The following is a 144,179-nucleotide window of genomic DNA, read 5'->3' as shown; positions in this document are numbered from 1 at the left end:
TATGTACTTGACATTAAGTTACATAAGTTAGGATAAGCAAATTAAATTACTTTGGTTAGGTAAGGGAAAGAAACATGGTGACAACTTTAATAAAAATTTAATCAAATTAAATTAAAATTACTCAAAATTCACTTTGTCTCCTGGGAAAAAGTCCTGTGTAGTTTGACCCTTCCACCTCCCCAACCTGCTTCCTTACATGCATTTGCAGTCTTTACATTATATTCACTTTTGGGTATTTCATTTGAAAGCATGACTTGAAACATTAAGTTGGAGCGCCAATGATCCTGACAATTTTAGGTGAGGAAACAAGCAAGGGTATGTGGAGGCCAGTTGCTGCAGAAGTGGAATCTGTTGTCAGATCCCATCAAGTTGAAGCTGTTGAAGCCTCTGGTTGCGACCTTCTGGGGCGATACTTTTGGATGGGGACATAAACTTGACTCTTGGTTCTGGTAGGACCATGCATGAAATACTATTTTAGATTTCCAAAATGCCAAAATGCGCAGGTCTACATGGCTTGTATCTGTATTCTCTTAACCTCTAGGGAGCACCCTGTAGTTTTGATGCAAGTTAGCAGCAAATCACAAATCAGAAACAGGCAATAAAACCATCAACCCCCTGCTCATAAAATGTATTTTATTTCATCTGTAATATCTTTATGGTCATGGTCTTCTTCACTTTTAAGACTGTAACACACTTAATTGTTCTTGCCATGACAAATCTGCATGTAATTATAGTATTACAGTGTAAAGTTACCACATGGCAATGAAGAGCCACATATCCAGCCTGCAAAAGTGTTTTATGGAAACAAGCAATTCGTATTATGGTAATAATTCATTGTAGACTGGACATTTCTATTCACTGATACATGTTCAATAGTTTCTGGCATGTTGGAGAGCAGGGAGAGGAGCAAAGGGAGCAAACATAAAAGAAGACAAAGCTATGTTACATCACTTCTGAGGTGTTTGGGCCACAGCTCCAGAGGTGTCTGAATTCTGAAGGAATGGGATTTGCTTCAAGCACAGCACTGCCTATAAGTTAGAGGATTATTCTGGTCCAAGCTGTGGATGCTCAGTGAGGTGTGGGCAAGTGTATGGTTGCATGTGAGAGAGTGAATGTCTGAATGTGGGTGAGAGACGGGGAGAAAGCTGAGCCTGTACACAGTGTCGGTGTCTGTAAACAACCTTGTGTGCAGCACATCGCCTCGGGGTGTGAAAGTCTGAGGGAGAGGCGGCTTACTCGGAGCAGCTTCAGTTATGCTCTCATGTAGCTTCCTGAATTCAACATGCCCTCAAGGCTTTATAGGCTTCATGTCAGGATCAGTCACAGATTTGTTAACGTGATTCTAAGAAAGGTTTTTAAATATAGATATACAGTAATGTGAACTGGAAATGATGTAGAAATGTTCGGTCCAAAACAGATCATGTCCATGGTACTGTTTACATGTGGTGGCCAGAATGCATTTTATAAAGGCAGTAGTATGGTGTTATGCTGCACTGCTTCATTACTTCACCACTGATTGCATATAACTATTTGTAATGTGCATGTTAATTTGCTGCACAATGATGCTCATTGTCTTCTTCTGTTCATAGACTACACAATCTGTGTATTTAGAGAAGAAAAATATAGCACCATCTGGTGGTGGTCAGTGGTAATCCACTCATCAGAGTAATTAAATGTAATGGGATGCTTCCCTGCAGCCACTCATTATACAGCGTAACCGGCATATCTGACACTATAATGAAAGCTATGCTGGGATAGTTTATCTTCTTAATTTCATTATATGGTCAGGTCAGCTCTGCACAATTGACAGTTTGTTGAGTACTTATGCAGTGCTCTGGGACATGCAATTAAACACTTGACCTTTACTGTCTATAACCATATTAGGGTCATAGATAAACTCAGAAAATGTTAAGACTCACATTTCCTCTTATTTGGATATTCTTACTTTTTAAAAAAGACTTAATTTTCCTAGTGTTTCTCATTTGCACTGTATTTTCTGTCTTCATGTCTGTAAAGCACATTTAAAATGTGAAACTAAACTACATAATTGCACAGGAAGTTGAAAGGTACAAGATGTTTATTTGAGGCAGTCAACTGATAAAATAATCAACGCAATGACTGTGGAATTTTCCTAATTAATAAAATGAATATAGTTTATTGATAACAAAATCATATTGATGTGATTTTTTAAGTTGGAAATGAACCCCCAGTCAATATAAATCCAGATTACGGAAAAACAAAATTTTCTGTCTTTAGTTATTTTGAACAACTTAAGGTTCCTTTGATGCTGCGTAAAGAGACACCATCAAAAATTCCTTTCCTTCTTCTTCTTTATTTGAAGCTAGTTTGAAGGTTATGAAACAATAACATGCTTTTGCTGCCATTCACCTTCCAACGATCCATCTATTCACACCACCTCAGCTCATCTCTCTCAGTATGCTGGATTTGGGCTGACATATTGGCAGGAAAGGAATATGATATTCACAACTATGTTTTTATTAGTGTATAATCACCTGAAACTAACAGCTGTTGTGTTTTCATTTCCTTAGAATGAGCTGTTTATATCTACATACGGAGCGGGTCCTCCTCCACAGAGCCCGCCATGTTGTTTATATGGTAGCCGTGAATGGACAAACCAAATGCTGGCTGTAGAAAGAGCCATTTGCATTTTATGTTTTTGCGCTGGCCTCTGTAGTTCTCTTACACACTTGGCACACAGGAGATGTTTCAGCTGGTTGTAATCTGCAACTTCACCGCTAGATGGCACTAAATCCCACACATAGGACTTTAAAAATGGAAGGCTGTAACATACATACTGTATGTTGTCACCCTTTACAGTGACAAGAAGTCATTCAAATGATGCTGACACTATCTAAAAAGTATGCAGAACATCCAGAGACAATGCTTGATGCATGATCATATAACGCTATAACTGTGTCCTAGTTCCATACAACATATTGACTGATAATGTCTTTTAATATGTAATGGGTTGACATAGAAATGACAAAATTAAGGGCACTGAAAGATGTCAGAATTTGTAGGCTACAACCCAGTCGCCAGAATAAATGTTTTTTTATGTCTCTGCACACAACAGATATATATTTTTATATTCTATTGTCCAAATACTGTTTGATTACTTGCTACTGTGACAAAAGAATTTCCCAGTATAGGATCAATAAAGTAGTATCTATCTATCTATCTATCTATCTATCGATCTATGTTACATTTGTGCGTTTCATATGTAGCACATATGTTGATTCTAATATTTCAATTTTCAATTTTATGATGTGACAATGGAGTGGTAAGATTTAAGCCCAAAAAATCATGTTTTGGCTAAAAATACCCTGTTTTGTGACTAAAAACACAGCAGGAAATGTTCCAAACGGTCATTACAAATTACTTAGTTTTGTCACTACAAACACAGCGAGACAATGTCACTGGCCTTGAACAGTAGTCTGCTGCTTGGCAGCCTGCTCAGCAGCCGTCTGGTCTAGGTGTCACGTCATCCACCACCTCCTCCTCTTCCTGATGAGAAACTGATGAGCTCATGCACATGTAATCTGAATTACGTCAGTTTGGAAATGTTGGTATGATTCATATGAAACATAAAAATGTAACATACCTGTGGTTTACAGAAAATTACAGTGCTGATTTTTTACTCCAGCGAATGAGCTGATTCATAATACATTTGCTTGAATTTTGAGTGTGCTCTTAACCACACAGTACAATAGGAAATGAAAGAGCTGCTCACACCTGAAAAAGAAAGGATGAGAAGACAGCTTCAGAAACAATAAGGTATTACATCTTTTGGCTAACATTTCACTGAATTTTCCAATTCTAAGTTGCTACTGGTCTAGTGATCTCAGTCAACATTTTTCATTAGGAGGTAGTGTGAGAAACTAACCAACACTGTCAACAATTACACTCCTGTGTTACTGACTCTGTTGCCTATAGAGGCAGCAACACACTATGATGTATATGGGTAAAGAAGGAAGCAAATTCTTGGCAACAACAACACAGTGACACAGCCAACATATTTCCCCTTTTTGTCTTCAGGAAAAATATCTTTTACATTAAATTTGCAGAGACAGAAGGTTTATAGAAGAAATATCCTTAGAGCGCACAGCTCCATACAATACTGGCATCTGTTTCTTTATTCACATATAAAAACACAGACTGTGTGACGGCATCAAGAGAAAAGGAAAATTCTTTTCTCTTAGCATCTCACACCTTAATTTTTATAGAACAGAGCTGCGAAGGCTGGTTCTGCCCTGAGGTCATTGTAGCATGCTTTATGCACAGATAACAAACACATTTCAGCAGGCACAATTTTGCAGAAAAGAACAGATTTGTCCCGAGACGTAAACAACCTGAACTGGCAAGCAAGCAAGCACACACGCATAGCAGCACATACACACATAGACTCACACGTCACATAATGTATCCTGTGCAAGGCCAAATGGTTCCATGGTCATATTTGGAGATGACGGCAGCCCATAAACATGTATTGTGTGCCTTGGCTCCAGCGCTGAAAGCAAGATTGAATTTGTGTATAAGAAGGAAGACTTGAGACCTGAGGAAAAGCCAGAGATGGAAGAAAACACCATTATTTTCATCATTTTGCCCAACAATAAAGGTTATATATGACTCATAACACCATTGTCGTATGATGTTTTGGATTCTTTGAGCCCATTGTGTTTCAGGTCAGTCATAAGGTTAGCTCTGTTGAATCAGATAAATGTAATAAGACATAAAGATAAAGTTATTTTTAGCATTATTATGATTTGAATGACACACAATTTCACATGAAAGCACAGATGCTACGTTCTATTTTTAGCAACTAATCTGTGAAAAAAATCTGAAATTGTGACAAAAACAGATTTTAAAAATGTTGCTCAGTGGTGGAATGTCACGAAATATATTTACTCCATCACATACTGAAGTGCTGAAGGATTTTCATTTTATATTACTTTATACATCTATTCCACTGCACCTCAGGGTGAAATCTATGCTTTTTACATGACAGCAGCAGTTAGTTACTACGCAGATGATGCTGTTGTATAAAATTAGACCCATGTCAACCAGCACCAAAGTAAAATGCTGCTTACACATAAACACGTGACTAATAGTAATGCAGTAACATGTACATAATAACACAACACTGACAGGTACACAATCACTTCTCCATTTATAGAATTTCTTACTTTACTTGTGTATGTCCTTCAGTGGCGTTTTGAATGCAGAACTTTTATTCGTCAGTGAGTATTTTTTTAGATTGTGGTTTTGGTACTTTTACTTATATAAAGAATCTAAATACTTCTTTCACCACTGATGAGACAAGTTGATGCTATGTTCCAAATGCTACAAATTACAACTTCCACTTTAGGTGAGGTCATGATTCCTATGCAGGTTTAGAGGTCTGGGGCCAGTTGCACAAAGCACCTTAGGTTAAGATTGTCTTGAAGTCTGAATTAAGGTTTCCTTGAGATAAAATTAGTTGTGCAAAATATCCTTGGGGGTTCTTCTTAAGGTTTCCTTAAAATGTTGACCTAACGATAAACTTTTTCTCACTATGTTGGAATTGCTTTAAGTTTGTTAAACCATTGGACCTTAGTAACCAAAGTTAGAACAAAAACATAAAGTACCTCTGACTCCATCTTAACTGCAGCATGACTGAGCTTATGGAGATAAATGAGGAATAAAAAGGCATCCCAGGAAGGGTGTTCGGCAACCAGGAGAACCCAATGGAAACACTTAATGACGCAAATGATTTTGTGCTTAAAATTTGACCGCAAGTCAATTTATGGCTGTGACCATCTGGAGTTCTCTTCCAGCACCTTTACAATTAATGATTGCTCTGCGGTTTTCTGCAACGGAATCTTTCCTATCAGTTATTGGCGAGGTATTTCTCGTAAGCATTAGTGTGATACTTACGAAACAAACTGTAGGTGTTTTGTGTCACCAGACCCTGGTGTGTAGGATATAGTGGCATCTAGTGGCGAGGTTGCAGAACTGAAACTTGCAAACCTGCAAAGCTGTAGTGAGTAGCTGAGTGTTTGTCCATTTTGGGCTACTGTAGAACAACATGGTGGACTACATGGAAGAGGACCCACTTTGAAAGTAGATAAAAATGGCTCATTCTAAGGTAATATATTATGTACCATTTCTGGAGCTTTAAGGACATGCTTTGTTTTCAAGGTCTTAAAATCTCATCTTTTGAGTCAGAAACACTTGCAGTCCAGGTTTTGATCTTGTCTCCTGTAGTGTGGGCTACACACTGTGGCACAAAATCTGGATTTTATGTGTTGAAACTCTAAGATCCCCTGTTACTAGTCATTATGCCACACCAGACATGTACTTGAAAGAAACTTTTTCTCTCTGTTGCTAATTTTCGGACGTCTCTTCGCAAAGCCTGTGCTAATGTGAACGTGTCATCAAATCACTGACAGAAAAGTCAACAGAAGCAGCTCACACTTACTGCAGAAAATGCGACAATTTGACAAGCGAAAATGTCACAGCAAATGCAGCAGACAAGACCAGACAAATAACTGGGCATTTTCACCACCTACATACAGCATGTTCAACAACATTTCAATTAAACCCCAAGGCTGATGATGCTTCAATTAAAATTATTCTTCATTGTTCCTTTTGAAACTGTTATTAATGTGGTTTAGAGTGTGTAGCACTTCTGGCTCTTTATTCTGTGCGAGTGCTCTGCCATGTGTGCTGTATTATTACGCTATGATATTACTGGGAGATCCTGGGAGTTTGTGTTTTCCAACACTACATTCTACATTGCACTACATGCTCTGTGCAATGTAAGAAAGACACCAGAAGACACAAAGGATGGTTGTCATATTCACTTTATTAAGATAATTTTGGACAAAAACATACTGTATATTTCTTCAGAGACAACATAGTAGTGACATCAGTTGAGTACTGTCTCAAGAAATGGACCCATTTTAAATGATACAAAAGTAACACTGCATTTTATACTCGCTAAAATCAAAGCAGACATTCTGATGTGTTGTTACGGCTTCAGATTCTCTTGGTGAGAATTCAGAATTCGGACATTGTTAAGAGACTGGAGGAAGGATCCGCTCACATAAATGAAGGCACGGATTCTATTGTACACCTACACACAGACGCACGCACACACATACAGTACATTTACTGCCTTACACAGACACACAGACATTTCGTTAACTGTGTAGAGTGTCTGAGGAGGAGGAGGCTGTTGTCAGAGGTAACGAAGGGATCTGCAGGGTTAACAAGGGAATTAAGTGGCAGCCTGTCTGATTTTACTGTCAGTGCTCAGACAGAACCTGTCCATCACCGGGGCTGCTTTAGCACAGGTACAGAATACCTGACATTTTAAAAAAAAGAAATCCTAAAATTAAATGAAAAAGTTCTCACTAACCACCGCATTTTCGCTGTTTTAAGTTTGGAATGTTCCCTGCAAAAGACAAGTTCATGAGTGCTGAATATTTCGCTCGGATGCTTCTCCGCGGTGAGACATTCCGTCTTTGAATGTACTTCCCCATCACACCCACTGAAGATAGTACAATGAGCGCAATACAATGTCAGGATGTCAGGATCAGCAGAGATATGCCATGTTTTTGGACAGAAGGGGAATCTTAGGGTTAGCGCAAAAGTCAGAGGTAAAAACCAACAAGCCAAATGTACTGTCTTTGACATGTGAGGTGACACGCACTGTCTGTGAATACAATGTAATCGGAACACAAATCTATAAGAGAATAAAAAAAGACAAAGATTACAATACAAAACAAATCTTATGCATTTGATAAGTGCCTTGATTAGGAATTGTCCCAGTTCTCCAAATACGTAGAGGATCAAAATATGTTAAGAAAATGGTTCAAAGTAAGAATATCATACAACACTTACAAAAAAAAAATAACATGGTAGAAAAAAAATACATATGGACATTTCATACAAGTTTATCTCATCATATTGCACAAATACTCAAGTGGCAATTTGTACTGGCCCTCTTTGTTCTCTGTCTCGACACAAATACACAAAGAAAATGAGGCATGCACAGAGAAACGTACATGCACATACACGCTGAGTTAGAGAGGGGGGGTAATAAGCTACACAGCTCACATACAATTCGGAGACATTTGGAAAATATTTTTGAGATTAGGTTTGATGGTAAATAGATTATTTTTGAACCAAATCAGAAGGTGAGTAAATATATATGCATGTTAAATCATAATCAGTGTGTCAAATGTATATAAAGAAACATTTTAACGTCACAATTTTGGTGCTTGTGTTAAAGCAAGTGAATACAGATTGCTCACTTTACACCACAGGACTTGACGTGCGATGGGAATATTTTTAAAGAGGTAAAGAGTGGCGATAAAAAATATAAAATACATTTACATTTGTACATTGAAACAAATATTGGGTTCATGGATCAACCGTCACTCTGCAGCTGTAGCCCTCATTATGCATCTGTGGAGCTTCTGTCTAGCATTAGCACTGCAGTGGCTGATGCAGCCTATCAAATGTAAAGAGCAGACGTTGACTAATTTGAACAAGAAACTTTGGTAACACTTTACTTGAAGGTATCTACCAAAGGGTGACATGACACTGTCATAACTATACACTATACTTGTTATGAACATTATGTACATGTCTTAACGTTTATGACTGCTGTCATTCGGTCAAGTGTCATTTGGTTTTTATAATGACAAGTTGACATTGTTTGGGTTGTCTTGATTATGACAACTTGACATTAACCAGGATGACATTACCAGAGGATGTCTTTGTCATGACAATAATAATCATTATGTCAACTTGTCATAAACACAAAAAGAGGTGCATTTCTTAATGTCAAGTTGTTATGACAAAGACATCTGGTAATGTCATCCTGGTTAATGTCAAGTTGTCATAATAAGGACATCCCAAACAATTTAATGTCAACTTGTCATGACAAAAACTGAATGACACTTAATGACAGCAGTCATAAATGTTTATGACATGTACATAATGTTCATGACAGGTTCATAACCATGTCATGTCATAGTTATGACAATGTCATGTCACTCTTATGTAGATACCTTCAAGTAAAGTGTTACTGAAACTTTTTACTGTCAAGTGACAGTTTCCATTTTATTGCCATGTGACAGCTGGAAATAAAGCTAGAGCTGGATTTTGAAAGCAGTCTTCATGGAATTAAAGCACAACTGAATGTTCTGTTGCTACTATTGATTATACTATATAAACCAAATAGGCTGTATTCAGAGCTGGTGACTTATGTGCAAAGTTTAAGGGAAAGGCTGGGGAGCTTGCTGGTGTTAACTCAGTTTTGGAAATATAGATATATCTCAATACAACATATGCACAGTCAACGTGACTGAGGTTGCCAGTTTTCAACTGGAAATGGGGTTTTGTAGCCCAAACATTTGTTTTAAATCTTACAGATTTAATTTCTTTTTGCAAAAGAAAAAACTAATTAAATGTGAATTTCATTATGGAATATTTAAGCCTATTGTTTGTACCTAAAGTGGGACTGTCAAAATATCAGTTTTTCACTTCACAATTATTAAGACTATAGGAGTTCACGATACGGGTATTATCGCGATTATATATGGAAATTTAAATATTAATATTGCTATCTGTCAAATTCAACTTTAACTTTGTTTACGGCGCATTTTGTCTCTTTTATTTTGGCAAATGAATTACACTCAAAATTCAAGTGCAGTGAGATGAGGAGAGAGTCTGTAACCGTAACTGCAACAAAGCATACAAAAAGAGCAATTAAAATTAATGGCTAGTGAAAAGGCAACCAGATGGCGTTGTGGGAGGGAGACAAAGCGAGAATGGAAAGAAACAGGAATGATTTAACAGGCGCTGGATTATTCCCCCGATTTTATCACATCTGTATTACTAACATAATATCAATATTTAATTTTTAAACATCACACTTATCATCAATCAGGATCAGAATGGTCCAGATTTTAAAATCCCATGAGCCCATGTTCTGCTAACAAGGATCACCCAATCAGTCCATCTTACTTTTGTGCCAGTCTCTGGATTGGATCATCGTGACCCACATACAAACTTTTTAAGATTACCAAACACAGATAACCAGTGCTGAATGGGACTATATATCACAATGTAGGCTACTAACTATGTAGAGAACAGGAAGAACAGGCAGCGTGGGGTCACTTTAACTGTTAAGTGTAATAGAAGAGACAGAAAGCAGCATGGGGAATGCGGTTGTTAGAAACTAGGTCTGACTGTGTCATTGTAATTAATATAATGTGATAAACAAAAGTTAAATTAAATGCTCTGGGTTTGATACAGACAGCTATTTGGGGGGGATTGTTCTAGGGGGACTTTTTTTTACTTTACTGTGCTTGATAAGTTTAAAAGTTTTATTACATTTTGTTCCTCAAAGCCACACCGAATCCACTCTCCTGCTGGGATCAGAATAATTCAGACTTTTTTAGATCCCAGTCCTACCAAAAAGTTCTGAACAACACATACTGGAGGTTTGATTCTATCAAAACCAAAACTGTGACAGGGTTATGTGATCTAACACAATTTCAGAGTTGTTTTCTTTTTTTTCTTTTGAATAACCCATTAAGGCTTTGATCCAATCTGATCCGATCACATTACTTCTGAACAACTGGGCTCTGGAGTTTGGTCACATCGATCCATATCATCCATTAGAGGTCTAAAAATGATTTCCCTGTTGTTTCGCATCAAAAGATAGAGCAGTAGCTGGCTACATTTTGAATGACAAGACACTGAATATGAGCAAGCAGGTTGGACACTTTATACTTGCTTAATGTCTTGATCTTGAAATACACCAAAAGTGATGGTTTATTCACTGTGAACATTTGCATGGAGGTACACAGGGTGATAATGAAGAGTCTTGTTGTATGTATGTGTTTGTGCATATTACCACAGACATGCCATTTCAAGTGAAAAATTGTGATTACAACAAATTATCAGGCAGTGGTAACAGACTGAGAATGGACATTGTGCAAAGGAAAAGTACTGGAGTTTCACCTTCAGACAGACTATTTTGGGGAAACTCCACCCTATGGGTGTAGCTGTATGAGTGGTGCTCAAGTCCATACCTAAGTCTGGGGTCTGATGACTGATGTGCAGAGTTTTAGTACTGACTCCTCATTATGGGCACATTACTCAGCTCTGAATACAGCCATGTATCTCTGCATGCTGTGCTGTACATTACAGGAGTGATTACTTCTCAGCTCACATAAATAAAAGTACTTTTTTCCCTTGATGGTTCATGATTTATTGGAAACCTTCGGGCCATAAATCTAATTTTGGGATTGGTTTTGTTGAGTAATTAGGAAATCAAGTATATTTGTAACTTTCAATAAACACTGGAAGAAAAAAACCTTGATATGAAGGCCCTGATACAGCTATTGGATAGCATAAAAATGGCACCATGGCTATGTTTATGAGCTACAAATGACCCAGAGGGTCAACTCCAAGATTCACCTAAAGTGACACAGAATAAAAACATAAATTGAAAAAGGCAGAAAATAAGATCAATTCACCAGAGAAGTCTAGTTTTAAGTTCACACTTGGCTCCAGACTTCTAAAAAATAGGAGGTAGCTGTTAACTATTGACCTCGAACTCCAATTAAGACAAATACCCCTTGAAGTGAGCATTTCATTGACTGGTTTGAGATCCTGACATGTTGAGCTTTTCCGTCCCCGAGACGTTGTTGATAACTTTTGGGACCGACCTAGTCGAAAGCCCTTCATATTTTTATAGCTTAGATGTGAATGCAAAACAGCTTTTCATCTGTTTTTCAAAGTCGGTCTTTTGACTGGTCTGTCTCCTGTCTAACTATTATTGTGCTGCCATCACACAAGCACAATTCATCGAATGGAATGCAGTGAATTTCCTGTTAGCTCTTGGGGGATATGGTTTGTTTTTCCTGTTGCTGGGAGCCAATTTATTTTTTTTTCTCCTGCCCTCTTTAACTTCCTGTCTAGGAGCTTGACATTACAGAGAGGCTGCAGAGGTGAGCATCAGAGGCCATTGATTACACTTCTGTTATCCGTCACCCAGCTCCTTCCCTGATCCACCATTACAAACTCCCAGATCACATCCATTTCAGGCTTGGTGAGTCTCAGACGTGGGTTGTGCTTTTTAATGAGAATTTGATGGGGCAGGGAGGGGAGAAATGCTTTTTAAGCATTATTACAGAAAACAAAAGCACAAAACCCGTATAGGTGACTTTGAAGGGAGACGGTAGCTCTGCTGGTGGTGGAGATTACCATAATCTCATGCCATGCTGCTGGTCGGTGTACTTTGGGTGCTTCCAATGCTTGCGTTGGCGCTGCTGTTCTCAGAGGGGGAAGGGTTGTTAGAGACAGGTTGTCGTTTTGCTCCTGAGCAGTGGCACCCTGAGGAAAGATGAGAGAGAGAGGCAAATAAGATCCTGATGAAAAGGAAAGACCAAATAAAAAGAAAAGAAAAATGCCTCACCGGGAAGATTTGCTGCGGTTGAGCCTTTGTCCAATCCAGTTGGGTACCCTGACATAAACAGAATGATACAATAAAAAATCCAGACAAATATCAACTTAGAAACACAACACTGTGAGTCATACGTACCTGTTTTAATTCTGATAAACCACAGTGCTCCGATAAGTAAAACTCCAATCAGGAACCCTCCAAAAGCAATGCCCAGGACACCAGGTAGGCCAAAATCAAAGCACGGTGGGGCTGAAACATATATCAAAAACAACAATGTATGCAAGCTTCAGGTAAACAAGAGTCACAACAACTGTGAGTCAGAACTGATGGTTACCGTTCAGACCAGCACAGTACAAAAATAAATTAGCAGAGATTTGAAATGCTCTTGATCTACAGTAGGTGGTCGAAGCTAACATCCTGATGTTATGTGCTTTTGTCACAGTATGGCAGAGGAAATACCTGCACACTAATGCAACTGGGCTGAACAGCAGCAAAAAAGGTTAAGAAGCTGAGATCAATGCAAATTGTAATAGTTTTCATTTTATTAGTCATTTTATTAAGGACATCAGTGCACAAAAAGAAGGCACTGATAATAGTCAAGGACTCAAATTTTGCTGCTGTCCTTATTCACTTTTTATTATTTTTTATTATTTCATTATTAATTTTTTTTTTAACTTTTTTTTTATTATTTATTTTATGTTTATTTATTTATTTATTTTATTATTTTTTTGCAATTTGAACATCCTTCTTTTTGTGTAAATAAATTGACTTCCTTTTTCTTTTCTTTTTGCATTGATCTCAGCCTGTGAACCTTTTTTAGGGCTGTCCAGCCCAGCTGCATTGGTGTGCGGGTATCTCCTCTGCTGTCCTTTCATGGTTGTCCATTGTACTGACGCACCTGAGATACACTTTTTTGTTGCCCTAGGTAGGATCAAATTCACAGCAGCTCTAAGACTTTCCTTTTGTCACAGTGACATTATTTTCATGCGATGATACAGTTGCAAGTTGTCGATGCAACATACAGGAGATTTAACTGTGATATAATATATGTAATATAAATAATATAATATAATAGATTCACTTGGGAATAATGAAAGGTTCAAGGATATCAGCAATCTTATCAGATTTGCTGATTTCTCCAGAGAACCAAAGCAAACAAGAAGTACCAGTTGCCGGCACCATATTTTCTTGCAGTGTAACGGAACACCCACTCAGTAATTGTACTGGCGTGTCTAGTGAATACTTTGGTTTTAGGCAACAAAGTCTTGAATTCGAATTGTAGGAGTTTCCTGGCATGGTTTGTTAAATAAAAACAAAACAACAAAACCCTGCTTTCAACTACATAACCATGCAATGACAATGAATCTCTGCCGAAAAGGGACACCTAAATGGTTCTAACATGGAAAGATACCTTACCGAAACCAACAGGTACCTCAAAGGTCAATTTAAAGATCGATCAATTTAAAGACTGATGGTATAGATTCTAAAACGACTATCAGTAATGTAAATATCAAGCTATGGTCCTTTAATGCTATGCTTTTCCCACTCCTAGTTACCATGGCAATACCATCAAAATGCAGTAAATATACCAGTCATTACTTTTTCAATGTTAGACCTCCGCCAAACTGGAATGAAAAAGTAAATTTGTGCTGATTGTTTCTGTCTTAATTTAATGATACAAATTTCAATTTACAATCAGCTTTGGCATTGGTGATGTTCTGTGTGCTCACTTGAACCGACGGACGTGCTTCACCGCTGACAAACTTAATAGAAATCATAAAATTCGGGGCCAGCAGCAATAAAAAATAGTTTTACTTTAAATCAGCTCTGAAAGTGAAAAGGCACAGACAAATACTGAAACTCACTCAAGCCCATGACATACAGCGCTGTGGCACAGACATCCAGTACTAGCCTGGCAAGGCCATCCCACAGTTCTGCTGCGCTCATTGTGGTCTGGCAAGGCCATGAATGGATTACCTTGAGATAGACGTCATTTCGAGAAGGCTGTACAATAGATCATTGACAGTTTTCCTCTTCACTCAGACATCATCTTAAACTCCACAGTTATTGATTTATTTGCTTTTGATTTTCTCAGATCCTTGAAAAAACCTCAACCAGGATCAGATTTTAAATACTTTTGACAAAGAGAGCAGTTTGCTTTATGATATCTGTATCTGACTTGGATGAAACTGATTGCCAAATTCTTTCAATTTTGTTCCAAACACTGAATTTGGGAATGTCCTGTGGCTCTACAAGGCTACACACACACATCACTTTGTCTGAAACCATGCCAATGAACCTGCAGAAGTCCCCACCAGAACCTAACATAGCCTGTGTGTGCACGCTATTTGTTGCATATAAAGAGAAACAGTGCACAAGCACGTGCTTTTCCCTCTCCCCTTCTTCTGGTACCTGTGGAGATCCTCCTACAAGAATCTAGAACATTTGGAAGAAACTAATCATCACCTTTGCACGAGTTTCTCTCACCTGCCTCTGCTGCCTCCTGCCTCCTGCCTCCTGGTGGAGTGTGCTAGGCTAAGTACTATACTGGGCTTCATACAATACAGCTCCCCTTTCCTGAGGTACATTAAAGAGAGGACATGAAGGACAGGAGACAGCGGGTTTGTTTTGTAGAAACTTGCCACCACTCTGTGCATCATGTGTATTTGAGTTTATGTGTAGAATAATGTGCAGTGCAACTACTTCTGGATGTGCTGATATCAGAACATGCAACATTTCTATTGAAATGCATGGACATTAAGAAAGTACAAAGCCTGATATTGTACAAGCGATTCCATGAGGGTTTTGTTTATTCATTTCTAGTCAAACTATGACTACATTAAATATTATAATGCTGATATTTGATTAAACAACAACAAATATTAACTGAATTAAACATGACCCAGAACACTAAAACAGTGACATCTTGTGGGCACTTGAGCCAACTGCATCCCAGACAGCCAACCCAGTTTGTTGATCTGTCAGTGAGGAACATTCTTTGACCCCAAATGAGCCTGAAACATCACAGCAACTCCAGCAGGCTTTCTCTTGAGACTTTTTTTTCTCTAATCAGTCACTGTGTTAGTTTGTACAAGTGAGGCTTTGACAGCAAAGCTGAATAAACAAGAGCAGGAAGCAGAAGCTCCAGTGCAGGTGGAGAGGAGGAGGCAGACAGCAGGCCTGTGCTGTGACTCCCTGGAGCCCTCTGTATGAAAACTACCAAACAGGAATGATCGCTGAATGGAGCACTCAGTCCTGCCCGGTGACGGCTCGCGACAGAATGCGGTCTGCTAGGCCCGCTGATATAACCCGTGTATAGCTGACACTGGGTAATTAATGGAACCACACAGACGGACCCACCGCACCAGTGTGTTCCTTTAAACTGTGTGCTATTCCTGTATTTCAGTCTCCAGGAAGACGATTTGATTTGCGTAAGTTAAAGCATAACAGCAAAGAGGAGGACAAACAGGACACAGGAAAGCATGGATGAGTAGTTTAGTCTAACATACCAATCATTATCTGTCTCCTCTAGACGGAAATTGAGGATAAGAGAAGCTTAAGGAATAAACAAACCCATTATCAGTTTCACAAAAGAAGTCTGACAAATTCCAGGTGATTCCTCATTTAATCAACACCTACTTCCTTGTGACATTTTCAGACTGAATCATTTGAATTTTCCTAGAAATTAATCATCTGTCTGTCTTTCCCCGAAGAAAAGACACCTCTCCTCGTCTGACTCCTCTGTGTTGAATGGTCTGACAATAGCACCCGGCCCAGTGGCTGTGTTTGGATAGCAACACAGTCAGACCACCTTGGAAACACAAAGGACTTCACCTCCCTCCCCTGAGGGCCATTACTTCTGATTGTGGCCACAAGGTCAGCCTGCAGACCTTCCTAAAGGACGAGGCCCAGCCCCGCAACCCCTCACTGGCTTCACTGAATATCCTAAGTTCACTGTTATGACAACCGCCTGCGCAGCACTTGTTGTGCACTGAAAGCAACAATTGGAATGAAAATTATAGCAGCAAGCAGCAATTCAAATGGCAAAGCACCGGCCTAGCAATTAAGACCTGAGGGCAAAAAAAAAAAGGTAATTCAAAAGTTTTACTGAGAGTTCAGAGAGTTTCTTGTTAGAGAATTAATTAAGAAACATTCATCTTCACAGTGAGGCTTTGTCAAGAAATGACACCTTTTCAGGACAACTTTTTGTATGGATCATTTTCAGGACTGGAGCTCAATGTGAATGCAGTATGTTTTGTTTGTTTGCTAATTGTTTTGTTGAAATTAACTGAAAAAAAGGATGAAACACTTACTGGTGTTATAAATGTTTCTTATAGCTGTTGTTAACTCTCTAGTTCCACTGAACTGCCTGTTTATTGTATGTATTATGTAACATTTACATTACAATATTTACACATTTACATTTACACAACAAAATGACTGCAGGAATAAAGTTATAAAACAATCTGACGTACAAGAAATGTATATATTTTTCCTTTTTGGAAAGTTTTAGAGAGTAAGTTAGTGTAGGAAAAGAGCAAAGAAAGAAGTCAGGATTTGGTCCAGTGAGGGCTTAAGTAGCATCTGACTCAAAAAAAGTTCATATTTTGGAGTTTAAACTGAACTCACTTGGTGGTTGCAGACACGGCTGGGTAACCTCCAGATTCCTCTTCACTCTTCCTCCATCTCCACATTTCTAGCAGAGCGGTGAGAGAAAAAACTTATCAGCAAAACTCATAATGTCATAAGTGTGTCAAAAATTGCATTTAGGCTATAAAAGCTCCCACTGCCACAGATCTACACAGACACTCAACACAAAATATTCTACACAACCAAAGGGAGGTTTTAACACAGGCTGTATTTTGTTATGCAACATTTTTTTAAAGCAGCATTAAAAAAGTTGATACACTCCTACCTCACTGTAGCAGAGTTTGACAGAGCATTCCAGGTCCCATGTGGTGGACGTCAGCTCTTGGAGCTGATCTAAGGAGAAGCTGAGTCGGGTGCTGTTGGGACAAGAATTTAAAGAGCAGGCCTCTGGCATGATGGGTAGCTCTTTCTCTACAGGGCATGATCCCGTGGAGCGCACAAAGCAGCTGATCACCTTGATGGTCAAGACAATATCCCCTAAAGTGTGCCCTGAAATCTACAGGAAACAGAGGACAGAGCAAATAAACCAACAGAATGGGAAAAAATACAAAAATCTGTCAGATGGGCATAGAGTGCTGCAGTTATGGAGTTTTTTGTGGGCTGACACAGACGATAGTGTCGCCCTGGTTCCCTTGGCAAAAAGCCAGAGGGATACTCTCATTGGGTTTTGGATTATTGCAGAAAATAAAGTCTGTGGCAAACAAAAGTTTATGATACTAGCACTGAACAGCTACATACTGAAGCCCAAATGCAATCGCCAGAGGTAAAAAGCTAACGTTAGGCTGTAAATGAACAATACTACACAGTTGCATGGCTAACAATCACCACCACAACAAGGCTGTAGAGCCATGTTCAGCTAGATGACGTTCTGTAGTCTCATTTAGCTACTTATTAACAACAGACCTTATTTCAAGCATCTAACCAAAAACCCATTCAGAAACATCATTGACTCTGAGATGAGGGAACCAGGAGTGCTAAAATACTAACTCATTTCTGGGTTTTAAGACGCAATCCTGCAACACTATTAGCTGAGTTTGGCAACATGCTACAAATGCAATGAGTTAGAGCTCTGATTGAGCCCAAGCCAGGCTGTAATTTCTCAACATTCCCACGTGCTTGAATCAGGTAGGGTTCTTTCAAATTTTCCCACTGTTAAAGGTTTAGTGAGTTGCATTTAGAGGCACCTAGTGGTGAGGTTGCAGAACTGCAGCGTTACCGTGAACCGAATGTGAGAACTACAATGGCTGACCCAAAAACCCAAATGGCCCTATGTAGGGCTGGTGTTTGGTTTGTTTGTCCTGGGCTACTGTAGAACAACATGGCGGACTCCTTGGAAGAGGACCCGCTCCATATCTAGGTATAAACGGCTCATTCTAAGGTAACCAAAAAAAACAAAAAACAAAAGCAAAACATGATTCCAAGTTTCATGTGATTATACATTCGGGAAAACATAGCTAAGAATATTATACTCAATTACTACCAATAGATGCCCCCAAATCCTACACACTGGACCTTTAAAGTGTTGTATTTCTATTTGAATATACAAAGTTACATTTTTTTTCTTGCGCTTGGCACTCAAGAGTGTGGTGCTCTGAATCTAATAGTGTATTCCAACAGTATCCCAGATTTATGAGCAGTCTTGTTTGTGCCAAAGTGTCCAGTGAGTGGCTATTTGCAAACGCACCCTGTGTTACAAATGCAGCTTGTATTAAATATTTTAAAATTTAAAAAAAAAATAAATAAAATGAAAGTGGAAATTTGCTATGTGGGCTCATGCAGGATTGGGCCTGATATTTTTAGGGCCCAATCAAAGCTCTGCAATGAGTATAAAATTCTGAGCTGTACTTCAGAACAAAATACAGTATTGCACATAAGCCTTTCAAAGTGATTTTGAAATGACTGATCAATATTGTATATTAGCTGCTGAGCAAGTCTTTTCATTCTGCATCATCCCCCATGTTTAGCTGTTTTTGAGCAGGAGCTGAGTGAGGGGACGTGAAATACAGCTGAGAGGATGAATGATTTCTTACCTCTGCATAAATTCTCTTGTCACTCTGCACCTTGGTGTTAGAGTCCAGGGGAGAACGATAGTCTGGGGATGTGTATAGCTGCATCAGCAGTGGCATCTGATGAGGGGCATTGGTTGTGACGAGAGCGGCGGGTGTTGTTGCTGGTTCTAGAACTGGAAGCGAAACAAGTGAAATTAAAAAAGATCAACAAAAGATAAACCACATGCATCCATTTTTTGTACCACTCTTTACCCTCCTCAATACAAAATCTTTAAAGTTATAGGATTTAGGCAAAATACTAAGAACTTAAAAAACTCAAAAGGATATTAAAACTGCAGCACATCACATTGTGTATGTAAAATAATATACTGAATGTAATAATGATAATGAAGAATATTACTTTTACGATTATTAAAACTGTCATTATCCTCCAAATTTCCCATCTCACTGCTGGCATTATGTAACGTATTATGCGTGGGCTGTGGCTTTCTGCAGAGCTGAGTTGACTCTCTTTGCACAAAATCCCTCAAAGTTGAAAACAACTTTTTTACCTTTTATCGTCTTACCTGCGGGGTTGTCTTTTCTTCCGAGGACCAGTAAAACCGCAGAGTCCTCTGGTCTGAGTTCAGTGTAGCTGGTGAAAGTAGTGGCTTTGAAGTGATCCAAAGCCGTCCTCTGCACATCCTCTGCATTGTCGCTGTTCAGTGTAAACAAAGGCTGGATTTTGTGTGTGATGGTGGGCAGCAGGATGTCATTGTTGGACTGTAGAAAGAGAAGATGGGTTCAGATAAATCAGTAATGACTTGGAGACTGTCTTTCACAAGTAGTCACTCAATAATAGGTATGTTCTCACGTACATAGGAAAGATTATTATGGTTTAACTGTGTTATTAAGTGAGCTAAATCACATGATTGACAACAGTGTAACAGAGTGGAGTTAATGAATCTTATCTGACATGGTTATGATACTTAAAACATGCTAACTCTCTGTGCTATAACCAGAGTGTGTGTATGTGTGAACTTACAAAAATATGGGCGTGTTGTGGGTTGAGGAAGATCCATGTGGTGCCCTGAGGGCCTCTCAGGAACACACTAGTCTTCATAGCGTCAATGCGAAGTGACACATTGCTGCAATATGAAGAATCAAAAGTTACGAGGGAAATTTTGCCTGACAACAATAGGAAAACAATACATAAGATGCTACGTCTTGTAAATCGCAAGGTTTTTACCGAACGCTGGCATTCTCTGGGATGTTTATGATGTGAAGCTCGGCATCGCTGGGTGTCTGCTGCTGTGGGGAGCAAGATTTGAACGAGGAAGCCAGGGGTGCTGTTTTAATCTTCATAAAGTGCTTCTCTAATGCATCTTCATTTTTAAGTATGCAGTTGCGGGAGCCAGGTTTGGTTCCTGTAAAACCACAAACATTCATTTCGCATTACTGTTCATTCTTGTTTGCAAAACAAAAAACGACATTCCTGGGGAAATCAGGAGTAATAAAATTATTTCTGCATCTGTAATGTCATATAATAAACAAGACAACAGCTCCAAAAAATGAACCAACAGCAATTCTGTTAAAATGCTTAATTGTGGCAGAGGGGTTGTGGCTGCAATAAGCAATAGCAATTAAAGCCTATTTTTTATGTTTATTCTACAGGGTAGTTTTACTGAGAGTGATGCTCTGGGAGACTATTTCCATTCAGTGTGGCTGCTGACAGAAATTCAGTTTACAGTGTTTTTCTTGGTGGCCAGCACTGGGGAGCGATAGCCCAGCCCGCAGCAGAAGACCAAACTGCTGGGGCAGGCACATTAGCACCTCGCCTCTCCTCGCTATGGGAGATGTTCCTGGAGCAGTCCCGTGAGAGTACGCTATGCTCAGCCTTTGACCAAATAATGGTGAATGATGGTTTACAGGTGCACCCTGGTGCAATGCTCAAATTGCTACACACATTTTGGTTTGGAACACTCCACTGGAAATTGGGGTGATATATTCCTCAGCACCTCATATAGCCCCATCATAACAAGTATGCTGAGCAGCATGAAAGACACACAACAGCATAACTGAGCCACATTTTGACAAGAACACTGTTTGCAACAGAAATAATAATAAATGGGTTCCAAAAGGGTTCCTCCTCATGGGCTGAGGTTCTACCCAGAAACATTTGCTTTTGAATAATCCTACTGGAAAGAAAGGGCTTTTCAAGGCTTCTTTGTGAGACCAATGCCCAGGTCAGATCAAAGATTCGCAACGAATACTTGCAATGCGCCCTTCTGCAATGTTCTAAATAGCTGCCGGTTCACACCAATGCAATTAGATGAAACAGTGTATCATCGCTATGCAACAATTCTTTATACTTCAGTTTTGATTTCTAGCTTTTCAGGCTTATTTTGTGCCTGAATAGAATTTGTAGCTTCTGAAAATACAAAACGAGCATCAGATGGACTGTATTCATAAATGTGACACAATAATATAAAGAACCAGTGCCAGTTAATCTGTAAATAAAAAAGTACACCGTGTGGATGGAATCAGAGGGCTCAGTGGGGACGGAGCACCTTCTGCAGCACAACACACTTCACTATAAGTCAACTGGCTGTTAAAACAGGTGATGTGCTTAACGTTCTAAAAACCAGCCGCCGGTGATTTGACCAGTGGAGCTGCAGGTGACACCATCAGCTGGCTTGAGTCTAACTCAGACCAGCCAGTTCACACCGCTGCAACTTTTCTCTGCAATGATCTAACACAGTTTTGTCTCGTTGTGAATCTTTGGTCTGAACTGGGCTTAAGAGTTTCATTAAGAACCCTTTTCATCCAAAGAACCATTTGTTGGAAGAAAGAGTTCTTCAAGGATTGTTGAAAGCACAGGTGTTTAAGTCTATTCAAACCCGGGTTTCACATGGTAACTTTAAATGTAGATGTATCTAAAATGCCCTTAATCATTTTACTTGTGTTCTGCCATAGCTGATATCTCTACCATCATTTCATGCCATAGAATACCACATGGTCAGCCAAATAATTATTCTACCATATCTTTTAAAGATGCCAGGTACTTGGCATTTTGTGTTCGCATCTAATTTGAGTGTAGTAGTGGTAATATAACAAAATCTTATTATAATCTAATCATTTTTTTAAAAGAAGTATGTGTAACTATTGAGGATGAAAGGAGATCCGCACGGGAAGGTGAGATTCTCCATCTGATTGCATGTTCTTTTTTCTGTACCATAGATAAGCAACTCTAAATGGTATGACATCTATCAATTATCAAACCACGGTATACCTTGAAACCCTTGTATCAGAAACCAAAAAAGATTCTCCTACGGTGACGAGCCGAAGAACCATATATGATTCTAGTTAGCACCTTTATTTTTAAGAGTGCGAGCGAGTGTAAGCAGTGGAAAAGAAGTGGATGATGCTAGAGGTATGTTCAGAGACCGTTTTTTTACTGTGAAAGTTTGTTACCATTACTGTACATTGATCATTTCGAACTGACCGCTGCTATCATCCTTGCATAGATGAAACCAGCTCTTATAACCATGTCCTTTTAACCAAGCCTGCAGGGGGCTAAGCATTTGCAACTAGAAGGATTTGGAGGGCTGTATCACTTCAAGCTACTTTTAGTTACTATAAGTCCTGCTGGCTTGCAGCTGTGCAAGTAGAATTTAAAAGCAGCTTCTTTAACACTGCTTAACAAGCCTCTTACGCACTCGCAATAGCATGACCTGAATTTTTAAATCACATTGAGACGTTCAAGAAACCTGAAGGACATTTACATATTTTCTCCTCAGCAAGCTTTCAACTTGGCAACGCAGTGCTGTGTAGTCATCGCACAGACTTTTCAAAACGCCTACGAAGAGGCCTACGCAAGTTCACCTCACACCTCAATACAGGCCAAAGGATCCAACGAAACAGCAATGTAAACCGTAGCACTGCTTGAGTAATTTTAATGCCCTTGTGGACTATGAGTCACTGAAACACAAGCTAAAACTATCAGTGGCTGAAAACACAGCATTTCATCACAATTTCAAAAACACATTTAAAATGAGAGGAGAGCAAAATGTCATTGCCATACTGTAACACCCTATAATTGACAGATGTGGAGGAGGACACACAAGAGAGGGGTTAAAACTTAATTCATCTAAAATACCGTGAAAGACACTGGACATAAAAGCAGCCACCACTATTCCAGCATCACCGCCGTTTGCTATCTCAACCCATGTCAGAGCTCTGCTGTGGCTCTGACCGCCTTAAGGAGGCTTTGTCAGGAAATAATTGTGCTTGCATGGAGCATCCCGCTGCTACCGCTGCTGGCAAGAGCAGACAATAATATTCGTAATGTCCAGCCTTTACTCAGCCATGGATGCTCACTTTAAATCATAGTGTTTTTGTGCCTCCATCTTCAGCATTGGTGGTTTGTCAGCGTGCAGGTATTTGTGCTTTAAATATGCAGCATTATGGAAGGTTTACTGAGCTTTAAAATCACACGTAGTGCTGCATGTTTGACAAAGCACTTTTATTTTTGTTCTTTGTTCAAGTCTACATAGATCTTCTAGTTATTAAATGTTATGTTGCTGCTCTAATTGCTCATGCTGTTGTTTAGGTCACTGCTGTGTGGGATAAAGGATTAGTGTGTACACATAGCACTCCCCTGGAAATGTCTAGAATGGTCACATTTAAGACTTGTCCAAATAAGTTTGAGCAGTCTTGGTGTGTACATATAAAATGCAAACAGTGGGAGAGAAGCAATGTTTGATTTTTGGAATTGTATTCAGTGAAGTAGGGGGTTCTATTTCTGCCAGTGTGATTAAAGTTTTAATAATGAGAAACTTTAAAAATATTGAGAAACTTTCTCAAAATCATGACTTAGTAACTGAAAATGATAAGAAACTTTCTGAAAATAATTTGCTATGGTTTCTCATTCATTCATTCATTTTCTGTAAACGCTCATCCTGTTAGGGGTCGCGGGGGGGCCGGAGCCTATCCCAGCTGACATTAGGCAAGAGGCGGGCTACAACCTGGACAGGTCTCCAGACTATCACAGGGCTGACACATAGACAGACAACCACTCATGGTTACATTCACACCTACGGTCAATTTAGAGTCACCAATTAACCTAATATGCATGTCTTTGGACTGTGGGAGGAAGCCGGAGTACCCAGAGAAAACCCATGCAGACACCGGCTTCCACACCCCGGGGTTCTAACTCCCCACCCTAGGTTTGAACCAGAAACCCTCTTGTGTGAGGTGACAACGCCGTAGTTACCTAATGGCATGCTAGCTCTAAGTATGCAATGGAACGTTTAAGTGCAAAGTTTCCCCACACATATTTATTTGTACTGGCCCGTCGGGATGACAACATCTGCTGCCATGTATTGATTTTCTATTTTTGGTGCTGGACCGTTCATAAGGAGCACTGTTGGCATATATAAAGCCTACCGTTTGAGCAGCAGAACAGCAGGTGCAGTGAAAAGGAAACTTAACTGTTCATTGTGTTGGGTCTAAAAGTTTGCTATAACTCACATAAAGCTGCTCCTTTCACCAGCTCTGATCAGATCGACTGATCAATTATCCACTAAGCAACTGCTGGCAAGGAAAAACAGAACTCATGAAGAGCTCTGTGCTGCGTTCACAGACCCACAAATACCTCCAAATTTAGAGAGGAAACACAGAGTGGTAAAAAGGGACACACAAACACACACAGAGTTTGCACCTTTAGCATCGGGCTTGATGAGAGCGTGGATGTGAATGACAGACTGCATTTGGCAGTCACAGCAAGATACTGTGATTTGACTGTAAGGGAGAAGCTGTGCTACTTAAAATCAATGCCCCAAACAACAAAAGGTGAGAAGTTTTTTGAGGGGCAAGAGATTGACATTATATTGGTGTTGAACAGGGATTAACAAGAACATTTAAAAATGGCACTTCATGTCAAAAAGGTTGCTGACCCCTGTACTAACTCATTATTTTGAGAAAGTCTCATTATTTTCAAAAGGTTTCTTGTTATTTTGAGATCATACGGCCTTATTTGAGAAAGCCTCTCATTATTTTCAGATACTAACTCATTGTTTTGAGAAAGTTTTTCACCTTACTATATAATGCTGAAAACTCTGTGTGTGTGTCTGTGTGTCTGTTCCACGTTTTTCTCCTCACTGACTTGGTCAATCCATGTGAAATTTGGCACAGTGGTAGAGGGTGATGGGAGGATGCGAATGAAGCAATATTACATCAATTGGCCAAAGGGGAGCACTATAGCAACCGATTGAAATTGCAAACTTTGAATGGGCATATCTCACGCCCCGTATGTCGTAGAGACATGAAACTTTGCACAGAGATGCCTCTCCTCATGAGGAACACATTTGCCTCAAGAACCCATAACTTCCGGCTTATAGATTTTCTGCCATTTTGAATTTTTTGAAGAACACTTCAAATCGATCTCTTCCTAGGAAGTTTGACCGATCTGCATGAAACTCGGTGAACATAATCTAAGGACCAATATCTAAAGTTCCCTCTTGGCAAAAGTTGGAAAACTTACTAAAACTGAGCTTCTATAAGGCAATGAATATTGCGGAGGACGTGGCTCATCACATAAAGGTGTATAACGTCTCAAGGGTTTCACCGATCACCACGCAACTTTGTAGGCATATGACCACACATAATCTGAGGGGACCCCTCCATTATTGACCCCATCAAACAAAATGGGGGCGCTAGAGAGCTAATTTCTTATCTAGGCCTAACCGCCATATCGATTTTTACTAAACTTGGTAGATATGTAGAACAGGACACCTCAAGGTGACTGGAGAAATTTAACTCTAATTGGCAACTTGGTGGCGCTATAACAACAGAAAAATGCTTAAAAATGGCTAAAATGCGACCAATCGCTGTGGCTCCCCCTGTGGCTCCCTCCGTGTTTTTTTTTTCTAATTTTTGGTATGACTAAGTCATGGTATGGTATGCTGTACATAATCACGGAAACTGTCAGTGTGTCATTCTGTCAGTCAGTCATTCTGTCTGTCCCATGTTTTTCTACTCACTGACGTGGTCAATCTATGTGAAACTGCACATAGGCATTGAGGATTGGCATAGGTAGAAGGTGACAAAGCTACCAATGGGTATGGACTAGTTATAATAATTTACAGGTTATTTTTTTTCATCACACTGGCAGAAAAGGTCTTCCATACTTAAGTATATAGAATTCTGACAGCACAGCATTTTAATTCAGAGGACTACATATTCCCCTAATGTTTTAAGGTGCCTTTGCAGAGAATGGCCATATGGCAGCCTGTGGTGGGCCCGCACACCTTCTTTTAAAACAGCATGACTTCTGTTCCTGTACCTAATGCAGCTTTGGGGGGTAGGTGTTGTCACTCCCTCAGTCAAGTCTGTACATAGTCATCATCTGATTTCACATGCTGAGTTATATATTTTCTGGTTTAAAAAAAAGGTTAAAAGCAACATACTGTAATGTAATATCTTTTAAAAACAAAAAATCAAAATAAAAAAGTGAGACACAGAACACGTATTGCAATATGCTTTCATCAAGGAGCAGTGTTTTCCACTGGAGATTGATTTCATACAGACACACACACACTTATAGAAGGAGGTTAGTGATTAATTTCATTGAGAGCTCTCTGGAAACAAACCCTGCATCCATCCGTGATCACTGTGCTGCAGACTCGCTGCTGAGTTATGTAAGCTGGAGCTGTGTGTTGTGTCGCCTGTAATTGCTTTGCTCTTGTCAGCACCAAAAATACTGTTTCAGACCAAACAAAGATGCAGATAGCATATCTTAGATAAAAATCATAGTGTCAAGGTTGATGAATCCGAAACTCTCTCAGGCAGGCAGAAAGCCCTTTGCAGTATTTCGGTGGTCTGATAGAATCTTGTAACGCCGTCTCACTTGCATCCACAATTCATTACCAGAGCCTGTAATTGACTCCCTCCAAACTGGCAAAATTCAGAAGGAGAAACCCAGTCAGTGTAAAAAAAAAATGTTAGTAAAATATCAGAAGTTACACAAACGTTTCTCACCATCTGTTCCCGTCGATGACATTACTATCAGATTTCGGATTGTGGTGAATGAAGTCACACCCCCAAACTTCTGTGTCGCCCACTTGACCAGCTCCTCGTCTTGAGTGGGGAAGTCTTCCTTGTGGAGATTGTTGTGATGGTGATTAGCATGTAGTGTAATTGTGGAGTCATTGTTTATCTGGAAAGTAGAGCCCAAGTCATGCCAGTGAGTTTCATTTCATACCATTTCCAGAAAGAGCACAGTCACAATCACCCATATCCTCAGAGGCATGAGTCTGTCTGCTACACATTGCTACAATAACACAGAACCGAGTGAGTCAGCTTTATATTTATTTCTATTCACCCTCATGTCTGCTCACATTTTGTTGTATCAAACATGCCTGCCCATCCCTCTTATTCCCCGCTAATATACTTTTTTTTACCCTCCACCCAACTCTCCCTCTATTCTCTGAGCAGGGTGCTGTTAAAAAGAAATGTTTATTATGGTTAAGTGTCCACGAGCCCAGTTGCACAACCCTGTTGGAGCCATGGTCTTTCCTTTGCTTCCTGAGTGGGGCCAGGAAATGGGACCTTTTTTAGCTTTGTGCGTCACCACAGTCGGCTGGAATCTGGCTCCATACAAGGTATAAATATATACATCTATCCCATCGACTAGACACTGCTGTTTCCTCGTCTGGGCCGATGGGAAATAATGGAGTTTACATTAAGCTTTGCATGAATAAGGAGGCGGGGGAGGGGCTTTGGGAATATAGTGGAGATTATCAACAGTAGGCTTCGAGGCAGTTAGACATATGTATAAAAAAATGTGCTCAATAAAGAACCGTTCTAAGACAGAAAACATGTGCTCCAGTTTTATTTTGGGCTCGCCCTTCGACAGATTTTAATCGACACCAATTTGTCCTCTTCTGTGCTGTGTAAGTTCAGCCTCTCTCCTTTTTGTAAACACTTATCTTCACTGACACTCAAGAACAGCTCATTATGCTGAAGGAAACTATACTGTTATTTAGGATGGTACAATGAGATTGGGGACCAGAAATATTTTTAGGACAAGTTTTTTTAATGCAAAAACACATGCATGCACCATTTTATTTCATGTTTAAATGTGCTGGTTTTAATCATTTTCTTTATTCATTTTGAGCTTTAAAATGCACAACACATGCTCAGTGTTAGACAAACTTTAATTATTTTTAAGCCCTTTTTCCACTGAGCAGTACGGTACAGTTCAGCTCACTATGCTTTTTTTCCCCGTTTCCACTGTGAAAAGTTGTGGATGTTTCTAATGGAACCGCTCTGTACTGTCCAAATTTTTGGTCACCCCTCTGTTGGGGTCCCGAGCACACAGATCTGGTACTAAAAGGTGGCGCTGTGAACACTGCAGTCTGTTTGTGGTTGTTTTGCTGCCTCTCACAGCAGCTGTAGTCTGAGAAAAAACAACTTAATTCACTGGGCCGACTGCCAGCAACTTTTAAGGTGGAACGTTAACTTGTAATGCTACTCAATGCATGAGTTGACGATGTGAATCCATCAGCACACCTTAAATTTCACGGTGACTACTTTGACCATAACCTTAATCAATATTGTCTCTCTTGGATTACACTCTTAGTAAAGTTGATCTTAAAGCGTTTAAAAATACTTATTAATTGCAACCAGATTGTGTGAACTGCATCTATCCTAATCCTCGCTCGAAGAAAAAAAAATAAGCGTCACGGAGCGTCACTCCTGTGGGCTACGGCAACACTTAACCCCTGAGCTTGCCTGAGAAGGACTAAATGCACAAACCCGCTTTTTTTAAATATCCCATGGAGAGAGACTCTCACTGCGGCCTGTTTTATTTTGTTCTGAAAATGGCGTGCAACCTTGTTCTGTGGACGATTAACGAGGTGCAGACTGACAGTGAGTGACAACAACCCCGCCCACATGAAAGAGTACGGTTTGTGGTGGAAACATTAAGCGCACCAAGGGTCTAGGTACCACGTCTGACGGGTCACTTCTGGTTCCAAAAGTACCATACTGAAAGTGTTTGGTGGGAATGGGGCTTTAGACACATTACTGCAATGACCATACAGATCCCAGCTGGCCACTAACGTCGTCAGACATTATTATTTGGCTGCATTTAGGTTGTGACATCAGGTGACCAAAAGTCAATGTCAGGACATCTACCACCAGCGTCAATTTGAAATAGTAACTTGACAACATATGACAGTGACATTTTGTTAATTTGAAGTTGTGTTGTTGGGTCACCAAAATTAAATGTCTTCCGAATGTCTCACGCCAATGTCATGTCGACGAACAATAACTCCATTTAATTGTAAGGCATGGAGAACAAAATCCAACATCCGCAAAATGCTATCACATAAACATCCACACAACTCAAAATTCTAACGCTGCTAGACATTAAAAATATTGTCAACCTAACTGTCAATCCAACCAAATTTTACCGTTTCTCCAGTGTAGGAGTCCAATGTCTTTCTGACATCATACTGGCATCCAGTGCCAGCTGGGATGGATATTTGGACCAGGTGACAATAGTTTCACAGCTCATAGCATTTCACCAAAATGAATATAAATGAAAAAAAGTGAAAATAGAGTGGCGAAGAGCAGAACTGCATTTTCTGGCAAACATCCTGTTAATGTTTATCAAGTATGTTTGTTCACATCACGAAAATCCCTCTCCTAGCCTGCCTGGCATGTGTGACTATTTGTGTGTGTGTCCTTGCGTCATAAAGCGAGACAGAAACAAATGGTGAAAGCCAAGTAAGCCTGAGGGAGTCATTGGTCTTTCTACATTAATATTTGATTGACGTGAGATCAAATATAGCGTGAAGGGAAACTACAGAAATAAAAGAGGGAGAACTAGTCACGACAGAGCCCGGCAGAGGACGGGGAGAAAAAGGGAAATAACAATGGCAAACATTTTAATGATTACAGTGGAATTTAACTAAGATTAGTCTCTGTGAAATCAGTTTGATATCCTGCAGGCTCACAGTAAAGTTCAAGGAACTCAAAGATGTTTTGAGAGAGAAGCACATTTCTGTCTACAAGATATTAGAGAAAGTGCTGATGAAACTTAATTCCCATCAGATGAGATGGACGGATAAGTTTTAGATGCAAAGCTCCGACTTTCCACATGATCAAAAACCTTATATTCATCCAAAAAAGTGATGCATTTCATAGCTTTAAATAAGTATATTAAACTGCATAATGAGTGAAACACAGTGGAAAAACCTGCTTTTGCAAATAACAAAGTGTTAAAGAATATGCTGAAAAAAGTACAAGGACACAACAGACAAAAATCTTGCTGTCTCCGTGTTTTTTTTAACGACCCTGTGTACCGAGGCTAGCTTTTGAAGGCCAACAAGAGCTGTGATTGTGACACTGAGCCAAGCTGTCAAGCTGGTGACGTACTTTCTTAGACGCAGAACAGATGCTGTTTCTCTTACACTGCAATCTGCAGTAAAACACTATTATCCCCCAGTGATACAGCTCATCCCACGAAAACATCCTGTAATCACAGGCAATGTTGTCCAGGCTCTCGACAGGACATGATACAGGATGTGGGATCACACTGCTGTCAGCATATCAGTAACTGGTGACATTCCTGTAAATATTCCATCGCTGTGACAGGTCAGCTCAGATTTTTACTTTATTTGTGTATATTATTTTTAATGTGTTAGCTTGTTATCTATATCCGCTAATAATGTACAAAACTGCTGACCATTTTCAAGCATGTCATAATTGTGCCTGTCATTTTTGGTACTGTGTTGTTGTTTTTTTGCACGCCTACCAGTAGTTTTATTCCATGTCAGCAAGAGAGTTAGTTGACAAATAGGTTATGAACACAGTAAACATTAATTCATGTTTACTTTTTTTTGTCAGGATGAAATTGTTTTTGTGTGTTGAAGCGGGTAAAAAAGATGGTTCTGACAAGTGATGCATTCATGTGCAGTAAGAAAAGCTCTGACATGTGAGAGTCAGCTGCCAAAGAGATTTGCACTTATGAGCACTCATAAGTGCAAAAAAAAATGGAAGACAAACAACCAGCTACAACGTCGTGACAGACACAATGTGGTTTCTTTGGTTTTTAAAGGTTACTGTTTGGCAGCCGACTGTCAAATCTCAAGTCTTCCCAAGACGACTTTCAATCAGTCCAAGCTTACACAATTACAGTTTGTCAGTTTGTGGTGAGAAGTAAAGCTTGTAAAATGTTTATTGTGATTCTTCCTCTCGAGGAAGCTTCCACTCTAAATTAAACTTTCATGGTGAACTAATGTGAACTGACACCAGTCACTGCCTCTTAGGTATAGTTGCTCAAAGTGCAGCCTACAGGCCAATGGTGGCCTTCAGAAACATTTTGTGCGGCCCCTGACATGACATGAAATGCATCCATTATCCGCAAACCATTTCAATACTTTTGTTTTCAATAGCTGACATTGAATACACACTGCTCAGCTGCTGCATTGAACTGTGCCCCGCTAAAAAGCATCTGTCAGGTTAGGAATGGCAACTCATAGAAAGCTACTGGTTGCATGGCGACAAGTGGCACCTCGTGAGTGTTGCGGGAATTACATTCCGTTATCAATGCTAGCGCGGTTAGCTAAAGTTAGCTATGTGGATGAACAGCTCACAATTGCATTTTTCCTCTGCAGCCCTCAATCATATGCATAGTGCCTAAATTGAGACTCAGTCATCAAAACCTTGAGAAACCCTACTCCAAGGTAAGAAAAACATAATAATCAGTGTACATAAGAACAACTTTGACAAAAGGAAACTGACATCAACATGTGTAACATGGAGTTGATGTAACAAAACAGCACAGGAGGCTTGAACAGCTTACTTCACGGACTGATAACATTGGAAAATGTTTAGCAATAATATAACCTATTGAACCTATGGACCATTTGTAGTGGGGTTCTTTAACAACTGGAGATGCTTCAAGGCAATCGTTTTTAAACTTTCTGTGCCCAAGGGACACCAAAGGGCCAGCCAAAATCTCAAGGCACACCTGTGTTTATATCTGTGCACGATAGCTTCTATAACGTGTTTCATCACTCTTATCACGACATAAGACAATAAAAATACCAAAAAATAAAGACAGGTAGCTTTCGTGATACGGTCTACTGACAGTGTTTTTTTCTATTTTGTTTCGGTGGTAGGGCGTCCTCCCTGGTGCTTTGTTGTAATTTGCTCCGCACAATAGAGTGATTCATTGTCCCTCTCACACCTTCCTCCTTTTAAATGTTATCATCCCTCACACTGGCTGGCAATCAGGGCTTTTTAAGCGTAAATTTAATTACAGTACATTACATTTTTTAGCTAGAGTTTGCCTCTTTCTTAGGAAATAGGTGGGTCAACTAAAAATACATTCATGACATTTTGTATAGGCCCAGTTAAATATTGCAATAATAATGTGTAGTTATTACAAAATCCTAAGCACACCTGGACTGGCATTAAGACACACACAAAGTTATAATGTACACAATATGGTTCCTTATTCATAGAAACTGTAGTTCGTGTCTCGACCACAGCTGAAACTATTTCGATTTTCATCGAGAAATACGGTCTTTCATGAGTAACATATTTAGAATTTACAGCAGAAATAATGTTCCAGTTTGAGGCAATCTCATTTATTTGGACACCTCAGTTCTTTTAAACATAATTTCTGGTTTAAGACTGGCTATTTAGAGACTTCTCTATCACAGCCAAACTGAAGATATCAGTAGTCTGTTCCAATGACAATATTTTTGTGTTTGATTCACCTCCTTATTTTCATCATCAATGCCAGTTTAAATACCAAAATAGCAATAACCAAACAAAATATCTCAACTGTGACAACCGCAGCAACACTTGGTCCTCATAACAGTATTATTCCTCAATTTAATTAGACACTCAGGCAGCTAAATAAAAGTTGTGTGCTGGGCTCCCTAGATTTAATTCACAGATATAATCTGAGGACACTGTGTAAAAGTCAGAATGCCGAATTTTACTGGTACATTAATTTTACGGCCGATGCCATCAGCCCCCCTCATTGCTGGCCACTCTAAAAGTTCTCTCACCGATTTATAGTGCGGATAATAAAAACACAAAAACACAAACTGCCTCATGCAGAGTGGCCACTGGGGAATATCTATGGAAAGCTAACATGGTTCATTGTCTCACTCAAGCTGCTCTTTCCAGAGCTGCACAGCTGTGGCAGTTTGACTGTATGTAAAACAGCTGGCACTAGACAGAAGCTAAGTACAGCTGGAGAAATTTGAAAATTATACAATACTGAAAAAATAACCACTTACACTTAATTTTTCATGATTAGTTAGTTCTTGTGTACAATCTCTTACACCAATAGCAAGCTGAGTAATGGAATCACATCCAGCGGTGTAAGACATGGATGAAATTTAGTAGTATGTCACATGATCAGCATTTTGTTTTCCCTTTACAAGAGCTCAACACATATCAACCCAGACAAGCGTGAGCACAACTTTAAAGCTGAGGTTGAAAAACAAAGAGACGTTACTTACATAAATGTTAACATTGGGGTTGACGTTGTATAGACCGTAGGCCGTGTCTGACGATGTGAGGATGAGGTTCATCGGCTTGGCATCGGCCATCTCGAGAGAGAACATATTGGCATCCTGAAAGGAAACAAAGGCAAAAAGAAAAGTTACTCATAATGTTATCTCACACCAGGACAAAAGATGGAAACTCAGTTACTAATATCACTAAATATTACTAAATATTTAAAGCTGGGGTAGGCAGTTTTTTGTGTCAATGGTGCAAAAATCCCATAGTAACTTTTAAGCATACTGTAATTCAAATGATCTGGAAAAACACCAGAGTTCTGCACCTCCTCTTGGCTCTGTTTCTAGTCTTTAGAGAATGTAGCCTTGATAGAAGACTACTGCCAATCACAGGTAATTTCAAAGAGAGGGTGTTCCTATTGGCTGTTATACAAACTCAGATGTTAGTGCATGTTCCTTCAGATGGTAAAAGCCTAATTCAGTGGCTGAAAATCCTGCGGGAAAAAGTTGCTATTCGTGTATTGGTAACAACTGCCTACTGCTAAGCAATCCAAAAAGGGAAGATGGACTTATCAAAAAGAGTCTGACAATAAATGCAATAAAACATGTGTCAATATATCAGTGAAGTGTTTCAAAGATGGAGAAAAAATTATTTCTTATAGTTTCACCTTCTGCTCACGGGTGCGGCTTATTCATGCTCATGCTTATGTTATGTTAGCTAGCTAGAGCCTCAAACCCCAGTGTGTCCTCTGCTTCACTTCCCACCGCTAAAGACCACCTCGCCAGGAGGAGAACAGGCAGCAGTTCTGTTGACGGTCCCTCAATCTCCGGCAACTGCAACCTGAATTCAGCAAGCCCAAACCCCGGAGGACCAGACGTCCCACTGACTCCCCATCGGCTCAGCAAACTTTCTGTTGCTGCCATTACACAGGTTAGACCGAGCTCACTGTGATCCCTGGTGCTAGGGTTTGAGCCAGTTGAATTTGAGCTGCTATGGCCACTGAACTAGGGTCCATCGACAAAACTGCTGCCTGGTGACTAATTTGTGGTCTGATGAACAGAGAGATAAAGGGGGGTGAGGGGGGCGAGGAGGGGCTGAGTGACACCTTTTCCTAATTTCTGCCTAGCACAGCTTTAAACATGAGAATGAGCCATCAGCTCCTAGTTCTGTGTGAAAGTGTTCTGCGTTGCAAGCAGAGAAAGTTTGGCAGTGGTGTACATCTCCAGGTGGAACACTGGGACTGATTAGGAAGAAAGAAATCAAGTGGCATAAATATTCACTCACACTGTGAAGCCATTCATATGGGAACTACTGTGCTGCCTATAATGAGTTTTTTGGTATGTGATCCATGCTGAGTGTGTACTGTGTTATACAAACAACAAAGTAAAATCAATAAAAAGATGTAAAATAAAAACTTTATGAAATGTGTCAGTACTTCAAACAATGCCTCTTGCTCTTATTGCATAATCATTAACTGTGCTATCAAACGGCACGGTGCGGGGATAGATTTATCTGTGCAGTCTTGGAAACCGAGAACGCATGACAGTCCCCATTAAAATGTAATATTTTCCTGAGATTGACACTTTACTGCTAAGATCAAATAATAGAAATGTCACACCTGTGATTTAACCATTTTATTAACTGTGACCTGAAGTTTGGAGATTTTGTAAAACACAAAGCAGAGCACAAAAAGTAATTATTCTGACCTTTTCGCACAGAATAAAAACATGTCGATATGCAGACTTCAAGCCAGCATTTGTTTTCTGTACAAAAGAGGATACAGTTTTCTCCAATTTGCAAACCTCCCTATGTGGCATGGAGTGTCATTAAATGAACAGACCTCGAGTTGACGGAGTAGAGAGACATTTTGCTTGCGGCACCAAGTTTAAAATAACTCCGACTGCAGTTTGATTCTACACAACTTTGATTCCATTTCGACCCTGTTGCAAAAATCAGTGCGGATGTGACAATCATCCCTGTTTATTATGCAACTATGTATTGCCAACACATGCGTCTCTCTAGAAAAAGCAGTGCCAGTCACTCGAGCAGGACTCGAAGATAGACAGGAAGCTGTCTTTGCTGTCTGCCTCCGTGTTGACACGGACATTAATGAGGTAATGCAGCCTGGTTCTATTCTTACATCTCCATGCAGCGCAAGTCAACAAGGGAAAAAAGCAAATCAAAACCATCAAAATCAATTATTTACTCAATGGGCATAGGGATGCATTTTTTTATTTATGCTGTACGTCTTTGTAGCATTAAAACTGGGGGAAATGGTGTGATAACACTCTGGAGTAATGATAAATATGACTAAGAGCAGTACATCCGTGCCATAACATTAATAATAATACCCACCATGTCACTCAGAATTATTTTCAGTACACTTGTCCTATTAGCAATTTATATATTTCTTATACCTTGCACCCAGCGCCCTCCGACACGTGGCTGATCTTGGTAGTAGTTATGTACTGTAGATAAAACCTCATTAGCATAATTTAACACATAATGTAATATCTCACTAACAATATTTTCTGCTGAGGGTAACACAATGGTGATGTGATTCGCTAATCACCACCACAGTCATTCAATGAATCAGCCTTAATTACCATGCTCCACATGTGCGTAGGGTAAAGCTGGTACTGCTGAGTTTTATGGATGTAAGTGCTGGTGAGTAAACCTTTTCACTGAGGAATAATAAGTCTGAGTTTAGAGGGGTTTTTTTCTCCAAGACTGACTTAATTCCAATAAATCCTGGTCCTAATTACTTTTACTTCTGTAATGGCCCTGAGATAATTGCGTTTAGAAAAGTGAAAGAGTCATGGATTTGAAATCGGCTCAATTTTATGACTCAATGCATTAGAAATGAACAACAGCTTGAAAAGAACCTTGGAAATATCTGTTCAGTGTGAGGCATTTGTGGGAATTTAGCATTCATAAATACAAATTTCTGCTTTCATCCATCTGCGATGCCTTTTGACACCAAATACTTTATTCTGTTTATTTGAAGGTAGATTGTTTTCAGAGCTGGGCCTGCTGGGGAGACAATGAGCATGCTGGGGAAACAGTGTGAAGCCCTAATATTAAATTCATTTACTTGCTACCTGATATTGCCAGAGCTTGATCCAAGAGAATTGTGATGAGCTCAGGCCTGAGCTATGGAAATTTTCAGACCCGTGCAGAGCAAATTAGGTCTGAGGAGACCATCAACAAATTGCCTTTGAGCAAAACACAGATGCGTTTGAAAGAGAGGCTCGCACGCTGAGCGCAATGCATAGAAGGATCTGTCAGCCCACGCAAACACACACCATATCACTGATGTCTTGTACAGAGTGGCTTTTACATAATGGCTGCTGCACCTCATGAATGTGTTCAGTCTCTTCTTTTTATCTAATTGGCCAAAGGGGGCACTGAAATCTCAGGTGAAATCAAAATGACAGTTGACACTGAACTAATCACGACTCCGGATCATCTGTTAAAGGAGCAGTGTGTTGGATTTAGTGGCATCTAGTGGTGGGGATTGTAGATTGCAACCAGCTGAAACTTTTCCTGTGTGCCAATCGTGAACTAATACTTATTAATTGTTCAGGAAGATTTTACTGGGAGCCGAATTACCTGCAGAGGTCTCTTCCTCCCCAATACAAACGAACCAGGGGTCTCATTTATAAACACTGCCTACGCACAAAATGGGGCCTGAAAATAGTGTGCACCACTTCACCTGGAAAAGTTGTGATCTATAAAATTTTGACCCATGCTAGAGACAGAAAATTAGCAATGCAGATGGTGAGGTGGAAGAAATTGTAGAAATTGTCAAATATTTTTTGGTGTATGCCATTTTTGGCTTTTGTCTGTACGTACATTTTTAGTATGGATCCTGTGCACTGTCCAGAAAAAAAAAAGCACTGAATAAAGTAGTTTCACATTACAAATCTGTGTTTCCCCAATGCATTTAAGCACACACCGCTAGCCCAGCACCTGCTAATGTGTTCTCACCCTTTATCTCTGATAACTTGTGTGCTCACTTTTTCTGTCTGATACTTTAAGATCAAGATGTTCAGGAGGTTTTTACCAGAAGCCAAATTATCCTCAGAGGTCTTCCCCTCCTTAAAACAAACTGACCTGGTGATTTAAACCAGTAAAAACACTGCATAATTCACTTTGAAAATCTGTGTTTTCCCAACTCTTTCAGCTCGTAGAGAAGGCACAACTAACTATGGGGGCTGGTGCAAAAAAGCAAAGGCCCTATCTGGAGCCAGCATTTGGTATGTCCATTTTAGGCTACTGTAGAAACATGGCAGTGCAACACAGCGATCTCCATGGACAAGGACCAGCTCCCTATGCAGACATAAACAGCTCATTCTAAGGTAGCTAAAACACAACTATTCCTATTTTGGGGTGATGAAACACCAAAGAAAACATACTTCTCTTATTATATTCCATTTCTGCTAATATATCCCTCTATCACACATTGGACCTTTAAGACACATTGCCTTGCTTTCTGTTGTTGTTGTTTTTTGAAGACATTTTGATGAGACACTTTCAGATTTTGGTGCATTTCTTAATGATAAAAAGAATATAGCTTGATTGTCCTGAAGACAGAAGGAACATAAGAGGGAGTTACTGTAGATATAGTCTGAGACTTTAAATTGCAGTAACACAATGTCTTCCCAGAAGAGCCACTTATTTTTTACCTGAATCGCGTGGCACGTACAGTAAATGAATGAATGGCATTTCCTGTGGAGTTCATTGTGCTTCATACAGAGATAACTCAGCGGTGTTTTCCATAAATACTCTTTTCTAATGAGCTTCATTGTCTCTCTGTCTAGCTTCCCCTCCTTCATCCTTTTGTGACTTTCATTCTTTCATTTTGAACTCTGAATCAGGACTGTTGCTGACCCTGATCACTCACCTTTCTACTTTTCTTCCTGCGCTTTCAAGATACAATTGTTTTCCTTTTCGGACTTTTCTTTTTTTTCTCGAGAGCATTTTTTGAAGGGCCTTTGCTGATGCAGTTTCCAGTTATTCTTTTGGCTCTCTCCGTTAACTTGAATTGGCTCCGTTGGTGTAGTCTCGGCTTCGTGCCAAAGGCCCCGACTACCCAAGCCAGCGTGTGACATCAATGGGCCCTATGCAAGCAGCTCCTCCCCATGAATTCTCCTGGCCTATGCAGCCCCTTGATGCTCCCTCTATAATTCTTTGTGCGGTCAAACTGTGAGAGTCAACCGTCTCTGGCAGGTTGTAAATCAGTATGAAACACAAAAGAGATGGGGAAGAAGGTGATAAGAAAACTGAAAGGACAAAGAAAGGAGGAGGCAAGAGCAAACCTCCCTTCTGACTGGACAGTTTGGCAAGAGATGAAGACGTTCCCCTTCCTCAGTGTTTACAAGAAAAATCTGCTCTAAACAGACAGTCGAGAGCAGATAAGGGCTCTGTGTTAGTAGATCTTATGTCCACTTTCTTCTTTCACTTGATAAAACGTCTACTTATAGTCCCACAAGAAAACAGGATATGCAAACTCTGTACAACGTCCATTGCATCACAACAGATCCCCAACCAAATTCCTTTTGTCAACTCCCACAAACCCTGCACAATTTATAATATTTTGTAAGACATCTTACAACATCATTTGGACAAACTCTAACTTTGTTTTCTAAGAAATGTTCTTTTTCTCACACACAGCATAATGTGTCTGGTTTTACTCTTCAGGCCTAATAAGATGCCCGAGAGAGGCAGTTCCCTCCTAATATGCTTTAAATCTGTTTTGTCATCAAACAGCTTTTTTTCTTTTGATTTCCAGTCCATTAAATATTGCTGTAACATTGCAGTCCATTAAATGAGACTAAAGACTTGGCAAAAAAGTTCAGCAACATTTCTGCCAATAAACCAGCCTTGTTTTGGCAAAGACACCTGCTTGCACAACGTTTGCACAGTTACTTAGAACAAAACTAAGTAAGGAAACACATATCTTACACCTGGGCATCTGTGAGGTTAATCAGCTTCACTGGTAAGAGACTTACTGGATGTTGTCTTTGTGGAACATAAAGACTAAACTTCAGTATCCTCAAACGTCAAATCCAAAAGAATGAATTCCAAAGGGAAAGCGCTCATGCTGTATAAATCAGCTTATCTCACTGTTCTCAGGTTTCCCTGAAGAGAAAATTAAAGCATGATTCTCTATAACTTTCCCTGAGGCAACTGAAGGGAAAAGACCTTGAGTGCTATTATTAATTTTTATAGAGGTGATGGATTTAGGCATTTAAGCATTATATTCAACACATCTCATACAATAGTCCGTATGATATCTTATAAAATAGGAATTACAAAAAGAAACGTGGTTGGTCGTTGCCATGTTATGTGCCTAACATACGCGATGAGGCCCAGATTTGATTGTTTTGTCACGTCATGTTGTGACGTTACATTAAATATGTTAAGTACGTGATGAGGTGATTACTTCAATGTATCCTCATATAAAGGTTCAAATGATATCCTTCGAATTATGGGGGGTTTATACCTGTGTCGCAGACCCTATATCGTAGCCTACACACGTGGCCTGCGCCATTGTGAGCATTTATACTTGTGCAGTGGTGCGTCTGTGTCATCTGCAGGTACACCTCCAAAACACTAGTCAGCAGTGGAGGTTTCTGTGAAGTGCTGTAAACACACATTAAACATGGCTAAATAGCAACAATATCAAACACGATACACAAATCAGCTTCGCTATAACTTAATTCACAGACAAAGCATTTGTCTTTTGCTGAACATATTTTCCCCACGAATACAACATGCTAATGTTTTTAGCACAAGCCTATGGCATTTTGCATTGTATAAATTAGCCTAGCAACAAGGTGAGATTTCCTCTGCTCATATGAAGCCAGGAAAAATCACACACAAGACATAAAATGCTATTTTTTGTGGAGGGTTTACTGTCTTCAGAATTTATTGTTTCTTATCTGTCAAATTAAAGTAAACAAAGTTTCCACTGAAGGAAATTATTTCAGCTTACAAAAATAGACAGGAAGTCTGCGTCTCTGTGACGTGTAGTTACATTTCTGGGGAGGTGCAGATCAGGCTACGGCCTAGGGTACGGCGTAGACTCTACGTCGATGCAGAGCTTACGGCATAGGTACGGCATAGATTCAATGCAGAAGTATAAATCCTGCCTTAGCGCCACACGAATGATGTCAGAGACCAAGGTAAAGTTGCATATTTAACGTGAAGTTACATAACTTCAGTTTAGGCAAGTGTAGTTACATAGGTTAGGTTTAGGAAAAGAAACATGACGATGCTGTACCTTAAAATAACTCAAAGTTCATTTGGTGTCATATGGTTCAGAACATCAGTCCTCAGGGGGAAAGTCCTATGTTTTGTAACCTGTCCACCATCTAAACCTGCCTCCTTGTAGGGACTGCTTCCTTCTTTACTCCAGTCAACACATTGGTTACACAATCACAGCTTCCCAAATTTGAAGGTTATACACAAATGAATGGCTCATGATTATGTAGGATACATATATGAATTTCGGTGCATTACTTTTCATAGATATACGTGCGGATGGTGCATGAGAACAGCCTGCTTGGATACTTAACTTAAAATAACCCAACACTGACTTTTGGTTTCATACAGGACACGAACCTCAGGTCAAAGACTTGTGTTTGACCTGTCCACCACTCTGACCTTCCTCCCTACGCAGACTTTCACGCTCTTTATACAACAACTTCCTCCTTTGCTCTTGTCATATGATGGAAGACAGCCTGCAGCACATAGGTCATGTGATCACAGCTTCCTGGCTCATGACTATGTGGGTTATTTGTGAGATATAGTGCGTTACTTTTTGTAGGCATAAGTAATAACAGTGAATGAGGACAGTCTGTTGTATTGCACCATCCTGCGTTGATGCCCCAGCTAGACTGCACATAGCACATCTGCTTCCCTCCTCATAATCACTACCAAATGAGAAAGAATGGCCAACGGAGTGAAAAATAAGAAGAGACAATAAATAAACAGCAGTTGCTTAACACAAGTTATGTGAAAGTACTACATAAAGAAGTCTAAGTGAGAGCAAACAGAAGAAGCAAACAAACAGAGCACGCTGATAAAGAAATGACTAATGTGAGCTGACCGACAATGTTGGACAGTGAAAAATGGAGTCTGGCACAGCAATAACAACATATAGATTAAAAGTTTTCTGGAGGTTCTTTCCGGTGTCGACTAAGCTAAAAGTTTTGCGATCAAAATGACACAATACACTATCTGCAATTATTTTGGTTTGTGTTTGTTAAACTGGAAAGGGAATTCTTGAGCATACAGCCAAACTTACAGAGCTGGTTGTCATAGAAGCCTGTTTTGTGTTAAAAAAAAAAAAACACAAATGTGGCATGTTGGGAACTCTCTCTCATGTCTGACATCTGTTAAGGGTTAGCTAGTTATCTGGCTGATAAAAGCTGGACATGGAGTGTGTTTACATTTTTCACAGTGTGGGAAGAAAAACTTGGGGGCTTATCTGATTCAGGATTTGGGTTAGAGTTTATGAAACAACAATGTTAATGTACAACAATATTTACCAAAATAAAGCTTAAAGAGCACCGCTTTAGCATAGCACCTCTATAAATAGACAGTTATTAATAGTTGATCAAAATCAATGCAGCAGAGCCAGAGATATCATCTTTTTTTGTTCCACATATTGTTCTTCCTCAAAAACCTGGGCCTACAATACCAACAATGCAACTCAAATGCCGACAGTTCAGGTGGAGATTCAGGTGTGCTATGCTAGTAGCAGCTTGTAGCCTTCAGCAGCTAGCCTCAAGCAGCGATAAGACACGTGGTAAGCTGATTTATTTCCAACTCCAAACCCCCAGATTTTTATCTTGTCAAAGCTACTGTCCAGCTACAGTCAAGCCGACGCTGACTCAAATGACATCACTTGAGGCAATTTATCAGATGTTGCACAGCTCCATCTGAAGCTATAAAGGCTTTGTACATTTTTCTGGTGCTGTGTCATTGTTGTGATGGGCCAAAATTCCGAAGCCTCAATCCAAAAAGACCAAAAGCCCATTTCTTCGGCAGCCCATGACCACCCATTGCTCCACAGTCTGAAAATACAGACTCCCTGCAGTTAGTTTTGGTTTCCCAGCGGGGTTTGAACCACCGATCCACCTGTGTTTTTAATCAACCCTTCACTGTGTTTCTCAGTGCCGTTTGAGGGACTGGATCTGGCGTTTTTCATTGACCCATCCCTGCTTTTCAAGCAACCTTGATGCCACCAAACATGGGTGTTTTAAGCCAGAACATGATCTTTTCCAAACCATAACCAACTGGTTTTTCTGCCTAAACCTAACCAAACATTCACCATGGCATTGCTGACGGATAAGGTATCCATGGTTTGCAGAAACATACAATGCGAACATTTTTCTGGTGATTGGGTTGCCCAACTGCTGAGAGTGTGTATTTTCGGAGAAACAGCACTTCGGACCAGTGGGCATTTGTTTTTGGGATAATAGCCTTTTAGTAAAATGGGCTTTCCATCCAAAGGGCCATTTTTTGCTTCAGAATTTTGAGCCATCAGAACAATGGCCCGAGTTCCCCTTTAAATGTGCATCACCAAAATCATATCAACTATATTGGTTATTCCATCTTTCCATCTTGCCTCTTCTGACTCTAGTTTATCTGATTAATCTCTGTTTTGTGCCCACTAACCTCCCATTAGGTCATTCTAAACCTCCAATTTTTCTCCTGCCTGCCAACCATCAGTTTCCTGCCTCAGCTCATCACATGACCCATTCACCTGCCCACACAGCTGCTCCTTGTTTGCAATTAGCCTCAGAAAATACAGAGGGGAGCTATCAGTCAATCTCTGCCAGGTCATCCATGTTGTCTTGGCATCCCAGCTAATGTATGCCTTTTCCACAGCAGACATTTGAACGTGTCATAGCACGATAAGCACAGGTTCAACTAACAACACTGAGCTCTGTTCAGTTGTCCCGGTAAGCTGTGACAGTGAGCCAGGAAGCACAATGCCAAGATCCTAAAACCAAAGTAGCTAAATGGAGTTCAGCCATTACTTACTGTAGTATTTATGCCTACATGTATACATTCACCACTGTGAAGAGAAACTGTTTCCTTTTGTTTGTTACAATGAGTCTTATTTTATCATTTGCAAAATGCATACAAGATGAGCATGGATTTGCACTCATCTTCATTTTAGGTGTGACTCAGCTTGGCATATTGTAGGCTACTGTCCGCTGAAAAGAGTGATTAATTAGTGGATGATAACATGCCCATGACAAGCCATGGTATTGGTTTTCAATGACAAGTAGTGCCAGGTATCAGCTTGACAGATAGCTATAAAGCTGACTGTGCTGCGTTTTAACTTGCTACGTTCTCACAGTTCAGCTTTGCAATTGTCATCTGGTGTACTGAGTGGGTTGCCTGCTGATTTTTTAATGCCACCGCAGAAGTTAGGAGAATTTTTTTCATTATATATTCATATATATATATATATATATATATATATATATATATATATATATATATATATATATATTGCCGTTAAACTAGCATAGCGTCTTACATTTTACTGGCTTACTAGCTGATTTCTTCACTTCTTGACATTTACGTAATTAGCACTAGCTCCTCAGCATCTCATTTGTGTAACCTTGACATGCTTACCGTGGCAGCAAAGTTCAGGTTAAGGATGTGGACCTCTGCCTTGTCCTCTGTGATGAAGCTGGTCCAACAGCCAATTAGCATCTTGCTCACGTACACCCATGGGTTGTCATTAACCTCCGTTGGATCACACATTTGACTTGAGGCTGAAAGAAATCAAGTACAAATGGTTAAGCAGCGTCAGCAGCGTATAATCAGAGCCACTAAATAATCCATTGCCTCCAAAATTAATACCCGAATTCTTGCATTATCTCGTCTGGAAATGTCAAGTAGTGCAAGATTACGGCTCTATCCACAACAATCCTGTCACATTTGGACATGAACAGCACATGAATGAAGACAGTTATTTAAAGGATGGATGAACCCAGCAATGTTACAGATTCCTTGTCTGAAAGGGGCTAAATTTGTTATTAGTCATTCTGAAAGCTTTTCCCTGGTCTCAGAGTATGGATGTTAAATGCGAGGGTAGGACTACATTGTTTAAAAACGAATCTGCCGGTTCACGTTTATCAGGCGTGTCAGGTTACCAGGCTGCAGTCATTCATCAAGCCCGCTCACTCTGCTCTCTGCTATGAGCCTGCTGTTTAACCTGGGGATCCGTGTCTCTGGAGGCTAAATTAATCGAGCCGAGGCTGTGCGGTCATAGATGAGGTTGGGTATAAATGCCTGGTGTTTGACCTGGGCTATGTGTGTGTGTGTGTGTGTGTGTGTTCTATTGTGTTACATTTAAAGTATGTGCACATTCTAACCTGTCTGAATTTAGCAGGCACAAAATATTCTCCAGCAAACTTCCTCTTTCCTCAAGAACAGAGGAGAATATAGTGTAGAAGGTCAGATGCCTTTTCCAACTCAATCAGGGATCTCTTTCCTGGCTCATCTCCGCCTTTTGCTGATTAGAGATGAAAGGGTCTGACTGGAGCATTGTGGGAGTTCTGCGTCACTGCAGTCTTGCAGACCATGGCAGACATAGTGTCTCACCTGGATTTACTCCTCAGCACACCTACCTTCACAAGGGAGTGGGCTCTCATAGGATGACAGTGTTTACCACAGAATTATAATCTATAGTCCTTTTGCCACTGGACAAAAAAACTCACTAACACCTGCTAATGTCAGGCTTTTGTATTTAATGGGAGAGGTTACAATCAGCATGCACTCCAGAGACATATGACTCTGCAGTGATCACGGGTATTTATTGGCTGCAGCTCCAGTCGGATCCAATGCACACAGTGCAATGACAGGTCATCCCAAAATACTGTCCGTCTACGTCCAAGCAGTGCATGACCATCATTCCAAATGTAGTTTGGAAACTTTGGGGGGTTTTGTGTGGTTTTTCTGTGGCCCCCTGTCTGAATTCAGAGGTTTTTGTGAGTGTGTAAACTCTAAAAGAATGGAGCTGATCAGATCTTATTGATGGATTAGACAAGTAGCTGCTGCAGAGGCGAATGAAAGCTAGTTTTCATGGGAATGCAGCCGGTTTAATCTAAAGTAGGTTGAAAAATCAATGGACAAAATTTAAGTGAGAGCACTGTTGTTATGAGAAATAAAGCATTCTATTTCTATATGAATCCATGAACTGTTAAGTTTCACTTTCACCCAGAGTAGATTCTTTGCTCTGTGTGTGTGGTGCTCTGAATAACAAAATAGTAAATGTATTCCAGCTGTGCTCCAAATTAATATTCAAGCTCCAAAAAATAAAAAAATCAATATGTGATGGAAAATGCTGATAGAGGAAAGCCGCCACAAATAATTTAAGGTGTTAGAAACCCTGGGATTCATCAGAGCTACTCTATCCTCAGCCTAAGCATTAGATAAGCATATCTAAAATGAGATGAATATAAGCAATATGTGCGTAAGCATCCACAACTGTGTGCATGCCTCAATCCCCCCCAAACAGCTGGTGCTGAAGCATATAAGCAAGCAAGACTGATATCATAACAGAAACAACTAATTTAGTAAATGCTGCATGACATACCGCTCCACTGACTTTTATGATGTATTTGGTCTGTTTACCCAGCCAGCCCTAATCCCTCAGAGAGGAGATGCCGAGTGAAACAAGTGCAGACAGAGCAATCGAGAGGAAAGGGTTAAAAGGAAATTGCAAAGTTTGGAAGGTCAACAGGATGTGCCTTATTTAGAGGCAGCGCTAATCAAAGACTCTGGTCGAGGCCATGTCATCGCTGGCGGTGGAGGAGAATGGACAAAGATAGAGATAAAATGGGACAGAAAGTGGTGAATGCAATGAAAACCAGCAAAGAAAAAAGAGAGGGAGCTAGAACATAATCAGCCCTCTCTCCTGCTTTTGTTGTCCCCACAATGAAATCAGGTTGGTATTATGGATTCTTAGTCATTTGTTGAATTCATTCATCTGTTCCTAACATCTCTGACCCGCAATATCACTGATGGAGAAAGAGCCACTGATAAGATATTATTTTAATTTGATCATCGTTATGTCATTTTTTTAATCAGATGCTTCGTATTATTGAAAATTTTGGATATAATACATCTCTTGTGTGTGTCCCATTAAAGTCTTATTTTCAGTGTTAGTGATAAATAGTACCAATGCCCTTTAGAAGTATGTTATGGTCAAATCACAGACACATTTGGTACTAATCAGTGGGATTGAGAGGGGGTGTATTGTTCCTGGAAAAACCATTTCACTGATTCTTAGTCTGCTCAGCTTTGGACTGCAGCTTTTCCAGCAAATCAAGATGGAGAGCCATCCATGCTCCCTTGCCATCTCTTTTTTCTTTCCCTCACCCCAGAGGTCAAGGCTGGTTTCCTGTTATTCTGGCCCTCTGTGTTAATGTCTGTTGCTCACTATCCACATCCATAAAGTTATTTCTCTCTTGTTCTGCTGTGACAAAGTCAACGGCCCATGACTGTCGCCCGAGAGGTCTTGGTATAAATCACACTGACTGCGTAAGGCTGTGCACACGTGTGTGAGTGTGTGTGTGCACATGCGTGTGTCACCGGTCTCCTTTTTACGAGTCACCATAGGATATGAAGAACATTCATTTTGCCCTCTTGACCCCGGAAATGCCAGTGGCCTCACTAAGCGGTTTGCTGGTAAATGAGGTATAGAAGAACCATTCCATTCCCTGTCCTCTTCATCCACTTATATCAGTCCCCTCCATTTCCCATTCCATGAGAAGACATGTTTATGGATGTTGATGATTTCCATTTAGATGTTTGGTATGAGGGGGAGATGTGAGCAGAAAACATGAGGGAACATTAGGAGGGACAGACAATGGGCTCAATTCATGAAAAGGGCTTATAATCAGATTTGATCTTGAGTTTGCTTTAATTCTTACTGCAAATTCCATTTAATAGGTATCAATGAATGTGTATACCTCAATAGACTTCGGCTAATTACCAAATTAACAACACTATACGGCCAAATTACCAGACTTAATAGGCACTTTTATTTAACTGGAAACATATTAAAAATATCATAGCAAACTTAAAGATCGAAAGCTTATGAAATTAAGACCAGCGAGTGTGCAGCCAAAATCGATGATGACCAATTTGCTGTTAGTGCAGCAGCTTTTGGAGAAAACACATTTTGGTGGACCGTGCCAATATCTGGGAGCAATGAATAACTTACAATATGATGCACTTTAAACTGGCCTCAGAGTCTTCCTGGAGCCACAACTGACAAAGAGAACAAAAACTCCCATCTGGTATCTTCCCATGTCCATGGTCTATCTGCTCTTTCTTGCCTAACCTCAAGGGCATGCCAGAAAAAAAGATAGGAGACTAGCTCAACAAATCACAGACATCCGCTTGCTGCATGTGTTCAATTGTGCATAGTAGCTATCATTAAAACAGCACTGATACTGTGACCATTTTAGGGCATCTCGGGATCAGCTTACAATTAACTACAATCTGTTTTAATTAGTTTTCGGCATTGTCTACCAAACTGGCATATGACAATGTCCACAGTGACACATCTCAATGGATGATGACATACTTGGTTGGGGGTGGGGTGGTGGGGCAACCATGTAAAATACATTAGCCATCTGAACTGGGCCCGACCTGCAAACTGCCAACTTTATGCATTACAGTAGCACAACTTTCAGGATTAAGGACTGAGACAAAGGCAAAGACAATTAGGACTGATCTCGCAGTGCTCTCCAAGGTGTGTGTGTGTGTATGTTTGAATGAGAGAGATAGAGAGGGGAGTAGAGGAGGAGTAAAGTGGACTATTGCATGCAATGTTTCTGCAGACCTTAGTATTAATAACTTAGTTGGAGCACTGCTTGTCACATTTTGACCTGCGCACCAAAACCTGTGCTTTTGATTTAACATTACCAGTGAAGTAAAAACAAAATGTGAGTCGATATTGATCAGTGATGGTGGTAACTCTTCATGATGGAAGCAACAAACATGGTGGCTAAAAATGGTAAAGTAGGATTTATACTTCTTAGTGGAATCGACACCATAGCTACAGCGAAGGGTCTGCGTCGTAGTAGAACCTACGCTGTACTATATGCCGTAGGCTGATGTGCACCTTCCCGGGAAATGTAACTACATGTCGTGGTGACGCAGGCCTCCTGTCTATTTTTGTAAGCTGAAACCATTTCTCTCAGTGGAAAGGAAGCTTTTATTTACTTTAATTTCACAGATAATAAACAATAAATTGTGAAGACAATAAAGCCTCCATAATATAGCAATTTAAGTCTTGTATGTGATTTATCCTGGCTTCATATGAGAAAAAGAAATATCTGCTTGTTGCTAGGCTAATACAATACAAAGTAAAATGCCATAGGCTTGTGCTAATAACGTTAGCATGTTGTATTTGTTTGGAAAACATGTTTAGTATAAGACAGTTGTTTTGACAGTGAACCTTGTGAGCTGTAATGGAGCCAAATTTTGTACTGTTACCTTTGCTAAATGTTGCTGTTGTTCTTGGCTTCATATGAGTAGTGGAAAAGTCCGCTAGCCGCTAGGCTAATTTATACAAGGTAAACTGCCATAGGCTTGTGCTAAAAGCATTAGCATGTTGTATTTGTGGGGAAAATGTGTCCAGCAAAAGACAAGTGCTTTGACTGTGAATGCTGCGAGGTACAGAAAAGCCAATTTGTGTACTTGTGATTAAAATTGTCACTATTTAGCCATGTTTAATGTGTGTTTTCAATTAACTAAACCCTACAAAAAACCTGCTGCTGACTATACAAGTACAAATGCTCACAATGGCGTAGGCCACATGTGTAGGCTACGGTGTACAGTCTGCATAGAGCTGGTACACAAGTTTAAATCCCACTTAACATTTCGACCATCTGGCAGCCAACTATTTAGCTTACTTTTTGAGCACACAATGAATGCCACTAGCACCACCACAAACCTGCACCCCGGTGTAAGTGTAGAAGGGTAGGGACTTTTAAATCACAATGTCAGGCTCAGTGGTTGATGACTGACAGCCATCGGCAGTGGATCATCAGCCCAACCCTCACTTCAATCAGCCTATAGGCCTATTTTGTTAAGTTTATCTCAGTTCAGGTTAACTTTGTCTTATAGTTGTGGAACAAAGTAGAGCTCAGACTGATGAAGAGTCAACTCTAGAGCTAAGCCCCACAAGCTGAGCTTGAGATATATGTCACATTTTATCATTGTTGTATTAATTATAGTTATTCCCATAGTTGGCTGTAGAGAGTCAACTAAAAGATTTATAGAGCTGGCCTGACCAACAACTTCCCAGTAAAGGACTGTCTGTGTGTTCATCAAAGTGTTATCTCCACTGTCTCAAGATTTAAATTAAAACACTCTGTAAAAAAAGGTAATTAATTCAGGATGCCAACCTGAACCTCCTAAATTAAGTTTCACTGTCCACGTAATTATGCAGAGCTCACGATGGCTGCACTGAAGTTGGTGGCTGTGCATGGGCGTTACTCGAGACTTCGAGGTGATTTATCATTATTAGTGATCAAAGTAGCCCCACACAGTGCTTACATCCTGAATTTCTTCTTTAGCTGCTGCTTTTCTCAAAAGTGCTTGAAGACAAAAGCAACAAGTCCTAGCAACTGTCATGACATGCTAATGAGAGCACATGCACCACCACTATGCAAAACCTTTCTTCAGGACTTTGAGTGGTGAAACACAGCTCACTGACTTGCCTAATCATTACAAGATTTGCTATAAATGTTAAGTGGCTCTCATGTATGTAAAAAAGAACACGTGCATGTCAAACTTGGGTGGACCAAATGGCATTATAATGTTAGCAATGTTCTAGGAAATAAGTTTTCACAATGTGGGCGCTCACTGAGGCATTAGCAAGGCCAAAAAGACATTGTAGGGTATGTGAGCAGTGCTTTCACAACTCCAGCCCACAAGCATCACATTACGCTAACAGCCCATAATCCAACTTCAGGGTAGCATTTGCTTTATTGTTACATTATGTGATAAGGAAAAATGAATCTGTTTCAACCCATCCAGCCAAACTGGAATGGGTTTTCTCTGTCTGTTAGTCGAGAGACAGAAAAGAACTGCAAGTAGAAAACCTTGAGTGGCTGAGACTGGAGTGATAACAGAACGCCTTGAGCCAGGAGATGAAACTGTTGTTGTCGGACTACTCATTAACATGAGCCGCTAATTCACCATACAAGCAACTTGCATATGACAAAATAAGACAAAAATAATTGAGCAGTCACATCATGTGTCCTAGAAATGGCACATTGTGGCTCCTGACCGTCTGTAACTGCAGAGAAAGCAGAAGCACATTCATGTTGAGGCACAGTTCATTTTTCTCACCTCCTGTATATGTGGCTGACTATCTGATTATCAGTTCCTGTTTTGAACAGCATCTAATTGGTCAGCAGAAATAAAAATGACCTGAACTAAATTTAAACCTGCTAATATGAAGTCACTTCTTAGAAAAGGCCATTTCTTCAAAAGCTTGTTCTCATGTAGCTATTATGATGCAAAGAATTCAGCTAGAGTGCACGAAGCGATAAATCCATACACTGTGTGAATAGGAAATACAGGAACATGACTACATAAAAGGGTTGGATGAACCTGTAGGCAGCAGGTATCATCAGAAAATTACAATTCATGTTGGGTGTGATCCATATAAAATGGAAAAAAGTGATTTTTTTCCTATAACTTGACTGTTCTGCCCGATGTGGACACAATCATCGTTACAAAATGACCTCTTCCTCCAGACCTTCTCATGTCACTATCAGCCGACGAAAGCATACAAGTCTCACAGATTATAACTACTTTGAGCGTGGTTGGTCTATGACTTAAACGACTAGATACTGAACCCCAAACTGCTCCCAATGGCTGTTCCATCAGTGTATGAGAGAGTGTGAATGGTTAATGAATAGCAGGTGGTACCTTGTATGGTAGCCTCGGCCGCCGCTTTGTAAACGTCTGTGTGAATGAGTGAATGTGACATGTAGTGTAAAAGCGCTTTGAATGGTTGGAAGACTAGAAATGCACAAACAAGTGCAGTCCATTTACCATTTAATGCCTTGCCTTTGGCTGGGTGAGTAAATGCGTATCAGTATAAACTGCTAGCTAACTTTAGCTACTGTTTTCTACCTACTAGGTCAGCTGTTCCCAAAGGTTTGATGAAAAGCTGTTAAAATCTGGCTTGTGGCTAAAAACATGACCAAGGTGTCACTGCACATTGTAACTGCATCCAACTTGAGGCATGTTTAACACAACGCTTTTATGTTAATGTTTGACATTTGCTGACTTCACTTCTCCAGACTTTAGACTGTACCTCCTACTATTTTGGGACTTAAAGTGGTCCTTGTTCTTTCTCAATATAATCAATTGAAACAGCTGTGAACAGTGTATATCACAGGCATGTGTGCAGTGTTGGTAGTCTTTAGTGCTATTTGGACGGGATTAGTTTAACATGGAGACTTGGGGCAAAGTAATTACTACCAGGGAGTTTAGTCCCGTCCAAATGCGCCATGTCTGTAATCATTACAGATAATGTCAGTAAAAATTACGGCAATTACCCGAGAAAATACCTCGGATAATATTAATCCTGTGCGAATGCGATCCTCTGTAAAAATGTATTTAAATATCTCGTCACATCCTGTTGACAACCATTTTTACGCGTTTACAACTACGTGTTTTTTCGATGATGGGAGGCACCTGAAGAAGCATTCGGTGTTGTCGGCAGTCGTGAGTGGACATTCTTCTAATGATCACATAGCCCTACGTGGGAGACCAATCAAAACTGTCAAGAAGAAAGCACTTTTCAGAGCGACAAGACTTCTGGTTGTGTTAGGTAGGCCTAATATAAATCCATATTGCTAATCGTTGTGTACACACAATCCTGAACATGGGCAATATTTCATATTGGGCTAATCATTAATTATTATTATCCTTCAGCTGATGCTTACAGGAAGCAACGTAGCACGCACATGTTGACAGGGAGGTGACGCCAGGGCGCAAACCGAGTTACCACTCCCATCTCTGGTAGAGTTACGGAGATTTCTTGTCCCCTGTGAATCGGACATTTATATTACAGACATCCTGTGGTAAACCGACATTAGTCCACATCCTTATGTAAAACTAATCTCGTCCGAATAGTACTTTTGCCTCCGGTTGCCTCCCCTCTTTCTGAACAGCCCACAAATGTAAGACATCATACGCAGAGATACTGCAATGCTTCTTGAAAATCTAAATACTAAGAAATTTGATTTGAAAGATTCAGACAGATTTTGAACTGCTGTGATTTTCTGTGATTACGTTTTCCATATTTACAGGGTTTTCTGAACACAGCGTGTGAAAATGGTGAATTTGGTGGACATGGTGGACGAGGTTTGCGGTTAGTGCTGCTGCCAGTGCTCTCTCTGTCAGCTCGCTATTTCTGCCAGCAAATTAAAGACCTGTCTGTATCACTGTTGCATCAACTTTGAGCATCAGCGCTGTGCCGGCATTGCAGAGTACTGACAGGCGGCGGCGAGGCCTTGAATTTTAAATTTCTATCACACCTTAACTAAATGTTGATTTAGATTCAAGGGATTGAGTACCTGCGGCCCAATAACAAGCAGCCTTTTCACTCACCTCAGGCAAGCGAGCCGGCAGACTTGATTTCATGCCCTGTCTTTTATGCCTCCCCTCATTGTAAGTCACTGTGGAAAAGAGCATCAGCTACTTGCCTGGAGTTTAGATGCACAAGGAAAACTTGCAGTACTTGGAGCTACAGTGCATGGTTGCATTTGAAGAAAAGAAAGAAAGAAGGAGGGGGCGACAGGAGGGGAAACTGACAGCAGACAACGTCAAGACCAACTGTCTCCCTTGGTCCCCTGGGGCAGAGTAAACTGTTTGTGTCCAGGGTCGGGCGACGGAGTCATGATGGGGAAGGGGGAGGGAGGGGTCAGCGGTCCTATCAGAGTTAGCCGGAGAGGGAAAGGGGAGCTTCAAGGCTGGCTCAAGTCTCTCTCTCGACTCCACATACACACACACATATACACACACACCTATTGTCCCAGTGTTTCCGCAACTGCAGATTGAGGCCTGACCATCCACAGGAAGGTAAACAAGCCCTTATCAGTGCTCTGCAGGGGCCTGCACTGTCCCCTGGCCTCTCACCCCTGCATACTACACATTAGACACACCATACAGCACACAAGCTTCCTGACCATCTCACCTCCCTCTCCTAAGTCCCGAAATTCTGTTCCAAAAAATTTGCTGATTAGTCTTGTCAGTTTAATGGCTTAAGACTTTTCGTGTGTGCCAAGTCCTGCGTCCAATGTTTGCTGGAGAGGAACTGAGGATGTGATAGCGGGTCTGGAGACAGCCTGTCTTCACACTAGCTCTGTTTACACCTCTGGGAGCCATTCGTCCGTCGTCTCATCGTTGTCGGAAGCCAGCGGAACAACAAGTCCAACGGTGGCTTATGGAGGGTCTGTGGCTCACTTCCTCCGTTGTTCACTCACTCACTCTGTGCCCTGTCTGCTGCTAGTAATTAGGCATTCTATATTCTTTGCACATGAATGTGATCGTACATGTGTTTTTTACGAGCGAGCAGCAGCTTCAGACATGGAGAATATATGCCATCAATTTTCTGTTAATGCTCACATACACTCTCAGGTGATCTATTATATCCCAGACACCGTTAGTTGCTGGATATAGTACATCTTTTCCATTCATATTTAAGGTTAGTTTTTTCCCCTGAATACACCGAAAGAGCACTGGCAAAACACAATTAATCATCTGAGTGTTAATTGGTGGATAGACAGACTAATTTAGCAAGTTTCATGCTAACTGCGTGCAACCAAAGCAGATTGAAGCTTTAGAGATTCATTGCACAGTGGTTGCTCCCAATCATTCAAGATTGATGTAGCTTAGCACAACATATGCTTCGTGGAGAACCAACAGAGATTAGCTCGTTTTTCTTGACTGATTTTTGCCAGTAAATATTAATGCTTTCCGATACGAGGGTGGCATAGCAATGAGGGCCCTGTGATTTATTAGACATATTTAAAGTGAGTGAAGTCAAAAGTACAATCCGCAAGCCAAGTGCACACGAAAGAGGAAGAATGACAAACCTCTAAAGTGCAATGCGGAGGATTAGAGAGGCTGCCGCTAAATTGATTGACGGCTCTTTTAATATACTCAAACAAGACAACAACCATGATTCCTGATGCTGTTGACACCAGTATAAGCAGCCTTTTTTCTGTTTGATCAGTTAAGAAATACAGATTATACACTTTCAGGGGGAAAAATATCTTTAAATATATATGCCCACAAAAAAACCTACTGAGCCTCTAAGAACATAAAGGGTTTTGAATTATCTCACAGAGAGATCAGAGATGGCTTCAAGTTTATGATTTCATTTTCAGTATTTAACTAATGGAGGTGTCTGGACTGGGGAGAAGTGTTTGACAAGTACAACTTTATTCCCTCCAGCGTCAGTGAAAAAATTAAGTATCCCGCATTTGAGTGTTGGATTTGTTGTAGTTACAGTGTGTGAGCAGATTAAAATAACCTGTCAGATGTCTCAAGGCTTTTTTTCTTTGAGTCACATAGTCTGCATTCTAACATATCACAAAAAGTACCAGCAAATGGAAAAACAGTGTCCAAACCCTGTGAGGATTCTTTCACCACATCAAACATGCGCACACACTGCACACACACACACACACACACACACACACACACACACAGTCAGATATCAGAGAGAGATTTCAGCTCTCTAAATACAGATTGACCGGAGTGGCACCTGAATCAACAGGAAAACTACCCACCCAGTGCTTGAATCAAGAGGTTCTGCCATTATACAACACTCAAACTGCACAACACTGACCACTTTAGAAATCAGAGTATGTCTATGCAGGAAAATAGTATGTTCTCCTAAAGAAAAATGCCAAGTACTGACAACAACATTGCATTAGCATGCTGTAAAAAGCTATTTAAGGGGTTTGTTGGGATTTCCTTTAGGCCAAGAGAGAAGTTCAAAGGCTCTTCGTTGGTGCAAAAACATGACATGAAGCATTTGTGCTGACATTTTAGCTGAGAACATTTTGTCCGTAGCTATTCTGCCAGGGACAGATTAAGGGGCCGATTCTGCCTGGCATAATAATACCCTCATTAATTAAAGTCAGTGGTGAATGAAGTTTCAGTGCAATGAAGACATAGGATATAAAATACATTTTTGTTTTGCCAGAAGATCGGAAGCCCTCCCTGCTTTGAGCACCTTTGACTTCGAGTCATAGGTGAGCTCAGCTGACCACAGAGAGTTTTCCCCTGCAGATTCTGCCCAGGTACATTTCCTGTGTTTGTGCAGACCCCAGGGTCGACCATGGGTAGACAGACCCCGAGATAAGAGTACATAATGCCATGCCTTATCTGCGCAGACAGTGGCTATGTTGATACGAGTATAAGTGGTCGCCATGCTGACGAGGCGTTTATCTCGCCCACTACTAATGAGCCATTCAGTGCTCATGCGACTGCATAATGAAAAGTATTGGGCCGCAGGGCGCGAGACCTTGTAGTCACACAGTGATAATGTTCAGGAGAAATTCAGACAAGATACAGCAAAAAGCCATAATGATCTATAATGATGAGCATTATAGATTCCTAACCTCCTCATACATACTAAACTCTTTCTGTACTTACATTACTCAGAATCAGACTATTAAAACAATGCAGGAGCGCCATTTAGAATACCAGAGAGCCAGTTATGTAAAGACTAGACACTATATATATATATATATATATATATATATATATATACACACAGTATGAAAGGGTTATCTTTTTCAGCCTTTTTCAGACTTTTCCCCCCAAATTATTTTTTTTATGTTTTCCGCATGAGGACACTGTTTAATACAATTTACAGAGACCAGCGTCCTCTCGTGGCAAGGACAGCCTAAAATATGTTTGTGGTAATAGAAAGCGAAAAGAAAAATGGGGAGATAACAGAAAAGAGCTGCTGAGTGTGCTGCAGATTAGCCTTCAGAGTAATAAAACGTAATAATACTGAAACTTGAGATTGTAGGATTAATCATTTTTATCTGAGTTAACCTGATTTTTATTACTCAAAACAAATGCTGATAATTCCCGGATTTATTTCCAAAATTTATATCAGAAAGAGACTGACAAACACTGGAACAAATAGCCCCTTAGCATCATGTATCATGCAGAATATATTGTAACTCAAAACTGAAAACAGACATGCCATTCAGTTGTATTTTTTTCCTTTAGGAGATATGATTATTTATATGCCACACTGCATGCAAGAAGCACATTGATAAACAGTCAGGTGTTAGCTGGTGAAAATCATGTGGGAACGAGCAGGGGAGAGGAACATGGCTTTAGCAAGGCTCTCTCACACTGCATTCTGTTTTCAAACAGAGGAAAAGCAAGGCAGTCCGAAATGGATTGTTATTTGGGAGGGGCATAACATTGAAGGAGATTGAAATCGGTCTGAGGCAGCGACAAGTGGTCGCGTCTCCCTGCCACCCAGTCTGACTGCAGGCAGAGCTGGCTCACTACAGTAAAACAGGGGAAGTGGACTGTTTTGACTCTCAACGCCATTTTTAACATGACTTTTTTTTTTCCCTTTTTTTTTTTTTTGCCTGTGGCTTTTTCTACTACAGCACGCCTTCCGAGAAACCTTTGTCATCTTTGTTTCTTGTTTTCATGTTCTTTTTTTAAATCCCTGACACCCTATTGCTGTTGTTTTATTCCTTTAGGTATTTTCCTTTATCGTTTGTCTAATTACTCATTTTTCTCACTTATCATTTAACTGAGTCTCCATATCTCCCAGCCTTTATCTCTGTCTTGTCCTTTTTCCTATCTGTGTTTTTTTAATCCCCTATTTACTTCTCTTTCCCCACATCTTCCCTCTGAACTACTTATCTGCTTTTTGACAGTCACATAAATTTGACCCCCCACTCCCTTACTGTCTCCATGAATCAGTCTTTATGAATTCTGTTATCTCGGTTTGTCGGTCTGTCTGTCTGTGTCTGTCTGTCTTGCTCTCTTTTCCTTCTTTGTGATCCATTTCTCAGACAGCGGTCCCTCCTCCCCTCCAGCGGCTCGCTAATCACTTTTGTGCTTTTCCTTCAGCCCGTGGAGGGAGACTCTGGGGTAGGCAGGGAGGCAGCAGGGGGTCTGGCAGTCGACATCATGATGCCTGGCTCCCACTGGGAAAGTTGTTGCGAAAAGGGGCATATTCAACACTACTTCCCTGCCAGGAAACGCTGCGAACGCAGTGGATAAAAATCGCTAAATACAAAGACTTGAGTCAGACGCATAGATAATTGCGTGTGTGCCCGACTGCTACAGCCGGCTTAAGTGGCAGCCATTTTTGTGCTTGCAGTAATAAAGTGGTATGAAAATACAACATTTCAAATCTTCTCCTGAGGGGGTCCTATACAACCAACTCCCATGTAATAAGCAGTTAGGCAGACAAAAGCGGAGAACTTCAATTTCTTTATGTCTTTTAAAGGCCAATCATCCTCGCAATGCAAGCTAGGAAAAACACCTGTATGCTAAAATTATAGCATTTAAAAACCATAAAAGGGACATAAACCCACTTTACACACGAGGATCAGTTTACTCACCATGTGGAGCCCTAATAATAGGCCTGTGGAAACAACTGTATATGAAAATGTCATCTGTGTCTCTAGAAATAACCCTGATGACATCATCTGGGTTGGATTTGGAGTAGTGCAGGGCAATATGAATCAGTATATTTCTTGCAACACTTAGGAAGGAATCACCAGGGGATCCACGATACGATACGATACGATATGATCACGATACTTAAGTCACGGTACAATATTATTGCGATTTTAAATATGTTGCCATATGATGAGTATTATGATTAAATATATTGCGATTTATTGGGATTTATTACCTTTTTCAACTGTAAATTATGTTCCCAAAGGAAAACGTTCGCAGCATCTGTTTTATCTGATAAGATAAGTTTTCAGTCTGCTCATCTCACCTCAGCCATTATTTTTGCAACAAAATGTATCTAGTGGACTGACAAAGCAATTGATCATATTATTCTAGTAGGCTACCTCAAGTTTACCCCCCCACCCCACACTTGATATCGATATCGCGAAAAGAGATACGTGGGAATACTACGTGTGTAAAGGAAAATAATAGAACAGCTGGTACAGTCTGGTAACTTCAGAAAATTACATGACTTTACCGTAATACCTTTAAAATCAGGAAAAGACAACACGTACAATATCCAAAGGCTAAAACGATAGCTAGTCTCATATCACGACATTGATCTAATATGGATATATGGCCTCGCCCTGATTTGGAGACAGCAAATTTATGACAGAAAGCCTGTGTTACAAACTGATGGTGTGGGGCTTGTAAAACATGGGCAGAGGTCTGATAAAAGACACTGTTGGGTTGCATGATGGGAGTTTTTTGGAGTTTGAGCCATAAAACAAACTAAAAGTCTGACTTTGACTATTCCTTTCCATCTGTTCCCAGCTTTATGGATGAGGAAAAGTAAATTATTGCAGCTACTCTTTAAAAGATACCAAAAAATGTATTTAGGACTAAATTATGTAGCTTATATTGGCCTGTCTGTGGAAGATGTTATCACAGCCATGAGGAAAGGTGCAAAATTAAATACATTAAATGTCTTTCATATTTTATAGAAAAGGAAGAACTCAGCTGGCCAACTAGAGAGGGCGAATTAATTCCGCTATTGCGAAGGCATCAGCGCCTGTATGATCTTGGCACAAACAAATACCCCTGCTAAATACTAAGGGGATTTAAACAACTGCGCTCCAAGATAAACTCGTAGGCTGGACCATGTAAGGCCTTCAAAACAAACAGCGAAATTTTAAACACAATTAACCTCACAGGGAGGCGGCGTAGTGAAACTAAGACCGGTGTGATGTTGTCTGTTTTATTGGAGCCTGACAGAAGCCTGTCCAGAGATTATGGATGAGCCGTAGATGAGAAAAGAAAGGCCTGACTGATCTGAGCACATACGGAATTTTAATAATCAAGGTGTAAGGTGAAAGAGAGAATTTCAGGGACTGACAGAGAAAGGCAGTGGGTGACTTTATATAAAAAACAAACAAAAAAAAAATAATCCAGAGTTGATGAAAACAAGGATCTCGTGTCAAATTCCAGGGTAAAATTAAGAGCTGTGTCTGGGTTCTTTTGCCTGTGGTTTTAAATAGGCAGACAGAAAATGAGTGTTAGAACTTTAGAGGTGGCCTTAAATTGCATAACCACAGTTTTTTACTCTGATATTGCTGTAGAAGGCTGTGAGCCATCCAGCAATTTCCATCAAGTACAATCTTTATATTTTGCATAATTGGTCGGATTATCTGGAAGATAGTTCATCTAAGACTGCCAGAGCACGAGTATTTCTATCGGTTGGTATTAGAACAACAACACTGTCTCAGCATTCTGTGGGCATTGTTGTATTCTTTTTGTGCCTTTGCTTTGGATGTTCTGGTGTGGCTGTTTGTTACTGCAACTTTCTTTTCTTTCCTTACTTCGACCTTTTGTAGGGTTTCGGCGGATATCCACTCCTTGTGTTCGTATTTCTTGTAGCCAACGACTTCCTGTCATGTTGGTGTTATAGTGTCTTTAATAGGTTGCCACTGCTTGTCAATGCTGTTCTCTCATTCTAGTAGATCTCGCAGAACTTCAAATCTGTTGGAGAGTTTCACGCTGTAGTCTTCTTATATTCATTCTTCCCTTAGCAGACTTAGATTGGATTTATTCCTGTTTCCTGTGTGTTCCGTGCTGTTCTTCTTTAGTTTGAGTTTCAGCCTGGCCGTTAGCAGGTGGTGGTCTGATGCGATATCTCACTTTAATTTAAAGATCTATACTTAAAACAGGGTGGTCCATCCTATTTGACATTTCTGCTGTGCTTATTCTTTGTACTGTGTTGCTTTGCTAGCGTCTTTTATAGACAAAATGTACCAGCTAGGAAGTTGCAGTGTATAGCTGTGGACTGCAGCAAAATGTAGCCTATTTTAGCGACCTAAAGCGGCCCACCGGAAAAAAAAAAAAGGTAAAGCAGTGAAAATATTCCAAATATCATGAACATTTAAACTGAAATTGCATTTTTAGTAGCCCTTTTTTAGGTGGCTAAAAACTGCCCAATTCAGGCAGCGTTTTCTCAGCTCTCTTTCATTTTAAGTGTGTGACACAAGGGTTTTCTACCTGAAAGTTACTGTAGACAAACATTGTGATTCTATCTTCCGCCATGTAAGTATTACATCACTGACAAACTATTGATAAGTAATGTGATAGTGTTGAAACTGCACAACACCAGTTCACCCATTAAATTTCCAGTCATTGTACTGCTTCTGTCCAAAAATCAATAAATGCATGACAACAGAAAACAGGCCAGGGGGGTGCTCTGAGGAAGAATTAAGTTTTCAGTTTTCAGAGGATAAATAAGTATGGGTCTCTAACTCAGATTTAGACATTGCTGGCTTTTCTGGGTCATTTGGCAAGGTTATGTTTCTATCATATATATTATTTATCGAGGATATCTGTACATATACTGTATATATGGCCAAGAAGTGATATCAAGGAGCTGACTGAGGGTTAAACATATAAAAAGTTTAAATAAAGCCAAAGCAAAACTGAACTCAAGTAAGACACGATATACCATCGCCTGAAACTGGCCGAGAGTGTCGTGGGATTTGTTGCAGGCTGCAGGCTATTTGTGATTTACTTTTACTTTTTCTGTGTTTACTTCTTCTTTTGAGGAACTTTCACATCGTGTCTGCTCCCGCAGTGACTTGCAGCTGGCGAGGATGCTATTAAACAAACAGACCTCGAATCCCAGTGAATATATAGGTGCTGTTTTATTTTGCAGCACCTTACTCAGTGTGGGAATGTGCAAATTTGATTTCGTATGGAGTGCACTTTTGGCCTCAGTGTGTCACAACTGATGTTTGTGCTTCAGTTGTTCGACAACAACACAGGACTAAGCCCAGGAGACAATGTCAGAGAAAATGGCAAATTAATATGACAATACAGGACTTTATAATGACGAATAAACAATGCCTGAGATAGAGGGACTCATACACGTCACACCAATGTTTTGATTAACGCCTCAACATTCAGTACACAGGGTCAGAGTTCCCCGCCATGTGAGAACAGTGTCACAGCTCCCTCTGGGACGTCTCCTAAAGCTGCTGTAGCCGAAAAAAAAAAAATAGGAGGAAGAGCAAAAGAAAATCCTTGGAACCTCTTTCAAGAAAGAAATAAAATGATAGTGAATCCAGAACTGTGTGTCACAGAGGCAATTAAAGCTGAGCTAAACAGCTCCTCGCAGACTCCACCGGCAGACAGTGTGACTGATCCCCTGTGGTGAAAGCTACATGAGGTCAACTCTCTGCAGGTCTGCCAGTTGGCCAAAAAATACCTCTGTATCGCTGCCACCAGCACCCCTGCTGAGACGGTGTTTAGCACTTGTGGCAATATTGTGATTTGTCATACAGTAGGTCAGTGCCGGCGGCAGATTCAGCAAACAGGCTTGTTTTTCTGGCACGTAATCTTAAAAGTGATGTATGCTTGCCAGGGCCAATTTGCCTTATTTAAAAAGCAAGTTGGAAATGCCAGTTTATTTTTTGCTGGTGTATGTTTATAGGCATAGACGGCGTGTGAAAAAAGGTTACTTGGCTCTGAAGTTTTTGTTTCACCTTCAAGTGCATCATCGAAAAATGGATTCAGACAACCTTATTTTGCTGACAGTTCATGTTTAAAAACTACATTACATAACAGCAGGGTGCGTTATGTTTTATTTTCTGGCATTTAGAGTCCGCAAACTGTGTTTTATATGCTCAGTTATTAAAAAGCTACTTATAACAAAGAGTTTATATTGTTCTTTTATTAGTACTTATAGAAAAGTCCACATTTTGTACTCTCTCATGGTGCAGTTTGTCTAAACCTATAAGGTCACTCAATTTGGAACATATGTGCCCAAAAAGGGAATAATAATCCAAAATAATAAATGAATTAGCATTCTGTTATTAATTGAAAGCCATGTGGCCATGCTGCCACCCCAAATGCCAGATTGCTGCAGGGAAGCCAGACCAAACACCCCGAAGCAGCAGTGCTGAGCGCTGGTAAGAGTGTGAGGCTGGATTATGGCCTGCAGGCACAGGGAGGGCTTCAGATCCCTTTGCCACCTTGTAGGGATTACATGTTTGAATTTGATATGGGCAGCCACAGGCAACCAGAGGAGGGGAGTGTTTGACGGGGCCAACGGAGGAGGATCACAACAAAAATCTATGAGCGCCCCGCATGTTCTCTCGTTTCTTGTGCCTGCGCCTGTCTTGAAATAAAATATTCTTTATTGCTAAAACCTGAAAACCTTCACAAACAATTGCCCTCCTGAGAGTGCTCTAGCGGTTCGATAGTCTGAATACCATTTGGAGCTACATAGGTTTTGTGTCATCACATTTATCTCCCTACTTTATCAAAATATGCTATATAATGTGAGCTGATGTAAGGATAGCCCATCATTCAAGCCCAAAGACCTCACAGCAGCTGTGTTGCACATAACCCCCCCTCCACAGACCGGTTGTAAAATCCTGATTTAGCGTGCAACAATAAAAAACACCAGAGCAATCAGAATCAAGTTATGTGAAAAAAAAACAGAGCAGGACAAGATTAATATCTGCCTTTGAACTTTAGAATAATGCCCATGAGCCTCCAAATCCACTAAATCCAGTGGCCTATGCTCTGCTGTCTAAGGTTATACACTTATCAATAAATGCATTTTTTTAGCCTGACACCCAGTATCATAAGATCTAAATTCTGAAAACACCGAATATAAGCTGGTGCACTCACCAGAGGCTGCAACGGCCGTGCACAGAAGAAGGGCAAACCATGCTACGTGACCCTTCATCTCTGTAAAGTTGAAGTTTGAGGTGCTGGTGGAGTCTGGATCTCTGGGGTGTGAAGATACTTGGGCAGAGGTTGAAGTGTCCTTGTCTCGTGGCAGAGCAGCAGTGACTGTGGCAGCGGAGGCGTAGATGAGTCCAGTCTTTAAAAGGTTGTAAGGTCAAGGAAAAAAAAAAAAAGGAGCTGGGAATCAATGAGGAAATGTGACGGTTGAGAAGGCTGTGACTGTCTCATGCATGTGACTCCTCTCATACTCATACAACAATAAAACGAGCAAATCTATTTCCTGTTGTCCATGGAAAGGTTAGAACACATACTGTAAACTCTCAGATGGTAAGTAACAATACATGTGATCACAAGCAGCCTATTGATGACTGAACATTAACATTAAAAGTGCCCTATGATATCTGATTAAATGCTGGTTCTATGCAACAACACAAAGGGTGTGGGGTCATTTAGATATTCAACAGTGTCAGTGAGGACAAAGTTGCTTACATGTCTTAAATTCCTTCACTAGGATGACAGGATTTCCCCCCCCCCCCGAGACAATCCCACAATATTTCTGCCCGCCTTCCTGGTGCACAATGAGGGTCTGGACCCAAGGGTTATCTGCTGGTCACTAACTTCTGGCCCACTGTTTTCAGGAAGCACTACGGCATCGCTTTCTTTAAATAATATCACAATGCCGAGATCAGATAAGAAGGAGACTGCTCTTGTTATATGATTCATATAGAGGGAAAGGAAGAGCCTGTGTAAACTGTTTATGTGTTTCCAAAGGGGAAACTGTCACGTTATTTCCCTGCTCTTCTTACTGCAGGAGAAAAATGTGTTTCACTGTGAAAATATACTTTACAATTGAATAAAATAGGAATTAAACTGGTGAAACAAGCATTTGAGTGCACTAAGAAATACGTATAAATTAATAATGATATAATTAATTAGGCAAAATAGTACATGAAACTCATTAAATACGTATTTCTCCTTGTTTTAATAGGCTGTTAAGCAGTTTCTGCTGTTATATGATCTTTGCATCGGTTAATCATTTCATAACACACATAAGCCGGACCGGTCGAGGGTTAAGGAAAGAGTTAGTGCCCTCTGTCAGGGAAATAAAATAGACCACACATCCCAGTGGAAAAACCATAGTGAGAACAAAGTTATAAATCACAAAACTTACTTTTTAGGTAGGGTGGCTGACTCGAATAAAGTAGGCTTTATAATCCAGGGGCGAGGATGTGGCCGCATTCAGCGATGTAACGATGTCAGGACTTCCCAAACTTTGTGTGCAGCCTGGGCGGCGCACAGTTACTTTTGTACCCCTCCCACCGGCCCTTTGCTTTTTTTCCCTTTTCCCTGTAAGCGCTGCCCCTGTCCAAGCATTGTCTTATCTGGTCAGCACAGGCCATTCAAACATGTGGAAATCTCAGCTCAGTTAATGTAGCAATTTTTTTTCGCATTTATAAATACTATTTACCGCCGCCTGCCAAAAAAAGCTTTTATAGTGCATTTTAAGTTCATTTAAAGGGACAGTTCACTTCCAAATCAAAAACACATATTTCCCCCCTTACCTGTAGTGCTATTTATCAGTTTAGATTGTTTTGCTGTGAGCTGCAGAATATTGGAGATATCAGCCGGAGAAATGTCTGCTATTCTTCAAATAAATGGAACTTGATGGCACTCAGCTTGTGGTGCTCAAAGCGCCGAAAAAATACATTTGAAAAACTCAACAGCAGTGTCTCTTTCCAGAAATCATGTCCCGGTTACCAGTGTTGGAGGTAAAGGCCTTTTTTTTTTGTCCAACATTGTAGCACGTGTAAAAGTAAGACCTCACGTTGTGTCAATCATGATTGCCCACTGACTCAAAAACTTTTGTCCATCATTAAAATTTTCTCTGCATTTTTCACATCGGTCAGAAGCCTTTAGAGAGCTGTTTGACCAAGAATCAGAAAAAAAAATGTGGCGATGGGACACATCCGTGACAAGACAGAGGAACACTGCACCTCAGCTAAATAAAAAAAAGGCATGGTAACAGTAGACGTTCTCTAGCCAATAGATTGCTATTGGATTTATAGATACTGGTAAGAGTCAACAACCAAATAGGGGGGAGCACTTTTGTTTGTTTTGTTTTGTGTTTCTCCTAATTATCTGTTGGGGCTGTGAATAATAAATAATATAAACTTAGTAGACATGGATTGAATTGTATGGACTAGGGTGGGCAGGGGTTTGGATGGTATATAAATGTTTGTAATTAGTCACCATTGTTTTTTCTGATATATTTGTTATCTTGTTGTGTATAAGTGTTTTGGTTTTGTTTTCCTGTATTTGTGCTTTCTTTATACATTTTGTTTAGTGGGTTATTCATTTTATATCTCAGTTATTTGTCACAGTAGTATCTCACATGCTGGAAAAAATAAAGTTAATTTAAAAAAGACAGAGGAACGGGGCGCAGAGAATCATTTCATAACTCAGATAGCTCACAATCAGCAGGTCAGATATTAATATTCAGATGGATGATGAAGATGAGGAGGACCACATACAGAATGTGGACACAGAGAGCAAGGGTAGCTCCACCCCTTCATGCAGCTGTAGTGCCAAATACCAGACACAGAGAAGGAGTGGTGACAGATAGATAGGTAACTCCAGTGGAGAGAGGCAAAGAAGGAAATGTGTCTTTTTATTTTGTCACGTATTGCAAATTTCTGCATTGAATTGAACAATAAAACACATTGGAATCAGTGTGCAAGGTTCCTGTGTAACATTTTTTCACAGATGACAGATTACAAAAAACATTTTTTGATTTTGATATTAACTTTTCCTTTAAGCCATACTTACACATACTGGGAAAAATACTTATTTGCATTCTTGCTGAGAGTTAGATGAGAGGATTGATACCACTCCAGACATGAAAAAAAAAAAATCTTTTTTTTTTTTTTTTCTTAACTACCTCTTGGCAAGAAAGCATATTTCCTAAAATGTCAAACTGTTCCTTTAAACAGATAATAATGCATGTTCTCATTATAGACAGTATTCAATATCCTCAGGACTTGGTTCATTTTTAAAAAAAAGGAAACAAATGTAACACATTCAATATTACAACTCAAACTGACCCACAGAATGTTGTTAGCTGTAAGTAATATTAATTTATCTTGGTTTCCCCAAATACATTGTCCTGTGGAAAATTGTTGTTTTTTTCCAAAGTGGTGCAACATTAGGATTTTTAGACAAAGGCTGGATACAATAACTAGAGTTTTACCACAAAGGACATGACTTTTGAGGAAACAATTTGTGAGTCACAACAGTTTAATTTGGCATCAACCTGTTTCCAACACAACATCAGTCACCTATATTAGTTATATCCTAACATTGTTGTCACAAATGTTGGATTCCTGTGAGGAAATGCCAGAATTGTACATGTAAATTACAATACTGTTGTAGTTGGGCTATAGTTAACACAGAAAAACAAAAACAAACAGTACTCACAGTGAGAGAATTTTCACAGATAAAAATAGGCCTACATTTCACAGACCTGTTTCAGTTATATTCTTTAAAAGTGTTAAACCTCTTGGATTTTACAATGATACGTTAAGAACAGCGCATTTGAGTATACAACAATAAATTAATCTAGAATCATAAACATGGCTTTTATTATAGATCCTTCACGCTCACACAGGTGTTTCCAAGCGTTCAGATTTATGCTGTCTCATGCACTGTTCATACGTATACCTGTAAGAAGTAATGCATGTACATAACCCATGTAATCATGGGCCAGTTATTCGTACATTACCCACGTAATCAGAAAGGCTGCGAGTAAGCAATCAATGCACTGATGGGATTGAAGAAGGAAGTAGTGTAAAGAGCATAAGTCCATGTAATGAGGCAGTTTGAGTTGGTGCATAGGCTACTGTTGGTCAGAGCATAAGACTTTCCCCCAGGAGACTGGTCAACCCTGTCTCACTCTGAAGTGGTCAAAAACCACCACTTGGTCAGTGACATCCGGCGTCAGACACAGACAAAAAACAGTCACCATTATTGTTTAACAGACAACAACAAAAGTTAAGGAGGCGGAAGTTCGAGAAGGGTGAGTGGGAGGGGTGGTTGTTGGATGGGTCCAACAACCACAGACTTTCACCCAGGAGGCCAGTGTCCGTGTCCCGTAAGATTGTTAAAACCAAAAACTGTTCTTTCTTCCTACATCCAGCCATATGCTTTTGTTGTCAAAACGTAACCATGTGCATTTGCTGTTGAAGAAAAAAGAAAAACCTGCATGTAAACTGCAAATTTCCTGTGAAAATGTAAGCCTATCTTGAAAACAGACAATGCATGTAACAGGCAGAACTTGACACGGTGTCCCAGAATGTCAACAACCAATGCACCCAGGCTACGTTGCACGTTGTATCTTGATGTTGAAAGTCCATGACCTAACGTCGATATGTGGCGAGGTCAGAGTGAGAATGTGCTGGACCGGTGTTTGTGTCTCGAGTGAAACCAAGTGAACTTTGAGTTATTTTAAGGTATGTCATCACCATGTTTCTTTGCCTAAACCAAGCCCACATAACTTTACTTGTCTATACATAGTCTACGAATCTTGACCCAACCTATGTAATGTATCTAAATAAGTAACGTGACAACAGTATTTGTGAGGCACCAATTGATTAGATATCATGTGAACTGTTGTATGAGGATATGTTGTGTGATTAGAGCTCTGCCTAGGTTGAAGGTGGGTAGAGTTACCCAGGGAACACAAAAGTCAGGTAGCGCTAATGCAACTTAACATTGCTTGGTCATCACCACAAAAGAATTTTAGGCAAACAGTTGGACTTCATGATCAGCATGGGGTTGGGTGGCAGGAGCTAAATGAAGGAGGAAGAAACAAGAGTAATGGATCGAAAACTTTGAATTTAGAATTGGTGGGACCTCAGGGAAGAGAAAGAAAATAAGTGGATTCATAGTCAGAGGGAATGGGAGAAAGAAACGTACATGGTGGGAATGAAGATTCGGGGTTTGAAAGAAGAGGGTGTGAAAAGCACATTATAGCAAGATGGATTGAGAAGGAAGAGGGAGAAGTTAAATTCAATGATATAAAACAATCTGGCTTTATAGTCGTCAAGGGCATGTTAAAGAGTCAGATGGATAAAGTCTTGAGAGTCACACTTCTGGAGGGTGGGATGGATATGTACCTAGTGGTTTTCCACTTAGCACAAAAGCTCCAATAAAAGGTGTCGTTGATGGAGTCTGAAGCAGAGTGGATGCAAGGAGATTTAAGGAGTCTAAAGGGGTGACAAACAGCTTTAGAATTAAATGGTTTGACAATATAACTAATGAAAAGTTTGAGACTGAGTCTGCTATGCTTCACTTAGATTTGGAGTACTTGCCCGATAGTGTTTTTGGACCACGTGTCATACCCAGAAAGGCAAAATGTTCCCAGACAGCTACAGTGTAACAATTGTTGGAAGTTTGAGCATAGTCTGTTTGTGTGTGGGAGTGATTTTGCCCAATGTGGTAAATGTGGGAAGAATGAATTTGAAGGAGACTGTGAGAAAGAACCAGAGTGTCTACACTGCAAAGGGAATCATCCAATCAGCATGGGACGCTAACTGTCTAAAGAGAGTAAGGGAGACAGAAATAATCAGGGCTAGATCTAATAAAAGACATAAGCATGAGGAAGTAGGTAAGACAAGGTATGGTGTGAGACAGGAAGGAGACAAATCAGACAGAAAGCACAAGGAATTGTGTTTTTTGAAAGGATCAGGTGAAGTTTTTGGCCTTTTTGGCAATAGTAATTAACTGTACTGCTGGAGCAGAAAGGGAATCTGAGGACATTGACATAATTATAAGTGCAGCAAGAGATTTCTGGGTGTTGTGGAAGTTTCCAGAGAGGTTGAGCAGCAGCACCTGAAAAAAGCTTTTAGGCTCTCTCAAACGCCTAGAAAATAATTTATCTAATATAGCAGTAAGAATGGGTAGAAAGGTGTTATCATTGTTTTATGTAGTGAGTGGAGAATGCAGGTTAAATCCAGTAGATGGTGGAAATGCAATATTTTGGATGCTAATTGCCATTAAAAACAAAAGAAGAAGAAGAAGAAGAAGAAGAAGAAATAATCTCGGGCATGTTCCAAATCACATACAATTTCTTTATACTTTTAGTAGGTACTGCAACTGCCCTTGAAAAGTATGCACTGTTGCATGCAGTATGCACACAACTGGGACATACTACATTCGCGTAACATTACGCGCCGAACTTTGACCCTCTTCCTTTTATATCTGTCACCGTGGAGATAAAATGCCACTTACCGAGTTCACTAGCAGCAGAGATCAACCCGGAGAGATCTGCTGTTGTTACTTAGCAATGTATGTAGTTTAACTTTTAAGTTATAACTGCATAAATTGTAGATTCTACCATATTGTATTTGCAACAGTGAAATTACATCTGCACTTCTCTGTCATTATTTTTATTGTTATGTCCTGTTGTTTATTTATGATTATTTTGTTCACTTAAACAATTAATATTCCTATTATTATTTGTGTGGTCATTAGTTACTTGAATGCGCTGTCATCTGTCATTGCGACTTCTGACAGCTGTTAAATAGCTGCCAGTCAAGCTGTCATCTGTTTGCAGCTCAGTCAATGTGACATATCGTCCGCTGCGCAGAGGATTGTGGGTCGGAACAGCCAGAAAAGCATGCTGGCTTGCATACTGCAAGATCAGACCAGATGTAGTAGAACATCCTGGTATTTTTGGCATACTGCATTTGACCTATGTACTGGGATATACTAAATATTTTTCCTGCATATTATATAGTATGGTAGTATGGGTATTGGGAGGCACAGCACTTTAATATAAGTGTCTGAAGAGTCCATTTTTTCCTAACTATAGAATAAACTATTAGTTGTCTATGATGTTGGGAGCAGTGAAAGAGTGAACAAGGGAGTAATTTCAGACACATTTCCAACAAATGATAAAAGGTGTAATTTTGACAATTGCAACAGGAGAGTGAGCAGGAAATCAATGGGCCTTTTTTACAGCAGACATTTTGACTCATAACAATAATAATAATAATAATAATAATAATAATAATAATAATAATAATAACAACAATAATAATAAAGGCATTACTAATGACAATAATGATGGCTCTGTTCTATTTAGCTGCCAGGCTTTTAACCAAGATACATGATCACATCACTCCAGTTTTAGCCTCTAAACACTGGCTCCCTGTATGTTTAAGAATATACTTTATGATTTTACTGATTACTTTTAAGGCTCTTCATGGTTTCTCTCCTGGCTATAGCTTCAACCTCTTAGTGCCGTATACGCCAGGACATACTTTGAGGTCCTCAGGCAGAGGTCTTTTGTCTGCTCCAGAGGCCCAGCTGAAAGGGGACAGAGCGTTTGCTGTCAGGGCCCGAGGCTCTGGAACAGTCTGCCCGAAGAAATCAGGTCGGCCGAGTCAGCGATGTCTTTCAAGTCCCTTCTTAAAACATACTTTTACTGGAGAGCCTTTCCTGATTTTTCTTGAATTTTAAGTAAAGTTAAACTGTCTTTTATTTCCTCAGTCTTTATACACTAAAGTGTTTTATCAGTTCTTTTAAAAGCTGTTGTTTTTATGTCTTGTCTGTTTTAATTATTGACAGGTAAAGCACTTTGTAACTCTGTTTTGAAAAGCACTTTATAAATAAATATTATTATTTCTCTATTTATTCTTTTTTTCCAAGTGTCCCATTAAGTTTCTATTTTCTATTTTTTTTCTTAAATTCAAGTGTCCTAGGATGTCGCATTTTGATTTTATTGACACAAACTATTGCACTTCAGCCAAGTGTAAAAACTCTTTTTATGTGCAAACTGAAAACACATGTAAAAAGAGATCAATATAAACAAACTCAGTAAGCCAGCATGCACAATTGGACTTTTAACAGCAGACTTTTTTTTTTTTTAATCAGTTACTCACCTGTGTTTCTTGCACGCCTCCGTGGTGAAAAAAGGATCCAAAAACTCAGAAAATATTTCATGATCCGGAGTTAAAGAGGACTGCAGCACAGGCTCATGCTCACATTGTCCTCAGAGAAGGTATAATCAACCCAAAGTGAAATCACCTGTGTGTGTGTTCTGTGTGTGTGTGTGTGTGTGTGTGGGCCTACCACTGAAAAGTCAAAGCCACATACAATCAATATAGAGATTGGACTATTTGCTTTGAGCTCATGAAATGTTACTAGTCTGACTACTATGTCTGTTGTGAACCGTACATATGCCTAACCACCTCTCACTGGGATTGCTGGGAGATTTAGTCAGTAGAATATATATTTTCCCAGTATTTTGCTGAATTAGTTTATCCTTATGGAACATGAAAATGAGGAAGAAGCAAAGGTTTCTCTTGCAGAAACAGCATTCATCTTTGGCTGCTGCACAACTAGCACTTTGTGAGGGAAAAATAGACTGGAACAAAGAGTAGACACAACATCCTTTCTGTACTGAATAGACTCAGAGGAGTCATCATCCCGTCAAATCAACTCTCCCCAACAAAGTCTATTGGCAGGAGCAGCAGAAAAGAAGAAAACAGGCATATGGACAAGACTTCAACAATGCTACAAAAGCATTTCGAATAATTACAAAACTGCTGTAGCAAACAAAATTTCACAAACAGCAGCTCTATCGATCTCCGTCTGTTTCCCTCTCTCTGTGTCGGCTCCATATGTGTCATGTGTCGTTTTTAGTAACAGTAACACTGGTACACAGCAGGAGAGCAGAAATAAGCTCTATCTCTATCCCCTACCATTCTGTCTTCTGTGAGACATGACAGTCAAGCTATTTGCAGTTAAATTTGTTCCTAATCCTGATATGTGAAGGGGGGAAAAAGTTGAAAGGAGTGTTTGAAGTGAGGCACATCTCTTTTCCATTGTATGAAATTTGTGATTCAGGAAGTGCAGTTGAAGGACAAAACAAAAACTGCTTGTGACAGATTTAGTGCAGATCACAAATACGGTAAATATAAATCTTGAACGTGCAGTCAGCCTGGTCTCAGTCCCAGGGTGTCAAGAAACGCTGCTTGGTCAGTGGTATATCACATACTGATATGCAATGCCCCCTTTAGTGTATGTATAAGATGCTACAGGTTTCAGTTAACTTCAGTGTAAACCCATCCACTTCACTATTAGATAGTTAGAGCAATTGATATAAGGAGCAAGAAAGTATGCTATGGTGGATGGGTCCAACAAGTACAGGACTTTGACTTAGGAGACAGATGTTCTTGTCTCATGTGAAACTAAAACTACATGTCAACATTGTGTTATTTTGTCACAAGTTGTTAAGTCGTGTGTCACATGTCTTGACTAACAAGACTAATGTCAACCACGATGTTTTCCCAACACTAATGAAGTGGTTTTGTTGACCAAACCTATAACCGCTGACCCCTTGTGTCAAGATACAGTGCAAAAGGCTGCCCCATGACTTCTGCTTGAGTGTCAAAATATGATGGGTAGGGATGGGGTCATGTCAGTGAAGTAAAGTGATGATCTTCACAACTAATGTCATGGCTCTGATTTATACTCGAGTGGCATCATCAAATTAATAATTAATCTGTTTCCTGCTTTAAATTGAGCTTAAAGGCAGTGTTCACTCCAAAATAAAAAAATACACATCTTTCTTCCTACCTGTAGTGCTAATTATCTCTCCAGATTATTTTGGTGTGAGGTAAAGAGTGTTGGAGATATCAGCCGTAGAGATATCTGTCTTCTCTCAAATATAGTAGAACTAGATGGCACTCGGCTTGTGGTGCTAAAAGCACCAAAAAAAGCATTTGAAAAACTCAACAGCAATGTCTCTTTCCAGAAGACTTGACCCAGTTATGCAAGATAATGCACAGTGAGCAGTTTCATGAAGGAACTATTTTCTTCCTACCAGACTACACCCACCAACCTCATGCAGAAGGAGGTGCGCATCTACCGCTAGCGCACCTATCACAACTGAGCTAGCTAACTTTACAGCTCAGCTGAATAAGACACCATTAATGTTTACATATACAACCATATCACTGTGCAGAGGGAAGCATGCATCTACCCATGGAGAGGAAGCTCCATGGGTAGATGCACATTAATGGTGGCACCCTCAGCTGAGTTGTAACATTAGCTAGCTCTGTGGTGCTAGGTGAGCTAGCAGTAGATGCATGCCTCCTTCTATGTGGTGACACAATTGGCGGGTGTAGTTTGGTTGGAAGAAAATAGTTCCTACATGAAACTGCTCACAACTGTGGATTGTCTTGAGTAACCAGGTCATGATTTCTGGAAAGAGACATTGCTGTTGAGTTTTTCAAATGTATTTTTTGGCACTTTGAGCACCACAAGCTGAGTGCCATCTAGTTCCATTATATTAGAGAGAAGGCAGACATCTCTACAGCTGATATCTCCAACACTCTGCAGCTCACACGAAAACAATCTAGACTGATAAATAGCACTACAGATATGAGGAAAAGTATGTATTTTTGATTTTTGGATGTCCCTTTAATGTGCACTCGAACTGCAGACACTCTAAAGGCCTAGTCTAGTTATTCTATGACTGCAGTTCACAAGTACTTCATGGCTAATTGGACCACTTGACATGTGAAAGTGCTAAAATCCCATGCCTTAACAACAGTTATACACAGAGCCCATTTTTTTTGGAGACTAGTTTATATTCTGCTTATTGACTTTGTGAACTTGCTTTGACCTCATTCTTTCAGGCAGCTCTGACAAAGAAACACACATGGGATACAACACTAAGTCGAGCCAATTTGACTCTACTTGTACACTGTGTTACTTAAATTATTGCAATCCTCTGGTAGTCGACATGACTTGGATTTAGCTGCTAAGGCGTATGTCACAGTTGGCATTCATTTAGGGTACTTTATCACATCCGAGGCTGGCCAAAGGACACTTCTACAGTAGCACTCTCCTTCAATGGCTTTCCTTTTTATTGGAGCCAACCCCCAGCTCTCCACCCCCGCCCATGAGTAGTGTTTCAATAACAGGAAACAATCGGCCATCGTCTTTCATCACAGGTTGACGCTGGTTCCCGCTAGGTGCCACTGGGTCTCTGTGGTGCCAGCCAGCCAGCCAGCCCTCCGCAGTCTACAGCAGAGGGGAGAGAGAGAGAATAAAGTGTATGCGCCAGCTGACTCGTTTCCTTATCGTCCTCCAAGGGGGGGATCTGACGCATTCACTTGCAGCAGTAATATCCGAGACTGATACGAGATGAACAGAGGCCTGTCAGCCTTACAGAGTCGTTAATGTACATTTACAATCCCAGAAGGCGTTTAATTGACAGGGCTTTCATTATAGAAACATTCCATTTGCAAAAGCATATTTCAACTTGCATATCTTTAACTTGCATGTAACAAAGTGCAATTAGGATTCACTTAAGGGGGTGATCCTGGTTAATTTGACATTGGAGCCACAGTGCTGCATGGAATTGTCTTTAACAGTCTGGAAAGGGATTGTTTCTGGGCAACTAGTTCTTTTTACTTTGGCACAGCAGAAACAGAGGTATCATGTATGCATGCATGGGCTATACATGCATGCATACTATATGTCTCTGACATGGTTTAATTTTTTTGTGCTGCCATGTACCCCAGAACATTTTCCATCTGATTTACTTTATTAATGTCAAGCCAACTAAAAAAATGACCCTTTTTTAAAGTAGGTGATACCAAACTGGTATGTGATATTCACGGCTGATTGCACATTACTGTCCTTGTAATTATGTCAGACTCTGCAGCTACAGTAAGTGCACACAATTATATAGCGTGCACACTATTTTTAGGTTCTTATCTGCCTTGGCCGAAGCCTTACAGAGAAGGTTACATTTGCGATTTGCTTAACAGCCAATTTCTATGGACTTTAGGCCTGTTTCAAAGAGTTAACCATTAGTTCTGCAGGTACAGGTGAAAAACATATTATTCTATTGATACCTATATGACAAATAAATAAATGTTTACTGAATGTGGGCTGTTTTTCGGTATGGGTTCTATCTTATTCCTTTTAAAAAAGCTGAAAAGTGAAAATAGCTTGCCATTCCCTTACTGCTGGGTCTTTGCAATGCTACTTTATTTTGATGTGATCATGCAGCATAGATGAGAAGATGATTTAAAATGAGAACTTCACAGGATGCCCAGCAGCTCACCTGATAGAGCAGGCACCCTGTGTACAAAGGCTTTGTCCCTGCCGCAGCGTTCAGTTTCAGCCCATGGCCCCATGCTGCCAGTCATCCCCCTATGTCTCTCTCATTTCATGTCAATACTGTTTTATTGATTAAAAGCAAAATGCCTTTACAAAAAGATGAGAACTTCATATAAAAATGTTCAACTCCTACACCAGTGATACATAATAAGAAGCCCTTGGGCAAAATCTGGCAAGTGACAGGGTGCCAGAGGAGGGTCGAACCCCACAACAGAGGTCCCAGCTAGGCCCCAAATGTGCTCAAATACTAGAAATGCTCCTCTGTACAACTGACTTGTGCAGGGCTTTTGCGACTGACCCCTGGCCACCTGTCATTTTACAAAAGTGGCGCCCACTTAAGTGTCCCTGTCCTACACATATGACCTCTGAAGAGAAACTTGGGTGTTTTTCAGCTTGGACCCTATTTTCCAATGTTTTGTGTCTCGGTGACTAAAAGGAACAATTTTTGAAATTGGTCCAGTAAAACGCTGCCACCAGCAAACATGAAATTGGCTGCAATAAGCACTAGGGGTGATATCACATCACCAAAGTGTGTATGTTTTTGCCACTGACAGAGTCTTATTGTTATTTTAAGTGTGGGACAACATTACAGAAAGGATCCCTACAGAATAATAAAACATTTTTCCTTAACTTATTTGCTTGATTTGGTCTGTTATTATTGTCTTCCTGCAACAGCGCAACTGTCTCCGGAACTAGACTTCTCCTTGAGCAAGACTCAGGGTGCTTTCACACTTGCCCTGCTTGGTTCGGTTCAGTTGAACTCAAGTTTGTTTCCCCCCTGAGTGTGGTTCATTTGGGCAGGTGTGAATACAGCAATCGCACTTGAGTGTGCACCAAAACAACCGGGGGGAGACCTTCTTGAAGAGGTGGTCTTCGCTTTCTCATGTAAGGTATTTGATCTGGTCCGCTTGTAAATACTGCCGTAAGAACGCGAACCAACTCTAGGCAATGATGCAACTTTGTAACAAAATTAGTCCCTAATTCAGACCAAAGCAAGCGAACACTAGGTCTGAAAGCACCCTAAGTCAGACAAAATAACCAACAGACCACATCAAAAGAAAGCTTTCTATAATGTTGTCAGACACTTGTAATAATAATCTAAGCTTGTCAGCCTCAAAAACAAGTACTTTTAGTGGACGTATGTTGATTGTGCATAATTGCCCCAAAGGATTACATTGCAACCCATTTCGCAGCTGCTGGCTGCAGGGTTCTCGCTCAATACTGGTCCAGTCTCAAAAACTGTCTTGAGTGGTCACTTAGGCACAAAAACATGGGAAAATAATGTCCAACTTAAAAAATACACAAGTTTCCCTTTAGGTAAATTGTCACTTGCTCAATTGTTTTGTGCTTGGCAGTTCAACTAGTCATCTTCAAACTTAATTTGTTCTAGGTTAACTTCAGTTGTGATCCCTAAACTGCAGGACTGTAGATGAGTCCACGCATACAGCGAGACATCGGCTCATAATCTCCTCTCTCCCCCACGTTTACAGACATGTGTCTCTTTCTTTTTCTCTCTGCCGTACGTGATAAATAACACTGCCACCTCCTTTCTTCCCCTTTGTTTTGCACCTTTATTAGGTAAGAGCAGCATTCCTAGCATTCAAGCAGCATCCTCGATGGCTTTATGAAAGTGCTCACAGACGCCTTTTCTTGATTGACTTTCCGATAGACACATCCTGTCCCCCTTTAGAAGCCATTTTCCTCTTCCTCATCCCCCACAGTGCGCTCATGATCAGAGCTCTCCTTGGAGGCTAGTCCGGATACCTGTTGCAGTGTTTGCTCGGCCAGCTGGATGTGTGTATGCAAGTGTGAGGAAGGTGAGAGGTAAAGGAAGACCTGTTGATCATCATGGGCTCAAAGGAAAAGTTATAATAACAGTGGTGAAGTGCGGCCGTGGCAGCGTGTCCTGTATCCTGTTGTGTCTACATGCTCCTGCACCTTGACCATGATGTCTGGATAGTGAAGCGTTTCCTTTTTCAACCATGATGCATTGTCAAAGTCCCTTGTTAGTGCGTGTGTGTACATGTTTGTCCAGGATTACTGCCAAAATCAATCCATCAAAAAGTAGTTATAAAGGACTGCATGTTGCACTGGCATTTTTCAAATATTCAAACACAGTCACAGCTCGTAAACTAATTCATTTTTCCCATATACTTTAATTTTCTTACTTTTTTTTAATATATCACTTTATAGACACCTGTTACATGTGTTCATCTTCATGAAAAAAGTAAACCGTTTCTGTGCTTTAAATATAGTTGTAAATGGATTAATATAAAATAATGTATGAAGTCCATGGTGGCTGAGAAATTTTAAAAGGTCTGTGTATTTACATGGAGACAGAGTTTCACCAGTTTGCACACAGTGGGTGATCTCTGCTGTTGTTCGGTGGCACAATTATAAAGGACCCTATAATTTTCTCATAGACTCTATATGGCAGGGTTAAAGCAAGGGACAAAAACATTATGTAAAGTGCATGTTTGTCCCCAGAGTGGTGCCTTAAAGGTTAGGAGACGGTAACGTTGACACCTCCTGCGTACAGCACCTTTTGAGATGCCACTTGGATGCATCCACATACATGTTCAGCACAGAATGGAAGCAAGACTTACATAAAAAAAACACTGATTTCCAGACGCTACTTTTAAGCATTTTCACTGTTGTGTGTGAGCTTAAACTTATAGATTCCTATTGCTGGAGTAGGAGTAGATTTAAGGCATCTTTGATCATTAATGGCCGCCTTTTTTTTTTAAACCAAGATGAGTGGGAAGGGGATTATTTCTGTTGCTGTTCATGTTATGTCCTTATGAAATTGAGACTGATAAAATAAAATTAAAAAAAAAAATAAAACAACAACAACCAGACACAGCTCATCTAGTTATGTTGTTTTACTACAGTGCATCAATAGCCTTGGAGACTTGGGAGAAGACCTCATCCACTGCCAGCTCAGAGTCGACCTAGGATATGTAGAATATATGTTAGATTTTACACACAATTCACAGTTTATTCAAAGGTTCAGTGTGAAGGATTTAGCGGGATATATTGGCCAAATGGAATATATTAAGTGTTTTTTTGTGTATACCATAAAACTTAAATTAAAAGCCTAGTACTAATTAAATGCCCAGTCCCTTTTACTTGTCTGGTGTTGCTACACATTTTGACTGTCTCAATTAAATGCCTGGTCTGTCCATTCCTTGACTACCCTGTAAGTTATTTATATTCCTTTAGTCCATAAGGGTCCTCAGATCAAAAGAATCAAAGGGTTTGTCATAAAAATGAATCCAAGTTGTTAGTATTGTTTCAACAGCATGGGGTTGTGTCGGTACGCCGGGTGACATAATCCTCGACTGTCGTAACTCTCTTTCTCTGATCTGTCGGAGCTAGATCAAATGAATGATTCAGAATTGGTATGTCATAAGTCCCAAATATAAGCCCATTGATTTCAGTGATTTAAGCAAATAATAGCCTGAGCTATTAATTGAAGTTTTACGGTAATCACCTGACAATAAGAATCATGGTGTTTTCAGTACTTTGGATGTGTTTATCTATATAGGGACTGGGTCATCACTGACGGAGTCTGCCATGTTTCACTGATCCTACCGTAGCCCAGAACAGACAAACCTTGCACTTGCTCTAGATAGGGCCATTTGGGTTTTGGGGGTTTTGCATTGGCCACTGTAGTGCCAAGAAGACATTAAGAAACTGCTTAATTATGGGTTTTTACTGGTTTTAATCACCTAAGGCCTGCACCAAGAAGCCAATTCACCATACTCTGGATATATTTTCATTATCTGGCTCTCACTGACCCAAGCATTGGCTGTCTGGATAACCGCTATCATGGAACTGGTTACCAACTAGCTCAGTCAACTCAGGGTTTTCCTCCCTTGCCACACTTGAAAGAGGCAGGGTTGTTAATCACAAGCAGCATCAACAGAACCATGAATGAAGTAGCCTATGAAACTGTTCTATTAATGGGACAGCAAAAAGTCATATTCATCAGAGTGTAATGTTGTCTAGAAAGACTAGAAATGATTTCCAATATTAAAAGTTGGCCATGGCTTAATAAAGGTTTAGGTATTATTGCATATGAAATAAGACAAAGTGAGTATTTTTACTATTTAGTTTGAAAATGAAGAAATCGCTTGGAGTATGTCACATAAAACACTTTAAAGTGATGCCAGACTGTTTCTGCTACTGAAGTTAAGAGTGGAAATGTAGCCCGGTACCACAAGGTCCTTCTGACTGAAGTGCTGCATTAACAACAACAGGAGCCAATTAATAGTGAGAGGAATTTTTCTTGTAATATAATATAATCTGTCTTTTTTTATTTCCAGTTTTCATTACACAGGTGTCTCATTAATTTGAGCTGTAGCGATAGAATCCAAGAATAAAACAGCCACACTGTCAGCTGTCACTCTGGGGATAAAGTAAACTTTGCATAAATTAAAATGCAGGTAAAATCATAATCATCATAATGTATTTAGTGTTGTAAACAATCCCTCTGTTTGTAGAGGCTCTGTTTTAAATCCAGAGTGAGAATAGAAAACTGGAACAATGAAAATGTCACTCCAGACCTTTGTCCATGTCGGGATACTTTTTTATTCAGTGATCCGATTGGTCAGAGGTTGAGATGTTGACAGGTTGTAATTCGATACTCTGAAGTTAACCTGCTCCGGAGAAGGTTAGCTGTTCAGCATAAGTTACCATGGTGATTTAATCCTGGTAAAAAGTGAACCAGTTTAGTTACCTCACTAACCCCAAATCCTGCTTCATAGTACAGGCCTCTGGTCTGTTTCTTTTGGAGAGGAAGAGATCTCTATAGATAATTTGGCTGCTAAAAAACTCCCAAAAAAATGAACACTAAAGGAATCCTCACCAGGAGTTCACACTTGGCACATGGGAGAAGTTTCAGTTGGTTGCAATCTGCAGTCCTCACCACTAGATGCCGCTAAATCCCACACACTGCTCCTTTAAAATGTTTACTATCAGAGCATTCATACGCACCTTCCTGACAATGCCACGGCCCTCGTAAAATGCGATGACTGGCTCAGTTGCTTTGTAATACAAGTCCAGGCGCTTCTTGATGGTCTCCTCGTTGTCATCAGAACGGCCGCTGGTCTCACCGCGCTTCATAAGCCTCTTGACCATGGTGTCTCCTTTGGCATCAACATACAGCAGCATGCAGGGTTTGCCGATCTGGGATCAAAGATTTGCTCATTTAAGGTTTTTTTTTTCCATTAATATGCCAGGATGAGTTATAGATCAACACCTCGTGCCCTCTCCTACCTTCTTCTCGAACTCCTCGCCCTGCTTCACCTCACGGGGGTAGCCATCAATAAGGTAGCCCTTGGAGACATCAGCCTTGGCGATCATGGCATCCTTAATCATGTCTAAGACTGTGTCCTGAAAGTACACCCAAGACATTACGATCAGCCTTCACAATGACATGGCACTTCTGACAGAAAATACACCCCGTTGACAATTTATTATACTGACAGGTCTTTATTATTTTGTCCTCCCTGCTAATATCAGTGAGAGCAGGCTAAATAACAGAAACACCTCTCTGTGTAACGCAACGCGGTTCAAGAGCACCAAAAGCTACCTCCTCCAAACTGAATCAACACCTCTCGAAAACTGTATCGACCCTCTTACCAGGGGCACAAGCTCTCCCTTCTGCATGATGGCCTGGAGCTGCTTGCCCCTCTCAGAGCCAGAAGCCACCTCAGCACGGAGCAGATCCCCAGAGGACAGGTGGGTGTAGCCATACTTTGCGACTATCTTCTCACACTGGGTGCCCTTTCCGGAGCCAGGCCCACCTGGAAAATAACACACAGAGCAATGGTTTAGCACGAGGGAGAAAGCTGTTTAAATGTGTTGTGTTGCAAAATAAGACAATATTTCCAGTAATTGTACTCACCAACAACAAAGATGATCTTAGCATCTTTAATTTTGTCTGAAATGAACATGTATAAAAAAGGTTATGAGTCCATACATGACATACTTAACAACTTTACTTCTGATCTAAACAACAATAAATCACTAGTAAAAATAATTTGGGAACAAACCATCTCGACATTCAAAGGTAGAGGTAAGGCCTTCAGTGGAATCGGCGATACACACATTTCCCATTTTGGAGTTGCAGGTCACAGTGTCGCCTGGTCCACGAGCCTGTTTTGAATGTGCTTGCTTTGCTGTAGGTTTGTGGTATAACTCAAACAGTGTTGCTGTGGCAACTGTTGTCCCCAGAGAATGTTATTTAGCCAGGTATAACTGGGGAACTACAGGATATAATAATGTGTGCAGCTATATCATCAAATAATTGCACATCATACAGTGTTGTGGTTACAGTATTTAAATGTAACGTCATAACAATCATGTGAGTGCAGGGTCTTCAAATGTAAATGCAAGCCCTCCACTGTATTCTCAAAAACACCCAGGAGAGGGCAGTAGAGTGTAAGAAAACACCACAAGTCTGCCTCTGACTCATTGTAGCTCCACACATCATCAACCATCATCAATCACTCTCTTACATGATATATTATTTACCTGCCATTGTGTTGCGTTAGATGAGGGTTTTCCTTCAACTAAAAGACAGAAAAGGACACAGAAATAGAAGTAAATAACATATATTTCGACAAACACAGACAGTCTAAAGGAATTTGTGTAGGTTACGCTTTTGCTTGACACTTTTAACTTACGCAAAATGACAGACAAATCAGCCAGCTTGGTGGAGAGGGCTTATTCTAAGGTCTGGACCTAGGCAGCTTTCTTCAGGGAGTCTATTATTGGATTATTGGATGGTAAACTAACCTTCTGTATTTCTTGAAAAGTTTGGGGTCACTGTCACAGTCAGAAAAGGCAAGTGAAACTTTGTTGACCATGTTTTTATTTAATCAGATATTAAAGGTCCAGTGTGTAGGATTTATGGGGATATATTTTGCAGTAATGGCATATAATATACAGTCAGGTCCATAATTATTTGGACAATGATACAGTTGTCGTCCTTTTGGCTCTGTACACCACCACAATGGGTTTTAAATGAAACAATGAATACCTGCTTAAAGTGCAGACTCTCAGCTTTCATTTAAGGCTTTTTTCAAAAATGTAGTATGAACCGTGTAGGAATTACAACCATTTCTTCACACAGTCCCCCAACTTTAAGGGCTCATAAGTATTTGGACAAACTAACATAATCATCAATTAAACAGTCAGTTTTAATACTTGGTTGCAAATCCTTTACAGTCAATGACTGCCTGAAGTGTTGGACACATAGGCATCATCAGATGCTGGGCTTCTTCCCTGGTGATGCTCTGCCAGCCCTTTACTGCAGCCGTCTGCACTTCCTGCTTGTGTTTTGGGTGTTTTGCCCTCAGTTTTGGCTTCAGCAAGAGAAACGCATGCTCAGTTGGATTCAGGTCAGATGATATGACTTGGCCGTTGCAGAACATTCCACTTCTTTGCCTTCAAAATATCTTTGGTTGCTTTTGCAGTATGCTTCAGGTCAATGTCCATCTGCACTGTGAAGCATCGTCCAATGAGTTTTGAAGCATTTGGTTGAATCTGAGCAGATAATGGTGCCCCAAACACTTCAGCTTTCATCCTGATGCTCTTCTCAGCAGTCACATCATCAATAAATACAAGAGAACCAGTTCCACTGGCAGCCATACATGGCCATGACATAACAGTACCTCCACCATGCTTCACTGATGAGGTGGTGTGCTTTGGATCATGAGCAGTTCCTTCCCTTCTTCCTTCTCTTGTCTTCCCATCATTCTGGTAGTTGATCTTTGTTTTATCTGTCCATAGTATGCTGTTCCACAACTGTACAGGCTTTTTAGATGGTTTTTGACAAACTCTAATCTGGCCTTCCATTTTTAAGGCTAACCAATGGTTTGCATCTTGTGATAAACCCTCGGTATTTATTCTAGTGAAGTCTTGTCTTGCTTACAAGAGCAGCAGGATGAAAGCTGAAGTGTTTGGGGCACCATTATCTGCTCAGATTCATCTAAATGCTTCAAAACTCATTGGACGATGCTTCACAGTGCAGATGGACATTGACCTGAAGCATACTGCAAAAGCGACCAAAGACATTTTTAAGACAAAGAAAAGGAATGTTCTGCAATGGCCAAGTCATATCATCTGACCTGAATCCAACTGAGCATGCGTTTCTCTTGCTGAAGCCAAAACTGAGGGCAAAACACCCAAAACACAAGCAGGAAGTGCAGACGGCTGCAGTAAAGGGCTGGCAGAGCATCACCAGGGAAGAAACCCAGCATCTGATGATGCCTATGTGTCCAACACTTCAGGCAGTCATTGACTGTAAAGGATTTGCAACCAAGTATTAAAACTGACTGTTTAATTGATGATTATGTTAGTTTGTCCAAATACTTAGGAGCCCTTAAAGTTGGGGGACTGTGTGAAGAAATGGTTGTCATTCCTACACGGTTCATACTACATTTTTGAAAAAAGCCTTAAATGAAAGCTGAGAGTCTGCACTTTAAGCAGGTATTCATTGTTTCATTTAAAACCCATTGTGGTGGTGTACAGAGCCAAAATGACGACAACTGTATCATTGTCCAAATAATTATGGACCTGACTGTAATATAAAAAGTATGTTTTCTTAAGTGTATAGTCCCCTGAAAATATAAATTTGTGTTTTTGTTACTGTAGAATGAGCCATTTATATTTACATAGGGAGCCGTTCACCATGAGGCACTGCCACCTTTATACAGCAGCAAAGGACGGTCAAACGAAACACTGGCTCTAGATAGGACCCTTAGGATTTTTGCATTTTCACCTAGGACACCGTAGTTCACAGCCAAACAGCATCTGGAAAACATTTACTTTTAAAGTGAAGCTGCTTTATTTAGTGTTTTTAACGGTTCAAATCACCTGGGGTCTCGCCACTTCACACGCAAAAGTTGTGATGTATAAAAACAGACTTGATGGGAGAAACTTTGACCCATGCTTACGAATATTGTGGAGACGGGAAATTAGCGTTGCAGATGGTGAGGTGGAAGCCTGATTGTAGAAATTGTCGAATATTTTTTGGCGCACACTATTTTTGGCTTTTGGCCGTGCATACATTTTCAGCCTGGATCCTATGCATTATTTTATAAATTAGACCCCTAGTCCATTTGTTTTGGAGAGGAAGAGACCCTGCAGATAATTTCCCAGGAAAAACCTCCCCAATGATGAACACTGTAGGAATCCTAACTGGGAGTTCACGCTTGGCACACAGATGAAGTTTCAGCCGGTTGCAGTCTGCAATCTTCAACGCTAGATGGCGCTTAATCCTACACACTGCTCCTTTAACTTCTGACTCTCCAAATAAATAAAAGCATCTAAGTGTGTTATCCATTAAGAGAATTAGTGCAGTATTGATGTAGATGATGATCTGTAGAAGGAGCTGGTTATAGTATTAATATTGCTGGTAATGTTATTGTCAGTGTTCACATTTGCATCCAAGTATGAGTAATTGGAGCAGTACATCTTTATTAACAGACACTCTGCGATGTGGTCGCACTTAACTTCCAGATAGCATGACAGCGCTAAGTAGCTTTACAGTGTGTCTCATGTCTGATAAAATGTTGCAACCTCAACTTTTAATTGTGGCAGGAAATGCTTATAAATTCAGTGTGAAAGAGCACTGAACATATCTGAAGAAGATAACAGTCGTTTCCTGTTTTGACTTCTGTTATAGCCGACTTATGGACACAAGAATGAGGAAGGAGGCTGGGGCAGTCACTGGGGCTGGCATGTGTAAATAGATATCTTCAAGTAGCTGCTTGCCTGTGTCATGTGCCTGGGGTTGAATACGAGTGTGTTTGAAAGAACTGGCTCAACAGGTGCAGCGTAGGCCAAAATAACCATCTCGTTCGGCATCTGCATAGAAGTTCTCGATGGGCCAAATGTAAAGGTGCCTCGACTGAAATTCAGCTCTCGGTTTTGCATGTATTTTAAATACAGCTCCTTCCCACTGTTTGGATTGAATGTGGAATCAGAAAGCCACCTGTAAACGTGTAGAACGTGGATTACATCACAGTGATATTCATCTTTCCATTCAGTAGGCCTATGTCAACGGGTTGCTTAGGTCACAGACATGTGAAAGAAACCTGAGAAGCTGCCAGTTTAGTGAAAACAGATTTATGACAAGGAGCAAAGGTCTGATTTCTTAGGTTACGTGGTGAGGCCCAAGCTTGGATTTAAGTATCTTGGCATGGTCACCAGGACAGAAAAGAACATGCCGCACACAAAAATCATCAGTAGGGTATGAAACATCTTGAGTATAGTCGTAGAATATAAGACTTATTCTCTGGGTGGGTAATCCAACACCCTGCATACCTGGGGGGTTATTAGATTAGATTTAACAAGACTTGAATTTGACCTTGAGACAATGTGGCTGTTTGCTCACTGCCACATGCCTGCTGCTCAAACAAATCCGCCACTATAGCGCCGGATTGATAATAAGCTTTATGAAATGTGGGGCACTAGAAAGGTGATATGAGCTGCTTCATTGTAGCTAAACTGTAGCAAAGTAAAAAAAAATATAGTATAACTGTATAACGGCAAATGAAATATCTTTATATTTCTGGAGCTGACGTGTTTCCCGGTTCACCATTGAGCTATATTTTAGCATAGGATACACCAAAGCTCCGAATGCTACCAGCTTGTTCTCTGATTCTCACATGCACCACTCCTCAGCCCCGGTGGTGCTGCTTCTCAGGTGTCCAGTTTTATGTCAGCCGCCATTAACCCTGTGGTCAGTGTAAATGTCACCCAGAGGCCGGCATCTGAGTCAGCACAGAGCCTGTTTGGGAATCCCTCTCTGGCCTATTATGGTACCATCTTCTGGGTCCCCTGCTTCTTTGGCACGCAGAGGTGTTCTGGCTCTAATACGGTGCAAACAGCATTACATGGTTCTTGGTGTGTGGGTAAAGCACTTAATACTGTGTGGAATTGTGGAACAGACACCTACTACTCAGTGAAACATTGCATGGCTTCACTGCAGTGTGATTTTGCTAATACATTACCCAACACAGGCTGTATCAGTGTTGGAGACAGATGTGGCAAGATGTTTGAGCAGAACTTTTGTCATTATGTAGACAAAGGCCCTTGAATGTGCTCTAGGCTAGGATCCATTTTGTTCCCCTTAACATGCATGAATAATGTAACACCATGCAACTAAGTGCGCTGTTAATGCAAGATGTAACCTAATACATGCAGACACTTTGAACATGTGACTTTTGTAATTCTACCCTTGAACTGAAATTTAGCGATACTGGAATCACACAACCCCCACTCCAGTTTCTGTCACCCATCCCACCCTCATGTCTTATTACTGTTTTTTACCCTGCTAAAAAAAGACTCAGCTGTTAAGGGATAGCGTGTCAACCATTCTCAAAAAGCACATGGGGGTGAAGCTTTCACTGACTGCACGCAGAAGCAGGGCTGGAACCAGACGTTGTAAACATCTGGGGCTCAGGCCAAACCTGGGGGGTCCAGGGGCATGCTCCCTCCAACAAGTTTTCGTCCCATTGACAGCAGCTATTTTTCCAAAGAAATTAAGATAACACAACAAATGTTGAGGTATATGGGTGACATAGGCCTGGGACAACACCCAGAGGGGTGGTGCCACAATCCCCCACCCATTCAATAAAAGCATACATAAGGAAAATGGTAGAGTTGGGTGTATGTGGAGTACCGGAGTAGGGTTATGGTTATGGTTAGGGTTAGGGGTTAGGGGTTAGGGAATTAAAAGCAAAGCCATCTGGGGCGCAGTACAAAGACTAGAGGAAGACAAAATTTGGGAAGCTTGTCTGGGGTGCCAAATGTATTTGGTCCGGCACTGTGTTGGGGACTAATTTTCGCTCCCACTACCTCAAAAAGAGGCAAAAATGGAGTGATGCCACTATTTTTAGGGTAGGAATTTGACATTGACAGCAATACTAACCTTGAAACCCTTCTTTGTTGTACAATGCTGGACTACAGTTCACTGAATGATTGTTTTAGCTGACAAATCTGCTGCATTTAAATCCATACCATAATAATCTGTGCTGTTAATGTGGTCAGGAGCATGGCACCAAATTTTGGGCCCTATGCATAAGCAGTCTATGTGGGCCCCTTGCTCTTCCTCTCTTGATCCATGTCTGTTTCATGCACCCTTTGAATTGTTTTTCTCACAGTCAGTTTGCTTTCGTTTCTTTTTCTTTCTTTCTTTCCTTTCATTTTTCTTTAACCTCAGTTTCCCTTTTTTTGAGGAAAGACGTGACAGTGTATGTTGGTGCTCCAGCACCATAAGCAGTGACTCACTTAGCTCTAGCTGCATTTAGAGACGAATTCTAGTGCAGGGGTGGACTGAACCATTTTGCACTTTTATGGGGTGAGAGGGGTCTCAGACAGTCTCCACTATGATTTAATAAAAACTTCAGTCTTTCAACCAATTTATTCAGCTTATTTTAATTTAGTTATTGCACTAAGTACTTAGAAAAAAAAAAAAGGAGACTAAACCAAACTTTTTATCCGATTTTTTTGAGGACTCCCTCCAGTTGGGGCCCGGGGTAATCAGCCTCACTTTTCCCCCCACTACAAACGCCCCTGAATGTAGTCCTCAATACCCTGAATATTAGACCAACAGTAGAACGTTATATTAGATTTCTTTAGGGAATACACTGAATCATTGTGACGTTGTAGCAACAATCACTTCCAGGTAACAACTGGCAATTGATTTCAGTTGTGGAGTTATGGTGTATTGGCAAACTTGTTTATTTCTGTTGTTATTTTCACCCGTAACTGTAATGCTTAAATATATATACTTAAACATGGTGGTACGACCTATCTGACGTTTGTGCTGTGGTTATTTTATCGACTGTGGTACTTTGCTAGCGTCTTTGATAAACCAACTCTATTGTCACAGACACTGAGATATGTACTCCTGTATTTTAGCCACCGAATAGATATCAATATAAGTGTACGTGTACGCTATATTTGAAATATTTTCTCTGCTTTACCCTACACACTAACCAACTGAAGCAGTGGTAGACCAGCAACTCCTGTTCTGCAAAGTCACGTTATGCAAATGACTGTTTGTGTCAGTGAAGTCTGGTGGCTTTGACATAATGGCTTCAGTTACTGGTTGAGAAAAGCTGTAAGCAGTTTAAGTGGTGAGAATATTCTAAATACAGTGTACACTTGCACTGATAGTGATCTTTTAAGGTAGGTTTTTTTAAGTAGCTTTAAATTAAGTAACTGAGGCAGCATCTGATTTTAATGTACATGACATAGGGGTTTTTTATAACCTCAACGAACATTATGATTCAGCCTATAGCAATAGGATGAACAACATGGAACATGTGATTATCTGAATGACACAAGGTTGAAGTTATATTAAGAGCCTAAAAGATTCATTTTGAGAAAACATTTGGGGCTGGTCCCTCAAAGCCAGTCGCTCCACCTCTGCTTATAAGCAACAGGAGTGAAAACAAAGTGCTGAGCACATAATCCATGAGTGCATTCTCTCTGTGTACCGCTGGTCACTAAGGCACGCTGCAAATTAATTGAGCGTACTGTCCCTTTAAGGGAAACAGGGGACCCTTTGACGTCAGTGCAGTGTGAGATATTCCATGATGTTTGTGAAAGGATGGAGCGAGATCATTTCTGTGTGAGCTGAGGTTGTCGTGGACGTGTTTGTGTTCCAAATCGCGAGCTTTGTTTCACTTTAATGTGTGTAACCTACTCAAAAGAATCAATAGCACTCAGCCACTAATCAGCTGTTAATGACCATCACTGGGGCTGAAAGCATGGCAGTGGACTTAAAAGGCTCCAGCAGCCTGTATGAAAATGGCCTTAAATGGGCGTAGATGGAGGGAAATGTTTACGTGTTATCAGAGTGAAAGCAGGATGTAATCACTGATGGCTGATTTTGATTATTTTTTAGCAAAACAATTATGTCATTCAGTGAGTGCCATCACTGTCAATGTCACACAAGAACTACATGCCTCTGCACTATGCAGAAATGTCTGATCTCCTCACAATGTCAACCATTTTACACAGTGTGACTGACCAGTGTCTCCAGAAACCAGATGACAGCTCACCATTACAGCCCCTGTTATTCTCTCTCCATCCCAACAAACAGCCCAGCCCACTCTTGCCTGCCCACACTTTCTCTCTGACATCTCTGTATCCGTCACTCCCCTCCAACAATGTTAGACCCACTCCCTGTCATTTCATGCTTCCTCTATGGAGCCTTTGTCCTCTGTACTGACCTCTCTTTTTCGCGCTGTGGCTCTAGATCCCAGTGCAAGGGGCTGCCGTCCCTGGATCCCCGTGTGTGTGTGTCTGCACAGTTCCTACTGCACGGCAGCCCTCCCTCCCCCTTGCTATGCCTTTTTATAGCTCAGCTGAGCCTGCTCAGGCTGCACTGCATTCTGGGTAAGAGGGAGGAAGCACAGAGAAGGAGAAGGAGGGAGGGAGGGAGGGAGGGAGAGGAGGGATGATGGACAGGAGGAGGCAGGGGTGAAATTAGAGGCAGAGGGAGAGGAGGGGAGGGCTGTGGCAGAATGCACCACTGTGAGTTTCTTTTGAACTTAAAATTTTGGGCCATGCTTATTATATGACAAATATTAGCATGTGTGTCAGTGTCATAATTATAATAGTGCAGGGTTTGTCATTACTGACAGTAATAAAACTGGAATTAAACAATTTATTGTGAAAGAAAATGTGCTAAATTCGATATTAGAGGCATGCATTTGGTTCATGACCCAATCTAAAGGACTGCATCATCAGGATAAAAAGTAATAAGTCACATTTGTCAACATGTATCTTTGTGTTTTAATTAGTTATTTGCATTACCATTGAATCATAGTGATGCAGCCCAACTGGGAGTTAACCAACAAGTTTGATCAGCCCTTTGTACTTTGTTCCTGCAAAGATAAGAGCTCAGGAAATCCAATCATTGATTGTGTTCTCAGTGGGTCTGGGACTAGTTTTCCAGGGTACTGAATGTGAAGCTATTCCTGTGCTGTAGAGGTCAGTGCTACTCATGTAGCTTTCTAAGATTAATGTGTGCAAACTTTTTTTTTTTTTAACGCCAAAACTAAATAAAAATAGATCCCAAATAAACATCTGAAACATTTTATTAAAAGCATGAGGGGACATATTCATGTCCTCAAATGGAACATAAATACAAAATATATTTATATGTACAAATTATGGCAAAGACAAATAGAAGCGTACCAGGTACTTTCTAAAAATGTTAATTCACAAAAAAAACTGAGAAAAAGAAGAAAATATTAACTTTAGCTCCCAAATGTGTTGTTTATCAAAGATAGATGAATCAAACGTAGCCACTATGAACTTGCTAAATGATCCATCCCAGGTCAGCTTCTCGAAGGTTCATGAGCTTTGAGGTACAAAAATGAGGTATGCACTACTTTTGAATACAAAGCGAGCCTGTAGGTTAGGTCAATTATTTTATATAAGTACCATTATACAGATAATCTGTACAAGAAAAGGTTTCAAAATCTTAGCTGATTACAATTTCCTTGTTGCAGTTTGTACCTCTCTTGCTGATTTTGGAACTTTTGCTGCAACGCATGGATAGAAATGTACATGTAACTGAAACCTTTATGAAATGATTAGCAAAAATCTCCCCATTTATGGTACAAATTGGCAAAACTTGCTGCTGAAAGTTCACAAAACCGTCATACTTGTACTGTATCACAATATTATTCTTATTATTACATTGTCCTAAAAATATTCAGAAGTAGGGAATACCTTTTATCCCCACTGGATTACACTGTATTTCACAGAGGTAATACAAGGGTTTGACCACAGGGAGGCGGCACATCTGCAGCACAACCTCAAATTAGTGACTTCAATATTGTTCATGATATTATTATCATCCTCAAAATGTCACATCCATCTCATCCGTCTCTATTTCTATGTTAAGTAATAATAAAAATGGCAGTAAGCAGTAGTCTGTTATCAGATGTTGAGAACAGTATGGGCAGCAGATAGCATTACTTTCAAAAGCTAAGCAGAACAGTTAATTGGAGCTTGAATTATCACACAACGCTAGTCTTGAATCTCTAAAAGAAGCAGCTATTTTGTATCATTTGCGCAGTAACCATGGTTACTGCATACTGTGTGAAGAGATGCATTTTTAGAAATGCAGAAATGCACATAAATAACATTTATGTGGTAAATCCTATTTGACTCAGTCTGTTGTTTTAAATGAATCGTATTACTTTGTTGAAGTCAGGAAAAATGAAGCATGGTTATCAATCAGTGGAGAGTTTCGACTGACTAGAGCTGTTTTTTTTAACACTGGATGATGTGTCCTAATACTGTTACTGCACAAATAACACCAGTTTTCTATGAGAAGGGGGAAGCACAAAGATTGAATGATAAGGTACAACTGAATTTGTACATTTGTCAAATGTTGAACTTGTTTGATAAAGCCAGTTGGTATAAACATTATCATTTACGTCTTTTTGATTCAGTGCAAATCTGTCACTGTTCTCATGTTTTCATCAACTCTGTTCCCATCATTAAATCTTTGTGATTCCTACGACTCGTGCTCTAATTGGCCATTGCCCATTATGTGTTCCTACAGAACACATCTGACACCAGGGAATACAATCTTGAGTCTGAAAAATAAAATGCTGATTAAGGCATTAGATTGAGTCCATACTTCATGTTTGCTTCCTGTTACCCCAAAACGTACTTTCTGAGCTTAAATTCTGCTTGTTTTCCCGTTACATTAACGAATATTTAGAACATAATACACCGAGCAACATTTGACAGGGAACCACCTATTGCACATTGAAGTTGTCTTGTTATTAAAAATCTTGTTAGTTCACCCTTCAGTGCTGCCTTTAAATGTTGGCTCATCCCTCTTTCATTTCTTCTTTTTTTATTTTCTTTGACAAAAACTTGTGCAGCATTATTCACCGAGTCCTAGCTGGAAAAACCACCAGGCGGCTCTGGGTCGGGGGACGGAGGGTCGTCCTGGTCGTCTGAGGGCAGGTGGACGCGCTGCTCGTCCATGCGCTTGGCCTGCACCCTCTGGATTAGACTGAAGAAGTCTTCATCAGGCACTGTGGGGGCGTGTGGGCCGGCTTCTGGTGGGGAGCACCGCTGATCATCAATCCTAGAGGACTACAGTCAGAAAGATTGATATATTCAGTGGATATATTTAGAGGCAAATGTGACACAATGTGGTTTAAAGGAAGTAAGAATTTTCCTAGTCGATCAATAGTCATCATTTATAGCCATTAGTCGACTAGTCTCCTGCATGTTTACAATATTAATTCAATTATCAAATTATATATTTTGGGTGGGTCAACACAATGGTTTGAGTTCAAGGTCTGGGAAAGAATAGTATCAGTAACATTGTTAACACTGTGCTACATTACAGAGAAATACAAAACCGTACTAATGAACCTTCATTAATATATTTTATCTACAAGTGCACGTCACACTCTGAGCGAGCTGCCTGTTAATGACGCTGTCGGCAAAGCAGTAATGATTGTGCTAAGTGGCTAATGTTTGCCTGAGTTCACATATCACCTTGGGTTCGTCCTTCACCTTCTCAAAATGATCCCACACTTTGGATTTCCTGCCCAACATGTTATTAACCAGCCTGTGTAATAACTGCAGGTACCAGCCCTGGAAATTAACATGACTCCTCTCTGACTGCTGAGCGTGGCCACTTCCTGTGTTTGTCCTTTCCAATTAAATTCCCACACGGTCCAGTCATATAGGTTCTGCTTTATTCTGACAAGGCGCAGCTCCTAATAGAGTTTTACGTTTTTTTTTTGGTTGTTTGTTTTCTTTGTCTGCAACTAAGCGACCAATGAAATCTTGCAAACTAATGACCTTTCTGGTCGACCAATGTTTGGTTGACTATTTATGGAACGACCCTATTACTCACCCTGAGTTATGGTGAATTTGTGAAGAAAACTTTGTTTTCCGTGCATGCTTTGATAGTGAACGAAGAATCCTAAAGCTACATTTTTTTTTTGCTAATTTGAAGACATAGGGGTTTGATTTAACCGCGGTGGATCTGAACTAACCCTTCAAAACACCAAAGTCGCACAATACCACAAACTACCTATCGAGGCAGTGGTAGACCAGCCGTGTAGGTTCAGCAGGTTAAAATTACTATTTTTGTCAATGCAGTCTGGCTTTGAAGAGAGCATAGATAAGTTTCACAGATTTATCTGGGCAACTTCTTCTACTCCTTGTGCAGCTATCACCACCGTCTATAAGACCAATAATTAAGAATCTAAAAGGATTAAACCCTCCACTTCTTTTCGTAAGTGAATTGTGGCCTTACCTGGCACTTAATAAGCATGTTGAAGAAGTCATCGCTGGGTTCCTGATGATCTCCCTCACCCACCAGGTGTCCCAGATTGTTATGGGTAATCCTCAGTCCTGGAAGGTTACCGACATTAACCCGCTGGTCATCGAGGCGGCGGCTCTGGGAGCTAGCAATCAAATCAAACAGCTCCTCGGTCTGGGGGGAGGTGGTGATTGCAGGATCTAAGAGAAGAAGTCGTCCAGTTATTAAAAAAAGGAGTTAATGTGTCCTCAATAAAGTCAATAAAGAACTTAACAGGCATGTGTGAGGGCGGTTCTAAACCAACCTATCATCTCATTCAGGGACGACACGGAGTTCGCAGCACCTTCTCCGTTGTCTCCGTTCTGTGGCTCATCAAGATGGCAGCGCTGGTCATCCATGCGGCTGCTCTGGAACTTGCTGAGGAGGTCAAAGAAGCAGTCTTCATCGGAGGGGTCACGGCCCAGCTTCTGAGAAAGAGAAGGGGTTCACAATGTTTTTACTGGAATACCTGATTGTGTAGAACCACTCCTAGATCAAAGGGTTTTATGGGCAATTGTGTCAAATATTTGTTTCATTTACAGTAGGTGTGAATGTGTATTTCTGTATTGCCACCATGCAAACTGTGTGGACCCCAGCAGAAATAGCTGCTGCAATGCCAAAGCTAATGGGGATCTAAATAAGCAAACAACGAAACATGATAAAATCATTTAGCACAATGCCATTGTGAGTGTCAGGGGGGATTTTCAAGGTGGCCAGCTTGTGATAGAGAAAAATAATCTGATTGAATCACATGGGATGGCCTTCCTGGTTAGACTCCCTTGGCCTAGATACTGAAGGTGGTACATCATGAAATGTGTAAAAATAAACAACCCATTTGTATTTAAGTATAATGGCCCACACAGTGGTAACCTGTAAAAGTAGATGGAATAATCAGAAGATATAGCTGTAGCCACTGTAGTCCATAGAGCAGGTGATAGAATATAAACAGTCTCTTTATAAAAGCTGTATCATTGTTTTAGTTTCTTGACTTAATGAGGCAAAAGTTACAGCAAGTCATGCTAAAAAGTTCTCATTTGTTTGAACTTTCACACATGAGCAATGGGGTTGAAACACTGTCCTTGGCTTCAGTGCCGGAAATTAGCATATAGCCCCAGTCAATGATCAGCCAATCAATAATTCAATCACTGACTGACTCAATGCCATTTATGTGTTACATCCTCACAACTAGTCGGCCTCTGAAAGTGCTGTTTCCTTTGTTTGCTTTGAGATGAAATCCAGAGGTGCTCTCTCACGTCACACTGAATGACCCTCTTTCACCCAGTGTCACAGTCTAACTGTTGCATTTAAACTTTGCAACTGAAGTGGATAACACATGCATGAAAAATGTTTTTGCTACAGATACTCTGAGCCAGCAAAGCAGATGTGGAATTTATTATGTTTGACCAACACTGCTGAAATATTCTGGCAATCAGACTGTGATGTTAGGATACTGAATGAGAAATCTCAATCTACAGGACAGCAGCTATATGCTTTTATAATATATATTATCTGAGAACATATAAACCTGCCAACACACTAATTTAAATTATCAGATGAAGTGAAAACAATATATCAAAAAAACATCTTTCATCTGTATTTTTAAGCAAAATAAAGTAAAAGTTCTACAATAGGCTGAATTCTTCTATCATCCTCCCATGTTCAAGGGCTCTACTTCTATGCCTGGGGTCTGTTCTAAGAAGCAGTACTAAGATATCTGGATCAACCTGCAGGGTCAAACAAAAGCAAACTCAAAACTGGAGCATGAAAAGCAAAGAGACCTGTTCTTTTATTTGTTCTTGTAGTTTTACTAACCTTTAAGCCTAACCTGATAAATAATTAAAAAGCCTCTTGTAAAGGTTCCTGATTACCCTTTGTTGCTTAAGCTTCTAAACCAAGAAAAGCATTGCATTGTTTTTGCATTTTTCTACCATGCATCTCAAAGCAAGGGTTTCAAATCTCTATAATATAGGTTGTGGCCGAAACTTTACCTCTTTGTGGTCAAGGACATAATTGACCTTTTTTGACTACTTTTGATTGTACCTTTAAATTTCACCTTAAAAACTGTTTTCCTGCCTTGTTTGGTGTCATTTTTTTTTTCAGCACAATCTCATATTGCTACCGATTTTTGTCAAAGCATTAAAGGAATTCGTCAAACACAAAATGACAATTTGGATATAAATAACTAACCCCATGTTACGTATACCTCCAGTGAACGAAGAATTGAAAAAACAAAATATTTCTTGATAAACTCATATCATAGGCGACTATGTCTAAAAACAGCAAAACAATATCAGAACATCAGTTTACAAACACCCACCAAACTTGTTTTAAAGGGTTAGCTCAGATTAACCAAAGTCATACAATAAGGCCAGCAGCTCCCGTATTTAGCAAGGTAAAATTACTGTTTCACTTCCAGTTCAGTTTACTGTTGGAAATGGCTGTCTGTTTCAGAAGTACTGAGCATGCGGATGGATAATGGAGTTGTGTGTGAGTTTGTAAACAGATGTTTTAAAGTAGTTTTACTGTTGTTAAAGGTGGACCCCTATTACTTCAATTCATCGTGCATTTTCTCTGTTTCTTTTGTATGTCTCCAGTAAACAAAGAATCCCAAAACAATGTTTTTTTTGTTAAGGATTCAACGTACATGGGGTAAGGAACTGATATACAAATGGTCATTTAGTGGGTGGAGTATTCCTTTAATAACTAATCAACTTCATATAATCCAAATAAAGTTCATTATCCAAGACTTAAAGTGGGCATTAACGAAAAATTATACTACACTGTGCAGGTCAGTTCACAGTGAGATATAAATACAGTGGTATACAGTGGTATACAGTTTTGTAATAAATCCTGCATCTTCTTAAACATTAAACTGAGCCAAATGTTAATTGACTAAACTAAAGAAGGTTTAGGACTCATTTAACTACTCGTACTTGATAAGACATTACACACTTTAGTAAAAATCAACAACAATCACCACCTGTAAAAGCTTTTTGTGATGCCTCCACATCAACAAAATGTCCACAAGCAGGTTAATGGGAGACAAGGTGAAAGTAAGCATCACAAATCGACAACAGTCTGACAGTGTTTCCATTACAAAAGCCTCTGGACTGCACTTCCCTCCCCCGCTTTAACAAAGCACTCCCAATAACCTTCACAATAACAACAGTTCTAATGTACCACCCAACCACAATAACTTTGACATCTTTAACACCAACTAGTGGATGCTGTTGAAATCACTTTGCCTTACAGCAAGATGTGAAGTAGGTCAGCGTCAGCAAACACCTGATTTCACTCAGCCCTATTCTTGGAATTGTTTCTTCTATTTCAACTTTTGTATTAGAAAATTAAACTATGCTTCAGACAAAATATAGCTTTTACTATTTATTATAAAGTTTTTCAATTTCTAATGCATCAACTCCCCTCAAAGTTAAATATCTACACACACAGTAAAGACACACACACTGCAAATACATACACAACTGCAAGTCAGATATCTAAAGGAAAAGAAAGTTAACAACCTCTGGTATCCTCTGCACCATGTTGTTATTCAAGCCGCAAAACATAAATGAAACATCTTACCAGCAGCACTTCTCCTTTGTCCTCTATCTATCCCTCTCTCTCCGTCATTTCTCGCTAAGCTCTCTTTCCCCCTCTCGCTCTGTCCACACGCCTGGCTCACACCTCCTTCTCCCCTGCTTTCACCCACCACTTCACTCTCTCTATCTCTCTCTGCTCCCCTGCTGGACTCAACTCCCTCCCTCTAATTTCCTCTCCTCTTGTATCCCTCTATTCCAGCCTTCTTTTAATCTCTACCATCCACTCTCTGTCTCTCTTTCTCTCTTTCTCTCTGCGGCTCTCCTGCAGGCCATTTTTGTCCCGTTCACCCACTGTGGGAAAACAACTCATTATGGGAAGCAGGGGGGAGTTGACCCTGTGGGGAGGGTAGCAGCGCTGTGATCAAGGTCACATTATCAGCAGAGGGGTAGAGCTCTGGGTGGGGGGAGGAAGGGAGAGAAGAGGGGGTGGAAAGATGGGTGCAGGGGTACAGTTATGAGTAAACTGCATGCCAACAGTGGCAGCCTGCAGGGATCAACTACCCTGAAATGTCAAGAACCACCAATGTCAGCACTCAATTCTCACATGACAATGTTCATACACCATTCATAACCAAGGATATTTTCTGACACGCACATAAATAAAATCTTCTGTGAGATCTGTATTTCCTTGCTCTTTGCACACTAATCAGCTGTGACTTATAGCCGTCTCTGTCCTCTGTCCTCGCCCCCATGGTCACTGTGTGGGTCTCCTCACTTCCCTCTCTGTGTTGTCCAATTAATCAAGTAGGCCAAAGGGACAGAACAAGAGAGAAAGGGACACGTGATGATGATGAGAGAGGGGGGAAAAAGGGAGACAGAGTCAGAGAAGGAGGGAAGTGAAGTTGTGTGAGAGAGGGGAGTCACTGTGTGAATGGAGGAGAATAAAAGACAAAGGCGGCTCCTCCTGGATTATATCATCATTGTGCTTTCCAACTTCATATGTGTGACAGCAACAGTAACTAAGGGGGGCACTGCTTAGCTAATGGTCAGTTTAACCTCCTGAGACCCAAACTTTTGTTTGGTATATATTTTTAATTTCTCCTACCTATTAGGGATCAGTAGGACCCAATAAGTATAAATAAACTAAATGTCTAAGTGCCAGGATCGGCTGCAGACTGACTTGGCAGTGATGGCTGCCATCTTGTTTTTACATGGATTAGTGTATTGTGCTCTTACTACCCCTAGATGGCACAAAAAAGTGTCCACAAATGAGGACAACAGGTCTTGGTCATGTAGAATGAGGCATAAGGTCAAGTAAACCCAAAATGTGATGTCCTCAAATGAGGACACAGGGTCTCAGGAGGCTATGTTCATACCTTGTATTGGAGCAAACTAATGTACCCGAAGAAAAAACCAACCAATCTTGGAGCACAGGAATGAAGCACTATCATCTCTGTAAAACATGCTCTTAAACGTTTTGTCTGCTAGCACGTCTACAGGTATCATTCATAATGAATTAATATTAATTTTAAAATGTATATACTGTATATTCTGCCGATGAAGGCACTGTGATATGGTTGAATGTTTGGGAACAAGCACGAAAGTAGTACATTATTTCATCAAGAGCCGTTTCCAAGGTCAAGAACGAACTGACAAGTTCAACTTTCAAGCAAACATGGATGAGAAGTCAATGAAAAGTTTTAGTTATAGTTTAGTGTTAGTTATGGAAAGTTATTTAATGCTATACAAAAAGGATTTTACAACATGATTGACAATTCTGTGAGCCAACTGGTGGGCTTACTTCTTCACATTTTGTTGATAATATTAGTTTATTTTTTAATGTTTTAAACTAAAATGCTGGCCATATCTTACACAGTTACACCTTTAACTCCATCTACTGATGAAGATCATTTGATATGCTCAAAAGGTACGAAACAAGTGAGTTGTTGGACCTTGAGTTCAAAATGTTTTGTCAACAATACACTGTATGTCATTGCAGCGCCAGGACTGTCCAGTCAGTACTCACGGACATGCATCAGTCGATGTATAAAAGCAAAGAACCTGAAACAGATTTAATTTTCTTGCTTTAAATGCAGCACTGTTCTTCTGACAAAAACATTGTTGTTGACCAAAAAGATGTTTGTAGGTTGTTGCACCCCAACTTGATTTTAACTGGTTCAAAAGAAATGGCAACGCTAGAATGTGAACTTCAATCTGATAACTGAACTAACAATTTGGTGTCGACACATGCTAGAGAAATCACAAGTTCTAGCTTAAGGAAAGAGTTTCACAGACACACAGCTGGCTGGATTGGCAGATTTGAAAAAAGGGTTTGCTTCAATGTCATCAGGATTACCAACATTTAGCCTTCTTCTTCCTTGTGATGAACTATCATCATGCAGCCTAGTAATTCCCACTCTTTTCTAGCATGTCAGCTAGCTGATTACAACAATTAGAATTGTCACAGAACTGAGGCATGATAAGGTGCTGTGTGGGCGCAGAATTTAAGGGATACAGCTGTGAAACGGCACATTCATTAAGAATCTAGTTCACAGCTAATGGAGCACTGTTGGGATTTAATGAGGAGACACCTTTGCTATGTATCTGACTTCTAACATAATACTGTAACCTCGTGGGAAATTAAGGGATATGTTCCCAATTTAATCTCTCTAGTTTCACTCATTTTCTCTTTAAAGCAGAAGCCCTGATGAAATTCCAGACATGGGATGAAAAGAAAAGAAAGGGAAAAGTAGTTACATGAATTGAGCAGTCAGCATTTCAGGTCCCCTTGATGCTTTCTAGGGGGAAAATCAAACCCATAGTTTCTCAGGTGGGTTCTCAGTGATTGAATTAAAAGCATTGTATGGCTTAGATTTACTGCACATGTGAACTAGGGCCTCTATTATACATTTTAATGGGCTGCTTGAAACTCTGAGGCATGAAAAAAAAAGTAGAGCCTCGGCAGCCTATTTTTTTTCTGTTGTCAGCAAAAAAACAAAAGGAAAATACCATTTTTTATTGCTTTATCCTTAGGCTTTTTAACTAAGTCTCAAAACTGAGGAGTGCTTGAATTTCAATACTTCTGGAAACTTATGAATGCAGTCATGTGTGGAGTTGGAAAGTGTGAAACTTACCATTTTTAATTAGTTCCAAGTTATAAAAACAATGTGGAAAAAACTTTCACAGTAGGCTAATATGCAACACTCCAGGGGACTAAGTGTAAAAAAAATTATGAGGCAGAAGCTAAATAGAAGTTACAAAAACCTTTACAAGAATAGTTTGACAGTTTGGTAAACCCTTTCTTGCTAAGAGTTAGATGAGAAAATTGTTAACACTCTTATGTCTGTGGGGTAAACATGACGCTATCGCCACCAGCTGGTTAGCTTAGATTAGCATGAAGACTGGAAACAAGAGGAAACAGTAAGCCCGGCTCTGTCCCATGGATGTATAAAGAAAACTGGATACAGTGTTGGAGGCGAGATCCGTTCATTCCTATGAAAGTAGCTCAGGTAAACCAAAAGGCTCGATTTCCGCAGTATGAAATTACCCAGATCTTCCGCATGGTGGGGACCATAGAGCAAGCACCCTGGAGACTGACGGCGGCTGAGCAGCAAACTTATGGTTTATTATGGTTTAATAAAATGCAGCTCCTCTAGACTTTACAAATGTCGTGGAATGTCATGGACTAAAGGGATTAAATCTGATAGTGAAATGAGTCATTTCGACAGTGGTTGTTAGCTGAACAAAATGTAGCCACGAATTAAGAGACATCTCTTACATAATGTAAGTCTATAGGAAAAAGTGTTTTTGGGCCCCACGGCATCAAGTGACAGAATCGGATGTTGTAATTCCACATCTGGCCACTAAAGCCCTGTTTTCACCGAACACTTCAGTATGGTACCTTTGGAACCAAAAGTAACCCTTCAGACGTGGTACCTAGACCCTAGTTCTACTTAGTGTTCCTACTGCACAGTACTCTTTCATGTGGGTGGGGTTTTTGTCACTCACTGTATTTCCTCCTTCATCAGTCAGCACCTTGTTTATCATCCACAGAACAGGGTTGGACACTGACATTTTCAGAACAAAATAAAACAGGCTGCAGTGAGAGTCTCTCTCCATGGGATATTTGAGAATAGCAGGTTTGTGCATTTTGTCCCTCTAAGGCAAGCTCAGGGGTTTAGTGTTGCCGGAGCCCACAGGAACAACGCTCCACAATGCTTTTTTTTTTTCCTCCGAGTGAGGACTGGGATATGGTTAAAGTTGCCACAGTGATATTGCATTATTAAGTAATTTACGTACACATTCCACCTTAAAAATTGCTGGAAGTCGGCCCATTTTACAGTTCTATGCTATGAACAGTGGTTACATAAGCCTCAAAACCAGCCACAACTTGGCCCTGAGCAGAGTGATGGTCCGCTATTGACCAATCAACAGACTGCAGTGTTCACAGCTCCACCTTTTAGTACCAGATCTGTGTGCTAGGTACCCCAACAGAGGGGTGACCAAAAAATGGGGACGGTACATAACCGTTCCATTGGTACCATCCACAGCTTTTCACAGTGGAAACAGGAAAAAAAGCATACCGAACTGACCTGTACCCTACCGTACAGCTCAGCGGGGCTTAGGTATAATTGGATGCAAAGCCCAGCGCTTGCTGTGTCCACAGCATACTTGGGTCCGACTAAGAAGCTAATACAAAAATAAAGCTACAGCTACTCACTGCCACTGGAGGTGGGACTTGCACAGTGATGTCATCAGTGTCCACAGGAGAGTCCAACCACGGCCTTTCATCTGATGACTGACTGTCAGGATAGCCCTTTCTTTTGCCTGGCTGTGACAGCTGACTCTTGGACCTCCTGGGGATACTTTCCAACTCTTGGTTCTCACCATTCTGCAGTAAACGATAAACAAACATATTATTAGAGGGGGATTGATAACTGTTTGGGGAGAGGTGTGTGGGCCACATTTACAGGCACATTTCTCTCCTGGGTGTTGTACTGCAATGTGAGAAAGATAAATCACCTTGTCTGAGGAGTATTTCCAGAGTTCTACACTGTCCATGCTGTTTCTCTTGGTGAATTTGGGTCTTGCTCCTACAGGGAAAAAAAATAACATAAACATTACTACATAAATTACTACATGATAAAAAATGTATCTCCCAGCTGTAGAATCTCTCAAATACTCCAGTCTAAAATTAAATCAAGCATGCAAGGCGCTCTTTGTCTTTTCTCATGTCAGCATTGGTCTCATGATGCTCGGTGTGGATATGAGGTTAAGGCAGACAACCAAACAATCTGAATAAGAGTCTGTTTGCCAGCTCCGCATCACCGAGAGAAATGTAGGACACGGGTGTGAGTTTCTGCCCAGAGGAGGGCTCCTGAAAGCAACACCACACAAAAGCCAGGCTGACTGTACAGATAAAGATCGTAGAGTTTCTCTTTTAAACTTTTCAAATGCTCCCATTATTATGAGTTGAAGGGAATCTCTAACAATAATAATCAATTTTATTGTTTGAGGATAATGTTGACAACAGACTGTGAATCAAAGAATCAAATCATCATCCTGAAACTGGGGGTAAAGTCAGAAAAGTTCACCTTACCCCAAAAATGTACACACTCTTTGCTTTCTCTCATATTTAGCCCCAGTCTAGACATGACACAAACACTGTCTGTCTGTTAGGTCTGTCTCATCTTAACTTAGTTTTACACTTAAATGGCCACCTTATATACACAAACAGCATTCCAGTTAGCTTACTCAAGCCCACATGTTATTTTTGTTAAACATTCAAATTCAAAGAGCAGACACAAAAATAAACAAACAAAAAAATACTTAAAAAAAACTACAGTTAACAGACTTCAAACTCTATTTTTAAGATTTGGTTGATAAATGCCCATTTACTGAACCCCTGAGTCAAGTTTCTATCGTTAAAATCCCTTATACAATTTCCAAGAGCTCTATAGCCATTCAATTTTTTATTATTTTTTTCCCCATTTCTGTGAGATGGAAGGGCAAGTACAGCTTGAAGACAGCTTCGCCTAACCACAGTTTGCAGCGAGCAAGCAAATCATGGGTTTGCATTCACATTCAAACACACACACACACAAGCACAGAGACAATACAAGCAGAAAAACACAGAACTGGGGTTTTTTCCATTAGCTGCCCCCTCTTCCTCGCCATGACTAAGGAAACTGAGTGCACTTGGCCTGTCCCAGTAACTACTTTTGTTGGATGATGTATTGTCCCACAAATAATTGTGATAAATAATACAATTGTGATTTTAAGATCAAGTTAGGCCACTGATAAAATGATTATATAATAGCACAATAAGGGCAATATGGTAAGATATATGGACATGACCTCCATAGTTTTGCTGACTTCGATAAGTCCATAAGATAATTATCGTGACAGGCCGAGCCTGCACAACGTTAAAGAAATCAGGTTACATGAGCGCACATAAAACACTGGTGGAGAAGTCAACAATGGCCCGAAGTTAACTTCAGTCTCAAGTTCACTGCGTCATTATTTCATTCCATGTTTAGCATGGGCACAAGATTCTTTTCTTTGCATGTTTGTTTTACCAAATCTGTGATTGTATATGAATTTACATTCTACATTACTACATTAATGTCAGATGTTAATTTAATGCACAGAATTTAATTTACAGAGCGTCTTCTGGCACCAGCTGTGTTATGTGCAAACCTTATTATTGCTCATCAGGTCATTATTACTTATGGGTTGGGTATCAAATGCTTACGTTGTTTTTTAATGACAATCGATATTCCTGACAAATACATTCAATAGATATACATTTTACTGTTAATAGCTGCAATTAAAGCTCTCCAGTAACACTGAAAACTATGACTCTGTTACATTTAGACTGATATTGTTTAATGAAACTGACACTGCCTGTCTGCCTATCTCATTATCTGAACAACTATAATTAGTGGGTGCAGGGTCAATGTCAAGTTTTAATGGCAGGTTTCCAGTATCTCTCCATTACTAGCATTCAATAGAGAGTATATGACAAACATACAATTACGGGGCTCTCCAAAATCAGACTCTCCAACTCTGGGAATTTTTTTGTGTGTGCCTCTAATCATTCAACATTTTGGAAAATACACTTATTTGCTTTCTTGCCCAGAGTTAGATAAGGAGATTGATACCACTCTCATGTCTGTCTGTTAAATATAAAGCTGAAGTTAGTCAGCTTATAATCGCATGTAGACTAGAAACAGGGAAAAACAACTAAAGCTCAACAATTTAACACATTATGTCTCATATAATAGGTAAAATAAAATAAGTTTCAGCATCACCTTGCATCTCAAACTCTGAGCTGGAAGGTGAAAGGTCGCTCTCATTGACCCCCAGAGCCTCCATCAGCTGCTCCACGTTCATTCTGGCCGTCAGCTCCCCGTTTCTGTCTCCAATCTGAGGAAGAAAGGAAGAGACAAGACGGGTCCAATCAGGTTGAATGCAAAAGGCCTTTACTTCACCGATGGTGCATTTTTCTAGTGTTTGTAAAAGCAAATTCTCACTTCTTTAGAGATGTCCAGGTGCTTCCGGGCATAGTGGAGAGCTTGTTTGTGGTTTCCTAAAGACACATATGCATTTCCCAGACTCCAGCAGGCCCGACCCTCGCCAACCCTAATGAGACATGAACACACAGACAAATGTAAAAACTACCTCTTTGCTCATGTATGTGTGTGTGTATGCATTAAATATTGCTCAGTCTACCTATCAGTGAGCTCCTGGGCTATGTACAGGTGTTTCAGGTGGTAGTCTATAGCCCTCTCGTACTGCTGCAGAAGAGTGTAGGTGTTTCCGAGGCTGTAACAGGCCTGAGCCTCCATCACCTGGTCTCTCAGCTGCCTGGACAGCTGCAAGGTTTTCCTATAGATGAAGAAACAGAAGGAGAAAGGGAGCAAAGGACTTTAGTCACATTTTCAATTTTGCAGACACTGGTTCACTTCCCCATCCCTCCACTAGATGTCAGACTCCCCTCTCTTCTCACCTGTAGTACTCAGTGGCAGTATTGAACTGGCCCAGGAATATCAGGGCATTGCCGAGGTTACTGTAGGCTCGCCGCTCTGCCGCTTTGTCTCCAAATTCTTTGGCTATGGATAATCGCTGTGAATGATAGAGCGAGAAAGGTCAAGTCAAACCAAATTAACACGATATTTTCAACCTGCCTATTAATATTAACAGCTAAATGGCATAAACGTCTTGTGTCCTGTTACCCTGCTTTGCCCTTTTTTGACTCTGTGCACAAGCAGAGACAGTTACACAACTTCAGGTTGCATGCTCTGTCAGGCACGTGAGTCCATGAAAAGATGTGCTGCTGCAGCAGTGGTACATTAAATCATCTCCAGTGATTCCCTTTAAAGGAAGTGTTCTCCCCTCTGTGGCACACTGATAGATTTGTAACAGGGAGGAGAGGAGAGGCCGGCTTCTCCCATGAGAAAACAAGTGGTTTACAATTGAAAGTGACAGAAAACACGGGGGGAGAGAGCTTGCAGCCATGTTTGCAGGTGATTCACCAAGAAACCAATTTCCTACATTTTTTTTCCCAATGAGAGGTCATCAATCTGTGCACACTGTGTGTTAGTACAGGGTGAGGTGAATCATGATCCACTGGAAAACTCACCAAGGTGATATTTACTCGCACAGAGGCTAGGACTGAATGAATGAGACTGTAAAGGATACAATGCAATGACAAAAATAAGTCCCTCCTTCACTACCAAACTGGCCGTGTGAGCCTTGCTATTTTGCATGTAAAATTCAGCCAGTCTGAAGTCTGTGCGAGGCAAACTAAGATCTTTACTCAGCAAGAAGCAACCGCATATAGCCTGCATCTTCACTGAAATGAACAGCAGTGCAGTGTGGGTGTACCTTTAAGCCACAAATCATGCACAACACATGATGCTTGGTTACAACACAACAGTAAATCAAATTTTGTGGTGACCACTAGTTTGCTTCTGGGCTGCACAGTGCCACAGGAGGCTGTTTTATGACTGTGGTGGCCGGTGCTATATGTGTGCTGGGGCAGTAAGTGGAGGGCAGCAGACATCAACAGACTCAACAAACTGATCTGCAAGGCCGGTGAGGCTGTGGAGGTGGAGCTGGATTCTCTATCGGCAGTGTCAGAGTGGAAGATGCTATCTAAGTTACGTGCTGTCTTGGTTGCTTGCTATCATAAAATGCACATATCCCTATATAGTTTCTGTATTTCTGACTATATATTTTTCTATATATTGTTGTTGCTACTTCTTATTTTTCCATTTTCTCAAAAAGGTTTCTCTGTGTATATATGAGCAACTTCAACATGACCCAGTTTCCCTCTGAGGATTAGTGAAGTATTTCAGATTCTGATTCTGAACAGGATGGCGACCACGGTCTGCAAATGTATCATGTGGCACTGTGGTTTCAGGGAGCACGCTCCAAGATCCCTGGTTGAGACGTCATGGCCACACAGAATACACACAAGTCAACCAAAACACCCCAAACCACATTTAAATGTGTATGTTAATGGTTTGGACAAGACGAAGCAAACATGCAGTATCATAGCGAGCTACAGAGTTCGTGAATAGCTGCAAGGTGATTGACCTTGTGTCAGAAGCAAAGCGCTGTTGCTCTGGCACCACAAGGTCACTGTTCTGCTCCGGCACAGGCTGATAACTCTTATCTGTGCACTGGTGGTATAAACATGATGCTTGTAATTATCTTGAATTTCTCACCTGACGGTGGAACTTGATAGCTTCGACAAAGTTTCCCAGCAGATAGTGGGTGTTACCCAGGTTCCCATAGGCCCTCCCCTGAGCAGCTCGGTCTCCAAGTTCTTTGACCAAACACAGGTTCATCCTGCAGAGATAAGGACACGTCCAATTTAGAAGCAGCATGTAAACAATTTTATGGGTATTAAGGGGAACTCAGACAGTGATTAGTATTGTCGCCTCACAGCAAGAGGGTTTGAACCCCAGGGTGGGGGAGCCCTTCTGTGCAGAGTTTGTGTCAGTGAGGGTTTTCTCCAGGTACTCCGGCTTCCTCCTACAGTCCAAAGACATGCAGGCGAGATTAATAGGTGACTCTAAATTGCCCGTAGGTGTGAATGTGAGTGTGAATGGTTGTCTGTCTCTATGTGTCAGCCCTGTGATAGTCTGGTGACCTGTCCAGGGTGTACCCTGCCTCTCGCCCAATGTCAGCTGGGATAGGCTCCAGCCCCCTCAAAACCCTTAACAGGATAAGCAGTTACGGAAAATGAACTGAATTGAATGAATAAATTTGTAAATTCATTAACAGCTAAATAAAGGCCTATACCAGAGACCATCTTACGATGGGATCACACCAGCCCGGACGCCGATCTTCGATATTAAATGATTGTGGGCCAGGGGTGTAAAATGGTCATTTTTATGCACCACTTATCTGGAACCAATTTCCAACAGCAGCAAGTCTGCTGCAAATCTTAAGGTCTTTTCAATGAAGGCTGGCGACTTTTCTGTTTGTTGCTGCCTTCTATCAAATCAAATATTTATGCATTTCTTACACTGCACTGAAGTTTTTATCTTATATTTTATAACTGTCTTAGTATATTTTAGCTTTTTTTTATCTTATATTTTCTGTCTCTTTGCTAATTTTTTAAATCATATTTAAATGTCCTTTTATGCATTTCTTTTGCACTTTGTCTCAATGCTTTTGGTGTTTTATGTAGAACACTTTGAATTGCCTTTTGCCAAAATGTGCCATATAAATAAACTTGCCTTGCCTTCCCTACTTCCCTACTTACACTTGGTCCACACCCGTCTTCAAACTCAGCCTTCATTGTGATCTCAGCTACACACTGTAAAGTTTCATGACTGCATCTTGCACAGCTGTGATGCTATTGTGGTGAAAAAAATCTGTCTCCAGACAGGCAGATTGACATAAAGACACCTGGCAAAACACACAAAACCACTTGTGTAGTAGCTCCAGCCACAATGGGTTCCACCAGGAACACATGTTGCCGTGACGACACAAACAGACATACACTGACTCGCAGGGTGAAAACAATACCAGTCCCATTGTTGCTGCTGGTTAGATATATATCTAAACACTGGTGTAAAACAATCCAATAACTTCATTATGGTTAGTTATACAACACACTAAAAGCTTATTGTATTTTTTCATATGATAATAAAAATGACTAATTGAGCCTCTAATAAGCACCTTGTATTCATGTGTGAATTCTCATTCACATCTGACAATTACTCAATTTGATGTGAACTGCTCCACTGTAAAAACAAAACGGTTTTAATAGGACCTCGATAATTGCCCTGTGAGATGAGCTATTATTATAAGTTCTATTATGTTTTATTTATCCAGGCAACACCAAACGTGCACGCTATTTTTCAGCACCAACCTGCGTTCACATTTATGGAGCTACACACACTCCCAGCAGTAAGTTGCCTTTTCCAGTAAACCTTTACAAAATATTTATCACTGCCACAATTTTTTGCATTTTGTAGCTTGCTTGTAGCTTTTAAATTGACTGCATCCAGTCCACAGTGTATTATATTTGTTACTATTATTTCCTGATATATAATTTACTCAGTAAGGATTTGCCTTCCTGGCAGAGGCACTCCAGATTGACACTTACTGCATTCAATATAGTTTAAATGTCATTGAGAGTCTACCAGTGATGAATATAACTGGAATCCCATGATTCAGAAAGAAATGTTGTATATCTAGATAAACTTGCATATTATAGTGGAAATTATACAATCAGAAATTCAAGAACTGTTGATGTGGAGATAAAATTTGTGTGTGATATTCTTAAGAGATCAGGGTGAGAACACTCTTTGCAAAAGGCTGTTGTCCAACCAAACTGAGATATTGACTTATCTGATTAATCTGCAAAGCTCTTCAGCTGTGAGGGAAGATCTTGTAAAACAACAGCAGTCAGTGTGGTATTTCATAAGACTTGGCTATGATGCAGATTGGCCTGAAGGAGCTGTTTTTAAGAGGAGGCAAACATGAACCTGGAGTTTGCCAGAAGGCATATGAAGTGCTGAGAGCATGGAGTACATTATACTGTGGTCTGATGAAAATAAAGTGAAATCCGTCTATATCAAATATGCACACAAATCAAGATGTGCCACACAGGAACAGATGTATTTCAGAATAACAGAAGGCAGAATAATGGCAAAAGGTGAGTCAAAGTAGGATCAGAGCAGCGACACATGCTAATTTAAACCAGATTTCCACATGTAACTTTACCCTATATGCATCAATGTTTTATGATTAGTTTTCTGCATTAAATTGATTTCAACATCACAAAATACAGTTATACACAGTTATACGTTATAGGTTACCTCTGTGATTTAAGGTGCTTTCACACCTGCCCTGTTTGGTTCAGTTCAATCAAACTCAAGTTCATTTACCCCCTAAGTGCGGTTTGTTTGGGCAGGTGTGAACACATCAATCGCACTCGGCTGCACACCAAAACAACAAGACCGAGCAAGAGCAGCTTTCTCATGCAGGCATTTGATCTGGTCTGTTTGTTAATGCTACCGTGAGAACACGAACCAACTCAAGGCAATTACACAACTTTGTAACAAAATTAGTCCCTGATTCAGACCAAAGCAAGACAACTCTAGGTCTGAAGGCACCCTTATATTTATGTTGCATACATCCATATGTTGTATGAGTTCATTTCTCAACAATACATACTCATAAAATCCAGTAGCCCTTTGCAGTGTGTCTCTGACATCAGCAGGCAGGTCCCCTGGTTCCTGGGTGCAGCCCCATAACTGCTGTTTGCCCTTTGCGTGAAAGACATTCCCTATGTTGTACAGTGCTCTGGCCTCTCCAACCTGCAATAAGATAAGACACAGAAAAGGAAGAGATTAAAAAGGAATACAGAGAGGTCTCTTATCTAAGATCAGATATCAAGATATGTGTATTATTATACTAACTCCTATTAATCTTAAACGATTGAATGAAGGAGCAAATGAACAGTACAGGCAGCAAACTCGATGGACTCTTAAGAGATACTATTAGAAAAAGCGACACGTTACCTTGTCTCCCTGCTCTTGAGAAATATCCAGATGTCTTTGACAGCACACAACGGCCTCATCAAAGCGCCCCAACACTTTTAATGTGTTCCCAAGGTTGCCGCTGGCTTTCCCTTCTCCAATTCTGTCTCCTATTGTCCTGAGAAAGCAAAGAAACATTTCTGATGATCAGCTGTGGGAGCAAAGACGACAGTTTTCCTATGCTAATGTCATTTAGTTAAAACGATATCCATTAAGGTGCTGTAAAAGGTTTTAATGGGGAGATGCTGTGTAATACATTTTTAATTGGTTGCTTACTACCTAGGAAGAGGTCCCAGTGGCCCTGGTGAGACTGTAATGTAACAAGGTAAATCTCCCTGGGGACTTTGATGAGTTCCCTGCTGAAGTAGCAGCTGCACACACTGCAGGGGACCGGATTACTCATACAAGCTAAATATCCAGCTGGTAGTTGTCAGCTGTTACTATATGAAAGTCCACTCACTTTTGCTTTGAATTCTTCTAACTCAGCATAATGCAATCCCTAATGCTCTTATGAGTATGCATCTGATAAAGTAAATTAAATTTGTCAGGGGTGGTAGCCTGAATCATTCTTTACTGGGACTATCGGTACATCAAATGGAAGATTCATCAGCATATCATTCATCCTGTATATATAGAGGTCCTACTGCATAAATGAGCTGACTCTAGTGACATGATTTGGCTTCAAAGCCTTCTTAATTAAACAGAATTTAAATCATTACTAGACCACAACTAAAGGGATTCATTTTTTATTGTATTGCAGTCAGACTTCAGAGGGCAAAAGCAGAATTTCTGTTTTAATTTGTTATAAATTATATTGTTTCATCTGCAGCTGTCACTGATGTATCAAAACCATTTTGAGATAAAGAATGTGTTTTTTAAGCTTTGCAGAGTGTCCTCATGTAACTGGTAACAAGATGTTTCTGTCTAACGGTATATCACAGCGGAATCTACAGGTCAGCGAAAAAAATCGATACACCATAGTATCATGATATTTTTGTGTGCCAATATCGTATGGTCATAAAGACACTATCGATTTTTTTATCATATAAATTATTAATATTACAAATACAAATTAAACTTTTGGTAGCCTTCTAGAATAATATAATATATTGCTTTTCAGTCCACTAGATACATTTTACTGTTGAAAAAAAAAGCAGAAATCGCAATATATCGCAATAAATTTTATCGCAATACTCAGCAATTCACAACATATTTAAAATTGCAATAACATTGTATTATGACTCAAGTACCGTCATAAAGGGGTGATTCCCACCCCTAGTGCCAATCACATTTACAGTGATCAACCAATTCCATGGATCAAAAAGTTTTAGACAGTATCATTCCTGTACAAATGCTGATTAAATAATTTGCTTAAAGTAATCAAGTAGTTTGCTTACAGTGTTCATTTTTGGGTCTTTTCATGCATGACATGGAAACATATGGAAAAATGGTGTAAAACTATGGTTTTCCTTTTATTCCCTTTTTTTTTTACTTTACTTTTTACTTTACTCCCATGATACTTTGCCTTTCGGTAACCTGTCTGCTTCCAGCTGGCTATCTGAGGCTGGTGCTGTGTGCACATTGAAATCATGACGGGACAGAGACAGACATAGACATAGTCTCCTCAAAGCTTGTAACTGCTAGTCACAGCTGCTGGTGATGGAGAGATAAAAAAAAAAAGCAGATGGGGAAAGCACCTGTGGTTGAAGCCACCCTCTTCATGTGAATTGATAATGCTCAGTCATGTAATGACTGAAGCAGCTGTACTGTATTTTGAAACAGTCAATAAAAATTCAATACTGAAGCTGTCCGTTTCATAACTTTATATTTCTGTAATAAATGTAGAAAGGCCAATTAGATAGTAATCTGCATGAGAAATAAAGGGACAATGGTTATATTAGTAATCAGCTTATAGTGATCAATTTGACGCTGACAGAAGTGACCACTATAAGCAGTTAACACTGTATTAAAAGTCACAAAAGCACCTTCAGTTAATAATTGGACTCCTTATAGTTTTTATTAATTTCATTTTCTTATCTCTAAGATTCCTTAGTATGCAGATGATACTGTACTCTATTTTAGTGCCTGTCAATTGCCTTGAGCCACCAAAACAAACAAGCAACAACAAATATTTATTTAGTAACTCAAAAACTACACTTTTTGCATGGGCTTCATCTGGTTTTCAATGCTGGGATAAATATAAATAATATATATAAGCTTTTTGCCAAAGCTGGGGAAGTCGTTTGATTTGAAAAGTAATATACAGATGGTTTCTGTTGATCACTTACAGACAAATTTCAGGTTAAGTCCAGGAAAATTTCCCACCATCTAAAATCTGACTGGATAAAATCTGAAAATACCTCTCTCAAATTGAAATGAACACAGTGGTTAGTAAATTGCATAACTGACTTTTCTCCTATAGTAAAAGAAAGTTTGTTCCAGTACCTATTCTCATAATACAGCTTAAAACAAGTAAGGGGCCGTACACATGCCACGTTTCTTGTACGCTCAAATTTATTGTTTTCAATAAGGATGGTCAGCAGGCATGCATCCCGAGGTAAACCGAGTTCAACTTTTGGAACACAGCAGTGCACCCAGCATGTCATGTGAGGAGGAACAACCAATCACAGTCAACAGATATCTTTCCCTTCTTTTATAAATATCAGTCTGTGGTAAATATGGAAAAGTTGATCATTTTGGTGCAGGGCTGCCAGAGCTTTTCATCTGTCCCACACACAATAGGCCTACACACAAACAGTGCCTGGAAGATCAGCTCTGCACTCTGGATTTCAGGTAAATAGGCTACAATAGAGTACTTGTTAGGGTTGCTTAGTGACCTCAGACGCAACCTACCACCGCTCTCTTGAAAGCTGGCTCAAAAAAAGCCCAAAATTTGCGCCCAGTGCCTGACCTCGTGTTTTCCAGGTGGTTAAAGATGCGGCATGTGTACAGCCCCCAATGGCAGCCTGACACCAACTTTTACTATGCAGCAGGTAGCAGCTATCAAAAGGTACGATTCTTACCTGGCCAAAGTAAGGTCATGTTTGTGATATTCCAGGGCTTTGCCATACTCTTTGAGGTAGAAGTAGGCATTGCCCAGCTGGCTGTAGATGGCACTGAGGGTCTTCAGGTCTTCTGTGCCGACCTGCACGGCTGCCTCAAAAAACGCTGTTCCGCCTTTGAAGTCTCCAGCCTTGCAAAGCCGCTCTCCTTCCAAGGCCAACTCCAAGCAGGAGGCCTCCATTCTAAATAGTGCACGCACAGGTTTGCACATGCACACAGGGAAAGACAAAGAACAGTGTTAGCCTATGAGCACCATCAGAGATAGAACAATGTACAGTAATATGGACACTTATTATAGCGGCAGTGCAATATCTTCACAGAGCGAGGAACAAATTGCCAGTATCACCATGACAACAAGGTCTGTTGCTATATCTGTGGACTGTTGCCTTAGCAACTGATTTAAAGTCTCAGTGAAAGAGCACCTTGAAAAGGTGTTGCACTTTGCTTTCTGCTCGTTACTGCTCATATCAGCTTCTTTTTTGGAGTCTGATTCATAAAAGACGTACAGTTATCTAATGGGTGGACAATATCAATGTGTTTGCTAAAGAATAAGAGTAATTTATTAACTGATATTGTTCATAGTCCATGTGAACACTGGAGAAAAATCAACAGAACAGCCTAATGTTGGTCATTCCTGTGTCAACAAGTGACAATCCAAGTGTATCTCTGCTTCCCTACATAGCTGAAGTGAAATATAACTGAAGCGCTATTTTCCAGAAATCAAAAGCTAAGTCAGGAGGAGTCTTTCCACCACCTCTACAATGCCTACGTTACCATGGCAACTGCCGGATCAATGATGCTGACTCAGGGAATGTAAAAGAAATGTCAACTTTTTGTCTATTGACAACTTCCCTGTTGTTCAGGGGACATTTCATCATTGTCAAGTAGTTGATGGAGCCTATTTTAATAATGCATTAAGCAAGTATACTGTGTATGGGTACTATTTTCTTAGATGCTTGGTCAAAATAAACTCAAGAAGAAGAATTTCAATAGACAAGATATTGATGTATCAAGCCAAAAGTGTTTTTTGTGTGGTCATAAGACAAGAGATTGTACTACTACTGGGTCCTTAAACCCATTCACACACACAGCACTCAGTCACAACATGCACGACTCGGCCTCGCCAGTGAGTCGTATTCAGAAAGTACACACCCCAGATTCATTGTATAATCCAGGATAAACTAAAGACCAGCAGATTTGGTTGCAGCTCTAAATTCCAGATAAGGTACTAGAATGTAGAGTTAAGCAAGGATTATCCTCCAATCTAATCTGTTTTACAAATGTCACCATTCAAAAGTATGGCAAAGAGACCATATGTAGTTTCACCCACAGGTTCAGTGAAAAAGTCAAAAAGTGCATTTGTTTCATGGGTGCACTGAAGAAACACTTTACGTCCTCCACTTCTTTACAGTCCTCTTCCATAAAGTTTATCATTCTGTTCTGTATTTTCTATTTGCACTGGGCCCCATCTTATTTTTTTAACATCATTTTATTTCATCCATCTGTTCCCATTTTCTTTATATTCCCTCGCTACAATGCACACCAGACATGATTATGCTAGGGACACAGAAATGTTTCATTTCACTGGCACTTAAAATTCTATTTTGATTCCTAGTAACATTCATCATTTAAAATTTAGTTAATCCCAATTCACTCAACACAAGCCCTTTTGTATCTTGTTACATAGTCTGAGCAATATATCAAAATCATATCGATATCACGATGAGGCTAGATATCGTCTTTAGTTCTTAATCGTAAGTGTGGTCTTTTCCTGGTTTAAAACACTGTGTTACTGTAAAGTGATTTAATTTGAAATTAGACTGTTATAGCTTTTATTTTTTGCCTTTACCCGCTTTGTCATTATATCCACATTACTGATGATTATTTATTAAAAATCTCAATGTCTAAATATTTTGTGAAAGCACCAATAGTCAGCCCTACAAAACTGTTGCAATATCAATATCAAGGTATTTGGTAAAAAAATATTGTGATACTGGATTTTCTCCATATCACCTGGCTCTACCAAAAAACATAACTGTAATCGCAATGGTAGACATTATTCAATGCCAAAGGGATTTATTTTAACAGCTAATTAACAGTCATTTCATTGACAGTGTGATTTTCTAGTCAAATTTTCTCAACTTCTCCCAATCTGGAGTAAGTGTCCTCATCAAGGTCATTGGGTTTGCACGACCTTCCATGTAAAGCAACAAAAATCACCACAGAATTGGACGTTTTCATTGCTCAAGCAGTACCTGTGTTTTTGCTTGGTTCGTGTTTTGTTCACATACACCTGCAGCTCCAAGTGTAGCGGCCTTAGCATAGCCTGGGGTCGGGGTCCACAGTGGACCAGTCTACACACAGCTTTCTCTGCTCCAGACAGAGGGCAAGGCTCAGAAGCCATGAGGGCAAGGGTTAACAAGGGCAAGCTATGTCAAAAAATTCAGAAATGAGCAACTCTTTATGTAGATATTGCAGTTCATTCAACCAGTACAGCCATCACTGATAATGCAGTGCTGATATGGATCATTGAGATGGAATTTCCAGCTAATAGTTCCTCTGTTACAAAGTCCATATTGTCCGTAGGAATGAAAATGTCAGCAATGTTGCAGCAAAGCTGGACACAATCCAACTGTAATTTCTACACACAGCCCCAGACCAGCCAAGAATCACATCTGCTTCTCAAGTCCTCGAGAACGCTCCAAAAATTCAGCGATGAACTCTTTGCTCCCATAGCTGAACCAGTCAGGAGGGGATTGTAGAAAAATCCACAAAAGAGCAGTTTCATTTACTGTTGTATTTATTAGCAAAAACATGCTGATATAAAAGTCTACAACGGGGCATGTTTCACTAGTCCAAATGAAGTTAATCAAGAAGTTGAGTTCTCCACAGCTGTTTGGTCATTCAGTTCTTACTTTCCAACAGAAATGTGTCCTCTCTTATCATCCTCTTCAACCTGTCCTTAGCTGTGACAGCAAGATCCATGGCTCCTGCCAGGCCATTACAAGCCACGCTGTAAAAGAGGGAGTGTTCAATCTAAGAACAATTTGGGTGAGAGCAGGGGTGCAGTCAGTGACGAGAAAGTGGGTGCAATACGTCTAAGCTTGACCACTGCCTCAGTGAGAGATAAAGAGGAAGGATGAAAGAGAAGACAATTGCTAATCCAGTGACCTGCACCTCCTTGGTAGAGACCACACTGTGCACTGATTGGTCGAGACTAATCCAACTATCTGCTGACACAGGCAGAAACATTATTAGGTCACCAGGCAAGACAAATAAGACTGTGCGTAAAGACAAGGTAAGGGACCTATAAATATCAAGACTGTGAGTGCTTACATTTTCAGTTACTTTCATTATGAATAATGTTCATTTTTTAGGTTTCCTTGCTAAAAATCCTCAAATGTATTTTGATTTTAATTCCTCCTACAAGTAATGTAGCAAAAAAAAAAAATCATTTCCATATCATAAAAAAAATCCAATTTAAGGTTTAATATTGCATGCAGAATCTTCACTGAGTAAACTGCTTGGTAACTCACCCACGCCAAACGCAAGTGAGCATGACCTGATGTGAACTTGTACGGTGCCAAAACACAGCTGACCTACACTCAATCCTGTGCCTGAACGCATCCTGTGCACACAACCATGGAGCACTGAAGCTGCTGCTTTGCGAATGGGCCATTCACGCTACGCCTCCCGTGTTGACACAGTAAGGCCACGGAAACCCCATACAGGCTTACCAGAGTAACTAATAACATTAACAATGGCTCTGTTCCATTTAGGGATGAGAGTAAGCCATGAGAGCATGCACAATACCCAGGTCCTTCCGCTGGAATACCTCCATATCTTTAGCCACGAGTCATTTTATTAACTACACCTGTGTGTTTCCTGACATGTTAATGCCTGCCAGGAAAAAAAAAAAATCTATGGGCCTTACATGGCATAGCAATATCAAACATCAAAATTTAGATACACTAACAACATACGGTGTGTGTGAAAACTAGAATTATGGCCCTGTGGTTGTATGCCTTCGCCAACCAGTAGTTGTAGTTCACATCCACATCTGTCCAGTCATACAATAAAAAAGCTTTAAGTGCATTTTTGGGCAAAATGGAAGTTATCTATTGAAGGTTAAAAAAAATAAATAAAAAGAAAGAAAACTCAGAACATCCAAGACTAAAGTCATATATTTATGAGGATAAAACTCAGAAATGTTTTGAAAATATTAAGCTATACATTTGCAAAAAAAACTTGAAAATAGTGGGGGGTTTTTGTTTTGTTTTGTTTTTTGGTCAAGGAACCATATTTCTCCAATTTGCAAGGCTGGATCAACCTCATCACACCACAGGGAATCTTAGCAAACACTGAGACATCCATCAAGACGTAATGATTTAAAATTAGTTCCAAAATAAAAGTTGTACCGACTTCTAAGACATTACCTGGCCATCAGCTAGATGTCATTCCTGGATGTCCTAGAAATCTGACATTAACATCAACAACCCTATTCTGCTTTTCTCCTTTAGTTTATGTACACTTTGTGCATTTAGCAGCTTTATACATCCTAAAAACTGAAAATAAGTCAACTAAATCTAAAAATAATAATCCATTGTCTCAAACTGGACACAAACCCCAATCTCATGGGTGAAAGTCCTTTCCTTGACCTATTTAGCCACCAAGACTCTCACCTTATTCGGACTTTGTCGCTCTTTATATTCCCTCACCTGACTTTCTGGCAGTTTATCTCACAGAATATTCAAGGTTTTTCTTGGTTTTTCTTCATTTTTTTCTTGTAAATGTATGACTTTAATCTCAGAAATTCCCAGTTCTCTTAAGTTTTTCTCTGAACATTACCCCCCTCCCCTGGTTCCGTTTTCATTTTGTTTTTCTTTTTTACTTACCATGGCCCTAATATATCATTGTACTACATTGACTAGAGTTGCAACAGTATGAAATTTTCATGGTACGATAAAGGTCTCAGAAAATATCGCAGTTCCATGGTATCATGCAATTGCAGAATTATATTATCATCAGTCAGAATGACTCTCAACAGAATGAAAGCAGAAGCGTTATTGTTGGTTGAACAAATGTTTTATTAGGATAAGTGAAACCTGAAACCATTTTGTTAATGGAAGTACATGTAAAAAGTCTCCCCTTTGAAAATAACTAGAGTAAAGGTGAGATTCAACATCCAGTTGCATTTTTTTTTTCAATATCATAGATGAGCAAATGTACATGGTATGATAATCGACAACTTTTATATCACAGTATAACATGAAACGGGTATATCCTACACCCCTAATACTGACATGTATGATTGCTGAGAATAACTTCCAGTGAAAAACATGCTGTCTTTACTTTGAGACTTTTTTTTTTTTTTTTTTTTTAAATAGGAGTTCAGAGGACTGATACATCGCTTCACTATGCAACAACAATCACCTAACAGTACCGGTGAGCTTGTGATGGACTACCAGAGGAACAGTATTCAACACAAAATTGCAGTCATTACAGCTGACAACACTTCAAATATGAATGCTAGAAAGTGGATGCCTCACACACATCTTCAACCTGGGAGCAAATTAGATCTATACAATCACCAGCCTTTATTCTTCCTCTATTCAAGTGCCCCAGTAAGCCATGACAGTGAGCCGGGATGCACAATACCAGGACCCTGAAACCAAAGCAGCTACATGAAATTCAGCCACCAACAATTGTATCATTTACACCTGTGCCTTTGTTACTGTGACACATTATAATGTCCTTTGTGGAAAGGCATATGTGCTCACCTCTCCCAGACAGATGCTGATACCGCAGGCTGAGATCGTAACTCAGAAACGCATATCCTCTTTGATCTAAAAGATCACTTGACCTTGGGTGGAACTCACCATGGCAAAGTAATCCAGATGGTCTGTTGTATTTTTTTCATTGTTGCTTACATCACTCTCTAACAGTGGGAGGAAAAACAGAAACTCTACCACAGTACATGTGATTTTACATTGTGGTATCTCAATATTGATATGTATATCATTTTCGAGAGAAATTAGTTGATAAACTGCTGATAATTGACATAACCAGAAAAAAAATGTCTGTTATTGGTTTACCCCAGGAATTTAGCTAATGTCTGAACTTCCATACATTGATGCAAAAAACATTTAAAAATTCTAAATTGCCATAAAGCTGTCGTGGCCATTGAGTCGCAAACAAAGCCTACAATGGCCTGCTACAGCCAGAGATATTACAGGGATCGATATAGACATAAACGGTATGGCAAAATTTATAATGCTAGGCAATCATCTTATGAAATATTTTGTCACATAGCTAAAACCTATAATTTTTTCAATCTTTAATGGTATTAGATCCTTAGTCTGGTTTAGACAGTAAGGCTTTGTGAGACAATCTAACAGAAACAAACATTGAAAAAAGATGAAACTACTACTAGAGCAACTGAGGGATGACATGTGAGCAAGATAGGCCACCTGAACCGTTCAATTCAATTCAATTCAATTGTATTCATAAAGCCCAATATCACAAATCACAATTTGCCTCAGAGATCTTTACAGCATATGACATCCCTCTGTCCTTGGACCCTCACAGCGGAGGAGGAAAACTTCCCAGAAAAAAACTTCAACGGAGGAAAAAAAAAAATGGTAGAAACCTTAGGAAGCCTCCCCGTTAAAAGGGTGACCAACCAGTCTTTCTTGCTCATACATTATAACAAATGAATCTTGCTGTTGTTGAAGCAACATGTCTAAGCCCTTGGGTAAAAGTGGTCTAAACATCATCAAGAGGGGCTGGCAATGACAGAGCAAAGTCATCACTCTGGAAACTGGATGAAACTGGTTACTACTAGTCTTTTAAAATGAGCAAGATCATATCCTTGGCATTAAATACAGCAGACTTAAAATAGCAACAACTACTTCTACAACAGTGGGGAAAACCATCCACCTCTGGAATCCTTTAGTGGGACAAAAGGCCAGATATGTTGATACTTACAGTTACCAGATCTGAACAAGTCATTAAAGGAGAGCCTTCACAGTTGTAGACTGAGCCAAGGCTTCTCTTCAGTGCAAACAAGAAAGAGGTGTAGACACTAATAGCAGTAGCCAGAGGGATGAGGGGTACAAGGTCAATGCAGTTACAAAAGACCCCAGAGGGAATGTTTAGTAGTGAGCAGTCATATCCATTATGTACAAGACACCAAATGTAGTTAACCAATCAGACCCTGGCCCTTCAACTTGCCCCAGTGATATCCACCTTATTTTCAAACACAGAAGTAAATAGTGATCAACTTCCGTTTTTTGTGTGTGACTTCCGGTCAGCCGCTTTCCCTCATGCTTTCCCTTCCCGGAGCTAACGGTGCAAGCTAATTTTTTTTAAATTTTCAGTTGTTTATGTTAGTCAATCAGTTAGTTAGTTAGTTAGTTAGTCTGTATTTTGTATAACGTTAGATAACTGTGCCCACGTTTCCGTTATAACGGAAATTTATTCCCTCTAAACGCGAATAAATCGCACGTCAATCATAAACTATGAACCAAAAAAGCACAATCTATCCCGAGTGAGACAAACTGCTTGATCCCCGTCTCCAGTGTACCAGCAGAGAACCTGCAGAACCGAATCAGCGAAAAAACACACCGGGCTACACAGCCTCTCTACCCGAGCAGCTGAAGCTGCGGCTCGCACCCTCGACACACAGACGGTGCTTCTGCATGCCAGCCAAACGAGTGCTCAACTGTGAGAAATAAATATGTGAGGTGTACACTGCTTTTCTATCTTTTTTTCCCTTTTCTTTCTTTCTTTCTGTCAGCGACATACACTCCTAACACAGGATGTGTTGTTTTAAATGACTGAATTGATTATTAAGCCGTAGTGATGCGCGGATCGGTTCTGATAGCACCTGAATCAGCATGTACACATCAACCATCCAGCCGTTACAACATGATTGAGCTAGCAAAGCAGTTTTGTGTTGCTATGTGTGGTATTTATTCAGTTTTGGGAAATCACGATGTCTAGAAAGCATCAGTGGCTGCAGCTGACAGGGACAGCTAACGTTAACACTAGCAGCAAAGCTAACATCAGGATCGTCATCCGTTAAAAGCCTCCCGTTGCCGGATACGACATGAAACTACTCCAGTTAGCTCAATCATGTTGTAACTAAGACATCCGCTGGAGAAAATATTTTTTTCACGGGCCACTTTGTGAGTTTAGTGAGTTATTACAGACACGGCTAACGGCTAACAGCTAACGGTTAGCCCAGCTAATCTACGATAACCATGTTATTAATTACACACAGAGAAAATACTAATGTTTGTTCAGTCATTGTGTTTACAGACTTTACAAACATCAGATTAGTCTAAACGGTGATATAGTGACGTGAAAAATGTGATATATACACATTATATATATATATATATATATATATATATATATATATATATATATATATATATAGCTAAACTCAGCAAGGTAAACAACATGGCGATTCCCATTTACACAGTGGTAAGAGTGCTGGACAGGAAGTGTCGCACAAAAAAACGGAAGCTGGCTGCGTTCTGTTTTGCCTCCGTGTTTCCGTGAAAAATAAGGTTAACTGTTTCTGGCACTGCACACAGGGCTTGTGCATGTCCTCAGGAGGCTCACGGGCAGCACTAGAGGCCTTTGCTTCTCACACAATAAGCTTTGTCTGACGAAAACAGGCAGATATAAGCAAATAGCCATGAGAAGAATTTTCATGATTGGCATGAAGCCTGACAGAAGGAGTACAGGAGGTAGAGGAGGCTGAACCACTTCAATCAGACAACAAGATATCAAAGAGGGATGATAGAAACCTAGCATCTCTTCAATCAGGGGGCTTCGCAAGCACATCAGTGCTCATAGAAGCATGGCAGTGATAAGAAGAGAGTAAAGTTGAAGCAGGTAATTACTAAGGTGCTGTTAGAGGAAAGATAAAGATAAGGAGAAAGACATGAGGACACTGACTCCAGCAGCAGATGGATGGGCCTTTGTAAACTACAGCCAAATTGTAAAACCCTGAATTGTAAAACAGACTGTGGAAAAAAGGGTGCAGCCTTAAGAGTGTCTGGCAACATGGTTAAAAAACTGAAGCTGTGCTGTTGTAAAGTTAGAGGCCAATATATCATCACTCGTGCTGATCAAAGTCAGTAAACTAAAAGTGCTGCGTGAGAGCTAGCTCGAGGGCTAACTGGCAGACAGAAAGACGGATAAAAGAACACAGACCATGGCTGAGAGAAGGGTATTTCTAGCCATGTAAAGAAAGACAAAACAACCCGACAACAAGACAAAAAGAAGGGATTATTCTCCATGAGAGGATTTTGACAATGTGACTTTCATTCTTGTCATCTTTGCGGTTGGAGTAAGAATGGATCTGTGCAGTACAGTCTGCTATTCCCTCCTCTGATTACCACTCTAATTGGTCTGTTTGGGAGACACTCATCCCATAATAGCCTGCCTGTGGTCTAAGAGACAGTCTCCCAGTGTCATTACCATGGCAGCACAGAGTGCATGTAACATACTAGACAGGTTTCAGGGAGAAAGTTGGGAAGGTAAAAGTGAGTTTTGTATGTAAGCTGACCTATGACATGTTCTGTTGTTGGAAAACAGCACGACTGTCTTTGTCATATAGTAAACTGAATATCTGGGTTTTTGACTGTAGGTTGAACAAGCTGTTACAACATATCACCTTGGGTTGTGGTAAATTTTAACAGGTGTTTCCCTATTTTCTGACATTTAGCAGAAAAAACATAAATCGATTAATGGAGAACATAAGTGGCCGATTAATCAGTCGTTAGAATTATTGTTAGTTGCGGCCCTGCAATGTTTTACATCATTGTAAACTTACTATCTTTAAGTTGTGAAGTGTTATGCTGCATTCACATGTATTCAAGAAGATGGCAGATGACAAATATGATTCTTCTAATTCTGGTGTATGAGAGCGGGTCGGTAAAATTAGGTAAAGCGGGCAGAATATCAGCAACTGTAATGGTAGACAGCATTGCCATTCAAAGTTAAAATATTTGAACTTTTTGCCATCCTCCACAATGGAATTTATAATCAGTGGGATGCATGAAACTGGATATTTTTTTTGCCAATATCTGATATGCCGGTATGCAACAACTTATTTGACCAATACCAATCAGCATGTTGGACGATTACGATATTTCATTTTAAAGCCAATATCAGCCGATACCAATGACGTGCCGAACTTATTGTGCATCCCTAATAATTGAATGTTATCCTTCGTACAAGGAGAAAACATGGGCTGAGACTGGACATTACTTAATAATTACATTAAATGATAAACACGAAACACATGGAATTTTATTATTAAACAGGCTAGTTCAGCCTTCATCAGGGCAAAAAGGATCCTATTTCCTATCCTATTTGCCCTGACTCAGGCCGACTCAGGCCGAAACATGTTGGCAATTTTTATCTGTTCTACATGAACTAGCCTGTTTAATAAAGCTTTTTAATTGCCAGAGTGCCTTGGACTGCCTTTTCTTCTTCTTCCTCATTAGGTTGTCCACTAATCGGAAAATCATCAGTTCAATCCCCAGCTCCTCTGGACTGCATGTCCAAGCATCCTTGAGCAAGACACTGAACCCCAAATTGCTCCCAATGGCTGTTCCATCAGTGTGTGAGTGAGTTAAAAACTGAGTAGCAGGTGGCACCTTGTATGGTAGCCTTGGCCACCATTGTATGAATGTGTGTGTGAATGGGTGAATGTGACTCGTAGTGTGAAAAGCGCTTTGAGTTGTCGGAAGACTGAAAAGACACTATACAAGTGCAGGTCCATTTACAACCTAAACAAACGCTGCAATATACACCTGCTGCATACTGTACACCACCTCCTCCATTAAATTCTATATGAACTGAAATCCCATAGTCCCAAAAATCTATAAAAGGTATATCACTTACAATAAATAGCACTGCATTCTTTCATTCTGATCATGTAGTTTCAGTGAAATTTATTTCTTAATAAAAAATAAGGAAAATTTTATTTCCCGTTTTCTTCTTGGAGCTCTTCCTTTATTCATGGATCCTTATTCTAAATTCAGGGTTCTACATTACTGTCCCCATTATTCTTGGCTTAGCTAAGAAACTCTGTGCTCGGAGTAGTAATCCAGCCATAATTACAGAGTGCCACGGCTAGTTGTCAGGGAAACCAAAGAGAAACTCTCTAGGAATGTTTTTTCCTCTTGCAGCACATGTCTCTTTCAGTTAGAGCAGAGCCGTCTCCCTCTTTCTTCTTTTGTCTGATTCTCTTGTAAAATTGATTTTTTTCCCCGTGATTCAGTTTTTCTTAACCCTGTTTTGTCTGTAGCCATGTTAAGAGGGCAGCATCATCAAATATGACCCTGGAAAACATTGAGAGAACATAACATGACATTTAGGGAAGAATATATGTAATTTTGTATTATAGGCAGTCATTCCTATAATCTTTGCTTTCTGTGAAGAACATGACAAGGACCTGATGACATGTCCATTTCCAGTGTCAGGCATTTATCCTTTTACAATGAGGTGCTGTTCAAGGACACCTCTTTTTCAGTGGACAGTTATTATGTTCTGTAGCTTATTGAAGACTGGATGTAAATGTGTAAAAAAGAATTTACAACAGTCTATCTTCTCAGTCAGGACAGTAATGGACAATATATCGATACTGGGATATGAGACTAGATATTGTCTTAGATGTACCAAACATCTCATTGTGTAAGTATTTTGTAAAAGCACAGATAGTCAACCCTTGGTCACAATCACTATAGTCACAATATCAATATCAAAGTATTTGGTAAAAAACATTGCTATATTTGATTTTCCCCATTGCCCAGCCCTATGTCTGGACAAAGATTAAATAACGACGCAAATCTAACTAAGGTTTCAGGCTACAGATCACCATGTAATTCAACAGAATCAGTTATCTGATGTAATCTAAGTAGACAAATGAGCTTTGGAGTACTTCTATCAGAGTTGCTTCTATCCATAGACATTGAGGATGTTTTCACACTTGGTATTTTTCAGCCCTCTAAATGGTGACTAAGCCTTTTTTGCGCATATGTGAACAATCCAAGAGAACTCAGACCCCTCTCAAGCGGACCGAACCCAGAGCATCTCTCCAGGTGGTCCAAGGACGGTTCACTTCAAGTCCACAGTGCGGTTCACTAAACCTGTGCCTTGTGAACACAAAGCGCTCCAGGTTCGCTTTGCTCTTTGCCATTGTATTTACCTCTAGATCACATGCTGTTGCACCGGGATGCTGAAAAATCAGACAAAACCAGGTCGGCCTGTAATGCTTGCAAGGACGCAGGAGGTGAAGTAGTTTGGACCACAGAAGATACTGCACACCTTCAGGTGTGGAATGTAGAATACATCAAACAGCAACAGTCTATAGCACAGAAACGCTAAGGTTTTCTTCTGATTTTACGTAAGTTCATCTAAAAGTGAGGGGCTTCATAACCGCACTGCAGTTCCACGTCAAAGTGAAACTACATCAATATATATTATATGTGGTGTGAACAGGAAGAGGACTGAGGCCCCATCAGAGCTGAAGTTGACCAGAAAGAGAACTGAGTACCTTTTCTGTTGGTCCACTTTTTGGTGCGCTTTAAAAGGACTGAGTTTGGTTTGTGTAAAAAGGACGATATGTGAAAACACCCTAATTCTTTTTATTGGATATTTCAACAACAACAACAACAACAACAACAACAACAAAGTGTCCTTGTGTTTGTTTTTAACATCCAGTAAATAGAGTCAATGTCTGGAACCAAAGCCCTGACAAAACAAAAGCATTTTACAGGGTGTGTTTGTTGACAAAGACCCCGTAGATAATATCCCTTTGTGTCTCATCTGTGTTTCATTATCAGCTACAGACAAAAGCGCACACAAACACACACATATCCACAACCCTCATTGCAGAAAGGTCATGTATTGACTTGATCTGTTTGTAAAATAGAAAGCAATCACTCGGGGTAGACCTGGCTATATGATCATGACCAGCAGCACTGTGACTCACTCTGTGTATTTCTCTTGTGTGTGTATGTATGTGTGTGTGTGTGTGTGTGTGTGTGTGTGTGTGTGTGTGTGTGTGTGTGTCTCAGGGACATGGACAACCTTGCAAAGCTCACAAATGTCACTTCACAACTCTCAAGTTATTAACATTCCCAACAGTCCGCTCTGTGTCACAGACACTGGGCTTCAAATGAAGGGGGGGTGTAATGTCACTGTAATGTGCGTGCTCAAAGTAAATTACACAACATAACCTTGATTGGACTTGCAGCACTCCCCTTAAACCACTCCTTTGGAGACTGTTACCATGCAATTATTACATAGATCAAGTTTCTGCATAATCCGTGGGTGGCATATCTGACTTACTCTACGTGACTGACTAACCAAGATGTGGAGGCACGCTAATACAGTGTAATCAGTGTTATGGTGATTAGTAATTTTTAAAATGTCAAGATATATAACAGAGGAGAGTCATTCTTACAAGTTTTACCACAATGTGATCAGTGGTGTCTAAGTTATGACTTGACACAAAGACAAAAAACAAGATAAACTGTCATGGGTTAGTTGGTGTCACTGCCAAAATACACTAATAAGAAGAGCCAAACATCAGTAAGTTGAAAATGCTCAGTGGTACTTAAACTTTTTACATTGCGTGCCACCTCTTAAAATATTAGGCTTTCCAGGTACCACCATTATGACTGACAAAAATACAATAACATAGGCCTACTCTATTTAGCAACAGACAGTTCATGCAGGAGGCAGGTTTACTCCTAATCAGAAGATTATTTATTGCTGTCATTGACGGTCATGCTATACAAAGGGGTAGCACTAGATCTGGCAGTTAAACTTATCTGCAAAATTCTCATACACCACAAGGGCCAGCTTTCATCAGTTGAGGGGGCTCAGTTGACTGTTGTCCATTTCAGTTTCAAAGGGGCTGCTCAAAATATTCTTCTCCTGATCGCACTTTTATTCCTAATATTTGGAGCCACGATTGCAGTGTTTTAAGCTATTTATTTACCTCAGCTTACTATTGTTCCATCAGAATTTAGCTTATAACTAATCATGGGTGTATGCGCTTGCTACATTCATGGACGCGAATATGTAGCAGGCTGATATCAAAACAAAAATATAAAGAGAAAGGGCAAACTAAATTACATCTCAGGTGTCTCATAGTTTTAGTATATTAATTGAAAATGTTTTAGTAATTTGATATACAGTGGTGGAAAAAAGTTTTCAGACACCCCATGCATTTGTGAAATATTGCATTAAGAATCACTCTTAGGTCTTCAAGTGCAATTTTAGTACACTCACAGCCAAAATACTAAATAAATCCTAAAAAAGCCATTTAAACTTAAAATAGATTGGTTCCATAAAAATACATAAGAAATTTTGAGTATTGGGTCATTTTGGTACCAGTGATGAAGGTCGTTCTTTTTATTAAAAGACACAATTTTTGTTGCCAAGCTTTGTGTCTACATAAAGCCAGCACATTTGAAAGTTCTTCAGACACAAAAATGGCTAAAACAAGGAACCTAACGCAGGAAACACACCTGAAGATAAAGATTCTCAGCCAGGAAGGGTACAGCTGCCGCCAGATAGCCAGGAAGTGCAGATGCATTCCTTCAGCAGTTGGATACACTCTGCAGAAATACAGACGAACCAACAGCTTGGAAGACAAACCAAGATCTGGGCATCCAAGGGTTTCTTCAGCAAGAAATGACCGCATCCTGATCCGCATGTGCAGGCAAAACCGCCGAATGACATCACAGGAGCTTCAGCAGCAGTGGTCAAACCAAACTGGTGTCCAGTGTTCCACCCGCACTGTACGTGGCCGACTTTTAGATCATGGCTTAAGGTCCTACAAGGCTATCAAGAAGCCCCTGATCAATGAGAGACAGAGGTTAGCCCGGCGTCGTTGGGCCCAGGCACACAAGAACTGGACAGCCAGGAATTGGAAGAAGATTTTGTGGTCAGATGAGTCCAGTTTCCAGCTTTATCTTCCTCCTACTAATGTGAGGGTACGCAGAAGGCCAAGCGAAGCATTATCTCCAGCATGTACAGTACCTACTGTCAAGCATGGTGGAGGCAGTATCATGGTTTGGGGATGCATGAGTGCTGCTGGTGTTGGTCATCTCACTGTCTGTGATGGCACATTGAACTCTACCAAGTACTGTACCATTCTCGAAACCCACATGCTCCCTTCTCGAGTGCACTGTTCCGTCAAGGTAAAAACTGGATGTTTCAACAAGATAATGCCCCTTGCCACACATCCAAGGCCAGTAGAACTTGGCTGCAGGAGCACAGTATCCAGGTCTTAGAGTGGCCAGCTCAATCCCCGGACATGAGCCCCATTGAAAATCTGTGGTGGATTATCAAAAGGTCTGTTTCAAAGCATAAACCAAAGAATTGAGAAGAATTAAAAGCAGTAATTCAAGAAGAATAGGACAAGATTGCCCCTCAACAGTGTGAAAGGCTCGTGGGGAACATGCCAGCCAGGATTAGAGCTCTACTACGTGCCAATGGCAGGACTACTAAATATTAATTTGATGATGTGATGGTTTATTTATTTTTTGTTCAGTTTTGAACACATTCTCTGTTATTTGTTGACTTTGATACCGACAATGTTGAGAACTGACATATTGAAACTGTCAAGAATTTAGTTTTGTTAGTTTTTCTTGTAAACAATAAACAAAGAAATACAACAACAAATGCAGCCACACCTTTTGAAACACAAAAAAGATTTTTCCACAAATATTTTATGATAATATTTGAGACTGTATAAAATTTTAAGGGTGTCCGAAAACTTTTTTCCACCACTGTATGTTAAATTACTTTTTCAAAAAACTTTTCAGAGATTGCGCCGTGTACCACTGGAGGAAGTTCGTGGAAGACATGGACATGGACGTGGTACACATACCAAAGTCTGGGAACCTGTGGATTAGCTGATTGAGAGAAAATTTATCTGCAACTTTTTTGACAGTTGAGCAACTTCAAGCAAAAAAGGCAAATTTTGTTTTGTTTTGCTTTCAGCTTCTCAAATGTGATGTCTTGCTGCTTTTATTGGTGATATAAGATAGTAAACTGAATATCTTTGGCCTTTGGACTACTAGTCAGATTAAGCAATTAATCTGACTATAGGAATTTTTCACTATTTTCTGACATAGGCGAAAGTTGGTTAATTGAGAAAGTATTGGTAATGAAAATAATAACACTCGCAGCCCTAGTAAGCTATAACATCCTCCTGAGACCCTGTATCCTCATATGAGGACATCACATTTTGGGTTTACTTGACCTTATACTTCATTCCATTAAACTTATTGTCCTTATTTGTGGACACTTTTTATGCCAACTAGTGGTAGTAAGAGCACAATACACTAACCCATGTAAAAACAAGATGGTAGCCATCTCTGCCAGGTCAGTCTGCAGCCGATCCAGACACAAAAGTGGGCAAGGTGATATAGTAACAAACTAATTAGACCAATTTTAGCAACAATAACCAGCTAAGACACTGTTTATTAGGAAGTACTCGTATGAAGACATTAGGAATTTACGATCATCTCGTTTGAGACATTAGGACTTTTTTATAATTTCACTTGAGGACACTGGGGCTTAATTACTGTTGGCAATGTTTATTTTTTATATACTTATCAGGGCCTACTGATCCGAAACAGCTATGAGAAATTAAGAATGCATACTAAGCATAAGTTCGGGTCTCAGGAGGGTATGATTGAGAGAAAAATTATCTGCAACTTTGACAGTTGAGCAACTTCAAGCAAAAACGGCAAATGTGTTTTGCTTTCAGCTTCTCAAAAGTGGTGATTTACTTCTTTTATTGGTGAACTGAATATTTATGGCCTCTGGCCTTTTAGTAAGATAAAACAACTCATCCTAATACAGGTATTTTTCAATATTTTCGGACAAATAGCCGAAAGTCGGTTAATTGAAAAAATATTGATGATGAAAATGGTGGTTAGCAATGGTGCCTTACAGCAAGAGGGCGCCTGGTTCGAACCTCCAGTGTGGTGTAGCCCTTCTGTGTGGAGTTTGCATGTTCTCCCTGTGTCAGCGGTACTCCGGCTTCCTCCCACAGTCCAAACACATGTAGGTTAATAGGTGACCCTAAATTGCCCGTAGGTGTGAATGTGAGCATGAATGGTTGTCTGTCTCTATGTGTCAGCCCTTGACAGTCTGGCGACCTGTCCAGCCTGTACCCCGCCTCTCCAGCTGTGACCTCTAATAGGACAAGCAGGGACGGGAAATGAATGAATGAAATTATAGAACCAATTTTCAAAGTCACGTTTGGTCAAAACTGAGTCACCACAGAGTAAGATAGTAGATAACTATTGATACTTTCAAGTTGGGACTGGCATTGAAAGGCAGTTTTAAGTCAAAATTTATGACATGCAAATGGAGCAATTATACAGATAGTAGTGAGGCAAAAGATGAAAGAAGACATGTGCAAATGAGTGGGAACATAAATATGCAAATACAAGGTTAAACCAGTAACACTTTTGACACATGCTAGTATACAAATGTACCTCCCTACACCCAAGGCAACACAGTGCACCTGTGTTCCACCCATGTGATCTCCTGACTTTAAACATATGGTGTGATTCCTCACCCACATGGCACATCTAAACCATGCCATGTATGCTGTCAGTGTGTCCAACCTGGACAACACACTCTCCTCGCTATATCCCTCCATCGTCCACATCTTCTGAGGCTCCTCTCAGTCTGTACATTCCAGCCACAGCAGCTCACTGACCCGAGCCAGGAATGAGGCTTGGATCCGGGCTCTGGCTTCAGCTGTGGCTGGGTCTTGAGCTTTAAATCAGTGAAAGCTGGCTGGTCAAGTTCCGCCTGCCTGGCTCCTCCTTAGTAAGCAAAGCCCTGAGCTGGCAGCCGCTATTATTCTCCCTCCTTTCTGTCCCTCCAGCCGCTCCCTCTTGTCTCTCTTTTGTCCTGACAGCCATTCAAGGACACACTACAGGGCTGCCCCCCTCCTCTGTTTACCGGTGTAACCCCCCTGAGTCCTACCTTGAGTGCAGCCTCTTGCTGGCCAGATCCTGGTCCACACCGTTAGCAGCCGACTGAGCCATAGGACCGCTGCTAGCCTGCCTCCTCGCTCGTTTCCTCCCGCTATGAGGCCCCCTCACAATTATTTCCTCCAGAGGCAGCTACCCTTTTCTTCTTTCTGTCGTTCCGCCTCTCTGTCACTCCGTCCCCCCCTTTATTTCTCTCCTTCTTCACCAGTGTCTCTCTCCGTCTCCCGCAATGGCAGCTGCTGAGGAAATGAGGTATTGCGCAAATAAACCATATAAACACACGGTCCCGCCCCTTAAGTGACGTCACGGGCCGGGGAGTTGCTTATGCGTGAGAGTTGAATGTGCTTCACTTAAAAAATAAAAATATATTTCATGCACAGACATATTCTTTTATTTCCCCAGTGTTTTATTGCTGTTGTTGGCTGCACTTCAAAATATTTTAAGTTATTTTTTCTCTGTTTAAGGAGTGACATGCATCCTGTTTACTGTCAACACCACAGGTGGAGGTGACTGGGTGTGGTCTAAGGTGTGCTTCCTTTCACCTGCACCCACCCAGCTGTGATGTCACAAGGTCCTTGAGTATACCTGAGCACCACAGCATCAAGGTGAGAGGTATGTTCAATGTACTCACTGTTAGTAAAACCCCTTAAAATGTATCGGACACCCCCGAAAGTGTTTGTTTTCGTCTGCCTGGAACATCCTGACCTCTCACCCTGTGCTGTGGTGCTCAGGTGCACTCCAGGACCTTTTACGGCATCGCTGCTGCATCCAAATGAAAAGCAAGTCAAAAAACACAAAGTGCTGTGAAAATTGTGCAAATTCATTCTTAAAATACTCCCTGCGTCCTTGTTCCGTAATTCTATATAGTAACCATAAGGGCCTAATTTTAAAAAAAATTGTCTAAATTACCATTCAATTCTTTACTTTTTTATTAAAATATTGTATATTATTGGCCTAAAAGCAGTGATTTTTTTTAAATATTGAGTCTTAAAATGAGCTCATGAAATAATATCACCCCAGGCTACTAAAACTATAAAATTTCCAGGGAAATAAACAAACACACAATCCTATGTATTTTTCCAGTCTTGATTCTGCCTGTCTGAACCTGCCTGCCTGTTTCCCGAACTAGGGAGTTCTCACCTGCCTAATCTGCCTTTTGTGATTGATTTCCTGGATTTGACCTCTGTCTGTTTCCAGATTAAAGCTGAGAAGAGCTTTGACTTTACTCTGACTGACTGTTTATGTCATGCTTTTGGGTTCAAGTCTGTTCTGTGCCACAACCACTTCAGTATCTGGGACATGACTCATGATTGTGTTCTTTTTAAAGCCCCTAAAAACTTAGGATCAAAACGTCAGGATTTCTCTGACAATGAATAATCACAAATAAATAAGCAACAGTGAAAGCTGTTTTATCGAAAAACACACACGAACACACACATACACACACAAGCACAGTTATTTTAACTACATCCAAATCAAATGAAAGTGAAAAACACAGTTGAGGCACTTTCAAAATCATGCCAAGCCAACAGACGGTGATATAACCTTAGCCCTACAGACATATTGGCCTATTCTGCAAAGAAGAAGAGGAGAAGATGTTGACCAATCAGAAGCCTAAAATAAATCTTTTACCAGAATTATGTAGATCATGTAGCAATGACTTCTGTAACGCATTCCAATGCCTCAGTTCCTCTGTATAATGGAAGAGTAACTGTACCTTTATGTGTAAACATGTATAAAGTTCTGTAAGCAACGTTGGAACCGGCACTATTTTGTCATGTCTGCCACACCACATCTCATTTGTGAGGCCTCACAAAGGAGATAACAGCACACACTCAGACATCACAAGAAAAACTCAGTATTCCCTGTCTACATGTCAACACTGAAACCTGAGTTTCCTAACACCTTGTCCCTGAGACGACTAAAGTGCAGTCTGCATGTGGACAAAAGGCCAAAACACACAGTAAAAAGCTACATTTAAAAAAAAAAAAAATGCCATGTACATGTGGACAAGGCATTTGTAACATTCATTAAGACCTCATATCAACACTCCAAAACTCAGCTAATCTGCTTCATCAGGGGTGAATGTGGTTTGATTGTCAGAGACGGCAACATACCCACAACCTCACCTTTTCCAAGTGAGCCCCACCCACTTCCAACCAGTGAGCAGTTCAGAAGAAAAACACAAATACAGAAATTTGTCATTGTGGAAGCACCAAAAGCGTCCTAACTTTTGCAACAAAAAAAAGGTGTGACCATATCCCATTGCTCATAAGAAACTGATTGAAAAAATAGATTTCAAGGGCCTTTAAACAAAATGTGAAAGTGTCGCTGGTACTGTTAATCCCAATGAGAATCAACACCTGTCAGTAGTTGTGTGCCACTTTCACCCATTTTACTCTCACCATTTGGTTTTTGTGGTCTATCAGAGTTCACCTTCCCATACCTTGACTGTGGGCAAGCTTCTCCCAGCTCACTCACGCAGCTGTATAATACCTGTGGGTCTGCTCTGTAAGAAGCAAAAGGACACAAGTCTTCTCTCAAGGCCCTTCCTTTAAGTTAGAGAGGGTATAGTTGGGGAAAGGTGACTACTGTGACCATGAAACAGTGAATTACTACTACTACTGTTAGCGTTAAGGCCATGCAAACTGTATGCTGACCAGCATTTTTTAATGTACCTCTTCTATGTTGTCAGTATAGAGCTATACAGCTACTGTCATTTATCACATTAGCAGTCATTTGTTCCAAACTGCAAACACAACAAATTTCAACTTACCTGACAGTCCTAAACTTTCTGGAGATGCCTCCAGCTATTTGCACCTGTATCTAACAGACTTACTCCCATCAGTCAGATTTGTGTCACAGCACCGTATTAGATTTATGACAGGTATCTGCATTATCAGCTTTGCAGAGCCTCAGAACAAACTTTCCCTCAACAATACTTACTTTATGATTGTCACTGACTTTGTTTAGTGGCTCTTTCATATATAAGTGGTCACGCATATGCCTCATTATGCGGAGGTGCAGTCCACCCTCTTGCCTCTTCACCCTACAATCTAGTTTGACATTGTCATGGTGACAGAGCTAACAGGACAAAGTACCCTGCCACCATTTGCATCTCAAGATGCTGCCTAGTTATATTGGTAGTCTGTTATTGTGAAACACATCTGAAATATATTTCCTATATGCTTTAGGTCTCATCTAAAACCCCACCTTTACACCTTGGCTTTTAATTCAAACTGAGAGTTTTGTGGTCTTTTGCCCAGTCTTTTCAGGCTGTTGACTAGACGTTTGTGTGTCTTTGTTTCTGCGTTTATGTTTTAGCTATTTTTGTGCACTTATTTTGTTCTGTACAGTACTTTGGTAATCCCCGTGATTTGTAAAATGTGCTATATAAATAAAGTGGATTGGATTGGATTGGTCCGTGTCACAACCTTTTTGGTTTGTAACCCCTTAAAAATGAAGCAACTTGAAAGCCATTGCAAATACATAGTTGCATAGGTCTATAAGTTATGAGCAAATTAACTAAAAAGTATACATTATTTGAATAATTATTAGATGCCTGAAGACGGAGAGATGTTATCCAGCAATTTATAAGAAAAAAAAAATAAGAGGAATGTCTGAAAAATAAATGTACTTCCTATTCGGCAATTTAGATTCATCTTATCAACCTTTTGGGGGGGTCGCGACCCCAAGGTTTGAAGTCATTTCCAGCTTTATTATTGTTCCTCAGGTCCATCCTTCTGTCTCACTAATTACACCTGTGCTTGTTGCCTGTCTGTCATTACATCATCCTGTATATGCCAGATAAGTTGCTCACCGAGCAGACATACAGCCTGCTCCCTGGGGCTCTCCTACCCTGAACAAAGGCTGCCCACGTAACATTATGCTTTGGAAAATGGCCAGCAGAAACATGAGGTGTATGTGTAGTGTATATGTAGTCAGTGGCTAGAAAAAATGAAATCATCTGCATTGTCCTATATACATTTGTTTATGCACCAAATGCATGTGATGCTTCCATTAATATTTCCATGTCTTAAATACATTTTATTACCTCATAGTTACTTGAATATTAATAGAGGACTATCCATCCATTCATTCTCTCTTAAACTGTTCATTACATTCCAATCAATTTTTAGCAGTCACAGATAATAATTTATAGTATTGCTATATGGAGTTAGTCACTCACATATTAATTGCTAAATAAATCCCTCATAATGTAGCATAAAGTTCAGTGGCATAAGGTAGTTTTGATGGGCCCCAGTGCACACCATCATGCACATACCGTCTTGTCAAATGATCAGAGACTTGACATTGGATAACATCAACATCAATATTACCCAGAAATCACCACTGCATACCAAAAATACCAAAGAAAATAAGAAATTATGACATCATTCATTTAATTTAGCAATTTTAATTGTTGATTCACAGTTGTAGAATAAGTATAAGATAGGTTTGCCTTTTTCAAGGGCATATATAGCAAATTGCACCTCACGGGCCACAGTACAAGCACACTGCCTGCACTGTCTATATTGACACCCCTGATATAGTTCCATGGCCAATCTGTTGTCCAGTCATGTTGTTTTTCTTTTGTCTAAATATATGAAAACAACATCATATCACTCTACACTACAGACTAGCTGACATCACTTTACCTCGTCGCTTTGTCTTGAATTATATATTTGTATAGTTCATATTATTACCTGGATTCTTATTTTGTATATCTCTTATTTCATTGTTCTTATTTTTACATGTTTATTAATTTTCTATTTATCTGTTCTTATTTCTGTCTTTGTGCCGCTGCAACACCTAAATTTCTTATCTTTTCTCTACAACTATGGTGTCTCTGCAGTACCTAAAGTGCACCATAAGAGAGCAGCATTGCACCAGTAAATGACAAGCTTAGAGCAACAACATTTGTTTTTCATACTGAAGCATCTCAGAGACACATGAGGGGAACTACAGAGGATGGACACAATTGGCATGAACAATATAAAGATCTGACAGTAAGACACCAAACAATTTGATTGTCATGCAAAAATACAATCTTTGCATGTTAAGTCTTTATTGAAGTCTTTATGATGCCTTTTTAAATAAGATATAAAATCAACATTAAAGTAAAATGTTTGCCTACAGGATCATTTTTTTCTGAATTCTTGAATTCATTGTAAGTTTTTCTTTTATGATCTTTGGCTCTTACTTAATTATTTTGATGATGATGATGATGATGACTTATTCTCATTGTTTTTGTGTTACTTAATTCCAGCGCTGAGTATTCCTCTTTTTTTAACTCCAACTGGGCATATTTCAGTATTTAAATTTACTTTTACTATTTTATTACTGCTTTACATCATCAGCCTGTTGCTTGTGTGTTCATAAACTGTTACCCTTAATGCACTTCACATGTACATGACAAAACATGTCTGCATACAGTTAACAAGTAATTATATATTATTTCTCTATAATTAACTTATTTCCCCTGTAATTAATTTATTAATTGAGTGTATGCAAACATGTTTATATGAAATATGCACATGTTGTAAGATGATACCACATTCATGGCTTTTACTTCCTATCAAGGGTTTCTGACACGTTGAGTTACAGCACATACGTGGCCCCACCGTTGGGCTCCAGTCTGTTGTGCTGTTGTGTTTACAACCCTGTTGTTTTGGTTGCAGTGCATCAGGTCTCAGCTTTATAATACTCCTTAATGCATGTCTTTTATGGCGTTAATGTGCTAGGAGCAACATGACAATGTATAATGAGATTCATATATATGTGAAAATGCAATTCATATAGTGCCACACATCCATGCACCTCACAGCCTCCTACATATACATATGTCTAATATATTTAAAGAATCATCGTCTGTCAGTAAATGTAGATCTTCTGTGATTTTTATAAGTCAGTGCAGGAAAAATAATGAAATGAAACAGCTGGAATTCTCCAAAAGCTGAATTTTTTATACATGTATCACACTGTTGTAAATGAATTTGCTATCATCTATTATCTGATTATTTTCATCCTTATGATATCACCGGCACAAGTTATGATTACCTTTAGAAAATACTGATTATTTCTGGTATTACAGTAACATTTAGTGTATCATTTTGTATATATTTATGAACAATGTTATGTCAGATGTCTTTATTATTCGGAGCTCCTGCTCTGACACACTAAGGATTATAAGAAAAATGTTCCTGGAGGACAAATGAGCAGCCACTAATCTTCAAAGTACTGTATGTCTATACTGTATTTGTTTTTGTCTGATATTATATTATTGCAATGGAAACCACTTATTTTAATGAAAGCCCACTTGCACATTTGAAATAATAAGCTCCTCCAAGCAGCTACCTCATACTCTTATTGATAATGTTGTTTTCTCCCTCTCAAAAAAAAAAAGAATGTGTTTTTGATCCTTTACTCTGCGTTTTGTTGTGTTTGTGCTTTAATCCTCCAGCCGTATATCTGGTGGACCTTGCGCATGGCGGCAGCTCATTACAGACGACAAGGCACAACAAAAGCAAAATGAGATTGAGGTAAGCTGATTTGAGATTTAAACTGAACAACTCAAATTTGTTTCTCATTTGTGAGGGGGCCTATTTTAGAAAAACAAAACCATCTGCCTGGATCTATTAGGTACTCTGAGAGGTTGTATTGTTTTCATAGAGTTACAGTCAGCATGAAAGGGATGTCATTTTCGTATTCCACTTTGATATTATTCCATTTATGTGGGGAAAAAGCTGCAAAATGCATCATGTTGCTGTTTCATCATTTTTCGTAAAAGCTACATTTCTTAGCGTTTAAGTTGCTCTTGACTATGAGTCACAAAGGTCACATTTATATTCTCTTTGATAATTTATCTTCAACCATTTTGGCACTGTTGGATTTTGACAAAACAAGTTGTAGATCATTTCTAAAGTACCTTAAAAAAAGAGGTGTCCTCTTGAATGGAGTACTGAACAGGCCTACTGGACACAGGCCCAGGGTCCCAAAGGGTCAGGAGGCCTCAGGGGCGTAAATATAGACAGTGCAGGCAGTGCAGTTGCACTGGGGCCCATGGGGTAGGGGGCCTGGTAGAGAGTGGTTGGAGGGCCCGCTGAGAACAGGCCCTTGTGAGCGATTCAACATGCCATCTCAGAAATATGCCTGTGTCCAAAGAAGAATACACATTAAAATAGAATTGCTGTCATCTGCTATATATATACAGTACAGGCCAAAAGTTTGGACACACCTTCTCATTCAATGCGTTTTCTTTATTTTCATGACTATTTACATTGTAGATTCTCACTGAAGGCATCAAAACTATGAATGAACACATGTGGAGTTATGTACTTAACAAAAAAAGGTGAAATAACTGAAAACATGTTTTATATTCTAGTTTCTTCAAAATAGCCACCCTTTGCTCTGATTACTGCTTTGCACACTCTTGGCATTCTCTCCATGAGCTTCAAGAGTTAGTCACCTGAAATGGTTTCCACTTCACAGGTGTGCCTTATCAGGGTTAATTAGTGGAATTTCTTGCTTTATCAATGGGATTGGGATCATCAGTTGTGTTGTGCAGAAGTCAGGTTAATACACAGCCGACAGCCCTATTGGACAACTGTTAAAATTCATATTATGGCAAGAACCAATCAGCTAACTAAAGAAAAACGAGTGGCCATCATTACTTTAAGAAATGAAGGTCAGTCAGTCCGGAAAATTGCAAAAACTTTAAATGTGTCCCCAAGTGGAGTCGCAAAAACCATCAAGCGCTACAACGAAACTGGCACACATGAGGACCGACCCAGGAAAGGAAGACCAAGAGTCACCTCTGCTTCTGAGGATAAGTTCATCCGAGTCACCAGCCTCAGAAATCGCAAGTTAACAGCAGCTCAGATCAGAGACCAGATGAATGCCACACAGAGTTCTAGCAGCAGACCCATCTCTAGAACAACTGTTAAGAGGAGACTGCGCGAATCAGGCCTTCATGGTCAAATAGCTGCTAGGAAACCACTGCTAAGGAGAGGCAACAAGCAGAAGAGATTTGTTTGGGCCAAGAAACGCAAGGAATGGACATTAGACCAGTGGAAATCTGTACTTTGGTCTGATGAGTCCAAATTTGAGATCTTTGGTTCCAACCGCCGTGTATTTGTGAGACGCAGAAAAGGTGAACAGATGGATTCCACATGCCTGGTTCCCACTGTGAAGCATGGAGGAGGAGGTGTGATGGTGTGGGGGTGTTTTGCTGGTGACACTGTTGGGGATTTATTCAAAATTGAAGGCACACTGAACCAGCATGGCTACCACAGCATCCTGCAGCGACATGCCATCCCATCCGGTTTGCATTTAGTTGGACGATCATTTATTTTTCAACAGGACAATGACCCCAAACACACCTCCAGGCTGTGTAAGGGCTATTTGACCAAGAAGGAGAGTGATGGAGTGCTGCGGCAGATGACCTGGCCTCCACAGTCACCGGACCTGAACCCAATCGAGATGGTTTGGGGTGAGCTGGACCGCAGAGTGAAGGCAAAGGGGCCAACAAGTGCTAAACACCTCTGGGAACTCCTTCAAGACTGTTGGAAAACCATTTCAGGTGACTACCTCTTGAAGCTCATGGAGAGAATGCCAAGAGTGTGCAAAGCAGTAATCAGAGCAAAGGGTGGCTATTTTGAAGAAACTAGAATATAAAACATGTTTTCAGTTATTTCACCTTTTTTTGTTAAGTACATCCACATGTGTTCATTCATAGTTTTGATGCCTTCAGTGAGAATCTACAATGTAAATAGTCATGAAAATAAAGAAAACGCATTGAATGAGAAGGTGTGTCCAAACTTTTGGCCTGTACTGTATATATATATATGTATGTATATATATATATATATATATATATATATATATATATTTATGTGTCCTTGAGAAGGCAAACTCATCTTTGTCAATGTTTCTTTTTTATTTCTTTTGTGAAATAGTCAGTAGCAATCTATAATAAAATGTGCATTTCTTATTTTATTTGGTTTTTGTCATGTACAGATTTGTAGTGATGATTGGAACTATGTATGTTGATGTTGTCCAACGTCAAGTCTGTATTTGATCATGTGACAATACAATAAAATGTCCGGTAGCTGTTTCAAAGCAAAATCTGCCTCCTAACTACCGTACGCCACTGCTTCACCTGCAAAATGTCACTCAAATTAACACGCACAGATGAGAAAGAGACTCCAAATGACAACAAAGAGGCTTGAAAAACAAAAAAGATGCAAAGAAACTGCAACTAATGGGCAAAACAACCGCAAGGAGACACAAACGACCAAAAAAAAGACTGGAAATTATCCAAGAGAGACACAAAAATTATCACAATAAGACACAATATTACCTACAAGGCACCAAAATGACTACAAAATGACACAAAACCCTATGTAAGAGAGGTGGTGGAGCCCTTTGCATATTTGTGTCCAGGGGCCCATTGGGTGATCAATCCGGCCCAGTTTGAGAGCTGGACTTGAGTCAGGAATGCATTTTCTAGATTCCTCACCAACAAGAAACATTAGAAACAGGTGTTACTTATTTTTGATCCACAACCTGAAAATGTGCAGGTGCACAGATACAGACTTCCTTTCTGAATAATTATTACATTTTTAGGATCATGAGACATTTGGTTGGTGAATAAGCATTTGTGGCAGCAGTTGTATGACAGTTACCATACGGAGCCAGAGGTGGTCTTCAGGAGCAGGGTATTTGTATGTGCCAGCTACTCATTTGATTCTTCTCTAAAACAATCCTCACCCTGGTGATGCAAATAATCGAGAGGTGGAAACACACTTATTACAGCTCCAACTGCATGAGCACTCATTATACCAGTAACACGGCACCAACACAACCATGAAGACAAACTATGGGTGTGGCGTTTTTAATGATGCAACATATTAAAGACAGCTTTAACAAGAACAGGTGCACTAATTAGAGGGTAACTTGCCTATTAACAATGTTCATATTATCAGCTACAAAAGAGCCAAAATTACGTATCTCGTGAAACAATTATGTGTCTGCTGGGAACATGTAGGTGGAAAACAACGAGGAGGATTCTGTTTAAACACTAATGGGATTTTTAAAAGTTTGTTTGCTCGACTTTAGCCAGTGAGAACAACAATGTTTTGGTGTATTCTTGCTCAAAATAATTGTTCCCCATTCCCTTTAAAACTGTTCCCCAGATGGTCCGCTCACATTTACAGGTCCAGCTCCTGGATCATGCTTTTCTGTCAAAGTGTCTAAACTATGAAACACTCTCCCATCTGAGATAAGAAACTCTAACACCTATCACTCCCTCACACACAGGCTTAATACCTGTTTTTGGACAATCAGACATGTGAACATTGCCAACTGTGCATGGGTATGTATGCAATATCTGTTTTATTAACAGCATGGCTAACTTTCTGTCGCATGGCTTGTGTGTTAGTGCATGTGACCATGTTGCTTTCCTGTACCTGCATCTTTTAACATTTTATTAAGACCTGCACAATGACTGTTGTATTTTATCTGTGTTTACGTTCTATTGCTGCTCTGCATGTCTGCATGTAATGCTAAGCTGTGTGTTTGTGCTAACATGCTGTTTGTTGTTGTTGTTGCCTTATTGTATTATATTGATGCTCTGCCGTTGCTTGTTGCTTTGCATGGCTTCTGTTCTATCTTAAGGATTTCTGTTCGCTGTAGTTAATGCTGTCTTTATGCTGTCTCTGACCTGTGAATTTGTCCTGTGAATTTTATCCTTTCATTGATTTCAAAACATCTTGCCAAAGGACTGCAGTTGAAAATTAGCCAGCTGGCTAACAGTGGCACATTTACAGAAATGTTGATTGACGTGTGTTGTCCTTATAAATACAATAAATGAAATGAAATGAAATTACAAACAATATACTTTATATTTTGGTCATTGCATTATAACTTTTTCATAGAAGGATCAGAGGGCTACAAATGTAATAAAGTGATAAAGCTCCCGTTATATGGTCGGTAGCACTGGGTGTCCCTTTAGTTGTTTTGTTCATTTAGCTTTAGTTCATCAGTTGTTTGTTTAATAAATGATCATAAAAACGCAACATTGGACTCTGAGATGGATTTCTTTCAACGGGTCGCAGTTAAGAGCCAGACTCAGCCTCTTAGCGGCTGTTTTTATTGATAGTAGTCGCTACAATATGTGAGGAGGTCACTCACATGACAGTGTGGAATTCAGTGAAAGATGAAAAATAAAATAAAAAGGTAAAAACCAGTTCCCAATTTCTGCTGTATCATTTCAAAGGTATAAAAAAAAGTATGCGTTGCACAAGCTCAAGTGTGCTTCATCTGCATCACATCAACATACAGTATGTGATTCCACTTGTTGCACTATGTTACGCCAGATGGGGAAAAAATCTTTTTATATATGTTGGCTCATAGTGGGCTGCTGAATCAACTTGTTGTAGGAATTTTTCCCAGAGAAGATTTTTGTCAGGCAGTTACGAGCCTGCCATATGTGTATGGCAGGCCCGTAACTGTGTACATTCAGATATCTTGAGGTGAGAAGTCAAGGGACCCCGGTGAAAATGACCATGCCAGTTTTGCCCTTGCCAAAATTTAGCCCAACTTTGGAGTGTGGCTTAGCCCCTTTCCCTACAAGCTAGCCTGACATGGTTTAACACTGGAGGAAAGTAATGTCGGGTGAGACTGCTGGCAGTCCCACAGGTTTCTGAGATTTAAACTAGTTAACAATGTTAAATGACTTAAATTAGGATTTTGGGGCAACACAGTTGGTCAGGAAATGAAGGTTATACTTTAAAACGTAAAAGTAAAGTAGCATACCAATCAGAAAAGGATTTTATTGTTAAGACAATAAACATATGAAGCAAACACTGGAGCTGTAACTACTGTAAACACCAGAAAGTCCCCATAATGTGAGATAAACAGAAATAAAGTTTCCACCAAGACAGAGATAAAATAATATGAAAGCTGATTGTAAACAAGGAGCAACACTTTATGGCTGCATGCTGTTAAAACAACACCTACACCATGTGTTTCTGTCTGCCCCAAACTTCCAAATACAGCTTATTTCAGACAGGAGGTGTAAAATGTGCCTCTCTGTGCAGACTGCTAAATATGTAAATCTTGGCTTTATCATATGGTATATATGTATGTATAGATTAAGCCTGTTTTAAACCACTTGACCTCTCATGTGAGGCAGTCTGATGAT

At 40.1% G+C, this 144,179-nt stretch overlaps 3 protein-coding genes across 4 annotated transcripts; all 3 read right to left on the bottom strand.

The window, feature by feature from the left end:
* Window positions 1-11,935: 11,935 nt before the first annotated feature.
* eng (endoglin) lies at window positions 11,936-64,976 on the bottom strand. The gene is made up of 14 exons (XM_033646906.2): window positions 64,841-64,976; window positions 63,610-63,805; window positions 44,341-44,483; window positions 33,678-33,791; window positions 27,166-27,343; window positions 20,375-20,552; window positions 20,171-20,273; window positions 19,713-19,908; window positions 19,168-19,319; window positions 17,403-17,633; window positions 17,117-17,183; window positions 12,626-12,736; window positions 12,500-12,547; window positions 11,936-12,417 (listed from the first exon to the last, which is right to left on the bottom strand). The coding sequence occupies exons 2-14, from the start codon at window positions 63,665-63,667 to the stop codon at window positions 12,296-12,298; spliced, it is 1,701 nt and encodes a 566-aa protein (XP_033502797.2). The 5' UTR covers window positions 63,668-63,805; window positions 64,841-64,976; the 3' UTR covers window positions 11,936-12,295.
* Window positions 64,977-78,003: 13,027 nt separating this feature from the next.
* ak1 (adenylate kinase 1) lies at window positions 78,004-90,260 on the bottom strand. Its single transcript, XM_033647010.2, has 7 exons — window positions 90,126-90,260; window positions 82,408-82,445; window positions 81,779-81,814; window positions 81,514-81,677; window positions 81,148-81,264; window positions 80,866-81,057; window positions 78,004-78,818 (listed from the first exon to the last, which is right to left on the bottom strand). Exons 2-7 carry the CDS (start codon window positions 82,412-82,414, stop codon window positions 78,753-78,755), a joined length of 582 nt encoding a protein of 193 aa, XP_033502901.1. The 5' UTR covers window positions 82,415-82,445; window positions 90,126-90,260; the 3' UTR covers window positions 78,004-78,752.
* Window positions 90,261-90,977: 717 nt separating this feature from the next.
* On the bottom strand, window positions 90,978-132,202 carry gpsm1b (G protein signaling modulator 1b). 2 transcript variants are annotated; one of them, XM_033647431.2, is made up of 14 exons: window positions 131,967-132,202; window positions 113,876-114,097; window positions 110,835-110,970; window positions 110,488-110,630; window positions 107,520-107,643; window positions 105,797-105,912; window positions 105,520-105,675; window positions 105,321-105,429; window positions 105,099-105,213; window positions 102,808-102,878; window positions 102,506-102,676; window positions 94,512-94,674; window positions 94,202-94,407; window positions 90,978-93,021 (listed from the first exon to the last, which is right to left on the bottom strand). In XM_033647431.2, exons 1-14 carry the CDS (start codon window positions 132,026-132,028, stop codon window positions 92,821-92,823), a joined length of 1,995 nt encoding a protein of 664 aa, XP_033503322.1. In that variant the 5' UTR covers window positions 132,029-132,202; the 3' UTR covers window positions 90,978-92,820. The 2 variants fall into 2 exon arrangements, with proteins under 2 accessions (XP_033503322.1, XP_078017952.1); XM_078161826.1 differs by having other exon boundaries at window positions 94,512-94,671; window positions 131,967-132,200.
* Window positions 132,203-144,179: the final 11,977 nt, after the last annotated feature.

Source organism: Epinephelus lanceolatus, chromosome 19 (genome assembly GCF_041903045.1).
Source record: "Epinephelus lanceolatus isolate andai-2023 chromosome 19, ASM4190304v1, whole genome shotgun sequence".
Lineage (NCBI taxonomy): Eukaryota > Metazoa > Chordata > Actinopteri > Perciformes > Serranidae > Epinephelus > Epinephelus lanceolatus.
The sequence above is the reverse complement of the archived record's forward strand: the minus strand, read 5'-3'. Positions and strand labels throughout refer to the sequence as shown.

Bases quoted from the DNA above. Each gene is read 5' to 3' on its own strand.
- ak1 (XM_033647010.2), bottom strand. The intron at 81,678-81,778 runs GTGAGTACAATT...GTTATTTTCCAG, and splicing joins TAAGATCATCTTTGTTGTTG to GTGGGCCTGGCTCCGGAAAG. The intron at 78,819-80,865 runs GTGCGTATGAAT...TACATATCCTAG, and splicing joins GCCGTGGCATTGTCAGGAAG to GTCGACTCTGAGCTGGCAGT.
- eng (XM_033646906.2), bottom strand. From the start codon at position 63,667: ATGAAGGGTCACGTAGCATGGTTTGCCCTTCTTCTGTGCACGGCCGTT. The intron at 20,274-20,374 runs GTAAAAACCTTG...TTCATATTGCAG, and splicing joins CCAGAGAATGCCAGCGTTCG to CAATGTGTCACTTCGCATTG. The intron at 19,320-19,712 runs GTAAGACGATAA...TTTCGCTTCCAG, and splicing joins AAGAAAAGACAACCCCGCAG to TTCTAGAACCAGCAACAACA.
- gpsm1b (XM_033647431.2), bottom strand. From the start codon at position 132,028: ATGGCTCAGTCGGCTGCTAACGGTGTGGACCAGGATCTGGCCAGCAAG. The intron at 110,631-110,834 runs GTAACGTGTCGC...ATCTTATTGCAG, and splicing joins CTCAAGAGCAGGGAGACAAG to GTTGGAGAGGCCAGAGCACT. The intron at 102,879-105,098 runs GTGATGCTGAAA...TTTTCCCTGTAG, and splicing joins CTCAGAGTTTGAGATGCAAG to GAGCAAGACCCAAATTCACC.